Below are 144179 nucleotides of genomic sequence, written 5' to 3'. Positions count from 1 at the left end.
TGACAGAGGGGAAGCTGGTACTAGACAAAGCAGGTTTGTAGAGGAAAAAGTAGGGACCCCACTTCTGGGCTTCATTACAGACCCTTTTTGCAGCTTCTGAGGTATACAAATTAAAGCAGATGTACCTCCTTCCCCAGGAATTTCCCTAGCAGCCCTTCCTGGGTGGCACAGGGCTGAGTCATAAACCAGCCCCAAGGTAGAGGGAAGGTTGCATACTGGAGGGGTGTTGGGACAGAATGGGACATAGCCAAAGTGTTCTGCACTCTGTTCTGGACTGTTGGTGGGCCCCTGTGGGACCACTGCAGCTTGGATGTATGTTAGAGCGCCCTTGGAGCTGCTCTCACCTGCACTGGGGGGGCCCAAACCAGCCACCAGCTTGTTCCAATATAGTTCCCATCAGTCCTAGGCTGCACCTCTTGCTATAGGTATAGTAAAACAAGTTATATGATTGCACATGACTATTATTACCCATTGATAGTAATTATAATATAATACATTGCTGGGGCTTTTATTTCAAGGAACAAGGTTCATACAGCTGTGTGAACCAAGGCCAGCTATTTTTAATGGGCACAATTCAGCTCTCACTCTCACCCACGCAAAGGCTGATGACAGTGGAGTCTGCACAGATGTAACAGGGCAGGTTCGGCCCACCCTATGCATAAAAGACTCAAATCCTGCAGAGCTTTCTCTCCCTGCAATGATGTATTTTCCCAGTCTAACGCCTGTGATTCTGGGGATGCTACCAGGATGGGTTAGGGCATAGGTGCTGGAACTAGGGGTGCTACGGCATGAAGGAGTTACCATCATACACAGGGTTTACGGTTTGGTTCAATGCCTCTCAGCACCTCACAAGATAAATTCTTCCAGCACCCCAGGGTTAGGGCATTAGTAATTTCTGGTAATGCCCACGACATATCAGGCACTTTCCATACACAAAAGAAGTCCCAGTCGCTGCCCCACAGATGTCTAAGCCTTATGTCTACAGTGCAATGAAACCCCGATGGCTGGCCCAGGTCAGCTGATTCAGACTTGCAGGACTCGGGCTGTGGGGTTATACAGTTGCAGCAGAGACATTTGGGCTCGGGCTGGAGTCCCGGCTCTGAGACCCCAGGATCAGGAAGGTACCAAAGCCCAGGCTCCAGCCCAAGCTCAAACATCTACGCTGCAGTTTTATAGCCCCACAGCCAAAGATCCATAAGCCCAAGTAAGCTAGCCCGGGCCAGCCTCAGGTGTTTTATTGTAGTGTAGACATACCCTGAAGGGGAGGTCAGCTGCCAGAACCCAAGTGGTGAAGAACAGCAGCACACATGGAGGTCTGCTCTACATTGAGTTTTCAGTCCCAGGCTCTTTGTTTGATGATCAATGAGCCAGTGGAGGGAACCTTGTCAGATATGATGGTAGAGACATACAAACAAACTGGCATTTGGTTAGCCAAGAGATTCAGGGATGAAGGGGCTTTGGTTTGATACAGGCCCTGCCCCAAACCTCAGGGGTCTCTCAACAGAAGAAGGGCTCAAAATGGAGTGCAGTTTCACCGTCTTGTGGAAGGACCTGCGTGTCGATACAGCAGGCCCCACATGACCTTGAAAGGAAGGGACTCAGACGTTCATGTCTAAACAGGCTCAGAACCAACCTGTCAGTATACGTGGAAGAGGAACCCCTCTCCATTTCTAAATCTCTCTCTCTCTTTTTCTGTTTTTCTCTCTGATGATGTCTCCCCCATAAAGGACAATTGAGCTGGATGGGTTCAGTGTTTGCAGATATCCTGCTGTTGCCCCGGAATACAAGACTTTTCAGAAGATGGAGTTTTGGGGGGCTTTCAAAGCACAGATCTAACCCCTGAAACAGGTAACAAACATTCAGATAATGTTAGTGAATAGTTTCCTTGCAATTTTCCTAAAGCAACATTTCTTTATTCGCTTACCCACAAGCACATGAAAGAATCAAAACAGGCTTTTTCTGCAAGCAACTCAAACTATTATCAGTGAATGTTTCTTACTTTGGATAATAGCTGTTCACAAGTGAATGGTAGCTCATGTCAGCAGAATGGGTTTTATCTGCACCCATAAAGAGTTTGAAACTGAAAATGACCCTCTCCCTCCTTAAACAATATGGGAAAAATTTTCACCTGGCATCAACCCAGCTACTCAATTTTGCACCTGTAGAGCAGGTAGTTGATGAAGGGTGGGGGTTATCTACCCTGTCTGCATGTGCAAATGGGATAATTACACACCTGGATGGGTTCATGTGGAAAATTAGAGGCCATATTAAGAGGATGCAGACTGTGCTCCCTTCTTAAAGTCACAGTCCTGCCTTCTCCCTGCCTCTTTTGGGGTGGTCACTGCCACTGTCCACACACAGTCCTTGTGCTCAGGGCAATGAAAGGAGTGTGACTGCACTTTGCTTCAGCACAGGGAGCAAAGGGGAGGGTGGCTCCTTGCGGGCCTGCATAGCAGCACATCACAGCCAGCCCCTCAATGGCAAGAGTCACCATGACACACTCACAAAGCTAGAGATGAACCCATCAGAGGAAACGAGAAGAACCAAGCAAGGATAAGACAGAACAACCTGGCAACGTGTGGATTTTGTCAGGGAGTGTCAGGGCAAAACTCTCTGACTTCAACAGGAGCAAGATTTGGAGCACGATATATCATTAGAGGAGCTAGTTCTTTATACCTCATTGCCTCAGTCTGGCCCAGGGCAACTGGTGCCACTACAGAGTTTGTTTCCACAGACTGCACAGGCTCAGCTGAGCCACAGAGCCGGTAAAATACCTAGGCAGGCTGTGAGTTGCTGCTAGGATCTGCGTGGGATACAGGAAGGCCTGGGGGACTGGCTACTTGCTGTTTGTTATGGGGTGAAGAGGAAGCTCTAAGTGGTCTTCTGTCCTCTATTAACAGCAGGATGGAGTCAGGACGGAGCCAGCAGGCTGCAAAGTCAGCCTTGTTTTTAAACACACATGGCAGGGCCAAGCCTTTTAACCCTCCAGCACCCCATGGTTCCTGGAATAAGAAAACAGTAGCCTTTGGTCTAGAAGCTCAACAGCTGCGTGTAGCTCAGGGCATTTCTCTGCTAGCTCAGAAACAAACAAAAGATAAGATTATATTGTGATAAAAGGAGCCACCCTTTTATAAGGGGTTATTAAAACCAGGCAGTCTGGACTGTATATCATGCTTTGTACTCAAGGGCTATCCTCTTACTGGACCCATGGCACAAGTGAACCATCTCAGAAACGGGACCACCCAAGGCAGTCATCTAGTGGATGGTTTATTTTGTATATACCATTTCTCAGGCCTCCTGATCAATAACGCCCTGGAAGAGCCATAAGAGCCCGTTGTGCCACTGTTCCCTTTGTTGTCCCATTTGCAAGAATAAAGCGATAGCAGAGCATTAATAGCGTGTCTATCCAGCCAGGTACATTAATGGAGAAAGGAGCTTGGTTTTGAGTCTTGTAAACTGTTGGGTTCATGGGAGGTATCCTGGCCCTAGTCATTAGAGCACAGGACTGCAGGTCAGGAGACAGGGCTATGTCCCCAAATCTGACTCACTGTGAATTTAACTGCTTTGTCTCTCAGTTTCTCCAGTGATAAAATGGGGATAATACAATTTACCCACATATGAAAAGGGCTTTGAGGGTCCCTGGTTAAAAGTGCTGTAGTATTAGATAGACAAATGCATTCTGACTAATTTTGAATGCTTGATCATGCACAGCTCCTAGAACTTGCAGCTAATGAACCCATCTGAGGTGCTCAGGTACCACAGTGATGGGTGCAGGAGAAGAACATGGATAGATACTGACAGAAATCCAAACACTTACGCACGAGCCTGCACATGATTATTTAAAGGACGCATGCAATTGTTAGACTTTTTAGCTGGTATTTGCTACTGAGAAGTCCTGTGACCTATACTCTATCTGTACCAGGGCAGGAAGCAGCAACCCCAAATGGTAGCACATCATCCTGGAATGACAGCCAATCAGAATGCAACATTGCACTCTAGCATTACAGGGAGTCATTCATGTCATTAGAAGAGCAGATAATATATTGAGTAAAGATATCAAACCATGTAGGTGTGGGGAGTGGGCCGAGAAAATGGGGCAGGGTGCTTCTCTCATGGACAGGTGTGGAAGTGGGAGCAGAGAATGCTCAATATAAGGTTAGTGGCAAAATGCTGGATGGAAGAGGGGAGCCCTAAGGAGGCATTTGAAGGGGTAGGAGGTCATTTAGCAGCATAAGAGGATGGAGGCTGTTACAAATCTGGGGCAGCATGAGAAAGAAAAGCAGGAAAGACCCATCCCAAAAATGGTAGAAACTAAACAATGTCCAGGTTATAATAGGGGAGGAGATCTGTGTCTGTTTGTTGGATCCTTCCTAAGTCTCTTTAAGGCTAATCTTATGTTCCTTAAACATTCTGGCACAAACTTTCCTCTGATACAAGGCTGTGAAAATACTCTGAGAGAGTTACCTATGAGCACAGGAAATACATCCTCTTCTCCATCTCATCTTTTCACCTTAACTACAGCTGGCAGCCGTAGCCGTGCGTGTCTTCATTGCCTCCAGAATATGGCCTGCTGGCTCACGATTCAGGGTTCTCTCAATCCTCCGCATTCAGTTTCCAGCGTGGGGTTAAGTTTGCATTTCTCAGCATTGAAAAGTTCAGCCAGTACCTAACCCTTCCTGGCTCAGAACAGGATCCTGATGTGTCATCTTCCTTCGGCAGAGATCATTCTCTTGAGAAGGCCCTTTCTTATCAATGGGTCTGTAGGCAGCAACTCATGTGCACTGAGCATGGGGTTATCTTCAATGAAGAGACACCAGGGCTTTATTTGGTCTATTCTATTTTGTACAGTATTGTGCACAGTCTGCACCCAACAAATAGCTCTCTAATCTGCTGTCCACTGGCTTACCAGCTCATGAGGGGAAGGGAGAAAACCAGATCTACTCTAATATTGGGCCCCCTTAAAGCTTTCTCTAGAATGGAGATAAATGGGATGGACAAAGGTCAGTGGCACCGTGTGGCCTTCTGGCAGTTCAATGAGATGATAGGTTCACCTTGGAACCCCTCATTTCTGTTTCTGCCATCATTTATTAGTCTTAAACTGCTGGAGCAGCGAAGAGCCTTGGATAATAAACACCAGGAAGCAAACTGCCCCAGAAGGTGAAGAACTCATCAAGAGGCAAGTTAACAAAGCTGTTTGCTGCATACCTGGGAAGCAGTTGTACAAACAGCTGATCCTTTGGACCATATCTGGGGTCTGGCTGGCCTTAGTGATCCTAGAGTTCTCCTTTCACTCCATTCACTCGAGGGATTTTAGGTCTAAATTCTATGGGCACAGTGTACAGACTGCTATTCAGGCTGTGCTGTGTGCTGCAGCCAGGATATACTTACGTAGGTAGAGTCAGAGGAGAAAAATCTCCTGCATTGAATTGGGAAATCCATTTTAGCTGATAACCCCTTGTTATAATAAGCATGTTTGTTACTATGGAACAGCCTCACTTCTTCCAATTCGCTCGGCTGTCCCATAGCAGAGTGGTCTTGGGAAAGGCTATCTGTAAGGCTGCCTTTTTACCAGCCTCTAAAATTCAATTTTGCTGTATTTTAAAGTGAAGCTTTTTTTTTGTTTCTTGCCAGAGCTAAGAGCTAGTGTCTAAAATCAACACCAGAAATTAACCTTCTCCTGGGAAGATCCAACTCATTCCAATATCCAGAGCAATGCTCCTGAGTTGGTGAAAATGGCTTTTTAGTGATAATTGCCTCAAGCCATTCCAGGGAGCACAGGAAAGTCCTTGCAATTTTCAATGGAGATAGCTACTTGGCTTCATCTTCATGAGCCTTCTTCTCCTAATATTGCTCCCCATGGCTCTCACTGGTGACAGCAGTGCTGGGAGCCCTGGAATATTAACCATCATCTCAACCCATTGTTCTCAATCTTTTCCATACTGGGACAACCTCAGGATGCCCCTAACATCTAACAGTACGGAAAGGACAAGATGGTTTCAGGGTAACTGCACCTGTGTCCCCCCTCTGTGGTTCACTGCAGGAGTGCCCAGTCAGGTCTCAGGTCTCCAGATATCCCCTGTCTCTGGCCAGTGATCCTTGTCCCAATCTTTTTTGACTGGGGGTTTTAAGGCTGCACCGCTCCCTGCCTGACATTGTGATATCCCCAGCAAGACAGTCTGCCAAACGGCCAGTGCCTGTGTCTTGCTCTCTCTCCAAGGGCTCTGAACAACATATTGCCAGCAGTTTCAAGTTACCACACAGCTCTTTCTAAGCAAGCACATTTATTCTACAGGTCAACGCATTACAGAGAAAACAGTCAAAACAATAAGCGTTCTGACCTGCATGCGAAAAGCTTACCAGAGGTCACCATCCATCTTATGGGTTTCTAGTGGGCTGCACTCTTTCCAACCCTTCTGCATGGGTTGGGGCACCCCATGGATAGAAGGTCCTGTCCATTTGATGGCTCAAGAAAGAAGGCCCGGAGTCAGTTTAAATGCAGCCTTTTATTATCAAAAGCTCTTTCTTTGTGTGTTGGTTTCTGGAAAACCCAGTTTGAACCAATATATGCAAACCACCCCAGGGATGGTACCTCTCTGGACACGCTAAGTGATTCAACTTAATCACCCCCCCAGTGTTTTGGGTTCCTGGAGGAACTGTGGTAACGCCCCCTCCTCCCGGAGTTACATACAGTCCATGGCCCACAGGGACACATAAGTCATTCATACACTTAATACAATATGGTACCCAAAGACGTTGCAGGGGGTTGTAATATCTGTCACAGTCATTACCCCTAATACCAGGATCTAGCCAGGACTCTCCTACCATTGAGCAACATGGGAAGGACAAGTTGATCACAATATATAGGAGGTCAGACCAGATAAATTGGTGGGCCCTTCTGGGCTTAAACTCTTTGACCTCCTTACACTTGTTTGTGACCCCCCAGGTTGAGGATTCCTACTCTAGATGTATCCTGAGCAGGGTTAGATGATATGATGGTTATAAAGCCAGCACTCAGACAACATTAATATTCCTACCATTGTAATTTGATGGAAAAAGCTCTGGTATAGATACATTATTTGTCCGCTTCCTATGTTTGCTTAATTATTAATAGCCCTGTATGTAAGCAGGAGGTTGGAGCTATTGTTTTTGTGCTTTGTTCTGTTATTCTGCACTATAACTTCACAAGTGTTCAACTTCATGACCTTGTGTTTCGATTTATGTAAGACACTAGGTTATGTAAAAGTCACCTGGATTTTCCATTTGTATCTACTGATTTCAAATAGCGACAACGCAATGGATTTTTCACACACTAAAAAGTACAACTGAAAACTAACCCCAGCCAGTAACATTGATTCACACAGGCAATATACATAGAAAAGGCAAGTCCAGAGGCTTAGGCCTTGTCTGCACAACAACTTTTGGCTGAGTTTGTGTGTAGACAAGGCCACAAGGAGAGGAATATGCTTGGAGGTCAGTGGAAATTTTCACTTCACCCCACACTATTAATTTACACTTCCTGTACCACTGCACTGAAACATAAAACCTTCCCCATCTCTCCATAGCTCACCCCTCACACCCCAGGAGAGCCTGGAAATCAAACACTGTTACACTTTCCCTGCCACATGTTGTCCCCTGCATTATTTGTTTGGCTTTGAAATCATCTCCCATTTGTTGCCAGCAATGAGATTCTCGGTAGCACTCCAATCAAGTTTGATTGCTGGAGTGGCCGTTGCTCTGCCCTGGGATTCACTTTCTAACATATGTTTTTAAGTAATGCTGTTTGTGGTCGCTTTATTTTCTTATCACGCCTGTGACCTTTGCTTGTTATAGATTAGTGGCTGGAGCCAGTTGGATTTGTTTGATTTTTATTCATGGTTATTAGGAAGAGGAAGTGCCAGAAGGGATTTTGACCTTGAGTTTAAATCTATTCCCATTACAGCAACTGGGTCTTTAATTATAGATCTCTAGTTTATCGTTCTCCAAATCTTCAGCAGGCACAGGACTGTTTTGTCTATGCATCGTGTTATTGTAAACTCAGGGGATGCTCAGTTAATATAGCCCTTGCTTGCTAAATACAGGATAGGTTACAAGGATGTGAGCTGTGTGGATTGAAAGCAAACATTTACAAACAAATTCAACCATATATGTATGGGCTAGATCTCCGGCTCCATTCAAGCTATGATCAGCCCAAGACTGGGTTAAGGCAGCCAAAGGCTTTAAGCTGTTGCACTCCTTAATCCTGAGGCCAGTTATCTCTGGTCCCAAAGGGTTGCTAGTGCGGCTGCATTTCAGGGATGCCCCTATCATGCCCCTGCACCAGGGGCTGGGAGAGGTGATAGCGTAGGAATCTCTGCTCTGTGCCACCCAGAGAAACATCAAAGGGTATCCTGAAGTCCTGGCTTTATGGCTGCTTTGCAGTTGGACTTGGGATCTGCCCCCATATTGTGTGTGTGTGTGTGTGTGTGTGTGTGTGTGTGTGTCTTGCTGTGGATGTCCTGTCTTGCTCTACAATCCCTCAGCACAAACACTTCTGTTAGTATTTGTGACAAAACAACATTCTGGTTAGATTTCTCCCCTCTCCCCCCACACCCCCACTCTACTGTGTAGTCACAGATGTACTGGATAATTTGTGTGTTTACCAAGGGCAGTATATAGGTTAGAATCTTGTTTCACCTTTTTTATTCCTTTCCCAGGGAGTGAAATGAACAGTTTCTAGAGTAAGGGTACCAAGTCCCACATGTGCAGCACACCATTAGCTGATTTTATCCAACCACCACCTGCTCCTCAGCTGAGTCACTTGGCAGAACATTCATGTAGTTAGAAAGGAAAAAAACCTATGGATCAGATTCTGCATCTTTGATCAAATAAAACTCCCACTGATTAAAGCTTTGCTTTATGTGGATTCCATCCTGCACCCTTTGAAGTCAATGAGAATCTGGCCATTGACTTCAGTGGGGACAGGATCAGACCATAAAGGATCACAGACTTTGGCACTGTATCTGTTCTCAGAATGAGGACTCTCATATGCAGCGGGAGGGCACCACATGAATTTGGGCTCTGATATTTTCAGCTGCCTGCCAGGGTCTGGAAAAAACTTGGAGAAGGAAGGGCACAGGCCAGTCTTGAGAAAAGGAGCATCTCCTATCACAATCCAACATATTAATGGCTGATGCATGGCACTGCATTGTTTACTCCTGGGGGAATTCTGCCCCACTGCGCAATGCAGAATTCTGCAGAATTTAACATGCGCACAGAATTTCCTTCCTTCCCCGCAACAGAAATGGGCTGCAGTGCTGCTAGCTGCCACTAGGGGCTTTTAGACTTGGCAGAGCCCAGCTCACACATAGAAGACACTGCTGGGGGGATGGGGAGGGAGTTAGAGGGTCCTGGAAGCTGCAGTTCCCAGCTAGCCCTGAGGGAAGGAGAGGGCGGCGCGCAAGAAACTGGAACCCAGCATCAGGCTCTTTCTCCCTCTGGATCCCTAGGCTCTGGGGCATGTATCTGGGCTGGGGGGGTCCCACAGCTGGGCTCGAGGGGGGGTGCAGGTATCTAGGCAAGAGAGGAGCCCTGCGGCTGGGCTCTGGGTGGAAAAAAAGGGGTTCGGATGTATTGGCTGGGGGGGAGCCACGGCTGGGTTTGTAGGAAGGGGGCAGAGAAACAGGAAGTGGGTTGTCACAGGGGTTTCTTCTACTCCTGGGGGAATTTTTGTGAGTGTCTGTATTGTTACAGACATACTTGCTGACAGGTATTTTGAAATAAATTACCAAAATAATTTAAACTGGCAGGGTTATGTAGTGTTAGTTTGAGAAATAAAATTTGCAGAATTTTTAAATATTGTGTGCAGAATTTTTTGGCGCAGAATGCCCCCAGGAGTATAGTAGTTAGACACAGGTAAGAACATCAAGCCCTCCTTGGCCCAGAGCCACCCTGAGCTGGAGTCTTTAAGGGGGGCATAATGTCCTGAGACGTTCCTTCCACATTCCTCCGCGGCCTTTGAAACCACCAAAGAGGAGATGAGCCCAAGACAATCCATCCCAAGTTTTACACCAGGGTAGATAAAAATCAGTGATTTTAAAAAAAAAATCTGATTTTTTTTATTTAAATCGGATTTTTTTGATAAAATGCTTTTTGAGGAAAAAACCTATCTAAAGATAGTTTTAATTAAGATACATTATAGTTCAAAGATATCTCATCATGTAATAGGGATTATACATTCTAATTCTATAGTATGAGACAATATATTCATGTAATGTTTAAGAAAAGTTTTGTAAATGAGTTCCAGTAGTTCATGGATTAAGGGACCCAATTTTATGGGGTTCCAGAGGCTTCTGAGTAGATTATTTAGATTAATCTTTCTATCTACCCAATGGGACTCAGTGCTCAGTCTAGAAGACACCATCAGAGATGCTTAGTTTTGCAGTTCTCAAACTGTGGATTTGTGTGTCCAGAGATAACATGCTTGTTAACAGCAAAAATGTTTTTAAATAAATAAATAATATATTGACATGAGAAATAACAGACCTCAAGCCTATTGTCCCTCTGCAAATTTGTGTACACAGAGTCAATCCCTTACCTCTCTCTAAAAGTGCAAAGTTTCAAAAAGTTCAATGAATAGAAGATTGTTGGGGGCAGAACAGATCTGGACAAGGAGAAGTCTGGAGACTAATGTGAGAAGGGAGGGACAGGCAGTAGAAACAAAAATGAAACTGTTTGGGCAGCATATTCCAGAAGTTTTGAGGTCTTTCTGAGAGTAGCCTTCATTGATTTGAGATCTACCACACCATTCTCTCACTAGAAAGGAAAACCTATAATGGCAGCAGGCTGTAAAAGAGACCCAGTTTGGGAATAAGAACATTCAAGAAATATATGTTTGCTGATGATGTTTTAAAGAAAGTCACACCAGTGAACTGGTGGAAGTCACTTAAGAACTTGGATTCAAATAATCTCACTTTTAACAGCAGTAGCTTCTTCTGCCGGTGTAGAAAGAATATTTTCTTCCTTTGGACTAATTCATTCCAAATTGAGAAATCGTTTGGGACCTGAAAAAGCAGGAAAGCTTGTTTTTCTTTTCCAGATTATGAACAAACAGGAAAATGAAGGTGAAGACGACTGAGTTAGCTGCAGAAGCCAATATTTTAAGTTTCTCATGTTGACCTGGCTGACATAGTCGATTTAATTTTTGTTTTTTTAAAACAAATATTTCATTTAACTATTTTAGTTAAACAATTTTAACAAAAACAAACCTGATTTTAAAAAACTTGAATGTTTAACTAAATTCAAAAATTCATATGTTTGTTTTGTTAAAATATTATATGTTTTCTGTTGAAGAAAAAAAAACAGAATCCATAATGTTGTTGTTTTAGTTAAATAAAACAATTGAAATTGTCTGGTGATGTTCTCCTCCTAATACAGCATGGCAAGAAAATCCTCCAAATATTAATGATTAACCTGTTGAATTGGAGATAGTTCATCTCCCAGTGACTTCATAAATAGCTGTTTCAATTACCTTTGGTAAATGAAATAACCAAACAATCATTCATTTTTGATATAGCTGTAAAACTAATCTGAAACGTTCTCAAAATAAATCACTTTAAAAATGTATAGTGTGTACCTTCTAAAAATGAAACCTACATCTATCTCTGAGTTGTGAAGAATATGTATTAAGGTTATAACAACCAACAAGAATGCACTTTTATGTAGAAATCCATGATTAAATTGAGTCTTCCTGACTAGTGATTTAAATGAATTCGATTTAAATCAAATCCACCCTGTTTTATACCAAGGCTAATGAAACATGGGACAGGACTTTGCGAGTTTAGCTGGTGCTATGTGAATACTCATGCAGGGCAGATATGATCAGTCAAGCTCACGGCTTTTCTACAATGTGCATGTCCCAGTGCTTTAAGGAGCTCCCTAGTAATCCAGGATGTTACAAGTGCGGGGACGAATATCAGACTATACTACCAGGCGTAGAAATGCTGTCTCACTTCATGAGACTACTAACTACACCAGAATCCAACACAGCTGAGAGCCAAGGCTAAGTAGCTTGGTGTTACAGTCAGTCCTGCTCTAGTGAATGCAAGTATTTAATGTTCATCACAAGTGTGGTCCAAGGCAGAGTCACCTTGGTTTCTTTTTACACCTACCTAAATAAACCATCCAAGCTAATTAGTCCCGGGCAACTATAAGCATGTTCTTGAGGATACCACACCTGTATAATTAAATAAAACATCCTGTTCCCAGCACTTCCTGGCAGACATTTGCTCTAGAAGGAACACTGAAGCCGCACCACTGTGACACATCTGAAATTTCAAACTTCACACTGGTGTAGGTGGGTAAACGCATGTGACTGATGAATATGTGCGAATAAACATGGTCCCAGATAAGGCACTGATACCGTGTGCTTGTGCTTTTGCCAGTTCTATTTAAACACTGATAGACTCTGACAAACAAAAGCCCTTTTGTGCATTGTGCATCTGTGGTTACCATCCCCTGGTTTTCCATACGGTCTAGGCTTGTGCTCAGATTATTCGTCATGGTTCATTATTGCATCTTGTGCTTGCACCAGCACAGCTCACCACAGTGGTAAGGCTGAATGAAGGAGCTTTCACCCTAGCAGCAACTGTCCTACTTACTTTGGGGCAAAATCTGCCCCTTCTGGTTCTGCTGCACAGGGGACAGCTTTGTGTAGCCCACCCCGAGGTCCGTGCTCCTTCTGCAACATAGGAGACAACACTATGAGGCTTCCCTGCATGCCAGGGATGGGGTAGGTTTGTGGATGGAGTGATAGAGCCACAACTAGGCAGATCCTCTGGACATTCTCCTTTCAGGGAGGGAGGGACCCAGTGAGAGAGGCTAATGCAAGACTGAACTCCAAACAGAGCTACATCATCAAATCCTCCTACAGAATAGTGCATTTTACTATAAATTAATCCAGTTCTAAGCCTCAATTAAGTTAGATGAATATTTTGATCACTTGGCTTAACTTTGTCCCGCTTCTTCCAGTGTATGCATGGAATGACAGATGCCTTATGGGAAAGCCCCTGTATATTTATTTCCCAAATCCATTTTTTCCTTTCCATTATACTTTCCCAAATACTATAAACTTTATCTGGAGACTGGGGCCATTTGTGATTGTTTCCAGCTGGCTGTAACTTTACATTAGACAGCAAAGAACAGAAGCAGATATAAAGGTATATTTTCTTTTCTCTCTCTTTTTTTTTTAATTGTAGGACCCATCAAGACAACCATAGTTCTATCCTACATCATCTTAGAACTGCTTACTGATGACGTGCCCTATCCTGCAAGTTGCTGAGTACCCTCAACTCCCATCCACTACACTGAGCATTGTGGGAGCTCAATACACCTCAGGAGGCACTCAGAAACTCACATGACTGGAACTTACTGTCTTTTATAGTGGTAAATATGGTATTAGATATAGAGAAAGAAGCCTATTTAATTACATTAAATTACAGTTTGTCTCTATTGAGCACAGTTTGTCTCCTATAAGATTCCCTTGCTCTTTTATACATTTATGAGATCACAAGGGCAAGGTAGCACTGATCCATTATTTTAAATGTATTTTCTTTTATCACAGAGCTTATAGATGACGAGACTGTTCTGCTCCATATTTGCACACATAGAGCATCTATAAAAGTATCCTATTCTTGACCTGGACTAGTTATTTAACTGCTCTTGCCTGAAATATACACAAATATTATAATTCATACAACTGTGTTTCTTGTTCTGTAAAAATGTTAGAAAAAGTAACAGTGGGTAGTATTAGTTGCCACATGAAAAAAAGATGCAAATCTGAACAAAAAGAAAAAAACACCATTTTCCTGCTACCCAAGTTTGCTGGGGACATTAATTGTGCTTCGTAAGTGATATTTAATACCTATTAAGTCATTTAAAGTTACTTTTTTAAAGTTAAAACACTAATGCAGTTTTTAAAAAGATTAGGTGTTCAAATTCACTTGTAGCTGCCCATCTAATGTTCACATGGGGAGATTGCGCTCTCAAATGGCTGAAGCATTTGCATGCAGTTTTCCAGTTTATGCATGTAAACCTGCCAACTGCATGTTCAAATTAAACAAGCAGGATTTTTTAAACGAATGAATGAAAAATATTGATCAGACAGTAATCTTTCAGTCTTCACTTCCTCCTTTCTATGAAGAGTGCTAACTAACACAACAGCAACTAACTAACACAACAGCATTTTCACACAGCTAAACACAAAAGCTAAGAAATGTTTGATTTGCACATGAAAAATGATAGTTTAGACCTACTGCGTGACAGACAATAAATGGGAATTATCTGGTAAAAACTGTACAAAAACAACGAGCTCTGCTCCAGGCTAAAAACCTAGGTACCGCCTAGGGTCCAAAGAAATAGCAACCCCGAGAAGTTCCTCTTAAACCCATTAGTCTAAAGATAGCATGCTTGACTTGGTCATTTCAAAGCAACAGCACTGCTTTAACATGAGGATTAGGTAAGAAAGTTGTAAGAAACAATTATAGACTGCACCTACTTTTGTGTTAGATAATAGACAAGAGTTGACGTTTGTTGCTGGTTTCAATAAATTGAGCCCCAGATCATTGATTTGCTGATATTTATGAACAGCTGCAATAGTTACGATAATCTCCTTAACCAAACCTGTCAACAAAGGAGATGAAAAATATGAAAAACGTTCAAAAATGTCCTTCCAGTAGTGGGAAAGGGGAGAGCGTGGGCAACTTTAAGTTAATGCATAAACCAGTATTCCCATGAGCTCATTCTTTGTTTCAGCAAATGTGAAAGAGTTTATGCATCTTCTAATAAAGGGAACTAACCATCCAAAGGATTATTTGCAGGAGGAAATCATGTGTTGTTGCTCACATTATTGAACACCAAACATAATGCAATTTCTAATACACTAAGGCCTGTGATGTTAGTTGTTATTCTTAACAAAGGATACTGGGCACATAGACCCAAGGGAACACTTTTGCATTGGTTAATTAACTTCTAAGAAGCAAACATTGCAGGGAGGTGCAGTCCTGGGTTCATTTCTTGAGCAGCGGCTGTACTCAAAACATAAACGGACTAGCTTGAATGAACTTAGTAACCTTTTCCTGTTCCTAACATTGGTAAATGTTTTTATATGATGAGTAATAAGTGTCTTTAATAAACCCAGCCTTGTAAATGCTCCATATTCCAGGAGTTTTTAAAAGCCTCTTTAATCCAACTGCTACTAGATTTGGCTTATTGTACATATTTTCCGCAACACATTTGTTTATCTTTCCCTCTAATTAAAGTATACTCTGCTCTCAATATGAAGAAATAAAAGCGACAGTATGTGCTATGAAAACTTATTTCATTATGTATTGAGATGGCAGCAAGTCCCGCATACTCTCTAGATATGATCTGAAAATACAGAAAAGCTACACACCCATCAAGCTACTGTAGGTCAGTTTGCTTTTTCTCTAAATTATGGGCCCAATCCTACAAAGTACTAAGCACCTCCTATATGATACTGAGTGCCTTCAACTTCCACTGACTGCAAAGGCACTCAGCACTTCGCAGCACCCATCCCAAGAATAACTTAAAAGATCAGGCTACACCACACTATAAAATGGGCCAAGATAATTCAAGTAATGAGTCATTTACATGACGGAAGCCACCAAAAACAAGTTCAAGTCATTGGCTTTGTGATGGCCAAAGTGCCGCACAGTGAATGCACTTCAAACACATTTTTCTTGTAGCCTTTGGCATAAAGCAAAGTCTATGGAAGTTTTTAAGGTTTAAAAAAATATCTAATAGTATTCATCAACCACTTCTTGGAAACATAATCATGTTAAAAAAAAAAACAAAATCAGCTGGAATGAAAGGAGGAAAAATTCCTCAATCTTTTTAAGCAATGGGGAGGGCTCCCACTAACTTGTTTCATTGCTCAGCCTTAATCCTCACTATTTTCACATGAAGGCCGTGGACAATTAGCACCAAACCTTTTCCTCTGAAGCTGAACTCCCATTAGGATAGAATAAAAGAACAAAAGGGGACAGGTTTCATAATTTCCCCCCTGCACCCCACCTGACAGTCCTCCATTCTTTGTAGACAGATTTAATTTCCTCCGACACATGGTGTTCTCCTCTCATCATCTCATCCTGTCTCTATCCACTTGCTTTTTCTTCCTTCAGGGGAGCTGGAAATAAAACATCAAGGAATGTACTCTAAAATAGCTGGGACAAGCTCCAAAAGGGACTTTTAAATGGTTGCAAAGAAAAATGGTGAATCATACAAATGTTTCTAATATTGATATCAAATGAAAGAGTGGCTCCTCTCTAGCACAGCCTGCTCTTCCTGCATATAGGCTAATGATGATGTAAATGGTTAACCTTATTATTTTATTAGACTTACAATGAAATAATCTTTTGGTCACAGCAGAGGACTGGGAGCCAGGAAATCCTAAATTCGAATCCCATCTCTGCCAAAGACTCACTGTGTAAACTTGAGCATGTCAATCTCTTGGTTTCTTGGGCTGTAATCTGGCATGGCTAACGCTTGGCTACCTTAGTAAAGCACTTTAAGACCTGCAATGAAAGATGTTAGGGTAAATGCAAAGTACCATCAACCATCAGGGAAGGTTAAATAAAAATCCAACAGTTTTACCTCCGAGCAGAAAAGTTTGGTTCCTACATGGAACAGACAGAACACAGGGCCAAGGAAACAACTCAGCCTTCTTGAAAGACTAAACAGTAAAGACTGGCCCAAACACCAACAGCCTCAGGCTCTAGGGAAGTCTTGTGGCTCAAGCCCATCTGTACTAAATAACACATACTGGGTTTTATTTTGTTAAAAATTTCCCAATTAACATTTCCTGGAAAAACAAACAAAAGCATTTTAATCATCAGACACGAAGCCAAAGCAGTTCTTAGTGAGACAAAGAGATAATGTACCTTTTTTTCTTTGCAAGCAGTTTTCAGTAGTCCCAGTTAAAAAACAGTCTTCAGTTTAACTACTTGTGGATTAAGGGAGATGTCAGCTCCAGGAAACTGATGCCACATACATGAATCTACAGTTTCTGCATGGAAACCCAGACATTTGCTTTGCACACTTTGATAGGGTTTTTAAAACGTTGGATGCTGTTTACAACCTTAACGGCAGGCCTGCTTAAAAGGATTTCTAGAAACAGATCCAACTCTTGGAATCACTGAATTAAAAAACCAAACCTGAGTTAATAGTACCATCCCCTGCCAGTATTACCACAATTCCAAATGTCATTTCTAAGGTGTTGTAAAGCCTCTCTACAAGCTAGTGGGTAAAATAGGATTAAAGACGTTACCGATGGAAAAGACAAACTAGATCATCTGGTCAGTCTTTTGGAAAAATCAGAATCCTGTCATCTCAATGGAAGATGCATCAGATATTAAAATAATACACAACACTGCTACTCATGATGTAGTCTTTTAAATTGCACATGTGCCTTCAAAGCTGACATTTTAAGAATGATAGCAGCTCTACAAATGAAAAGAACTGAACTTCAACAGAAGGATCAAATACAACTCATTGTCAGAGCCTGACTGCTATGGCCCCTTACAACAAACCCAGGGCTGGATTAACATTTTGTAGGCCCAGCACCAAACATATTTGTGGGACCCCCTGGGGGCAATGGGTCCCCGACAGGAGGGACAGGGTCCCCAGAGCAAGGGGCCAGCTGGGGGCAATGGCATGGCGGGAGCGGCCCTACTCCACCCAGCCCAGTGCAAGGGCACTGTTAACAAACCGGCAGCCACCAGACACACACTGGCCCGGTACCCAGCCCTGTGCTGCCAGTATGCCCCTTCCCCTCAGGGGCAGGCCCACACCATGACATCCTGCACCTCTGCTGAGAGCCCCCTGACTCCCTATGCCCAGCACCCCACCCAGCCCAGACCCGCCCCCCCCCCCCCGGTCCCTATGCTGAGCATCCCCCCCGCTAAGGTCTCCACAGACCTGCTATGCCCTGCACCCCCACCCAGAGATCCACCCCACAGACCCCTGCACTTAATGCCCCCCCCAGACCTGCTATGCCCAGCGCCTCACCATCCAGAGACCCCCACCACAATGGCACAGTGCCCTGTACACACACCCCTGCCCCACAGACACCCCCCCACTGCCCAGTGCCCTGCACACACACCCCATCCAGCACTTCTCCACCCACAGACCCCTCACTGCCCAGCACCCCAACACATAGACCTCCCTCACCTCCCATTGCCCAGCACAACCCCACAGACTGTCCAGTGCCCAACACCCCAAAACACACAAACCTTCCCCACTGCCCAGCACCCCCCCCACTCAGAGACCCACTCCCCACACCCTAACCCCCAGACACATTCACCGCCCTGCTAGGAGGTGACAGGTGTCTGCCAGGCTGAGCCGGCAGTGTGGCCTGGGCCAGTCCTGGAGCAGGAGTGGGACCTGCCCAGGCCAGGCTCCCTCAGGACCCACTTGCCTGCTGGGGCCCAGCCGAGCCCCCCACGCTACCCCTTTCCCCACTAGCTGAGACCAGCCCAGCCTCTGCACTGGTTCCAGGAGGCTCAGCCCCAGGGAGGTAGGTGGGACCCCACAGGTGCTGGAGCTGTGCTGGGGAGCGGGGCAGACCCCGGGACGCAATTCCCGAGAGCCCAACCACCCTGGCCGCACCCACCTGCCCCATGGCCAGCACCCCTGCTAAGCCTGCATGGTGGAGCCTGGCTAGTTCCCTACAGGTGAACAGGACCTACTGGCTGGAGCCACTCACACAGGAAGGCCTGGGCACAGGACTGCACCAAGTGAGGGGCCAGACCCAGCCGTGTGGATGGGTTAGAGGGGTCCATAATGGACCCCTTCCCAGTGTGGGCCCAGCCCCATGGCACCACTGTAAACCTGAACAAACCCCAGGAACTGAGTCAGAGGGTACATTACACCTCTCTGGAAAAACCTGTGCGAGGGAACAATTGTCACCACTGCTCCACACAACATCCTCATTTTTATAGATTCATAGATAAGGCCAGGAGGGACCACTGTGATCCTCTACTGTGACCTCCTGTATAGCACTGGCCATAAAACCTCCCCAAAATAATTCCTAGACCACTTCTTTTAAAAAAACATCCAATCTTGGTTTACAAACTATTAGCAATGGAGAATCCATCATAATCCCTGGTAAATTGTTCCCATGGTTAATTACTCTCAACATAAAAAATTTACACCTTATTTCCAGTCTGAATTTATCTAGCTTCAACTTCCAGCCATTAGATTGTGTTATTCCTTGGCTAGGTTGAAGAGCCCATTATTAAGTATTTGTCCCCATGTAGGTACGTATAGACTGTAATCAAGTTCCCCCTTAACTGTCTCTCTGTTAAGCTAAGTAGATTGAGCTCCTTGAGTGTATCACTATAAGGCATGTTTTCTCATCCTTGAATCATTCTTGTGGCTCTCCTCTGAAACCCCTCCAATTTATCAACATCCTTCTTGAATTGTGGGCACCAGGACTGGACACATTATTCCAGCAGCGGTCGCACCAGTGCCAAATACAGAGGTAAAGTAACCCTCTCTACTTCCTCTCAATAGTCCTTTGTTTATGCATCCCAGGATTGCATTAGCTCTTTTGGCCACAGCATCATCTGGGAGCTCATGTTCAGCTGATTATCCACCGTGACTCCCAAATCTTTTTCAGAGTCACTACTTCCCAGGATAGAGTCCCCCATTGTGTAATTATAGCCTACATGTTCCTAGACGTACACATTTATATTTAGACATATTGAAGCATATATTGTTTGCTTATGCCCAGTTCACTAAGCAATCTAGCTTGCTCTGTATCAGTGATCTGTCCTCTTCATTATTTAGCACTTCACCAATTTTTGTGTCATCTGCAAACTTTAACAGCGATGATTTTGTGTTTCCTTCCTGGTCACTGATAAAAATGTTAGATAACATAGGGCCAAGAAACAACCCCACTGGTACCCCACTGGAAACCGAACCCTTTTGATGACTATTCGTTTACAGTTACATTTTGAGATCTATTAGTTTTTAATCCATTGAATGTGTTGCAAGATAATTTTATATCGCTCTAATTTTTTAATCAAAATGTTGTATAATACTAAGTCAAAACACCTTACAGAAGTCTGTTATGTCAACACTATTACCTTATCAACCAAATTGTAATCCCATTAAAAAATATATATATCACATTAGTTTGACAGGATCTATTTCCCTTAAACCTACGTTGATTTGCATTAATTACATTACCCTCCTTTAGTTTTTTATCAAGTCCCATATTAACCATTATCTTGCCTGAGATTGATGTCAGGCTGACAGGCCTATAATTACCTGGGTTGTCCTGTCTACCCTTTTAAAAAATTGACACATTAGCTTTCTTCCAGTCTTCTGGAACTTCCCTAGTGCTCCAAGACTTATTAAAAATCAACATTAACAGTCCAGCGAGCTCATAAGCCAGCTCTTTTTAAAAATCTTGGATACATGTTTATCTAGACCTGCTGATTTAAAAATGGCTAACATTAGTAGCTTCTGTTTAACATCCTTCAGAGATACTAGTGGAATGGAAAGAGTGTTATCACCATATGATGAGATATCATCTGTTATTTCCTCAAATACAGAACAGAAATATTTTGTGAACACTTCTGCCTTTTCTGCCTTATTACTGATGATTCTAACATCTCCATCTAGTAATTGACCAATACCATTGTGAGGATTCTTTTTGCTCCTAATGTTTAAAACACTTATTGTCCTTAACCATGCTGGTCATGGATTTCTCCTTGTATCTCTTGGCTTTCCTTATCAATTTTCTACAATTCCTAACTTTTGATTTATATTCACTACCAGATTCCTTTTTGTGTTTGCGTGCGTATGTACTTTTTTTTTTTAACATCTGCTTTCATTTCCCTTCTAGTAAGGTGTTCTTAAAATTATTTCCAATTATCAATTTCAATACCTCTTTGTAATAAGAGGCAAAATAAACTCTTCGTTTCTGAGCAGGGCCTGGTCAACACAATTTTTGTTCTGGTATAACTATTTTCATGGAATCAGATATATAGGGCTTGAAGAGACCTCAAGAGGTCATCTAGTCTACCCATCTCCCCCACTCCCCTCTCCCCCATGTTGAGGCAGGATCAAGTATATCCAGAGCAGGGGTCAGCAACCTTTCAGAAGTCGTATGCTGAGTCTTCATTTATTCACTCTAATTTAAGGTTTTGTGTGCCAGTAATACATTTTAATGTTTTTAGAAGGTCTCTTTCTATAAGTCTTTAATACATAACTAAACTATTGTTGTATGTAAATAAGGTTTTTAAAACGTTTAAGAAGTTTCATTTAATATTAAATTAAAATGCAGAACTCCCTGGACCAGTGGCCAGGACCCGGGCAGCGTCAGTGCCACTGAAAATCAACTTGCATGCCGCCTTTGGCACATGTGCCATAGGTTGCCTTCCCCTGATCTAGTCTAGAGACAATCCTGATGGGATTCCACAATCTCCCTTGGAAGCCTATTCCAGTGTTTAATTATCCCTACAGTTAGAAAGATTTCCTAATATTAACCTTAAAGTCCCCTGGTGCAGATTAAGCCAATTACTTCTTGTCCTACCTTCAGAGGACATAAAGAACAATTGATCACTGTCCTCTTTATACAGTCCTTAAGATCTTTGAAGATCTATCAGAGGGGTGGGCAAACTACAGCCCTCAGTCCAGATCCAGCCTGCCAGGGCTTTGGATCCGACCCGTGGGATTGCCACCCCGGTGGTGCCGCAGGTCCTGCGCCATTCCCGGAAGTGGCCGGCACCACGTCCCCTGGGGAGTGGGATGGGGGGAAAAGAAGGGGGCAGATGGCTCCGCGCACTGCCCTCGCCTGCAGGCACCAGTCCCCGCAGCTCCCATTGGCCAGGAACGGGGAACCACAACCAATGGGTGCTTCAGGGGAGGTACCCGCAAGCGAGGGCAGCGCGCAGGGACGTGGTGCCGGCCGCAGGGACGTGGTGCCGGCCGCTTCTGGGAGCAGCGCGGGGCCAGGGCAGGCAGGCAGGGAGCCTGCCCTGGCCCCAGTGAGTGCTGCTGCCACCCCGGAGCCACTGCAGGTAAGCAGTGCTGGGCCAGAGCCCACACCCCAACCCCCTGCCCTGAACCCCCTGCCGCACCCCAACCCCCTGCCCTGAGCCCCCTCGTACACCCTGCACCCCTTCTCTGCCCCATCCCCTTACCCTGAGCCCCTTCCTGCACACCGCACCCCCTCCCACACCCCAATCCCCTGCCCCAGCCCTACATTCATGGCCCTTCATGCAATTTCCCCACCCAGATGTGGCCCTCGGGCCAAAAAGTTTGCCCACCCCTGATCTCTCAGGTCTTCCATCAATCTTCTTTTCTCAAGATTAAACACAACCAGTTTTTTTTTTTAACCTTTCCTAAGAGGTTTAGGAAACCTGACCTATGATTTTTTTATTTATTTTTTGTTCTCCTCTGGATTGTCTCCAATTTGTCCACATCTTTCTTAAAGTATGGTGCCCGGAACTGGGCAATACTCCAGCTGAGGCCTCACCAGTGCAAGGTAGAGCAGAATAACTACCTCCCGTGTCTTACCTACCACACTCCTGTTAATACAGCCCAGATTGTTATTAGCCTTTTTTTGCAAGTGTATCACATAGTGGATCACAAATTGAGTCTGAATCCACAATAACCGCCAGATACTTTTCTGCAGTACTACCGCCGATTTTGTACTTGTGCACTTCATTTTTCATTTCTAAGTGTAGTATTTTGCACTTGTCTTTACTAACTTTCATCTGGTTGATTTCAGACCCATTCTCCAATTTGATAAGGTCATTTTGAATGCTAATCCTGTCCTCCAAAGTGCTTACAGCCCCTCCCAGCTTGGTGTCAGCTACATTTTTTATAAGCATATTCTCCATTTCATTAGCTAAGTCATAAATGAAAATATTGAATGATATTGGACTCAGGACGGAACCCTGCAGGGCCCCATTTGATACGTCCTCCCAGTTTATCAATGGTTCATTGTCAAATACTCGGAGTATAGTTTTTCAACCAGTTGTGCACCCACTTTATAGTAATTTCATCTAGACCACATTTTCCTAGTTTGCTTATGAGTATGTCATGTAAGACTGTTTCAGAAGCCGTTAATCAAGATAGATCAGGTCTACTACATGCCCGTATCCACAAGGCCAGTAATCCATTATTTGTTCTTGACAAATCCAAGTTGGCAATGTATCACCCTATTATCCTCTAGGTGCTTATAACTGATCTTTTAATAATTTTGGTTAGAGATGTGATTTATTTAACTGAAATAGCTATGCTGTAACAACCTCTAGTGTGGACAGTTACATGGATATAAAGGTGGCTCATAGAAGAAAAAGCATAGCTTATTCCTCTTCCCATACAGGAATAGTTATCGTGATACCAGGGTGCTTTATACCGGTATAACTGCATCCACATTAGGGGGTTGTACCTCTTTATACCAGGATAGTTAAAGTGCTACAATTTGGTGTATGCAGACAAGCCCAGAGTCTCCTAGATCTCTTATTCCATACACAGCTAGCTAAAGGGTCCAAAGCAGCTTGACATTTCTTATATGGAAATTGAGAGATTTTTAAACCCAAAGTAATTCACTACAGGGTCAATCTCTTTCCTCATCTGTGCTTAAACCCTCTAGATTCCCAGAAGTAAATTCTCCTTTGGTGTCTGTTACCCCATCTTTTATACGATCAAAGTGAACCCTTACTGGGTCATTCTAAGGAAGAAGTATAGACCTCTGCAGCATTTTCTCTACTTCACATGCCACCCCCTCCCCCCACCACACACTTAGAACCTGTTCCTCTTGCATTTCTGTGCCTGTTACTCCCATTTAATGGGACTTGTGTGTACAGGGTTAGCAAGATTAACATGACTGAACCTGAGACTTGATCAGAATACAATTTTATCTAAATAAAAAGACACAGGAAAAAACAGTGGTGTGGCATAAATCTCTTATAGGCATGAATTTGGGATGGTTGCATTACAGAGTGAGTTATACACGACGATATCCCAAATATGTGCCAATAAAGCCTCACCACCATGTATTCTGCATAGGCCATGGCATGAAATAGCAGACATTACAACTGTCACTGGGGCAGAAGTGAATACCCAACTTATGCTTTTTTCTTTTCTTTTCTTTGCCGGGGGGGGTGGGGGAGGGGGGAAGTCTACATTCAAGGGAAAATATATTTTTATGCCAGGTTGATGTAAAAAAATCATGTCTGCTATTTAAACTTGCTCAAGAATTTAGAATATTGGGAGTCCTAGGGTGTTGAACTAATGGGCAAGGGAAGAGGCCAAAGGTGTGTGATAAATTTACTTTATCACACAACTGTCACCACCACCTGTGTGGTATAAAATGGTTTAACTGCCATAAGATTTGCTTCTTAACCCCCAAAATAATTATTTGAGCTTGGAATTTAGAGAAGCCACTGCTGAACTCCATTTAACAACAACAACAGATGCTTCAAGCCCAACCATTCACCCATTTTTACAGAATATTCCCCCCACATCCCTATAAATACACCAAAACTAATGATTCCTTAAACTAGAATTGATGTCTTAAACGTAATTGAACACTAGGGGTGTCTGACAAGTCTCTGGCCACCAAATGAACGGAAACAGGAATGCAAAATATTCCAGTTCTCTGAATATACAAGACCAAATAAGGCCCAAATGCCAAGAGAATAAACACAAGGCTAATCTACCAAGTTTGGGCAAATGTGAATTAGAGTTCTCTAATGCTGCAGATATTACTTTGCAGGGTAAACTAATTCTCCCTGCTGCAAATGTGTACACTTATTCCTATTTAAAAAGGAAGCCTCTGTGTAAGCTGCATAGATCTTTGTAAATTCAACTGCCCATTTATCACAACTGTATAATCATGAAGACTATGAATAAATCATTTGACAAACAGATAAAGTTATACATTCTGGACTAACAAAAACAATTTAAAATTGTTCATATAACCACTCGTTTTGAAAATGCCAGAAGGATAGCTAGTATTTGGACGTTGCCTGAAGGACTTGACAAACTGTTTATATAAAGGAAGAAAGACCTTGAATTTCAGGAAATAGATGTGTAGAAAACTTTCTTCTAACAGAAAATAAAGTTCCATTTGTACCACACTGGTTTGCAAGACATTAAACAGACTGTATTGGCAGCTGATATCCAGATTCCAATAAACTTCATTTTCTAAATTAAACACTTATCTACAGCAAAAATTGCTACATAAGTGACATTTATTAACGTTCTGCTATATTTACAGTTTTAACATAGTAAAACTCCAAAGTGAATTACCACTTGGCAGAAAGCACGAAAGTGCACATTAAATCTACACTTATAATGCATCATAGTTTCTGCTAACACAAATTATAAAAGCAAGAATTACAGGTATGTTAGGGATCATCTCAAAAGTCCCAAAGCCAAAAAAAAAAAAAAATTAAAAAAAGAGACCTCTCTTTTGCAAGGTCAGATTTTTTTATACAAAGTTGCATTGTGATCTTTGAGCTTTACACTACCAGCATATATTGCGAAAATCCCTATATAGTCCAAAAAGTATGCAGTATGAAAGTAAAATATCCTGCAAGGTTTAGAAGAGACTATAAAAAAAACAATACTGGTGCCACCTTCAAAATACTTTTTCCCCCAATTATGCCATAATGAATCTATTGTGCACACAGATTTTACTTTCAGGTATAGAGACAGGACAGTTTTAGATTTAACAGCAGATAAGTATATGCAGAAATGTAGTCATAACAAAACAGTCTTCTAAACTTTTGAGAAAACCCCTTTAAAATAGCCAGCATTATACATTATTTTACACTAAAATATTGGATTCCAGAATAATTTTTTAAGATGGAGAATGACATAAAGCAAGACTGCCCCCTAGTGCCTAGAGGGGCATAGCTCATGCTATACTACAAATACTATATAAGGCATTATTAGTACATCACAGACTTGACTGCAATAGCTTTTACAAACATTAGCCCACTAATGAGTCAATGATTACAGAATTCTGCATTAACTATTAAAATTTTACACCTAGAAACAGTACTTTTATTTATTTATTTTAAAGCAGGTGATTATTTTTTCTTGTGTTCAGAGTCTTGATTCACTTCCTGCAGGTGTCCTGTTACTTCTTGAGGGAGAATTCACTAACGCAGGAAGACATTTGCCAGAAAACATCTGTCAGAGAAGGATATTGAATATTGAAACTATAGTTAGATTGTTATTTTGGTTAAGAAAAGGAAGTAGGTCACAAAGAGTGCAGGATGTCGGAAGACATACGACATGCATCTGAGGCATAGTTACAAGATTACAGCGATGGCACAATTACACAGTAGTTTTCTGCCTATTCGACAATTTCAAAGAGTTCAAACCCTTTTAGAACGTAAAGCAACAGAAAAAGAAAGAACGTGCCAGATTCTGATCTTGGTTCTCCTGGTGTAAATCCATAACAACGCCAGTCAAGGCACTGGAGTTAACCTGCATTTGAATAATGGCAGAGCAGATTTTGACCCCATGTTTGGTTTGGTTTGTCTGCGCCCTTAATATGGCTACATTCTAGTAAACATATGGGATACTGGAGAAGCCAAACCTCCTAAACTCTCTCTCCCAATTACTCTGGCTGGGATGTTTTTGCACCAAGTCTGAAACTAGTACACCTACTGTGTAGTTTGTATCCTCTGCTTGGCTACTGATTTGCTCTGCCAACTACATGCAGTCATATACCAGGAAGATTTCCAGCAGTGATAGATAACGTGACCCATTAGAACACAGTATTTAAACAGCATATGCCAAGCTTTCAGCCAGGTTCATTTTACTTTTAACTACTTTTGACTTGCACAAAGCACCCTCTCCCCAGTCCCTCAGAAAACTAAAACCAACAATCACCGTCCTAACAGTGACAGGTTCCAGAGTGTTCTGTGCACTTCTATCACTCACTCATAGTGGATAGGATTTTATTGAAGAACAACTCTGTTCGTTGTTTTGTTTTTTAAAGTGATACACACTGGCTTGTAGTTCAAGTTAACTAAAAGGAGTATTCTCAGAAAATCCCCACCCACTCCAAGTTCACAAGCCACTCGCAAGCAATGAGCCTTGGGCCTCTTCTGGAAGCCTGAGCCATGCTTCGGAATCTTTTATCCTCTCCTCATTCCATGTCCTCGCAAGGTCTATCAGTACAGGCATATTTGGAGAAGGTTATGATATGCTGGATTCCATCACCAAATTTAAATTACCTAATTCTAAAAGGAACAGTTCTTTAAGGAAAAGGAAGCAGAGAATACAACACTAACTTCTTCACAAGGTTCCCAATACATAGGTAGTGATTCTTTCCACCACCTACCTTCAATATTACTACAAATAGTGTAATTATAATATCCCCTCTATTATGCTCAGCATGTCTGGCTCTCATCAATGGTGTTCTGATGTGGGTGGAGTGCACAAGCAAGCGAACCATAATTAGAAGTAATATTTTCCTTTCTTCAGTGGTCAGCATTTTTCACAGCTATTTATTCTCTGAGACTTTAAGGGCATTTTAAAAGCAAAACAATTGAACAGCCTTATTTTGATGATGTCTACTTCAACTCTCTCAGAAGGAGAAGAAAGCGACACACGGGCAAGTGGAAGAGCTGGTCTTTTGTTCCTACAAAGCACCTACACAGACCATAGAGGCACAGCAGAGGTAGAAACCCCAGTGAGATATGTGCAGCTACAGCAGCTGCATGGGAACTGATCAAATATGTGCTGTAATGTTTTTAGAAGGATGCAATGCAGTTCAAATAGTTGACTTACACAAGTCAGTCTTTGGTATTATTGCTATGGACAAATCAGCCCCTATTTCATCATTAAGACAGAATTTTTAGAGAAGGATGGGGGTATACTCCTGGAGCTATGGGGAGAGTGAAGAGGGTAGTAAGAACTTTTTTGTTGTTTTGATTTACTGGCTGGCGGTTTGTGTATATCCAGATAGGATTTCTGTTGTTGTTGCTGGATGATCATTATTATGCTGTTATAAGACTTTCAGGGCACCTACAGCTCTTTGTATAGTTTGTTTTAAGTCTAAATAAATAAAACAGATGTGCTTTAACACAGGCCTGAAACTCCAACATTTAGGGCCACAAAATCCAGTAATAAAACTTTTTGTCTTCTCTGTAGTCAAATGTACACTTCACATATAATTACATTCAATTTGAACAAGACAAATTGTAATTTAATGCTAACCTCTAACATCCTCCAACTTTCATAATAAATCATTTTTAGATATATAATCAAGTTTTTTAACTTGTGAGAAAGTAGGTAGTGAAATAGCAGCTTCCCTTCACTGGCACCAGAAAATATAAAAGAGAAATCTGATTTGAGCAAGGATGCTATAGTGATACCAGAAGTGTTTTGTGGTGCTTCTCTTCAATATTTCACATTATAGGTTTATCTGAAGAGTCCAACAGAGTGCAGTTTAGGGCATGTTGAAACATCAAGGCCTAAATTTTCATAGTGCCTAATGTTTCTGGATGCCCCAATTGAGACATCTTAAAGAGGCCTGATTCAGAAAGTGCAGAGGACCCACACTTTGAAAGACAAGCCCCTTTAATGTATCTCAGGTTGGGCACCCAAAAATGTAGGCACAAAATCACTACTTGCATTTCAAAACGTAGGCTTCAAGGTCTATGTGACCAGGAACCAAGCAACTCCTATAAGAAATGAAGAGCTGCTTTCAGGAAAGAAGCAAATCAAGTCACTTGAAGAAGAGCAGAACATGAGTTGCTGGGACCAGAAATAGCTTTAGTATTCAAGTATTAAATAAGTGGCTGTACAGCTAGTAACAATGTGAATTTAAGAGGGGTTCAGAGGTTACCACAAACCCTAAGAAGGGGAAAACCCGAGCAAACCAACCCACCACACAGCAATTTCTTCTAATAGCATTTTCAGGTTCAGTTTAATAAAGCAGAACCACTTGCAATGTGTGTGGCTCCTGGCCTAGTGACAATGGAACAGGAAAACAAAGCCTTGGTTTTGAAGGCCAAACAATTTAATGACACCTGATTCAAAGTTTTGTTTTTCTACTATTACCCTGGTTACAACTGCTTCAGCTCTGTCCTGGGGAAATCTAGCTTCATAGAGCATCATGTTGCACTCATCATCTGGGAAGCAACCTCTTACTTACAGGGATTTTTTTCTGCCTCAAGAGAAAGAAAGTTAATCCTAGCCATAATCTATTGTAAGAAGGAAATTCACTAAACAAGTTGAACTACTTAAGCCTCCATCAAGGTCCCACCAAGATTTCAGCGAAAGACAAGAACAAGACAACATGTTCATGGGCAGCCCAAAAGTGGGTGAATTTTAGACGTTAAAAAAAAAAATCCTTAAAATTATTCAGGTACTACAATTAGTTAAAGGCATGTGGGAGTGGCTTTCAGAGTTTCTCCCAGAACTTGGCAGAGAATGAGTAATACAGAAAACCCAGATGAAGTGCTGGTTCTGGGACATAAGCCAAAGACATTGCTATATGCCTCTGCTCAGGCGTGGTCTGTGACCTTAACTCAAGTTGAAGGTATGTCACATGTTTCAAGCGCATTACTAGTTCTTAAAATCACATCCTCCAGGGTGCACAAGTGTAGCAAGCAATAGGGATCTGTTCTGGTATTTCAAATCTTGGAATCTAAAGCATCTAAAATTCCCTTCATCTAACTCTGGAACAGATACTTGATACTTCAAATTAAATTCCTGCTGTGCTGTCATAGGGAAGCTGGACTAAGAAGTATGTACAGTAGCTGGCAGCCCAGGAAATAAAATATCAGCCACTGGCTTTTGGCCTGCGAAATCATAGCAGAGCAGACCCAGCCTAAAGAAATTGCCCAGTAAAGTAAAACAAAAACAAAAAACAGCAAAAAAAAAAAAAAAAAAAAAAAAAAAAAAAGCTCAAAAGTGTGTAAGATTTACCTTTAGTAAATAAAGAGAACTCTGGTCCTGGGGAGAGTGGAAAATGTATCCGGCATCTTCCGAACCTTTGCATAATTGATAAATCCTCTGAGAAACAGCAGAAAGCCTAAGGGGAAAAAAAACACATTTGTTCAGTTAACAGAGTAACAGCCGTGTTAGTCTGTATTCGCAAAAAGAAAAGGAGTACTTGTGGCACCTTAGAGACTAACCAATTTATTTGAGCATAAGCTTTCGTGAGCTACAGCTCACTTCATCGGATGCATACTGTGGAAACTGCACAGTATGCATCCGATGAAGTGAGCTGTAGCTCACGAAAGCTTATGCTCAAATAAATTGGTTAGTCTCTAAGGTGCCACAAGTACTCCTTTTCTTTTTGTTCAGTTAAGAAACTGAATCTATATAATTTCCAATGTTTTCTTCTCTACTTAGGAAAGGACAGTCCATCTCACAATGTCTTACAGAGAAGGCCTCTGATTCTTAGCACTTGTGGCATTTAACTGAATATAGACTTGTTTCTGGACTATGATATTAAAGTTTTGGATTTCCATATTAATGAACAACAAGAAAGTTTGTCTTAAGGGTAAACTAATTACCAAGAAGTTAGTTCTACAAATCTGCAAGTCACCTAAAGAAATCTAAATTGCTAATTAGGATGAATGCTTTAGTGATCAAACCAATCTAGAAAAGGTAATAACTCAAATAAATGAGGAATAGTTTTATGAAATGTAGTCATGTTTCTTGGAAATTTATGATTATGTCACTAAAGATCCAGTACCATTTTCTCTGACATATTCAGTACAATTCTGCTGCATCTTTCTGCAGTTGATTTTTGTTCGTTCCTGGAGTGTTTCCTATCACGCATTTTACCTAATTTAAGAATCTTGGCATGTTTCGAGTTGCGTATACTAGGTTAGCAATTCTCAAACTGTGATTTGGGACCCCAAAGTGGGTCACGACCTCCTTTGAATGGGGTCACCAGGGCTGGCTTAGACTTGCTGGGGCCCAGAGCTGAAGCTCGAGCCCAACTGTCCAGGGCCGATGCCAAAGCCCGCAGGCTTCAGCCATGGACAGCAGGGCTCAGGTTGCAGGCCCCCTGACTAGGAGCTGAAGCCCTTGAGCAGTGGAGCTCAGGCTATGTCTAGTGTGTGTCCCTCATCCCCGGGCAGTGGGGCTTGGGCAGGCTCAGTCTTCAGTTCCCTCTCCTGGGGTCGTGAAGTAATTTTTGTTGTCAGAAGGTGGTCACGGTGCAATGAAGTTTGAGAACCCCTGTACTAAGTAAAGAAATTCTGCCACCTAGCGGTGACTTAATTTGTTGCACACAAAGGAGGTAAAAGAGTATTATTTAGTACTTAGGTAGCATTTTCCATCTGATGCTCTCAAAAACTGTGGAAGTATTGATGAACTAAGCCTCCTGCAGTGAAAGGAGAAAAAATAATTGTAGTAACATTAGAAGTGTACATTGTGGAACCAGAAACCTTATTGTCTGTCATGTTGCTGCTTATTTTATGTGTTTATATGTATTTTATATCTATCTATCTTATACATATGATTTGAGATCTCTGGATTAAGAGTGTTATAGAAAAGAGATTATTATTACTAATATATATTTGGTTGTGATACTTTTTTTATATTTAAACCTTACAGAAAATTTTATTAAATTTTATTAAAATATTACGAATTAGAAGCCCCAGTCCCCAAATACACCACTTTTGATGGGTTCTCTCGCTTGAGTAGGAGTTTGCAGGATCAAGCTCGAGAACAAAGTCTTTGAAACGAAAGCTGAAAACCGTGATACAAGAGATTTATCTTATTTACCATATGCACCATTGAAAGAACAGACCCAGCAAGTTTATGAATTGAATTACTTTTGAGGTAGATTTCAGTAGAAGATTGAAGGGAAAAATATATATAAAAAAATATTACTCATTTTCCCAATATGACAAACAATAATAAGGTTTCTGGTTCCACACTACACATTTCTGAGGTTATTACAATTATTTTTTCTCCTTTCACTGCAGGAGGCTTAGTTCATCAATGCTTCCAGTTTTTGAGAGCATCAGATGGAAAATGCTACTTAAGTACTAAATAATATTCTTTTACCTCCTTTGTGTGCATCAAATTAAGTCACTGCTAGATGGCAGAAATCCTTTACCTAGTACAGTACAAGAAACTCAGAGTATGCAAGATTCTTAAATTAGGTAAAAATGTGTCGTAGGCAAGACTCTGGGAACCAACAAAAGTCAGCTGCAAAAAGATGCAGCAGAATTGTACTAAATATGTCTGGGAAGACTTTGGGGTGGTCTTTTCAGGCAACAGGTTGCCTTAGAAAGGTGGTCTTTTGTACCAGTTTCACTGTACTATCACTTTTATTCTTCCACATAGATAGATTTACAGCTAAATATTAGCCACAGAGTCAAAGAACAGAATTGCTGAGTATCAGCTGGCTACAACTCCAGGAGGCATATTTGGAACAGTGACATGCATTACAGATTGATACTACAAAGTTAAGTATCACTTGGTACCCATATAACTGGTGTTTTGGTGCAGCAAAGTTGATCTACATATTTTTTGATACTTAATTTCTCAAAGGGCCCACCAGTCCTCATGATGGTCCCAAGAGCGACTGAGACTCAGTATAGGATTTAGAACAAATCACAGTCTACTTGCATTTTAATCACTTGAGTGCCATAGTCTAGTGACTCAACTCCTAGCAGCTACTGTCAGTGTGAGGAAGTGCTGCTCTCTGATTTTCTTACTCTTTTTTGGTGAGAGGATGTGTATGCTTTTACTCCTTAATTTTTTGATGACAGTAGAGGAATTTAAATACACACACAAATCTCAAAGACATTCATTACCAGAATAAAATCATTTTAAAAAGATAACATTTTGGCCTTATACCTTTAAGCATCTGGTAACGAAAACAACAACACTTGTCTCTAAAAGTCACTTTTGGCATAACTTCAAATATTGTAAGGACTTACCTAATACAAGGAAAACCCACCAGAGCCAGTACTGACCATCAAAGTAACCAGGGAAATAGGTTGAGAACTAAAAAAGAAAACAGAAATTATAACACTTGGTACTTTCTGGGCCCAATCCTGCTCCCACTGATGTCAATGGTAGCCAGACTGTGCCCTTTATGGCCTTGTCTACACTGGAGGCAGCATGTAAAATGTGTGTATCCACAAGCCACAGTGAAAAGCAGGCTGCATCCACACTGTAGTGTGAAGCCACACGGGACAGTGAAAGGCTCTGGCAGTGGGATACTACACTGCTTAAAATAGCAGTATAGGCAAGGGAGGCATCTCTTGGGAGCGTAGAAGGCCATACAAGGTATATACCTTAAGGTTCTGGTGTGTCTTTACTCTTCTTGCCTAAGCAGTGCCTCACCGTCTACACTGCTAAATTTATACCTGTGCTAAGGAAGCATGTGGTATGTGTACTCGACATATGGCCATAAGCACAGACATAGCCTTACTGTGAGATAAGCACAAGTTACAAATCCTAATTACTAAAAAGTAAGAGGTATACACTGATCTGATGGAATGGGGTAAGTGAAGTCTCTTAATGTATAGCTGTTCCTCACAAACCCCAAACTGCTCCGTGACCAAGGAGACATATACAAGAGACTGTTCAACACTCACCAATACTTCTCCTGAGATCAGCTAGTAGGGAGACACTGCTGAATGACAGCTCTTCCCATTCCCCCTCACCCCCCTGCTGCCTAACAGCCTCTGCCAATTTTGGAAGCGAAAGGCCAGGCTTGCAGTAGTAACCCCTGCTAACTACACTTCAAGGTTGGATGATGTAACAAAACAGCAGTGAAGCTGAAGTTAAGCTCTTGTGGGTATGAGGAATTCTCGGACTTGAAAATCTGTTACTGGGAAAACTGCTTCCTGTTAAATGAAAAGTGACCTTGGTGCTGATATAATTACAGAATCAAATTTCATTATGTTGTCAGTGGTAGATTATTAACTTGATTTTTCAGGTTTTTTTGAAGTTTAAATCAGAAGACGGATAAGTTAGAAAAACTAGATACTAAGGTTGAAATCAAATTCACAGTTAAGGCTGCCAGTCTCTCTCACTTCATTTCTTATCTCAGGAAATGGCACTTAGCTCTTCTGTATGAGACCCCTGTAGTACCTAAGCACTGTACAATGGAGACAGTTATCTCACTAGATGTCATATTTGCAGGATCTGAGTCCTGGCACAAAAGGATTAAGGATAAAGTGATGACCTTAACTCTGAATCCCTTTGCTTTTGGTCTTCAGAGCCATTTTTTTTATTGGTTTCCCTTGCACATCTGCCTGCAATTCTTCTAGTCACAGGCTGCACACACAACATGTTTGCTTGGACAGAAATTGGTTTGACATTTTCACAAAGATATAGCTTTATAATTTTTCATTCCTTTCCCCATTAAAAGCCTTTGCTTTCTTGACCGGCTTTATTTTCACAAAGAGGATTTTTTTTTACTTCAAGAATAAAACATCTGGGGTAGGTGGTACCTCTTTTAAACAAATATTGCTTAACTGACACCTACATATTACACAAGCTGCTTTACCTAATAAGAAAGAGATACTTATAAAAAATGTAGCACTCCTCTGGCACATTATTCTTATTTATTACAACAAGGACCATTACACCATACCAGAGCAGTGTCACGTTACCAGCTCTGTTCAACCTCTAGACAATCTGTCACAGCCCCCATTCCCAAAGCACACTCCTAGATGTGCCTCAGCAAGCGAGTTTACTGTGTCAGATGAGAATAAAGCAAGCAGAAAGGGTCATTTAAAAATTACACCTGAATCAAAACAGTCCCCAAGGAACTTTTGTGATGGTCAGGGAAACAAACAGGCCAATCTTCAAAAAAGAACTGCTGAAGGATTTAGGGCAAATTTCACTCTTGGCAAGAAGAGTCAGCACAAAGCCCTCTATGCCTTCCATTTAGCCCTACTGTGGGTTGCCTGAGGGGAGCAGCCATGCAGAGAGGCCTTATATCCCCTGTATGCTGAGGAGGTCAGCTCCACACTGCACTGAACAAGTCAGAGAGCAGAGGTCTTTGTGGAAGCTGAAATGTCAGACTGAGTGGTGCCAACAGTGCGTGTGGAGTGGCAGCAGCTACGCATGTGGGTTGGGGCACTAGCCACAGATGCACTGTACCCCTACACGTGGGGTGGGAAAGGACAGGATTCTTCCCCTTCCAAAAACCCCTGCTTAGTGCACAGTACAAAGCCCAATAACTCAGGTTTTTGCAGGTGCAAGTTTTGCCAGGCAAAAAAGCTATTTAATTATGAACTGAGATGAGCCACTTATTAAGTAATGTAGCAAATACACAGAGGCCTTATGTTTGTCTGGGCTCCCCCCCGTTTTGTTTTTTTTTTGCACTAACTTACCCTGACAATCAGGATCCACTTAATGAGAGACAGACCAAACCCCGAAATGGCCCCATATCGTCCTGCAGCTGAAGTGGTCAGACAGAAGGACAAGAAAAATCCAATCCAGTTGAAGAGAAAAGCCACTGAGAAAGCAAAGGGAAAGCAATAGGTCAAAATGGCTGGAACCTGAAGCTAGACAAATTCAGACTGGAGATAAGGTGTAAAAATTTAACAGTGCGATTAAACAAACTATTGGAACAATTTACAATTGGATTCTCAATCACTGACAATTTTTAAATCAATACTGGATGTTTTTCTAAAAGATCTGTTCTAGGAATTATTTTGGGGAAGTTGTATGGCATTTGCTATAGAGGAGCTCAGACTAGCTGCTCACAGTGGTCCTCTCTGGCCTTGGTATCTATGCATCTATTAAACACCTCTTCATATTTTTAGGCTGTCTTCTTCTCGTGTCCTTCCACCACAGATCACAGGTTTTTCCAGTGTTGGGCACATGTGTAGCCCTGCCAAGATCTTCCACAGTACATGGTTCCTCCAGGAGCCAGCAGAATGACAGATGTTCCATTGTTTGTGTTTCATCGCAGTCACATGTATGTGGGTCATTGGAATAGCCCCACTTCCACATACTGACTTTTGCCTGCCCACTCTTGTTTGGAGGTAATTTAAACTTCACACAAGTTGTTGCAAGTGAAATGAGTGTTTATCTTTTCCTGTTGGCTTCAGTCAGGGTTTCCCCCCAAATCTTTATGAACAGCAGACAAACTTAGATTTAATATCTGATCCTCTGTGCGTTCTGAGCCACGAAAGCCTGCATCCCCTTTTAACTCAGACTAAGAGAATGACTCATGACAATTTAGTTATATTATGTATGTGAAGAGCATGAAAGCACTGGAAATAAACGCCGAGACACTAGCCCTTTCCTAAAATACTGAGAGCTACTTCACTTTTAATGTTCATCCATTACCAACTAACTCAATTTTTAAGAGTTCAGAGTATGGGTTTGCCGCCCCCAACCAAGAGAACAGTCCCAGAAGTTTGACTGAACCAAATAAATAACTAGTTTTCATAAAGAGCAGAGATGTTTTAGGATCTCTCAATGGCATGGTCAGCAGCATACTACGTGAATGAACAGCCTTGGAACTCCTGATCATCAGTTCCCTTTATGCACCCTCCTTTTTGGGGCAGGGGGGAAAGAGGAGGGAGGACGAGAGAACATTCACCATACTTTAGCACCCTCTAGTGGTACATCATGGAGTGGCACTGATGTTTTGCAGGAGTTTCTACTGCTATTACCCTACAGCTAGAAATTTTGGTTTGCATGATGGGATATATATAAGGCAAGAGTTGGTTTAGTGAATGAAGAGGTGCATCTCCACAGTCTAGTCACTGCCTTGTGGAGGTGAACAGCTCTTCACAACATGTTATTAATGAGGTTTATAGGGAGAAACAGAAACAGATATTGAGGGATACACTTTAGTGGAAAAAAAAAAAGAAAAGAAAAGAAAAAGAAGGGGATGGGGTTTGTAATGAAACCCATGACTAACCTGGAGAGTTTGACACCTGCCTGACTAGTCGATCATTTCTAGAGGAGGAAGAGAAATTCTTCCTTTCCCAGAATTTCACACTGGCATATCTAGTTTTTCCAGCTATACACCACGTACATTAAGAGGTTAACTTATTCTTGTCTGTACTGAGGAAAAGCTCAAGGTTCTATTGGGTACTTACTGAAGAATGTTAGCATGAAGATGCCATCGTTTCCTATCCTCAGCTGGTCAGTATCATCAAAATCATCCCGTGCCACAAAGTCATCCTCCTAAAAGTGGAGAGAGAAGGGAATGGAGGGAGGTCAGGTTTAATGCAATCAAAGTCATACAGCAAGCCTGAGGTTATGAGCTTACACAAGATCTTACAGGAAAGGGCTATCAACTTGCAGAGATCACAAAGCTCACATTGCAAGGGTACAGAATATCTTTTCATTCCCTCCTTAAGGGCAACAACAACATTTCTGCATCTCCCTTTGTACCTGAACAATTGCTAAAGATGATATAAGACATGAAATACTGACTTGTCAGGTGAGATTCCCTCTTTTAGGTAGCCCCCCCCTTAGAAAAAAGAAAATAAGGATACTCCCAACACCGACCATACAATTTACCTCCCTATCTTTCTCTAACATTTTCCCTCATTGGGACAACATCATATGCAGTCTCAGTGGGACTCAGGCTCTTATGGGAGAAGAGCTACTAGCATTAGACAGCAGATGCTGGTAGCACTACTACCAAATGTTTGCTGTGATCAAGGAGCACGAGGGAGGAGGGCAGACCGCAATGGAGGAAGAGAAGGAAAATCTCTCCTGTCAGAGACAATGGATTTTATTATTCACAGACCAGAAGAGACAGTTCAAAAAGTGGTAGGCGTGATGAGGAAAGCCAAGTTACCTAACAAGGTAGGAAAGAAATCAAAATATGACCACCTACTTTTCAAGTTTTGTTCTTATTTGATCACTGGGTAGGATATGGTCTACCTGACAAAGGTATGAAATGAGCCCTGACCTCTGAAGCTTTACCAACTCTCATTTCATAACAATGAAGACACCTGAGCCTGAACGACAGAAACTCACTCGAAAATTGGGTGCTGAGAGATCTTCTGATGGGAGGTACTTCGGAAGTACAAATTAGTAAGTTGTAAGATAAAACAGTAAGGCTACACATGTAGCCTATATCAGCCTGCCAAATTAATCAGTACTGCATGCACTAGTGCTATTGACATGCCTTACATGCCGCCAGTGGACTAGACAAAACGTTTTTCAAAAAAATATTGTAGTACACAGAGAAAACCCCCCAATGAGAAAAAATAAATCAAGATTTTGATTAACAAAGTATTTAGGTTAATTCAGCTGTATAAATTCTACGAATGGACCTTTAGGGACATTCAGCACACAAAGTGAACTTACTCTTCCAGGAACCAAGGGAATGGTAGCTTCAGCCTTACTTCGCTCCGCTTCATCATAACTAGGGAGTGTTGTGGCCACATTATAAGAAGGGGGCTTGGGAAACCCTGACTCATCTTTGTAGTCAAAATATTCTGCAAAGAAAGAGTTTACATGAATTATAGGATATAATATTCCTCTGACACCTGGTATAAGCAGCTCTACAACCAGCAAAGAAAACAAAGTATGAAGAAGATCATGATTTTAAAATTACCATGTATTCTTTGGTGAAAGACTGTAATTTAAACTCACATGTATTGAACTATTATGCCATAATAGAGAAAACATTAAAGCAAATTTGAGACCTACAGTAGGATACTAACAGACTTCAGAAGGGGAAGGGAATTCACCCTAAATAAATTAGTATGACAGTCATCTTGACCTAGACAAGGAAAGTTGAAACCTTGTTAGAAACATACGCACGCTATGATACGATATACAGAGGTTCTTGAGCTTTTTAAGGACTGAAACATAGGAGCTCCACAGCAGATACAGAGTATGAACAAGACCACTTTATAGAGGGTGCACAAAGGCACCCTCCCAATCTAAAGCAACAGAGTCATGATGGGCTATTACCAGCAGGAGAGTCAGTTTGTGTGTGTGTGGGGGGGGGGGGTGAGAAAACCTGGATTTGTGCTGGAAATGGCCCAACTTGATTATCATACACATTGTAAGGAGAGTGATCACTTTAGATAAGCTATTACCAGCAGGAGAGTGGGGTGGGAGGAGGTATTGTTTCATGGTCTCTGTGTATATAATGTCTTCTGCAGTTTCCACAGTATGCATCCGATGAAGTGAGCTGTAGCTCACGAAAGCTTATGCTCAAATAAATTGGTTAGTCTCTAAGGTGCCACAAGTACTCCTTTTCTTTTTGCGAATACAGACTAACATGGCTGTTACTCTGAAAAGAGACAGGAACCATGCTGTGCCTCCCCTGATTTCAGTAAGAGACAGAAAGATATATTTTCAAGTTTCAAATGATTCTGATGAGTCAAAGAAGAATCCCCATAAGGCAGGGGTGGCCAACCTGAGCCTGAGAAGGAGCCAGAATTTACCAATCTATATTGCCAAAGAGCCACAGTAATATGTCAGCAGACCCCCATCCACTCCCCACTACCTCCCGCCTGCTGGCAGCCCCCACCAATCAGTGCCTACTTCCCCCCTCCCCCATCCCTGCAATCAACTGTTTCATGTGCGCAGGTGGCTATGGGAGAGAGGGCGGAGGAGAGAGGGCATGGCATGCTCAGGGGAAGGGGCGGAGTGGGAGCAGGGCTTGGGGCAGAGCAGGGGGTTGAGCAGTGAGCACCCCCCAGCACATTGGAAAGTTAGCATCTATAGCTCCAGCCCCAGAATCAGTGCCTAGGTAAGGAGCTGGATATTAACCTCTGAAGAGCCACATGCGGCTCAGGAGCCACAGGTTGGCCACCCCTGCCATAAGGTCTTTGCCCAAAGGTGGCCAGTTTGTCTGAAAAATATCCCAGTTTCCTTTCAGGGGAAAGAGAAAGGGAGTGGGACAAAGTCAAACGTACTAGTTCTGAACACCAGGCTCTCAGACCTGTTGACGAATTAGAATTTGCAGGGGAAGAGCCTGCTATCATTTACACGTAGAGCCCTGATAGCAGCATGTTTTACAGATTCCCTGTGGAGATATAAAAAAAAATTGTATGTTTCTAGGGTTGTGTGTGTATATACTTTACACACCTATTTTCTCCATTATGCAGAGAACCATATGATAAAACTATGCTGTGCCTTTTGCACATGGTAACATGGGCACCCCAGACCATATTGTGTGATCCGACAAGGCCAAGGCTCATCCAGACCCCATTCAGTAGCAAGACAGAATAGAATTCAAAACCCTCTACCCAGGGAGGCAAAGATCTTCAGAGGTATTTAGGCTCCTAGTGGACAGTGATTTTAATGGAAATTAGGAGCCTAAATACCTTTTGAGGATCTGGGCCAGAAGACTGGCTGGTAGCCAGTTTGCAAGGTCAGTGACCCTGGATGTTTCTCTCTTCAAAGTAAAGAGTTTCTGCCCAAGAAGACAGACTGAAAGGCACCCATTATCCCAGATTGTCCTACAGGCTGTATGAAAGGCAGACCTCTAATGAAGATAGCTGAATTTTTGTATTAAAAAATCATGGCAGGTCTAAAACTGAGATTTTATCCAAAAAGTGCCACATTTGGAATGGATTGTGATAAGGCTGTACACTAAATTCCATTTGGGTTTATGTCTAAGTTTTCAGGGTTTTTTTATTTGCAAATGACAACTTTACTGGTTAATTACCCTTAGCTATTTTTTGAATGTCTATTTACTCCTCTGAGCAGTATAAATTGGGACAGGGAGGGGAGGTTACCACAATGATGGGGCTATCATTTCTTTCCAGTACTATCTTTAATCTTCTCCTTTTCTCCCTCCCCGCTTGGTTTCCATATGCTGCCTTTACTGCATCTGATGTGTCTGATTCTCAAATGTGATTCTGACGTTTTATTAAGAAAATGTGGGTGGGGGAAATCAGGATCTAGATTATGACTAGCATGAATGTGACAGTTCCTCTGAAAAGTATTATTGGCTTTTAACACAGGTATGATCATGCAGAAAAGATAGCTTCCTCAGGGCCACTCTCCTTGGAAGGGTTAACCAGTCTCCATTCCACTTTTTACCAAGAAATTATCATGTCCATGATCATAATTATCTCTAAAATGAAAATGATATAATGAATGCCACTCCAAACCTTCACACAGTGCAGAATATGTAGTTTTGGTGCATACACATCACATCTGTATTGCATACACATCTATTTCCAGGTGCCAATTGAAGGTGCTGATTACAATCTAGAAAGTTGTAAATCATAGAATCACAGGACTGAAAGAGACCTCGAGAGGTCATCTAATCCAGTCCCCTGCACTCATGGCAGGACTAAGTATTATCTAGACCATCCCTGACTGGTGTTTGTTTAACCTGCTCTTTAAAATCTCCAATGATGGAGATTTCACAACCTCCCTAGGCAATTTATTCCAGTGCTTAACCCCCCTGACAGTTCGGAAGTTTTTCCTAATGTCCAACCTAAACCACCCTTGCTGCAATTTAAGCCCATTGCTTCTTGTCCTATCCTCAGCAGTTAAGGAGAACAATTTTTCTCCCTCCTCCTTGTAACAACCTTTTATGTACTTGAAAACTTATGTCCACTCTCGGTCTTCCTGGTTTGGGACTTGGCTACCTTAGAGACTGCCTTTACACCTATACCCAGGAGTGACAGCAGACCAAGTCCCAAGATGTGAACTCAAGGACTGGAGGAAGGGCATTCTCAGAGGCAAATCGTAGCTGTGGAAACTACTCCCTGAAGCAGGCACCAAAAGCTTGAATTTGTTAGAACAAAAGTGCAAGGTTCATGTTTTGGGGGCAACATTTTATCAAACGGGTCTGAACAAAGGCATTTTTTCTAACTTTTCTGATGCCACAGAACACATACAGGATAAGTTACTGAAAAAAAATATAAGCGTAGCCTCTTAACAGGTCTATTTCTACTGGATTTCTGCTCTAATTAGCAGAGAGTAAGAAGACTGCCATGTTATATCTGAGCTGAGCTCTCTTCCAAGCTTTCAGCTCCAGCTACTTTCTTTTCTATAGTTGCAGATGACGGGTAGTTAAAACACTAATGCATTCAAGCATTATTAATCTACAGTATCATAAAAGCATTTGTATATACTTTACAAGACAAAAATTCAGCATCATGACCAAGAAAGAAGCCCTGAAAAAGGACAGTAAAGTAACAGACACCAGTAAAGATACTATTAAAGATCACTGGAAGAAGCAAGATATTACTCAAATACCAGATCATTAGACACCACAAATCCTCACTGCACTACCATTTTCACCTTCTTCTGTATGCTAAGAGCTCTGTAGAAAGTAATCTAAGCACCATTTTATGGAGATGACATCAGCTGATTGCCACCAAGGCATGTTTTCTTTCAAACCACAAATAACCACAGTCTCTTTGGATCAGGTCCCATCCTTCCCAGTCTTAATAGCTGCTGCAGTATCAGACAGCAGTGAGCATATTATAGAAAAAGAAACAACTAAAGGTATGGGAAAGAAAACCAAGAGAAAAAACGTTTATTTCCTTGCTGCCAGTTTACCTGCATTCTCCCCAGAAATGCTGCTGTAAGGTGGAGGGGCATCGTTCACAGTGTGTTCAGTCTCTCCAGGCTCCTCCTCATTCTGCAACTGAACAGAATCATTTACGTTTTAATAGGGCTGAAGAAAACAGACAAATAAATCGGACTCCCCCATAACACAGAGAATTACACAATCATGGTGTCCTGGTCAAAATCCAAATGGGTTAGTTACATTCTGGCTACCTAAATTACCCCTGCACTTTCAGGTGCATTTGGCAGTCTCTTCTTATCTTAAACAGTTGTACAGAAATGCAGTGCACTGTTAAACACTTGCCACATTTCACCCCAGAGGTAGCCAAAGTAATCCCATTGGTAGATTTTAATCAAATGTGCCAGTTGTGATAAGTCTGTGTGCTAAGTTATATTTCTACATTTCAGGTTCCAGATTGCTACAGAGCATCCATGTGTATTTATTGTTGTACCTTTCTACTTCCTCAGCACTAATTTAAAAAGCTATCGGGTCACACTAATTGTGAGAAGACCAAATTGCATTTGTTTTCATAAGAAGAGGAAATGGTAGGAGACATTCAGTCAAAATCTCCATTACCATCTGTGGCTTTGCTAAGAAAACTGGTGCTCAGCTGAGTTATGCAAAATAAACTGTTTATCAGTCAGTCATGCTGTGGATAAGAGGGATCCAGGGGTGAGATTTGTAACTGTACACTCTGTTTTGGATTAATATATACACACACATAAACAGGCATACAGCTTTTCGTATATACAGTTATGTGGCTTGTATTATGTAGGGTTTGAAAACATTCTTTGATCATAAAAGCTGGCAATACTGGATTAGGCATGTCCAAAGAAGAGTGTATCAGCTATCATCTAGCTACTTCATTCTTTCTATTGCACATCACTGAATCAACAACACACACACACACACACACACACACACTTGCATAACAAACAGACTCTCGGATTTAGAAAGATTTCTTGGGACTGAACCACTTTCCTACATCTGAACAGATTTTTTTTTTAAAATCATAATTAAATGACAGTAACACTGCAAATGGCAATTCCTTTATTAATATCTTCCTTTCATGCATAATAATGCTAATATCCTTGAAGTTGAGACATTTTTCTTCCTGTTCTCTACTGAGACACTCATGACCTCTTTTCACTATAGTATCTGACTGCCTCCCAAGTATTTAAAAACAAAATTCTCTCTCTCTTCCTCTTCAGTCTGCAGAAGTAACAGCTCTATTATTTTTATGGTCAGGTTTCTGTTTTATTTGCACATATATGAAGTCCTTGAAGGTCTTGTTTTACATGAGCTTGGTCTGTGTCTTGTGTTCAGTATTTATTTTTTGCTGTACATACAGTCAACAGCTAAGGGTCAAAGTGCATCCATACTGCTTCTGAAAGTCAACCTCAAAAACTTTAAGGACCACATATTCAAGTAATGTATGTGTGCATTGCAAACATTTGTGTCTAAGTTACTTGAAAATCAGGCCCTAGAAGTTTGCTAGAAAATATTTGGGGATCAGATTTAAAAAAAAAGTTAAATGGACAATCGCATGCCTAATTCAGTTGTAAAATTATCATGATTGCATACACAACAGGTAATTGTGCATGCAAATAGTTAATTAGGTACAATATAAAGCCTCCCTAAATTCCTCAAATCTTCATTCTGGAGATGAATTACTAACTCCACAAGCCTCCAAAAATTGCCATTATTCTGACACAGTGGCTTTCAACCTTTCTATAACAAGTCTCCCTTTTCCATACGAGGATCCCCCCCACATCCACTGAGGTCACCCTCCCCTTCTAGCTAGGATACCACTCATTTACCAATATGGGCACACTGGTAGCAACTTTGGCCATGTCTACATTTACTAGATCAGCACCTGCTGCAATCAGTGCAGTGGTGTCGATCTAGCAGGTCTAGTGAAGACGCATTAAGTCGATGGGAGAACACTCTCCCATCAACTCCGGTACTCCAGCTCCCTGAGAAGAGTAAGGTAAGTCGGCAGGAGACCGTCCCCCGTCAACACAGAGTGGTGTAGACACTGTGGTAAATCGATCTAAGCTAATTGAAGTAGTGTAACTTAGGTCGATTTATCGCGGCAGTGTAGACCAGCCCTTTCAGGTGGAGAACTCCTGGTCTGACATGAGGTTGAATCACTTCCCTAAAGTGGGGAATTAGTCAAGGTCCAAAATCTGACCTTTATTAAAAGTAAAGAACATCTCTCCCACCCCCAACTGTTCCTGGCCACAAGAGGGAAGAATTAGAAAATATAAAATTTAAAACACTCCTCCCAGAAGAATTTGAACCCACAAAACGTGTCAACTTCTCGCTATTCTTCCACTGCAGGCAGGCAGTAAGTACACTGCTGGTAAGTAACCCTATTCCTCCACAGGATATACTAAGGCAATAAAGGCAGGTGGGTAAGAGCACAGGTACCTTTCCTGATTGCTGCAATTCTGTTAGCCTCCCACAGCATAAGCAGATTAACATGATAGCAGCAAGTGCTACTGTAACAATACAACCTTATTTCCAATCCATTTTATAATCAGTGATATGTCACCTAACTTGGCATGTGCACTCACAAATATCCGGTCTGCAAGTACACACTGGGTATTTGCAAGGTAGGGGGGTGGGTGTGTGTGTAACTGTGACAGCCTGACACTAATTAATAAAGCCTCTCTACCTTCTTGTAACATAGGTACAAGGTACAAACCCAGTTTAGTAAGGCCAGATCTATGCTTAAAACTTTTGCCTGTATAGAAATGTCAGAAGTGTGAATGTTAATAACATTTTTTATACCAGCAAAAGTCTTAGTGTAGACACAGGTATACCAGCAAAAGAGCGCTTTATACAGTAGGAGGGGTTTGCCAGTATAGCTATAACTAAACTAGCACATCTTTTCTAGCGTAGAATATGTGTTAGATTGCAAGATCTTCAGGGCAGGGACCATCTTTTTGTTATGAATTTGTCTAGTACGTAGCACAAGGGGGCCGTGATCCCCAACTACAGCCCCTAAGCACTTCCATAATACTACTGCTACTACTAATAATAATAATAGGTTTTACATTTAACAGATGGGAAAACAAAACAAGCAGAGAAAAGGGACTTGCCCAAAGTCACCAAGTAAGGCACTGTCAGAGTAAAAATAAATAAATAATAAAACAGAACCCAGAACAGTCTCCTGCTCTAACTACTACACCATACTCCCCTCCTCCCCCAATCTAAGCTTAAACATATAACCTAAAAAAAGCTTTTAGATAAAAGGTACTAACTTCATCGCCATGCCCAGCTCATTAAATACTATTTTATCAGTCCAAATGCCAAGTAGGTAGGATAAGGTGAAGTAATCTGGGGACAAGGAATGATGCAGGTAGTTTGGTCATTAGGGAAAAATATTCTCAATTTGAAGAACAATTGTATTCTGAAAGAAGGCATCTGAGTTATCGCTGCGATATTGAAGAACAGGTTGGAGAAAACACAGCAAGTAATCTAGGGAACAATCCTGTAAAATGCAAAGGTTCAGACCCAATGACTCTTCTGTCTTCCCCGTCTATGAAGCATTGGCCCAATTTTAATCCCTGAAAGTTACACGTGAAAATGAAAACCTAAAATGTTACCCAAGAAAAATACAGCTATGTAGTCTGCTGAGAAATAAGCTTGCATAAAAATTCATGACATTAACAGCGAATGAGGTAAGGGTCTGGCACACTAGATGTTCTGTTATTACTCTCTGAGTAGCATCACCCGCTATCTTAACAGTGGAAGGAAGTGTCCAGCTAAGCCTCTCTAATGTTTATAAGTAAAAAGAAGGTGGGTGGGGGGAAATTAGAGACTTGAGAGATGTAATCCCAAGGGGAGGGAAAGTGAAAGTGCTGGCTAAATGACATTGTCAAGGTTCCTTCCCCACTCTGAACTCTAGGGTATAGGAGTGGGGACCTGCATGAAAGACCCCCTAAGCTTATTCTTACAAGCTTAGGTTAAAAACTTCCCCAAGGTACAAACTTTGCCTTGTCCTTGAACAGTATGCTGCCACCACCAAGCATGTTAAACAAAGAACAGGGAAAGAGACCACTTAGAGACGTCTTCCCCCAAAATATCCCCCCAAGTCCTACACCCCCTTTCTTGGGGAAGGCTTGATAATAATCCTCACCAATTGGTACAGGTGAACACAAACCCAAACCCTTGGATCTTAAGAACAATGAAAAATCAATCAGGTTCTTAAAAGAAGAATTTTAATGAAAGAAAAGATAAAAGAATCACCTCTGTAAAATCAGGATGGTAAATACCTTACAGGGTAATCAGATTCAAAACATAGAGCATCCCTCTAGGCAAAACCTTAAGTTACAAAAAGACACAAGAACAGGAATATACATTCCCTCCAACACAGCTTATTTTACCAGCCATTTAACAAAAGAAAATCTAACGCATTTTCTAGCTAGATTACTTAATAACTTAACAGGAGTTGGAAAGCTTGCATTTCTGATCTGTTCCCGGCAAAAGCATCACACAGACAGACAGAACCCTTTGTTCCCCCCACCCCTCTCCAGATTTGAAAGCATCTTGTCCCCTCATTGGTCATTTTGGGTCAGGTGCCAGCGAAGTTACCTCAGCTTCTTAACCCTTTACAGGTGAAAGGGTTTTGCCTCTGGCCAGGAGGGATTTTATAGCACTGTATACAGAAAGGTGGTTACCCTTCCCTTTATATTTATGACAGACATAATATTACAAGATATGATAAAGAAGAAAATGCACAAGTGACGTAAGGGGGCAGAAAAATATTCTGACAATTAAGAAGAGTTTAGAAGATTCCAAGGCCTGCAACATTCTAAATAATTATATGAAACAGATTTTCCTTCTAATGAACATGATACACAGACATGCCTTGCAGCCTTTTTAATGTTTCCAGGCATCTAAAATTCAACTAAGTGCTCATTAACAAAACAATAAGGGTTCATGTGGCAGGAAGAATGAATCATCAGGCCTCAAGTGGCCCAACATTGCCATGACAGCACTAGTCTTGCATTTTCCATGTAAGATGATGCAGGGACCTAGTACACACAATTAAAAATGCTTTATTACCCGCTCTTTCAAGAGATATTTTCCCCCTTCAGGCTACTAAAAAACTGCTCACAACAGGAGAATTCTGATGTAAGCACAATTTGAGTTAAGTCAGAAGGGGGCTTTTTCATGCACTGATCTAGGCCAAGAGTTACTTTCCCTTTGATTCACTGAAGTCTTTTACTTTAAGAACATTCTTTTTTGTTGGGTTTTAAAGAAAAAAAACGTTGAATTAAAATGTTAGTAGACAGAGCATTAGTTTAAAAAAAAATCAGCTAAGTATTTTCTCCTCAATTACTTAGATATTGGAGCAGTAACATGTGCTGTGGCTACAGTATGTGATGAGGTCCTGGAATATTCCATTCCCAATGAAGCCATGAGCTCACTGTAGGCCATGGGCAAGGCACTCACCCTCTGTGCCTCAGTTTCTCCTTGTGTAAGAGGTGTATAACAATATTTACATATTTCTCAGTGCTGGTCTGAACTTTAACCTTTGCAAAATGCTTTGAGAACTTTGGCTGAATATTTTTCTACTGAAGTGCAGAGTTTTCATTTAATAACTAAAATATGTTTATTTTAGCAATCTTTCAAAACATACTGTTACATGGACTTCAGATACAGTATCATTTCTGAAATGTCTTTTGATTAAACTCCATGTCTAAGTTATCCACAGATCTCACACACCAATTCCAAACAAGTGTTTAAAAATCCATACCCTGGGTACTGAATAGCATATTGAGATAATGTGTTGTATAGAGACTCAGGAGTAAAATCTGCAGTTGACATACTACTCAACAGCACTGCAAGACAGCTTTTCTAATTTTTTCAAAAGTAATCAGATTTCCTACCAAGTTCTAACTCTTAAAAAGCCATAGTCAGAAAACAAGATGCTTTAGAAGAACATCAGCATGTGATAACTCGGGCTTTCAAAACTGAATCTAAGAAAAACTAAATTAAATTAGAAGATTATTGCAAATGGAATGGAAAAAGACAAAATGAAATCCATTCTCCATGCTTTTCTGAACTATTCCAAGTGCAATCCTACAGAATGGAACAGGTGCGGAAATGTTTGAGTAGAATGTCCACAGTCACAAAGCAAATGGTAATCAAACAGAATAGCCTCCAAGAAAACTTTTGATTTTTTTCTTGTATAAATCATTCTACAAAACCGTGATTTATTACCAGCAGAAATAAATTAATGCAGATCAGCCTCTGATATTACTGCCCTGACAATACGGCAGTGTGCAGCAAAACAAGCTCTAAATAAAACTCCATGCCCAAGTGTTCCTGGGGAAAAAAAAAAAAAAATCAAACTAATGGTCTCAAGATTGGTCAGGCCAAATCAAGTACTCAAGATCATCCCTACAACAAGATTTGGGGGAGGGAGGCAAAAAATAAGGAAACAGTTTCTAGCTTCCAAGAGGTATTTCGAAACAAAAGAGAAGTTATAAAATATGCCTTGATTGTGTCCATTTTAACAAGTTCACGATCAAATTAGTTCATCCACCATTTTTAGTGAGTGAATTTTAAATTACATTTGATTTTAATTTGACATCTTGTAGATATTAAGCCAATACCTGTTTCAGTACTGCTAAACATTAATTAGACCTCTGTGCCTGGAAAGAACAGATGAGCTCTGCAGTCTTGGGCCACAATCCTACAAACACTTATGCACATGCTTAACTTTACTACTGTGACAGGGACTGACTACTCATGGTAGTGAAGTTAGGTGTGAGCATAAGTGTTTGGAGGATTGAGGCTTTAGCAAAAAGATGACAAAGAAGTTTAATTATTTTTTCGAACTCAAACATTCTTGTTTTTAAAGTTCCTTAATATAAAGTTTCCAACCTTTAAAAAATCCAATATCATTTAAATATCATTTAAAACATGCAACAAAGATGACTACTTTAGCATTTATCCAATACTTTAGTTGTTATCAGTGGTCTTCTATGATTCTTTTCAGAGTAGCAGCTGTGTTAGTCTGTATTCGCAAAAAGAAAAGGAGTACTTGTGGCACCTTAGCAACTAACCAATTTATTTGAGCATAAGCTTTCGTTTTATGCAACCGATGAAGTGAGCTGTAGCTCACGAAAGCTTATGCTCAAATAAATTGGTTAGTCTCTAAGGTGCCACAAGTACTCCTTTTCTTTCTATGATTCTGTTTGTTCCATTAAAATTTAATCAATCAGTTTTTGGAGGGTTAAATCACTAAGAAACCTTTTAATAAAAAGGATTCACAGACTAGAAAAATTACCATTGCCACTAGTTCACAACTGTATACACACATTCAAAGGAAACTCTGATAAGTACTTAGCAACACCTGTGTTACTGGGCGGAATCTACACTGAATATGTATTTCAGTTACTGAAATACATGCTGATAACTTCTGGTGTGCTCAAGCAGAATTGCTGAACAGTCCCATAGTGACAACATACAAGAAGCTCTAACTGCAGATAACTTTCATCTAATCTCACATCTCATGCTGTTTCTATGGTAGTGTAAAGAGTTCTTTGAGATTTCTAAAAGGAAAACACTGAAGTCACAGACTGCATAAGAATCAATACCAAAAGTTACAGCCTTTCACCACAGTGAAAAATCACAGAAGCTGTGAAAGCCAAGTATAAACAAAACACAAGCAAACACTTTCAACGTATGTATTGCTGACAAATTAGAGACTAGTACAGAGAGCCAACAGCCTCCCTATATAAAGGTTACAAGTAATTTCCATTATAAAGCCCTATTTTTGTCCCCCTATAAATCTTTGACTTGAAATGGGATATGACCTAAAACTGCCATATTTACTTTAAAGGCAAAGGAAATTATTTTTGCAATCTATGAAGGAGAAAAAAGAAACATTTCTGAATTTGAGTTAGTTATTTAACATTTGAAATGTTGACTTGTGTGTGACTTGCTTTGGGTCCTCCCAGCTCAAAATCTCCAAACTTTCTAAATCTCCCTGAAAATTCATGCAAAGAGAAAAAGTTGTAATTAAGCAAAGTGATTAACTGTTTTTTATTGTAGATAATTTTGTGCCCAATTTTGTGTCCACTGATTTTAATGAGAGTTGTGGCCCAAAGCTACTCACATTAATGTAACAGGAAGTTTTTTGCCATTCACTTAAATGAGAACAGGATCAAGCACCACAGCCCTGATCCTGCAATTTGATACATGCAAGTGAACCCCCGTAAGGCTCCACCCACACGGATAACACAGAATCATCTGTGGCCTTGTCTCAAAGGACAAAATGGGTGTTTTCTTCAACACTGTTAGCTCAACTGAGTTAATTTAATGCAACTGAAAAGCCATCTTAACACTCATTAAGCCACAGGCTAGGTGTCTGTCTACACATGGAGCTGTTCTTAACTCCATAAGTGGACACACTTATTCCAGAATAAGAGTGCCTTGGTCCTGTTTTGTTTTGTTCCAGAATGAGTGCCTTGTTCATAGGTTAAGCAAAACAAGAACAAGGTACTCTTATTCTGGAATAAAGCGTGTCCACACATGGAGCTGTTCAGGAATAGCTACTGCACTTGAAATTCACACCCTACCTTAATCCGAAACAACTTTCAAATGTAGACAAGCCCTCCAACCTTAGGGTACGTATATACAGAAAAAGTTGTGCACGAGTCAACCACCTGAGCAAGCTTGAATCCAGCAAGCACAGGTAACAATAACTATGAAGACAGTGCAGCGCAGGCGAGCCAAGTACATACCTACAGACCGTGCTGGACTTCTACTCCCCGTGCTAAAGCCAATATTGTTACTCATGCTAGCTGGATCATTCAAGGCGCCACCCTGCATGGTAAGGCACATGACAGGCCTCTTCACTCCCCTCTATCTAACTCAACTGAGCTAACAAGAGTGAGGAAGAAATAAAAAGCACCCAAGCCCCTTGGAAATTTCATGCCATCAAAACTTCACCTAAATGACAACAGTACATTTACCGATCACATCCACTAACTGCAAGAGCTAAATAACAAGGAAATGAATAGTTGTGGACATAATAAATCTAACCGTGCCCACACAATAAAGCATAAAATAAACATGTCCCTTGCATTTGTTTTCATGCCTTAGCAATTAAAACCTCACTTCAACTGGAAAACTGAATATAACCTTAACTACGGAGTTGCTACTGATAACCTTTATATTTAGTTACAATTTCTAAAGACTGCTGGATCTTCCCAGACTCTTAGGTACAGCTACACTGCAATAAAAGACCTGGGGCGTGACCCTGGTTGGCCCGGGTCAGCTGACTATGGCTCACGGGGCTCCGGCTGCAGAGCTAAAAATTGCAGCACAGTCATTCAGGCTTGGGCTGGAGCGCAGGCTCTGAAACCATACGGGAGGTGGGCCTCAGAGCCCAGACTCCAGCTTGAGCATCTACACTGCAATTTTTAGCCCTGCAGCCGAAACCTGAGTCAACTGACCAGGGCTCTGAGATTCGGTGCCACAGGGTTTTTGCAGCGTAGACATAACCTCACCCTGAGCCACTCCAAAGGCTGGAGAGGCCCTCAGCATAACTTAGACAGCCCTAGAAGCCTGTCTAAATTATGGCAGCTTCATGGGGCTCCCCCATGGGACACAGTGCTACCGAAAATTTCCACAGCACTGTGTGCTATGGCCTCATTCCCAACACATCCCTCCCACTTCAGCCCTCCTCTGGCATGTCCCCTATGCCACATCTTATAAGGGGGGTCCCTGAAAGACCGCCTGAAGCTGTCTTCCGCAGTTACCCTGGCCAGCTCCTGTAAGCTGCTCCAACCCCTTTTCTCTAACATAAAGGGGATGGAGTGGGGTTGAGGATCTCACCATATATGACTTAAATCTATTGAAGAAATACAGCAGACTCTGAGCCTAGTGAAAAAACAATAACCATATAAAGCAGAATATACATGATTAGATGAATTGTTGCATCACTTTGACAGCACAAGCATATACTATTTTTGATCAGTATCATATCATATTTGAGCCAATCACAATGGTTAAAAATGCCTAAAGATTAGCTTTTTTTTTTTTTAAATCAAAATCAAACACCATTTTTAGGTTTCTCTTATTGGTGAAGTGACTTAGCCTCCAATCGTGCACCGAGACAGGGCTCCTGGCGGATACAGGGGCCTGCGCACAGTTCTCAGTAGAGGATTAGTACGGGGAAAGAGGACAGATTTTTTTTTTTTCCCTTACACTGACTTTTACCATTCGTTCCTGTTGTCTTTAGGATATCTAGACAAACCCATTTTTTCTGAAACAATAACTGAAAATAACTTCCAGTTTTTGGAAGAAACACTCTCATAAAAACATTTTACACATGTGAGTCGTCCCATGACTCAATGGGGCTGTTTATGTGCATAAAATTCAGCACATGCCTAAGTGTTTGCAGGAGTGGGGCTTAAATTACCATACTGTCCAGGATAATACATCTAAAACCCTTATATTTAGCTAGCCATGGACCAGCCAGTAATTCACCATTGCTATTATACAATCTGAAACCCACTGAAAAATTAAAATTAAGAAAAATGTTAAAAGCAGGATTTCCACCCTCCTCTACCCTTTCATAATCCTGTAATGTAAAAAATTAAGTGTGTGATTTTGAGGTATGAGCCTGTTCTATGGGTTGCTTTCTGGGAGCACAGTTTGTCAGTTGACCAGTTCCTGAAATTAAATATATCCACTGTGGTTATTAACTCAGGGCTATATTTCATGTCATAGTCACAAGTGACTGATCCTGATTCACTGTTGTCATTACAATACATAGCAATATGGGATAAAATTGATTTAAGTTTGACATCTTTAGTGTTAGAAAATGATTCTCCTCATCCTTTCTACAGCTAAATGTCAGCTATGCATCTTTATTTTCATAGCATACGCTTTTGGAGCAAGACAGACTACAGCATACCAATCAATCCAATAACAACATATTTTTTAAGAGAAGAAAAGAAGAAAGGAGGAACTAAGATTTTTTCCCCCCTCTTTCTTGCATGTCCCTTAGGGTCCTGAACTCCAATTACATTTACTCTCAAAGATTCTGTATTGTGACAGCCTTTTCATGGTACCTTCCATTTTCTGATGCTCTTTTTGGAGCAGTGACTATCTTTCTAATCTGTAAAATACCAGGAATACTACAGCACCATAGTAACAACAACCCTGTTATGTGCATGGTTAAGAGGTTAGCAGGACCTGGCAAAATGACAGCTTTGATTTCTTTACAGAGAACAGTGTAATGTCATTCTTATCAGTCAGAGCGGTAACTAAAGAGTAATACAATATTCTCCTTCTAGGGAGCAGCATGCTTCCTCCCCATATACCCGTATGGGCTCAGGACCCAAGACCAGAATTTGAATCCTTCTGTAAGATAGACTATGGCTTCACTAGAAACACTGCACCAGCACAGAGGCAGCACTACATACTGAGCCACTACAGCACTTCCGCGTAGACACCCACTACACCAGGGGTGCGCAAACTTTTTGGCCCGAGGGCCACAATGGGGTTGCAAAACTGTATGGAGGGCCGAGTAGGGAAGGCTGTGCCTCCCCAAACAGCCTGGTCCCCGCCCCTATCTGCCCCCTCCCACTTCCCGCCCCCCTCAGAACCCCCGACCCATCCAACCCACCCTGCTCCTTATTCCCTGACTGCCCCCTCCCGGGACCCTACCCCCTATCCAACCTCCCCCGCTCCCTGTCCCCTAACTGCCCTAACCCCTATCCACCCCCCCCCAACCCCCAAGAGGCCCCCCAGGACTCCCATGCCTATCTAACCCCCCCGTTCCCCATCCCCTGACCGCCTCCCCCCCAGAACCCCTGACCCATCCAACCCACCCCCCACCCCGCTCCCCGTCCCCTGACTGCCCCAACCCCTATACACACCCCCGACAGGCCCCCTGGGACTCCCACGCCTATCCAACCCGCCCCGCTCCCCATCCCCAGAACCTCTGCCCCATCCAACTGCTCCCTGTCCCCTGATTGCCCCCTGGGACCTCCTGCCCCTTGTCTAATGCCCCCACTCCCTGCCCCCTTACCATGCCACTCAGAGTGGCAGAGTGGCAGAGTGGCCACTTATTGGAAAGCCTGGGAGGTGGGCGGGTGCAAGCCGTGCTGCATGCACGGCAGCGTGGCTGCGGGGGAGCAGGACAGCAGGGGAGGAGCTGGGGGCTAGCGTCCCCGGCCAGGAGCTCAAGGGCTGGGCTGGACGGTCCTGCGGCCTGGATGTGGCCTACAGGCCGTAGTTTGCCCACCTCTGAATTACAGTGATGTCAGGTTCTCCAATTGCTGGAGTGAAGCCACTTCCCTGGGAGACGGTAGCTAAGTTGATGGAAGAATTCTTCTGCGGACCTAGCTATCTAAATCGGGGCTAGGCTGGCTTAACTATGTCTCTGAGGGGTGTGGATTTTTCACACCTCTGAGCGAAGTAGCTAGGTCGACCTAACTTCTTCGTGTAGAACGGGCCACACTCTGGCTATGTCTACACTACACTGCTGTGCTGCAGCATCTCCATAGTGTAGACACTTCCTACAGTGACAGAAGGGGGTTTTTCAATTGCTGTGTGTAATCCACCTCCCTGATTCTTTCATCAGCCTAGAACTGTCTGCACTATGGTGCTTCTTCACATCCCTGAGCCTCGCACCTACGCTGATCTGAATTTTAAGTGTAGACCCGGCTTCTGACTCTCAGAGGCAACATACAGATTAATGTTTAAATACTTTGGGATCCTGAGATAGAAAGTGCTACAGAAGTGCGAATATTTGCGTAAGAAGTTTGGGGTGGAGGGAGTTAAGCCTTTTTAAATATCTGAGACCAAAAAAATGACTGAAAACTTTCTTAATGGTGAAAACACTTAAAATCTAAAAATAAATATATATATTAAAAGACTAAATAGAGCTTTATCTAGCTTTTAGACATAAATAAAAAACCCTAACTACGGAGTTGGGAATAATCATGAAAAATGTAATCCTAATGGGAAATCATTTTGAAAGTTTAAAGCACTCTGAAAAGAGAAAGTGATGTTATGGTTTAGTATCTATAGCTTATTACATTGTCATGGTAGTGACACTATAATAAGTAGTAGATAGTAAATATTTCATATAAATTCATTCTTTCCTCAAAAAATCTAATACGCTTTTCACTGCCCATACTGTTGGTTTACTTTCTGCACTTCACTTAGCTAGAACAATTAAGACCAGTCAGTTTACCTTCCTAGTTCTGATGCACTAGCACAATGATGCAATATTTGAATTACAAATGCAGGAGAATGTTTAAATTCAAAATAAAGCATTATTTTAATTAGAAATATTTTAGTGACAGTAAAACCATTAATTTAATTTCGGGTTTGGTAATTTTCAATCCCCGCACACATGAGAAACCTTTATTTTGGAGACCATTTCAGATAGGCCCTTAAAACAACAAAACAAAATTTAAAAAATTATCAAAAAGAAACCTTCTAGCAAGCTCAGGCAGACCCTGGGTCTGCACTGCATAGACAGGAAAAGAAGATAAATACTGTGTGAAACCAAAACTGAAACTAACAGAAACTATGTACAGCAGTGGTATGTATGTGCGCCCGCAGACTGACAAGGGAGCCCGGCCGCCAGACAACCAGCCGCCGAAATGCCACACTCTTCTGGAAACATGAATATGCTATAGCAACAGAAAGGTTGGGGACCACTGATATACAGAATCAAAAGATTTTTTGTAATGCTTTTATACTGATCATAATTATTCTCCTTTGTTTAAAGTAATTAAGGCCCCAACTCTACATGTTAGAATGTGTGGGTGTGAGGGTCCACTCATACTGTCAGTTGCAGGACTGAGGCCTTTGTCTGTCTAGTTTAGAGTTATGTGTCTTCAAATATTTTGCTAGACACATGGTCCAAGCAATATACATTTCCTTGCCACAGAAAGCCTGAATCATGTGGAGTGAGGGGATGGAATTCAGCTTCCCAATATGTGGGCAGACTGTGGGGCTCCACTTCAGCTTCTTTATTGTTAATAATAATTGTTTGTATATCACAAACAATATGCTCAGATAAGGAAAGTTTCTGCCCAGATGTAAAAGGAAATCTAGAAGAGGGAAAAACAGAAATTTAAAAAAGATTAACTCTGCTTACGGACATTGAAGAAGAAAGTAGTTTTTAGGAAATATCAGAATAAGATAGCAGCCCTGACGATTGGGAGATCATTAAATGCAGTAGCTTGCAACGTGGAATTACACACAGACAACTAAGGCCTTGAGAACTGGGATTGGGAGATAATTAAATGCAGTAGCTGCAACATGGAACTACACCCAGACAACTAAGAAAGAAAGAAAATTAGCTGAACATCAAGACTAGCAAGATCACTTTACGTGCAGATCCATCCGTTGTTGCACCCGCGTCTCCCCCCCCCCCCCCCCCCCCCGTCTGCAGCCAATGGCCAATTTCATACCAGTCTACAGAGAACTTCCATTCGATCCATCACAGAACAGGCACCAAGCACTGTGTGGCTGCTCGACTCATGCCCATCTTCCCAGGCAGAGCTCAAATGGCATGCAAAACCCTATTCTGACCCTCTGCGCTTGGATAAGTTTATATGTCACATACATTATATTATCTCAACAACATAATCTGAATTCCCAAAATTAGGGGTTTTAGTTTAGAACTCTTCTATCCAAAAGACCTATTATGGAGAAGGTGCTTTAACCTGTCAGCTACAGTGAAAAGTCCAAAACGCCCAAATAAATGTTACATCTTTGGTTTAGTTTACTCCTGATTGAACACTATTATCAGCACCAGGCAAATTCCTCCCATTAAATCATACTGATGCTAACACAGGATTCTGCTATACTAAGACACATCAGACACCCCCCCTCGCCCCCCAAATTCCACTTGTACACTCCCCCAGGCAGTACTGTGTGTGCATGCAATGCCACCAGGCGCAGTGAAGCCCCCTAGTGTATGTTGTGATCACACTGCTGAGCGTGGCCTAGCTGATTTTGTGCAGATTTTCATGCCCGCTTGGCCAGGACTTCTGTTCCCGGAGGCTGATGTCCAGTTGTTCCCCCAACCTGTAATTGTAGGGGTGCCATGGGCTCTTAGCCAAGGGACAGGCATTGGCTTTTTGAAGGGGGGTTTACAATCCACACCGTAGTTTTCCTTGGATGGTCTCCCGAGCCCAGGCTCTAGGGCGGGTCTCCCGGGCCCCTCTACCCACCAGCGGCCCAGGCTGCAAGTGGCAGGGAGCTGCCCGGGACAGGAGGAGCGGCCCGGGGAGCCGTGTGTCGCCCTGGGTGCTCGCGGCCCCACGCCCACGGCAGGGGCAGCAGATTCGCGCTGGCCCAGGGCTCGGGGTGCCCGGCAGAGCCCTGGGGAGGCGGGGCGGGGCGGGCCTGGCTGCTGTGGGGTCACTCCCCCCCCCCCCACGCCGCGGAAGAGGGGCTCTGCTCCCCGCCCCACACCGGGTCCCACGTCCCCACCGCGGCCGCTCCCTATCTCGACCGGGGCGGGGGAATCGGCCCTCCCCGGAGCCCCATCAGCCCAGCCGTGCGGCCTAGAAAGCCGCGGCGCTCGCGTACCCGCCCTGCCGGGCCTCACCTGCTGGTATCGGCCACTGCTGGGCTCGGCGGCCGCCGCCGCCATGGCGCTGGAGAGGGAGTGTCAGGCGGAGAGAAGAGACCGGGCGGAGGCCCCGCGGGGCTGGCTGGGGTCGGAGGGCCCAAAGACGAGTCGGGGTGGCTCTGGAGGCGGGGCGGCTCCGCTCAGACCCCCCCCGCCGGCCTCCCACACTGAGTGGGCGCTGCCTGCCCCTGCTGCTGCTGCTGGAAGAGGAGGATCGCAAGCGCAGCGCTGCCGGGTCACTGGCTGCTGCCTGCTCAGCTCCCACCACTTCCCTTCCCCCCGCTGCTGTCACACTCCCTCCCTCCTCCCTCGCTGGCCCGGCCCTGCCGCCTCTCCTGGCTCACTCCTGAGGCCGGGGGCCATCCTTCGCACCTGCCCTCAGCCACGAGTCAGCTCGATACTGATTGGGGTTAATCGGTACAAAGGGGAACGAAGGGGCATTCCCAGTTTCCCACCTTCTGCAGGAGCCAAGCACTTTCCTAAGGGCCGGCAGTGTGGAGCCTTCTGAAATTGGTGCCTTGTGGTGTCTGACACCCTGGTGTCATGTCATACTAGATCCATCCTAGGGCTGGATCCTACAAACCCATTCCAAGCCTTAGCATTTCCCATTTTTTTAACAACTGACTGACCACCAGTTAACGAATTGGGAGTAGCTAAATTAATCCCTATTAAATCATCTTTAGGCTGATGCTGTCCTGATTAACCAGAACTCAATACTACGGCGACCAGATGTCCCGATTTTATAGGGACAGTCCGAATATTTGGGGCTTTGTTTTATATAGGCACCTATTACCCCCCACTCCTGTCCCGATTTTTCACACTTGCTATTTGGTCACCCTACTCATTACCATACACTACAGCTGCCTGGAGAAAAGGACCATATCTTTTCATACCGTTGTACAGAAATTACCACAATAAAAACTTAATTCCAATAAGGACAGCTACATGGAACAAAAATAATAATATCAATAGTTTAATCATTAGTATTGGCAAAATATTTGTTTAGGAGCTGTCCTTGTCACAGTCTGGTCCAGCCCTACCCTCCAAACAGACATCATTTGTTGTTAAGTAATACAACTGCTGAATCCGACATGCTGCTAAGCTCCCTGGTCTGGGTAGTGACTGATCACCGTTCCTAGCTCTTGGTTTCCTTGACACACTCCCCTGATGCAGACCCCATGTCTGCCACCCTTTTTGGTCAATGGGACCTTACAGTCCAGCCCCCTAGACCTGGAACCACTGCCTCAGCCCTCCCAATACCACAACTTGCTTCAACAGGTTCTCTGCAGTCTGCAGAATCCACCTGGCACGTGAGTTCTGGTTTTCCTAGTTTCACCTTTCAGGAACAGTGTGGCAGTAAAGCAAGGAACACAGGCTTAGCAAAGGAACACACATCTACACTACAGAGACTATACTGACATAGATCTGTGGTGTAGATACAATCTACGCTGACAGAAGGGGTTTTTCTGTCAGTGAAGGATTACCACCACCCCCCCAACAAAGTTAGCTATGTTGATAACTGAAGACAGCTTCTGACATAACTATGTCTACTCTGGGTATTATGTTGGCATAGCTACATAGGTCAGGGTTGTGGCTTTTTTCCACACATGACGCAGCTATGCCAATATAACTTTTCAGTGTAGACCAGGCCACGCACTTTGTTCTTAAAAAGTACAGGGGAGTTACCAATCCATGGAAACCAACAAATTCCACAACATACCCCGCTCCCCAGTCTGAGCTCATCACTTTTGTGAGGGGTATGGAGCAAGTCATTTACGGGTGGCAAAGTCCCTCCTGCCTCCACTCAATCCATCTGAGGCTTCAGTTTCTGGGGGCTAGTCTACACTTAAGTGCTGCATTGGGGCAGCTGTACTGATGCAGCTGCGCCACTGTAATGTGTCTGGTGAAGACGCTTTATGCCTATGGGAGAGAGTTCTCCCATCAGCATCGTAATAAATCCACCTTCGCGAGAGGTGAAAGCTATGTTGGCGGGAGAAGAGGAGGACGAGAGAGAGAGGAGTGAGCAGCGGGTGGGGGGATCTTGTGGGAGATGGTGGAGAGGAGCGGGTGGGGGGGACCTCGGGGAGGGGGCAGAGAGGTGTGGGTGGCAGGCCATAGGGGAGTTGGTGGGAAGAGGTTGAGTGAGTGCATGGCCTTGAGGGGAAGAGGCTCAGTGGGGGTGGGGCCATGGTCCAGGAGCCAGTGCTCCCATCCCCACATTGCTCTCCTCTGTACAGCAGGCTTTGCGGAGGCTTTGCCAGAGTTCAGTTGTTTGATGGCTTTCATAACTTCCTCAACTGATGGATGTAGGTCAAGATCCTCTTTGATGGGTTTCTCAGGTAGATGATCAAGGACATGCCAATCAACTGGTCTATTGAGTAGACTATTGAAGTGTTCAGCCCATCTCTGTACGATTCCCTCCTTGTCTTTAATGAGGGTTGTTCCATCTGCCGACTTCAAAGGGTCTGTGCCAGATTCAGGTGGTCCGTAGGCTGCTTTGAGAGAGTCAAAGAAGATCTTTGTGTTGTCTATATCTGCATAATGTTGAAATTCTGCAGCTGTTCTCTCCCACCACTCATCCTGCATCTCCGCGGTTCAGGCTGGACCTTGCTCTGTAGATACTTACACCTATTTTTCTTTGAGATGGAAGTGAGTTCATTCTGCTATTCAACAAATGCTTTCTTCTTGTCACTTAGGAGTTTGGAAATGTCCTCATTGTTCTCATAGAACTAATCCTGGTATACCCTTTTCTTTGGCCCCAGCATTGATTTAGCTGTGTCAATAATCATGTTTGAACTGGTTCCATTTTTCTGTTGGGTTACCAGTGATTGGCGGGCAGGAAAAATCTTGTCATTAAGTGACTGCTGAAACTGCACCTAATAGTTGGTATGCTTGAGTTTTGCTATGTTGAAGGCTATTCTATTAAGTTTGGGGTGCTTGAGCTGTGAAGGGACTACATGCAGGTTGAGCACTGCTCTTAGCAATCTGTGGTCTTTCCAGCATTCTGCACCACGCATGGCTCTGGTAATTCTGACATTGTGGATGTCTCATTAGCGGGTGATAACATAGTAGATCAGGTGCCATTGTTTGGACCATGGGTGCATGCATGTCATTTTATATTTATCATTTTGCCAAAAGATGGTATTAGTGATGAGCAGACTGTGTTCTGCACATTTACCCAAGAGGAGGAGTCCGTTGCAGTTCATCTTTCCCATTCCATGTTGTCCTATCACACCTCTCCAGTCTCTGTTGTCTTTACCAACTCTAACGTTGAAGTCTCCCAGCAGAATGAGCTTGTCATATGCAGGGGTTAATCTGATGATGGAGCCCAGGTCAAAGTAGACCTGCTCCTTTCCTCTGTGCTGGTCAGTGTAGGTGCATAGGCACTGATGATAGTGACATGCTGTAAAGGATTCAGGGGAATCGAATTTTCATGAGCTGTTCATTCAGGCCAACAGGAAGGCCAGGGAGTTGTTTCAGGAGAGACATTCTTATGGTAAATCCAGCTCTATAGATCCTGTCTTGATCCTCTGCTTCTCCTATCCAAAAGAAAGTGTAGTTGCCTCCTAGCTTACTGATGGAACCTTCTCCGGCCAGTCTAGTCACTCAGTGCTGCAATATCAATGTTATAGTGGGCAAGTTCTCTGGAAACAAGTGCTGTTCTTCCCTCAGGTCTTTGTGCATCACCTCCGTCCATAAGGGTGCAGATATTCCATGCTCCTAGAATGAGTCTTTTCTTCTGTTTTTGTACTGCTGTAGGATGATCTCCCAGCTACGGTAATCTGGCCAGATGTTATGGGGCAGGCAATGTTTAGGACACCTTTTCTAACCCCTTCCCTTAAAAAGGGTGAGCTGTGCTATCCTAAAAAGGGCTGCTCAGTCGTCTAGGATGCTGCCGATTGCTGAATTGCCTTCATGGCCGTTGAATCACAAACTCATTTCCTCCACCCAGTCTGCCAGAACAGCCTTTGCATGCTAGAGAAAGGCAGTTTTCCTATCTTGCTGAGGGTAAAAGACCCATCTGCTATCCTCACTCACCTCACCTGGTTTAGCCTGCTTGTTGAAGTGGTTTATCAGGGTGTGGTCAGTGTCGCATGCAAACAGCTACTTGGAGCCACAGGTGAGAGCTGGGTTTAGGTGGGCCAAAGCAGAAGAACTACTCCCTAAGGAGCACAATGTGTTCCTCCAACAGAGGTCCTACCCCTCTCTAGTATCCCCCATGATTAAGCTTCTGTTAAGAACCTAAGAGCAGCCATACAGGGTCCAGACCAATGGTCCATCTAGCCCAGTATCCTGTCTTCCGATAGTGGTCAATGCCATGTGCTTCAGAGGGAATGAACAGAACAAGCAATCGTCAAGAGATCCATCATCCCCTGTCATCCACTTTCAACTTCTGGCAAACAGTGGCTAGGGACACTCAGAGAATGTTGCATCCCTGCCAATCCTGGCTAATAGCCATTGATGGACCTATCCTCCAAGAACTTATCTAATTCTTTTTTGGCCTTCACAACGTCTCCTGGCATAGAGATCAACAGGTTGACTCTGTGTTGTGTGAAGAAGTACTTCCTTCTGTGTGTTTTAAACCTGCTGCCTATTAATTTCATTGGGTGACTCCTCGTTCTTGTGTTATGTGAAGGAGTAAATAACATTTCCTTATTCACTTTCTTCACACCAGTCAAGATTTTCTAGATCTCTATCATATCCCCCCTCAGTCATCTCTTTTCCAAGCTGAAAAGTCCCAGTCTTTTTAATCTTTCCTCATACGGAAGTTATTCTGTACTCCTAGTAATTTTTGTTGCCCTTCTCTGTACCTTTTCCAATTCCAATATTTTTGGGGGATGGGGCGACCAGATCTGCACACAGTATTCAAGATGTGGGTGTACCATGGATTTACATAGGGGCATTATGATATTTTCTGTCCCATTATCTATCCCTTTCCTAATGCTTCCTAACAATCTATTAACTTTTTTGACTGCTGCTGCACACTGAGCAGATGTTTTCAGACAACTATCCACAATGACTCCAAGATCCCTTTCTTGAGTGGTAACAGCTAATTTAGACCCCATCATTTTGTATGTATGGTTGGGATTAGGTTTTCCAATGTGCATTACTTTGCATTTGTCAACACTGAATTTCATCTACCATTTTGTTGCCCAGTCTCCCAGTTTTGTGAGATCCCTTTGTAACTCTTCTTAGTCTGCTTTGGTCTTAACTATCTTGAGTAATTTTGTATCATCTGCAAATTTTGCCACCTCATTCTTTACCCCTTTTTCCAGATCATTTATCAGTATGTTGGACAGGACTGGTTCCAGTATAGACCCGGGGAGACACCATTAATTATCTCTCTGCATTCTGAAACCTTTCCATTTATTCCTACCCTTTGTTTCCTATCTTTTAACCCATTATTGATCTATGAGAGGACCTTCCCTCTTATCCCATGACTGCTTAGAGCCTTTGGTGAGGGACCTTGTCAAAGGCTTTCTGAAAGTCTAAGTACACTATATCCACTGGATGACCCTTGTCCACATGTTTGTTGACCCCCTAAAAGAATTCTAATAGGTTGGTGAGGCGTGATTTCCCGAGGCATGATTTCCCTTTACAAAAATCATGTTGACTCTTCCCAACAAATCATGTTCATCTATGTGTCTGATAGTTCTGTTCTTTACTATAGTTTCAACCAATTTGCTTGGTACTGAAGTTAGGCTTACCAGCCTCTAATTGCTGGGATCGCCTCTGGAGCCTTTTTAAAAAATTTGTGTCACATTAGCTATAACTCCAGTCATCTGGTATAGAAGCTAATGTAAATGATAGGTTACATACCACAGTTAATAGTTCTGCAATTTCATGTTTAAGTTCCTTCAGAACTCTTGGGTGAATACCATCTGGTCCTGGTGACTTATTAAACTTTAATTTATCAAGTTGTTCCAAAACCTCCTCTAACTCTAATGACACCTCAATCTGGGACAGTTCCTCAGATTTGTCACCTAAAAAGAATGACTCAGGTGTGGGAATCTCCCTCACATCCTCTGCAGTGAAGACTGATACAAAGAATTCATTTTGTTTCTCTGCAATGGCCTTATCTTCCTTGAGTGCTCCTTCAGCACTTCAATGATCCAGCGGCCCCACTGATAGTTTAGCAGGCTTCCTGCTTCTGATGTACTTCATTTTTTTTTTTTTTTGCTATTAGTTTTTGAGTTGCTCTTCAAATTCTTTTTTGGCCTGTCTAATTATACTTTTACACCTGACTTGCCAGAGTTCATGCTCCTGTCTATTTTCCTCAATAGGATTTAACTTCCAATTTTTAAAAGATGCCTTTTTGCCTCTAACCACTTCTTTTACTTTGGTGTTTAGCCGTGGTGGCACTTTTTTGGTCCTTTTACTATGTTTTTTTTCAGTTTGGGATATACATTTAATTAGAACCTCTACTATGGTCTTTTTAAAAGCTTTCTGTGCAGCTTGCAGGCATTTCACTTTTGGGAATGTATCTTTTAATTTGTTTAACTAGCTTCCTAATTTTTGTGTAGTTCCCCTTTCTGAAATTAAATGCTACTGTGGTGGGCTTCTTTGGTGTTATCCGCCTCCCCCCCCACTCCCCAGGGATGTTAAATTTAATTATAATATGGTCGCTATTACTACGCAGTTCAGCTATATTCACCTCTTGTACCAGATCCTGTGCTCCACTTAGGACTAAATCAAGAATTGCCTCTCCTCTTGTGGGTTCCAGGACAAGCTGCTCCAAGAAACAGTCATTTATGCTGTCAAGAAACATTATCTCTGCAGCCTGTACTGAGGTGACATTTACCCTTTTAATATGGGGATAGTTTAAATCTCCCAGTATTACTGAGCTTTTTATTTTTATAGCCTCTCTGATCTCTCTGAACATTTCACAGTCATCAACACCATCCTGGTAAGGTGGTTGGAAGTATATCCCTACTGCTATATTCTTATTATTCAAGCATGGAATTTCTATCCATAGGGATTCCATGGTACAGTGTGGTTCATTTAAGATTTTTACTACATTTGACTCTGTGCTTTCCTTCACATATAGTGCCACTCCCCCATTCTATTCTGTCATTCCTATATATCTTGTACCCTAGTATTACCATTTCCCATTGATTATCATCATTCCACCAAGTTTCTATAATGCCCGTTATATCAATATCCTCATTTAATACCAGGCACTCAAGTTCACCCATCTTAGTATTTAGAGTTCTAGCATTTGTATTAAGAATGTATAAATTTTGTCACTTTTTAGCTGTCTGCCTTCATGTGATGTAACTGAAGGGGACTCCTTTTAATTTGACTGTTTCTCATCAGATCCTACCTGTACCTTATCATCTTCCATCCTCTCCTCCTTACTAGGATACAAAGAATCCCCATTAATAGATCCTCCACTGAGGGATGTCTCTGTCCAAACCACATGCTCTTCCACACCTATTGGCTTTCCCCGAGTCCTTAGTTTAAAAACTCCTCTTTGACCTTTTTAATTTTACCTGACAGCAATCTGATTCCATTTTGGTTCAAGTGGAACCCATCCTTCCTGTATAGGCTCTTCCTTTCCCAAAGGTTCCACAGTTCCTAATAAATCTAAACCCCTCATCCCTACACAATCGTCTCATCCACCCATTGAGACACTGCAGTTCTGCCTGTCTAACTGGTCTTGCGTGTGGAATTGGAAGCATTTCAGAGAATGCTACCGTGGAGGTCCTGGACTTCAACCTCTTACCTACCAGCCTAAATTTAGCCTCCAGGATCTGTCTCCTATATTTCCTTATGTCACTGATACCTACATGTACCACAACCACTGGCTCCTCCCCAGCACTACATATAAGCATGTCTAGATGTCTTGAGAGATCTGCAATCATTGCACCCGGTGGGCAATTCACCATGCATTTCCCCCAGCTATCTATATTTCTAATGATCAAATCCCCCACTACTATTACCTGTCTCTTCCGAATAACTGGAGTTCCCTCCCCCGGAGAGGTATCCTCAGTGCTAGTGGATACCATGACATCATCTGGAGGGAGGATGCCAACTATGGGATCGTTTCCTTCTACTCCACTTTGATATTCTCCTTCCCTGAGACTATCGTCCTCCTCAGCAGCACAGAGGCTGTTCTGTTCTGCATGTAGTTGCAATTTTCATTGGTTGTAAGTTGCAATGATAAAAAGTGCTTTGTAATTTCTGGAGTGCCCAGTTTGCTGTAAAGAGGCATCCTCCCACAGCTGAGGTCTTAGCAAGCACACATCTCATACCCTCCTCCCACCCAGACTGGATTACTCACAGCTGTGCGTTGTTAACCCAGGCACGTAGTTAAGGCTCTACAAGTCATGGAATATTGTGGGGGAGGGGAGATAAGTATACCAGTGGTGCCAAGATGGCATGGAAGGAGGTATTATGAGCACACTCCTACTCCCATTGAAGTCAGTTGTAGAACTAACTCAATGATTTCAAAAGGAGCAGAACTGGGCCCTGTGCTTTTACAAGGCCTAATGGCTGTAATGATTCCCCAGGGTGCTGGGGGAGTATGCTAAGCAGCAGCTTTTGGTATCTCTTAGTAAAGGGGTAGGTTATGCTCCCTCCAGTGCAGTTTATTGGCATTTGTTGAGCACAATCATTACCACCCCCTGCTCCACCAAGACAATCCCCGTTCACGGGGTGGCCTGCACTGATGGTAACATCAGCCAACTTCCTCCTTTTGCTGTCAGCTGCCTCTTGAATGGATGAGTAAGAGCATCCATGCAGATTCAGCTACTATTTGGCTCGATGAGCACAAGGCACTCAGTTTGTTACCGCTATAACTTTTTCAGTTAAAGTTGTGATTTTTTTACTGATATAGGCCAGGTCTACACTATCAAGTTTGGTCAGGCATGAAAATACCACATACCCTAACTGACAAAGCTTTCCTGGCAAAACCCCCAGTAGACACAGCTATGCTGACAGAGTGCTTCTGTTGGCATAGCTAACATTGTCCAGGGAGGTGGTGATAGCATGCCAACAGAAAAACTCCTTCTGTTGGCATTTGCTGTGTCTGCACTAGGAGGTTCTGCCGTATAGCTATACTGGCAAAGCATTTGTAGTGTAGACAAGGCCACAGTTACAGCACTACAATCCTAGTCTGGATGCAGTTATGCTAGTATAAAGGTGCCTTATACCAGAATAGCTTATTCCCCTTCCCATATGGGACTAACTATACTGGTATAAAGCAACTTTATCAGTACAGTTAAAGTATCACAACTTTAGTGTGTAGATAAGCCCTCAGAAAGTTCAGCAAAGAGTTTGGTATAAATGCTTAGCTGCATTGGATCAGACTAGATAAAGTGAGTTTAAATCACAAGGAAGGTTAATTCTGTGATAAGGCTCTGTACTGAGACAATGGAGATATGGGTTGTATGCCTGGGTTTGCCACAGACTCCCTGGGTGACCTCAGGCAAGTCACCTAATCTCTCTGTGCCCCAACTCCCCATTGTTGAGGATAAATTCATTGTGAGCCATTGAGATACTATGGTGATGGGGGCTGTATAAGCATACAGTGATAGTACTGGCAAGCTCTGGGGCTCCTAATGCAGCTGGGGTTTGATGATGACTTGTGTCACTAAGCCCCTACTTCTGACAGACTCAACATCCAAGGCTTGTATCCAGGTTTGGTTGGCAGGAGCCAGACAGTTTCATGTTTTTCCTTCTTATTCATCTGTTTTGTTCTTTTTTTTCCCTTTTTCTTCACACCAGGGGTAAGAGGAGAAGTGGAACATGCCCAAGCAATGAGGGATGTCAGATGGTAAAGCTGAAAGAAGCCATGTCAACTGAGGGATCTAATCCTGTCCACACAAACTTTCCATCTCCTGAATCTCAGCTGATGATTTTCAAAGAGGAAAATAATTATAAGTGACAACAGAGGACACAAATTATCTCTCCCTTCATATCCAGTCACACACAGCACTGACAATACTAGAAAGGAAGCACCATTGAACTGGGGAGGGATCCTGGCTGAAAGATCCAGTCAATAAGGCTGCTAGAACATGTGGTGAGAAAGATCCTTTTGCTTTAAGTTCACTTAGCTTGTTAAAATAGGTATTAGTTTGCATTTCACCTTTTATTTCTTTGTAACCAATTCTGACTTTTATGCCTTATTCCTTAAAATCTATTTTTCTGTAGTTAATAAACTTGTTTTATTGTTTTATCTAAATCAGTGGTGTTTGGATTGAAGTGTTTGGGAACTTCATTTGGGATAACAAGATTTGTGCATATCATTTTCTATTAATGCATTTTATATGAACTTGAATTGTCCAGGAAGGTGCTTGGCAATAGAAGATGCACTGGGGGGAAAATCTGGGACTGGGAGTTGTTGCCTTGATGGTGTAATTCATAGGTGGCTAGCTAAGCACTAGTATAGCTGGCACAGTATAGCTGGGAGTGACTTATGTGCTGGAGGCTGTGGGTGGGCAGACCAGGCATGGTTGCTCTCACAGCAAAGCAGTGAAAAAGGCACCCCAGGGTGGAAAATTGAGGGGACACAGCAATTCATCAGTCCAGATTGTACCCTGGGAAATGTCACACTTTCTTATTATCTATCATTGTCCTAACGGTTCCTAACCTTGTTAGCTTTTTTGATTGCTGCTGCACATTGAGCAGATGTTTTCAGAGAACTATCCACAATGACCCCAAGATTTCTTTCTTGAGTGGTAACAGCTAATTTAGACCCCACTATTTTGTATGTATCATTGAGATTGTTTTCCAAAATGCATTACTTTGCATTTCTCAACTTTGAATTTCATTTGCCATTTTGTTATCCAGTATAGGAGCAGTGGAAGCACTCTAAAAGTGGGGGGAACACAGGTGCTGGAACCGTTCCCCCGCCCCTTCTCCCCAAATCCCAGCAGTGCCCATTCCTCCAAGGCCCTGCCCTCACACTGCCCCTTCTCTCTGAAGCCCCCACCCTTGCACCACCCCTTGCCCAAGACTCCACTCCTGCACTGTCTCTTCCCCCTCAAGACCCATCCTCGCACCACTCTTCCCCTGAGATCCCACTGCTACGCTGCCTCAATCCCCAAGACCCCACCCCCACTTGTTCCTCTCCGCCCCCTCCCTTGCTCACCCTTAAAGCCAGTAAAAAGTGGGAGGGCATACCTCTCCCACTTTTAAAAGTGGGAGGGGCCATGGTCCCCTGATCCCCCATTCCGGAGCCTTTGGCCCAGTCACCCAGTTTTGTGAATCCCTTTGTAATTTCACAGTCTGCTTTGTACTTAATTTTTTAAAGTATTTTTATATCATCTGCAAACGTTGCCACCTCACTGTTTATCCCTTTTCCCAGCTTATTTATGAGTAGGTTGAACAGCATTGGTCCCACTACAGCTCGCTGGGGGACACTCCTAGTTACCTCTCTCCTTTCTGAAACCTATTCTTTCCTACCCGGGGTTCCCTATTTTTTAATCAATTACTGATTCATGAGAGGACCTTCCGCTCTTGTCTAATCCCATAACAGCTTGCTTTGCATAAGAGCCTTTGGTGAGGGACCTTGTCAAAAGATTTCTGGACGCTCAAGTACACTATAGTCCCTGGATCACCCTGGTCCACCTGTTGGTTCAAAGAATTCCAATAAATTCTGTCCAGAGATTGTTGTTTTGGCCACTTTAAAATGAAGCGTTAAAAAGGCAGCTGCTGGTTAATAAATACGGCATTTCAAGAGCTGCAATGAAGCAAGCCAGGATTGTGTGGCCCAAACACAAAGCTCACAAGCGCGCCCAGATTGGTGTAGGAGCCTCCAGGGGAAACCGGCTTTGGAAGCGAAGCGTGAGCAGCGCTCAGGCTATTGCAGGAACCCTCTAACGCCCGCACGCATCTGGCCGGCCGGAGCAGGGGAAGTGCTCGGCTGGGGGAGGATGCCTGGAGTCCGCGCTGCTGAGTCAGCTCCTCCAACATGACCCGCCCCCAGTCATATGACGAGGGGCCGCGGCTTGGGGAGAAGCTGAGTGGGGGGTGGGCGCAGCAGGGTGTGGCGCGCGCCTGGACAGGTAAGTGAGCCGCGGCGGCCGCGCTCCGGCTGTGCGCTTCCCGCTGAGGGGCTGCGGCGGAGCTACAGGAGGCGCTAGAGCGCGCGGCGTAGCTGCGGCTGCTGCGCCGGGGCCCCGCGGGGAGGGCAAGAGTTCGAGTTCGAGTCCCAGCCCCAGCCCCAGCCCCAGCCGCTCCCTCGGGATTAAAATGGCGCCTGCGGGAACGCGGATAGCTTCTGTTTGTTGGAAGGGCTTTAAATCTACAGTGGCCACACAGCAAGTGTGAAAAAGCAGAACAGGGGGTGGGAAGTAATAGGCTTCTATATAAGAAAAGGCCTCAAATATCAGGACTGTCCCTATAAAATCAGGGCATCTGGTCAACCTATTTAAATCCCTGCTCCCACCTGCCCTGCTGCAGTGGGAGCCCTACTCCCCCCCCCCCCCCCGGTGAAGGCTAATGCCTCTGTCCAGGAGCGGGGCCACTTCCTGTTGTTCCCTGCGTAGGAGGTGACACTGTAAGGTCCCCACACGCTAGGCTGGGTGCGTGAGCTGGGCCTATGCTCCCAGAGGGAAGGTAGGGGACCAAGCTGACCTCTTCCCAGAATACTCTCTGGGGTGACCTCTCTTTCATGGGCTTTGTTCTTTACCTGGGGTTAACTAGTGCCCGTGATCCTTAGCTAAACCCAGGGGGGAACACCCACGCACCCACCCTGTGTTTAGTTTTACTGTCGGGTAAGTTAGGCCGGGTCACCTGCAGGCAGCGGGTTGCCTTCTGCTTAGCCCTCACTTTCCTGGGAAGAGGGATTACCTTACAAACAGCTTCCCAAGTCTTCAGACTGGGGGTGGGTTCAAAGGGAAACCACGTTCCCTGTGTCTTACTACACCAGAGTGCCAAGATGCCAGCTTCCTTTTAACTTGGGATCGTATCCTCTCCTGCCGGCATGTGGAGCGGGAATTGGGATCTAGTGGAACCAGGCCTGAAAAGAAGCCAGGGAGTGCTGCTTCCATAGCATTGTTTGCCTTCCTCTCCATCCCCACTGGCTGATCTATGTTTATAGGACTTGGGGTGGAGAAGAGACAGGGTCCAGTGGAGGAAGCTGTGTACCCCTCAAAACCCAAACTACTAGGGTAAGCTAATTGCTGATCTGGTCAATGTTAACTTGCCCCTTTCTTTCCCTTTCTAAGTGGTAATCCTATTTGGGCAAGTTCTGGGGCACTGGCTTGCAGAGAACCCCTTGTAGTATGGCTTCTGTCAAGCTATACCACCAAGAATCAGAGACAGCTGGGAAGAAGAGTCAGCGTGAAGGCATAATTTGAGGAGGGGTATCCTTAGGAACCTACATCCAGTTTCTTCCAGATTCAAAATGCCACACCATTTCAAGAATCGTCTGGATGCTCAGTAAACCCAAGCTCTTTTCCTACCCCTATATGGGAATAATTTGCCTAGGGAGCAATCTAACCCTTAGTAGTGGCTAATTCTTCTCGATAGTATCTCCTATTGGCTAACGGTGTTCCTTTCACAGGGCCAGAGTAACTTGGTTATTGTTTAATGACTGCACTCCGATATTGTATGCACCTCTTGCAGTGAGAGGTGGAGGGAGACTATAACTGTACAGAAAAATTAGTAGTGATATAAGTTCCCAATATTTATTTCAATGTAGAAGTGAACTCCTTTGTTTAAGTTTATTTTAAATGTGCAGGAGACCATGAAACTCATCATTCTTGAGAACTATGCGCAAGCCAGTGAGTGGGCTGCAAAATACATTAGGAATCGAATTATCCAGTTTAACCCTGGCCTGGACAAATACTTCACTCTTGGACTTCCCACAGGTAGGTTTTGAAAGAGGATTAATTAAAATGCTGATGGTACCTTCTGTTTAAGCAACTGCAAAGCATCCTGTTTCACCAGTTGGAGCATTTAAGTGACAGAATGTTCCCCTATGTGAAGGGACTGTCTCCTTATGCAACATATAGTTGGATGGTTCTGTTGTTATTTGGGGAGCAACAGTCTATATAATTTACTTAGCTTATGAAACCTTTCTCTGTTTTTAAAGTAAATAAATTATATAGAGTGATGCCTCCCAAATAACAATAATATAGACGCTGATGCATTGCATGATGAAATACCTCTTCACATAAGTGGAATAGTCAGTGGTGCTTTGGAGAACTATGTGCTTCCCCAGTGTGTAAAATAGAGACAGTATTCATCTACTTCCAAGATTAGACCCTTACTACTTGAATTAAAAGAGAATCTCCAATATTAGCTATACTGGGCTCACACACAGTTGAGCAGTTCTGATTCTGTCCAGTTGAGGGTAGGATTGCACACACTCAGCCGGATTATTACAACTGGGCAGAATTGGAACTGCTCAACTGTGTGTCATAGCCCCTGTATGGCTAATCATGGAGATTCTCCTTTAGTTCAAGTAGTAAGGGTCTGTAATCTTGGAGCAACAGAAGCTGGACTCTATACTCTTGAAACTGAAAGTTGACATAGATTTGTTTTTCGTATAATTTTTTTTACGTTAGGGTTGTGATCCAACCACATTCTTGTTTTTGGGGAGGCAGCATCAGAAGTGCAACCCACTGGGCTGCCCCTCCCACCACACCATGTAGGAACTAGTTTGGTCTCACCCAGGCTACTTATGTGATGTCTTGGTAAAACCATTGTTTGGTACATCTGGCTGCTTTTATTTTTTTTTATAACATTTAGTGCTAAACATCTTCAAAGCAACTTTGTTTAGACACTGCCTGTCTCAGAAACCCCTGCTTTGTAAGGTAGAATGAATGCTGTCTCTATTTTACATGTAGGGAAGCTGAGGCCCAAAGAGACAATGTGATAGTGGTTGTGTTATTTTCTATACTTAATAATTTTCAATGTCTCCCAGTCATTAATGAGGTTCTGCTCTGAGTAGGATTTTGAGCAGAGGGCACCAGTACTGAATTTGCTGAGATGGCTTTCTATGTGTGTGAGCCAATATTCTGTAATTAAATAGTTCAGTCTTTCAGTAACACAAACACTTTGAATAATTGAATTAATGATCCATAGCACTTTCACAGTGTTGTGCATACACTTAATTCCGCGAACTATTTTGATCTTTTTCCCCTGCATCTCTCTCTTAGGAAGCACTCCTTTAGGATGTTACAAAAAGCTGATTGAGTATTACAAGAATGGAGACTTGTCCTTCAAATATGTGAAAACCTTTAATATGGATGAATATGTAGGTGAGTCATCTTATTTCATGAAATGTGGTAAGGACCCAACCAAGCTTGCGCTTTTTTTTTTTCTTTTTTGGCCCCAAACTTTATTTATTCTGGTGAATAAAATCAAATGAAATCAGACATTTATGTTAATTCAAAATAAATCACTTTGGGTAGAACCCAATGTAAAATGATCCCAAAACCAGATGGGGAGGAGAAAGAGGAGTTTAGAATGCTGTATAATACAAATTAACAAACTCCAATTAGAGAGATCACGTTAGCTATCACTCTTAAAAGCTGAGTGATATATTACCCGAGTATATCGTTAAAGAAGTCCCATGGAAGATGCTGTTAGTAGATTGTATGTAACAACTTTGAATTTCCCATTTTAGCCCAGCTTTCTTCTGATCAGGGAAACTGCTGCTACTTGGCTGGTTTGGACGGATTGCTGCAGCCCTATCTGTAATTAATAATGAAGACAGGCAGTGCTCCAGCAAGACCGCACTTTAGATTTACTGATATGTGGTCCTATTATGTTAGATTAGGATAGGATTGCCTTGTTTGTGAAGTTGTGATGTAATCTCTTCTCAGAGCTGGTTCAGAGATAAAAGTGAACAAATCCTCTGGTTATCAAGGTACCAAACATATGTGCTAAATATGTGTGTGTGTTTACTCTTTGGCCCTAATGCTATTGCATCCTCTTCCTGATTTGAGTGGACAGATCTTTTTTTTTTTTTTTTTTTCTGTGAATAGTCAGAGAGCTTAGGTTAGGGTTAGACAGTCTATAAAGGATGACTGTAACAATCAGGGAGTTCTTGGAAGAATTCCCTGATTGGTAATCAGACTAAAATTGCTTCTCTGGTTTTGAGATCATGTTAACAAGCTTGGACGAACAATAATTCTGCAGAATGTTGTGAAGACAAGAAAAATTAGACCTGCTGTGTATCTGCTCTTTTGGAGAACCTACTGCATAGTATTAATGCACCTTATCCATATAACTAGGATGATCTGCCTCTCCCTAATGTGACTATTTTTTAAACTCATGGAAGTTAAGGAAGCCCAGCTTGAAGGGAAGATGGGGATAATGGGATTGATTTGTAATCAAAACCCCTGATGTCTATGCAAATGTATGTACAAGTTTTTATATAGGTTATTGTAGCCCTCTCTCTTGCCCCCACTTGTCATTTTAGGCCCCCGTCCTGAAAGCTATAGCAAACAGGGTGTGAAAGTCAATGGGGCCTTGAATTGTAAGCTATTTGAAGCAGGGATTGTTTTTGTACAATGTCCAGCACAATGGGTCTGGGACCTGAAGGGTCTGCAGGTGTAACTGTAATATAAACATGAAATAATAAATGTTCCTGGTTAACAGGTCTCCCAAGGGATCACCTGGAAAGTTATCACTCCTTCATGTGGAATAACTTTTTCAAGCACATTGACATCTCTCCAGAAAACACCCACATTCTGGATGGAAATGCAGCAGATCTACAGGCAGAGTGTGATGCTTTTGAGGGGAAAATCAAAGCAGCTGGTGGAATCGAACTCTTTGTTGGAGGTGAAAATCAGAAGGAGTAACAGACTTGGAGAGAACACAGCCTTGTTTTTGCCATAATTCTATCTAACTTGGGGGAATTCCTTTTTTTTTTTTCTTTGTTTTTGGTTTAAGCCCCACCTATTGGATTGGCAGTCAGTCAGTAAAGCCACATGTGCATCCCGTCTCCAATTAGTGTATGCACACCTAAGCGTCACCTCTATCCATTCCCTTCTATGGCACTGATGGGGACAAATGCTATGCATAGGTGACTCGTGGTGTTTGGGCTTTCTTCTGTCTCAATGAGATGTTCAGGTTGTTGCAGTAGCAGTTCTATCCCTGGTCAAGCCTTACGACCACACTAGGTCAGTGGGATGTGCCTCCTGCTTAAGTAGATGGGTCTCAAAATGTGAAGTATAGACTGGCTCCAAAGTCTCAGGCTACAGGGGTGGGGGATGATGGCAGAGTGGTTCTGATCCACTTGGCTGGGGATGACATCCTTAACGAGTGCTCTCTACAAACTTAATTTTTAAAGTTCAGCCATTTTTGAGGTATATTTGGCCAGAAGAGGAAAGGAGTGTAACTTTTTTTCCACGGAAGTCAAATAGCTAAAGATGTTGTTCAAATTATTGATTTGTTTTAAATTGCCATTTCATCTAAGATCTAGATTTGAAAATTTCAGTCCAATAGGTGAATTCTTCAGAAAAGTATCTAGTAACAATTAGGGGGAAAGGTGTTCTAACCACAACTGTGTTTCAACCTTTACAATAGCAAGTTCTATCAGGTAACTGCTGTAATCAGCTATAAAGCTTCTGCAACAGTGGTAACTTCTAATCTGATGCTTTTGGGTGCTAACATCCAAGTTACTTTAGTTATTACCTCCCAAAATGCAATGGAACAGTGTCTCGGCTCTTCTTGACTTCAGGTGGAAATTTGCCATACACTTCAAGGGAAGCAGGAGCCTGAGCACAGCTGCAAGTTCTTGTATGAAAGTAACGTGCTTCACCTGTTCTGTAGCTATTCTTAGGAGCCTATAGCATCCTTACAGTAAGAGTGATGTTGGCTTTGTTTCCTATGATGTGTTAAGGTAGTGACATAGTTCTTAAACTGTCTTCAATACAGGTATTGGCCCAGATGGTCATATTGCCTTCAATGAGCCCGGATCAAGTCTGGTGTCCAGAACTAGAGTGAAGACGTTGGCTATGGACACCATATTGGCTAATGCTAGATTCTTTGATGGCGACCTCTCCAAAGTCCCTACAATGGCTCTGACAGTTGGAGTAGGCACAGTCATGGATGCTAGAGAGGTTAGAATTAAAATTCAGTGACTTAATATAGTGCTCCGTGGAGCATCAAAAGGTTGTCTAGTCTTCAAGAAGTGGTACTTTCTGCAGCCCAGCCCCAGGCATTACAGGGCTTCCAGAAACATAGTTTGCTCAACTAAACAAACAACCCAACTACATTCTTAGCTTTTTTCGTGGGGCTTCTTTGATTGCAAAGATCAAACTAGCCATGATCAAATTAGACGCCCAAATTGAAATGTGGCTTATAAATGTGGAATGATGACTGAGATTTGGTCCTACTAAAAGTAAAACTAGACATTCAGGGAGAGGAAAAGAAGGGTTGGCTTACTAAACAGTCATACGCATTACAGCAAAATGAGCTTAATCAGGTGGCTTCCATTATGCTACTTTAACATTTTTCACGTAACTATGCGATACAGTTGTATTTAGCGTGGGAGGCTGGGTAAGGGAGGTGTCTAGGGGACAATCTCACAAGGTAAATGTGAGAACCACTGACTTACTCAGAGGTATACCAGTAAATTGTGAGAGTCACAAGATGGTGTGTGGTTGAACTTATTTTTACACCTGTAGTTCATAACTGTTAATCACCTCCTCTAGCTGTCTAAAGTGCTCTAGTCTACTCTTGCATAAACACTAAAGGGAGAGCTCAAAGTAACAGGTGGGTAAGCTTTAAAATGGCCAGGCAAGCTCTAATTGTACTACCTAAAATGATACAGCCAAAGTGAACAGTACCCAGTCAATGAAGTGAAACATTACTGGGAAGGACTAAAATAGTTTTCCTCTTTAGATGACTTAATCTACTGCTTCAAATCACACTTGGGTGTGTTCCCTTTAAATGTACATCACAAAACCTAAGTGGTGTTCCTGTCTTTTTTTTTTTAAATTAAATTCAGGTTATGATTCTAATCACAGGAGCCCATAAAGCATTTGCTTTGTACAAAGCCATTGAGGAAGGGGTGAACCACATGTGGACAGTGTCTGCCTTTCAGCAGCATCCCAGCACTGTCTTTGTGTGTGATGAGGATGCTACCCTAGAACTCAAAGTTAAAACAGTGAAATACTTTAAAGGTAAGTATTTGGCCACATCAGGCCACTTTTTCAATATCTTAAGTGACACCATTTAATTTAGTAAATCTTTCCTGTCGGAAAAATTGTGTTTGGAGGAAGTGCTGCCAATTAACTCTCAACCCTAAAGTTTTTTTTAAAAAAACAAAGAATACATCATCTCCACTGACTAGAAATCTATTCAGGGTAAATGTAAATGTTGTTTGTTTAAATGTTCCACTATAGTGTTATGAACCCTGTGTTGAGTTAGTAACTCAAAACTAGGAACTACTGCTGCTTAGAGGCCATAAATGAAATGCATGAGGCTAGCTTAATTCTCCAAGCTGAGTGAAGTAAGTCCCTCTTTCTGGACATAATGGAATGTAAACTAGATTTAAGAAATTGTTAGTCTGTAGTGGTGGTAAATGACTAAGGATTGTTTAAAATTATGCTGACAGTCCCTCTAATATCAAGCTTAAAGCAATGGGGTGAAAAATACTGACTTTAAGGTTGTCTGGGAAGGGGGACATGTACAGATATTAGTTTATTATTAGTGGCCATAACTTAATTAAAAGCAGAAGTCCTCCATTCATTGCACTTACTAACCATACTTGGTCTTTCCTTTTCCCCCTTACACCAGGTTTAATGCTTGTTCATAACAAGCTTGTGGAACCCTTATACAGTATGAAGGAAACAGAAGCAGAAAGAAGACAGGCGAAGAAGCCGTACAGTGACTAGTTTCTTGGGGGCTGGTATGGTGCTAAGCAGGCTCTTCTCTTGGAAACCAGTACTGGAGAAGAAGAATCCCTACACATTCTTCTTGTATTTGTTCATAAATCAGCAGAGATGTGCTCATTATCTCCATCTTTTAAAAGAGATGAATGAGTACATTGGGCTTAATAAATTAAATGAGGATGGGACCTTATGTATTGTGTTCTAGCAACCTCAAACACTACTCACTCTAGCAGTGAAGCCAATTGAAATGAGGTGTGTAATCTATAAAGTAAGTAAATGAGAACAAGAAATGAATATCCCTGAACTCAAAGGTGAGGATATGAAAGGAAGTAAAATTGAATGGGTAATTGTAGAATGTATTACATTTGAAGGACACACATTTAGGTCCCCCCTGCCCCAGTGCACTTAATCTCAACTGCACTAGCATCATGACATTGAAGTACTAGCACTAACTAGAGTTAGCCATAAATAAACTTCCTCAAAGCTCCCCTGCATTAATTTGTACTATTTTAGTTTGGGGCTTTCTTGAGGAGATGCTATTAACTTCACTGTTCATTGATGTATATACCCTTCTACTAAAGCCCTGATCCTGTGATGTGCTACACACCCTCCACTTCAGCAAAATCACAAACCCTGGCTCTTCAGTGTTCTCAGCTTAATAAAATTGCCACCACCAAATGGTTAAACAGCAATTGTGCCTTCTCCATCTGTGTAACTCTGGCTACTATTTCACTTCATGGTCAGATTTCTATAAAGCCAAACATGGTGAATGCCACTGTACATCATCAAGACTAAGGTGCTGGCATTGGACTATAGCAACCAAGTCTAAATATTTGTGTGGATTTTCCATCCCCCTCCCCCCCCATGCCATTAAGTGTTCTGTTGGTTGTAGCAGTGTAGGGCTGATTGACTTCACTCAGATCTTCTAAACAGTTCACCTCTTGCCTTTCCTCATAGGTCACAGTAGTACATGCAGAGACCTCTCATAATTCAGCTGTTCATGAATGTAGCCCATATATTTAACCACCTAAGTCCACTTTATGATGAATGAAACCCTCTACTGCTATAGACCATGCTACTTTCAAAACTACGTTGGTTTTACCCTTATTAATACCAAAAGGGCTTACATAAAACTACTGAAGTGTAAGTCACTGGTGCTGTTATTTAGGTGGGGGATATGTATTTGTTTACATGGAAATCCTACAAACTCTTCATAATGTAACTTTCTACATTAAATGCAGTATTTTTTATCCAAATAAACTGAGTCATGGTGCCTGTCTTTACCCATTAACTCTCAAAGTTCTACTAGGAATTAAAACATTGTGCAAGGCCAGACAGGAATAATTGTAGTGGAAAGAGATGCTGGCATGCCAGAAATATCGTTAGCTGGGTAAGACTTGATGGTAAGGATTGTCACCACCTGCTGAAAAGGGCTTCTGTAGAAAGAGGGAGATGGAAGCAGACCTAGAAGTAAAAACTTCAAGAGTAGCTAAGTGACTTAGGACTTACTGGATGTCCATAGGACTTCAGTGCTCTTGAAAAGTTTTACTCTAAATACTTAACTTTTTTTAAATGAACTGAGACAAAACAACCAGAATACATTGCTCACCATGTGGCAGAACCTAAAAAGTGATGCAAATCTTGGCTATTACCACCTCTGGATTTAAAAAGCAACTTGTAAAAATAGGTAGAAAAGCATGTTTACTCAATTCCAGAGCCACCACCAAGCTGGTTTCCAGTGTTGCAAGAATTTTGCCTTCATCCTAAATTGGTGTGAAATTGCACCAGAAAAACTGGAGGCCCATTTTTAAAGGAGGCCATACACAGTAAATATATATGCTCCTGCTATAAGAGTTTATAGAGCTGCTGCAGAAAAATTAAGTATTTTGCTTGAACCATAACTTGGGCCCTCTAACAGCTATGGGTAAGATACTGTTAAAGAGCTAGAACTACTCCAGCTTCCATAACTTGTCAATCTTTACAGGCATACCCAAGGCCAAAACTTGGCTCTTAGCAGTCTGATTGTCAAAGACTGTACCATACACTAAGGTACGGAGATCACAAATCGTCCACAGAAGGAAATGGAAAGTTAACGTCAAGGATGTGAAATCAGCAGCAGAAGCACTGAGCCTAGATGAAAGTTCTACAGTTAAGAAGAGCAAATCTAAATTTTTAAACAACATTTATTTATCTCCATCTTACATTCATTCGTGGTAATATAGATTTACATCCTTTTTACGAAGCTGAAGGAACAGGGCTCTTTTGAACCATTAAACACTATTTTAAAGGATAAAAACTTACCCAGCCTTTTTACTGCATAACATCTCATGGCTATTTCCGCAAATAATGCTTTGCAAAGCTAACACAGTTAGATTGAGAGAGATTAGGAGGCAGACACTTTATCCAGTTGGTATGCATAATCCTTCCCTGCAAATACTTGGTATGCATTAGGATGAGTTTTTAAAAACTGTTTTGAATTATAAACAAGGACATTCCAGAAATAGTGCTTAAATAGGAAACTTCTACCTGAATTAACTTTACAGTTTGAATTCTTGATCATTGTATTTAAACAGTTATCAGAACAAAAGAATACAGAGCTAGCAAACAGTCTACCCAAACAAAATATTTTAGAAGGAAAACCCTGCAGTGTGGGTTTAGTTTTTTGTGAACAGGTGAAAATCTAGGAAATCCTATCCTAACACTTTGCATGATATGCACCAGGGCTAGGCACTACCATTTTAATGTACATGATTACTACAAACAGCTAAACTAGTTTACCAGCTGAAGCGATCACCACAGTTGTTGCCTAGAAGCAGATTATTATTATATCCCAGAGTGACTTTCTATGTCCTGATATGCATCCCATAATGGACACAACTGTGAAGACAATTGAGTTTACTTTTTAAAAGTGAAGTTAGTGCATGTGAAAGGTGCTGGAATGCAAATTAAACAATCCACACACAGGAGTGGGCAAGCTTCCCCTACCCACCTCAATCAAGATTAAGGTGGACCAGTTCTAGGCAAGGGGAATCTGTCTCCATGTGTATCCTATCTTTGATCTCTCAAGCTACCAAGCATGATAGTGAGTTGTAATGAATTTTTGTCCCTTCCAGAAATGGACTAAAACCATTTACTCAATTCAGCTAAACAGACATCTGAGTAAAGATTTATTTACTAACAACCAAAGCTGCATATGAAGAATTGACCTTGACTCTCTGTATCATTACCTAGCTCCTGAGCCATTCAGGCCCTGCTGTCTTATTTTGAACAAAGTATATTTCTCATTAAAAGAAAATCAAAGCAACTGTTTTCTAGCCCATTTTACAGATGAAAAGAATTTCTAAAAATGTAATCCAAGCACTGTTCTCATATTTGAGACTGCTTGTAAAACTACAGGGTAGGGAGATTTGTTTTTCCAATAACTTATTATTTAGAAGTATAATGACAGCATGAATGAGTGAGCTAGTTCAGTTGGAGGGCCATACATTAGTCCCAGCCATTTATCTAGACTAGAGGTCTTTGGCCAAAGGACATCATTTCACAAAAATTTTTAACAACTAGAAATTGGGAAGGAAAAACATGCAGTTAAGGGATTTAAGTCAGTTCAGTGTCTGAGGTTGCTTTTCTTTTATTTAAGCACCTCATTAATATTTGAGTCAAGAAACACTGCACAGAATTTCACAGATTGGGCACACAGACTATTTTAATATCCATCATTATGAAAATAATCACCAGACCATATAAATTCCTTCCCTGTTAAGATATGATAGCAACATGGAAATTAAATTACTGAAACTGAATAAAAAAATATGATAGGAAATGTTTTCTACACGGGACCCAGGCATTAGATCCACTGGGGGGAGAAGAGGGAGGAAGAGAAGGAATGGGGTGCAAAAATTCTGTAGTTTATAAACCTCTACCACCCCAGTGAAGTGTGTCAGTGCTAGAGCAGTGAGCCACCACAGAAAAATCAGTTTGGATCCAGGTCAGGAAATGCTATGAAAGCAACTGGCTCAGTCTCTGAGGGAGGGGAGAAATTATGCTACATTTAATGAGCCTTCCTGCAATGGACACAAGCAGCTTCACCAAAGGGCTCTGGGGAGAGCACATCTAGCCCACCTCAGCAATAAGAAAGATTACTGCAAAGTATGCAGGATAGAATCCAGAGATCCTTGCAAGGCCAAATTTCCTGGAGAAATTCCCAAACAGAGATTTCTAGGATATGTTTCAGAAAAAGGGGCACATTATGGTATTTAGAGTTTTCTCGACTATTTTTTAAGCCTTTGGATGACAGTTTGTTCACTCTATTTAGCACTGGACATGTACGTAAGGGACTTAAACAACCAGAAGAGGAGGAAAATAGGCTCTTCTGTTTGTGGCGACAGCATCCAAATGGTTGTGTAAGCAGCCTGCAGTGTGAAGTGTTACCACTCTTATATGAAAGCAACAAACTTGACATAAGCGGAAAAGATTCATTTCTGGTTTCTTCAGCTTTAGGTGATGCAGAACATAACTAGTCTTCATCTTCAGCAGCCCAGAAGTCACCATCAACATTCACAGCTTGAAACAACCTGTCATACAGGCAAGAATCTGTATTAGGAATCAGTGAACATCAACTTGAATTTGAAACTATGCTTTGAACTTTGCAGCTTCTTTATTTTTGTCATTTCATTGAAATGCATGTATTGCAACAGCCAAAGTTGAGTCAACTAAAATATTTTGCATTTCTATACTAACAACAGTGCCTAGTACAATGGTGTCCTGGTCCATGACAAGAGCTCCTAGGCACTATGGTAATACAAATAAATGATAATGATAATTAAGCCTCTAAAGATTCCTGAGAGTATTATTATTAATCATTTTTATTATGGTAGTGCCTAAGACCAAACTGGAATAGAGAGAGCCCCAGCGTGCTAGGCACTGTCCACACACAGTAGTAGAGCATACCTTGTCCTGAAGAGTTTACAATCTCAGTAGACAAGGATAGGCAAATGGGGTGTAACACACAAGCAGAGTGAAAAATGTGATGCAGCAAACACATCAAATTAGTTAAATGATTAATTTATTTTTGGGGGTGTGGGTTTAAGTTAGGAGGGAATAAGCTAAATGGAAAGAAAAGAGAACGTAGACGGAACGTTTAAGGGAAGGCGGGTAAGAGTGGTGGGGCACGGAAGGGGAGAAGGGCAGTTGTGGAATGAAACTGAGGAAAGGAGAAAAGACTGCGGGGGGGGGGGGGGGGAGAGAAGAGGGAGGGATGGAGCAAACAGCCCCTCAGCGTAGGCCAGAAAGTCCAGTCATGAACCATCCTCTGAACATAGATCCTTTCCCCATTTTACAAGCAGGCAAACTGAGGCACAGAAAGTAGCTGAATTTTGCTACTGACTCATTTATTTGAGGACAAGGAATAGAACTCAGAAGTCCTGACTCCTATTCCCTCCCACCGAAGCATCAATACAATGTCTAATATAAAAGACTCAACGTCCCAGTGCTAATCTTTAAAGCCCTCAATGATTGGACGCCTGGCTACGATAAGACACTGGTTTCCTTTGCTAAAACCTTCTGTGCTCAAAGGTTTTGTTAAGGCTGATGAAGCCCAGAGATAAATATTCAGGAGCCAAAGGTCATCGTGCCTTCTACAGCCAACGCCCTGTTGCTGGGAAGTTCCTACCACCAGAGGTAAGGAAGAGTCCAAATCTTGTTGCCTTTACAGCATAATGCATGACACTCCTCTTTGCACAGCATTTACTTCAAAAATGGCTGCACACGACCAGCAACATTTCATCTTGAGATAAATATAACTGAACATATCCTCTTAAAGCAGAAGAATGGAGGGGTGAAAAATGTGGTCTTAGTATTAATTTGATATGACACCTACATACCACAGTGAGGGGCACATTATACATGCACAGAAATATTTGGGAATGGAATATATTTGGAAAGAATTCTTCGATCCTGCTTGATTAGCAAAACATTCCAAGACACAGAATACAAGTCAGTGAACCAAGCTTTCACACTATTACACCTCTCTCATCCACTTCCCCTACCATCTACCCAAGTAGCAATGATCTCCTCTATTCTTCTACACAATCCCAATGCTGATGGCGTTAACCTCCAGTCCTGCAGTTCCTAAAATTTAGAGCTGCCTTCCTAAGTATTTTTACCAGACTCATCACTGTGATATCTCACCACCTATACATGAAAATGAACAGTTCCAACAGGGGGAAAAAAAATCCCTCAGAGGCATATGATATTTCAAATCATATCTGAAAACATTTTATTCCTTTGCCTATATCTCAAAATTTCTCTCATTTTTATTTTAACTTTGTAACTACCTATATAATTAAGTGAAAAAATAATTCTGGGAGGGCTTGCAAGAAAAATGCTGTACGTATGGAGCTTGTATTGTGCTTGAGGGCATATATCGTGACTACGTACCGGTTAAAGCATGGGGAGGATGTATCATTGAAGTGCTTATATGGGTTCACCCTAGACAGAGAACCCATACAAAGCCAGCAGAAGTGCTGGCTGCAGCCAGTGCATGTCATCTTGTTACAACCATCTAGTTTCTGGTGGGGGAAGAAACAGGGAATAGCAGTAAGAATCAACCATACCTCATGTCACTTCTAAGCCTTCAAACCTGCCTTTGTGCAATAACAGCAATCGCTATGCGACAAACGATAGAAATGTGTATTTTCAAAAATGGAACATCTGTACAGTATTTTACTATGTCACACCATCTTTGACAGACTGCTAAAATTTTAACTATAAAAGTTTTTTTCTAGATTGTTTGTTCATACAGTGGGTAAACAAACAATTTTATTCAAAAGAAATAACTTTTCATCACCAGTTATCTCATTCAACAATAAGGTCACCCCAAAATAAGTCACCAGCAGGGTCTAAGCTCTGGATCTTCCGATCCCCAGCACAGACCTCTACCTACTTGAACTATAGGAGTAATTATCCTCCACGTGGACTAGCCACTAAAGGGGGGAACCTAAATTACCTAAGACAATTTTGCCAGACGGTTACCCAGCTATTTGTTAGACAGCAGTAGAATATTAGATCAGGATTCCTGGGTTCTATCTCTGGAAAGGGACTAGCATGTACTGGTTAGATAGGATAATCAAAATACACAGTTTTGGCATATTCAGCCTGAAAGGCAGTGTTGCAAAGTGGCTAAAATTTGATTCTGCTATATTACAGACCTCTGTTTTCTTCCCAATTCTCCTTGAAGTGACTTTGGATAATCTGTTAATTTATTTGCACAATGGGAGATTGATACTTGACTGCCTTCTAGGGTTGGGATATGAGGCCATGGTCAGTAATAAAGTCTGAAATGGACTGAAATACTAACAGCAATCAGTAGAGGTGAGGTTTGAAATTATGGTCTTTTGGCTCCCAGCTCAGTACACTTTTGCCTAGTTTACAGAATATTTGGTGGCAGGAGAATCTCCCTGTGAAACACTGCCTGGTACAGGCAGCCGGATTTAACCAAAATGCAGAATGGACCATAAAATCTAGTATCCTTGTGAGGTCTGAGGTGTGTCCTCACTTCAACCTGGTTTCAGGAGATGTGTATCCAGAGGAGAAGTTTCCTCTTACTGTAATGCCAACTGCTTTTGCTAGCTGCAGAAGTGAGGACAAGCTTTATTGCAAGTGTAAGTCTACAATATTGGTGAATGTCATTCCCTGTTTATGAACTAGTAGCCTGTGTTACAGAAGCTTTATCTGGCTGCATTAGTAAACACACTGGAAACCTCACTTTTTCCTGAACCGTTTGCTGGCAACCTATTTCCCCAGCACCTGGGGAACTACTGATGAATACCTTTAAAAACTGAAAATACCTATTTTTTTATTAAATGTAATACTCAAAAGTAAGACTAGAGTAGCCAGTAGCAGGGAAGAGGCACAAATGGAATCATATGGACCCTACAAATGAAAGTCCTAATTCCCTGGCATTGGTCCCCATAGTGAATCACATTAGCAACATCGGACAGTAACAATTAAGAACAAATGTGATTCTCCAAGTTTAGCCCAATAAACTCACCTCTATAGGAGTGCCACAACAAGGGCAGGCCTTTGAGTTCTTTTCTAGCCACTCTCTACTTTCCATCTCCTCAAGGGCTTTCTGAATCACTCTTTTGCCATAGCGCTGCTCCAAAAATATTTTAGTGGCCTCATCTGCTTCTTGGTACTCATTACGCAAATCCATTAGCTTTTCTAAGGAGTGAAATAAAGACAGAAGAACACATTAGCCTTACATACCGCACTGCATATGGAAGTCACACTCTTAGCTAAAACGATGAGCCAAACTCATTGTAAACATGATCCAGGAGATTCCAAAGATTGCAAGGGACAAGAGGATTCCAAAAACCCTGCTAGGAGAATGAGGCAGCAACAGCCACCCAGAAGTTCCACCCAGCTGCTGATACTAGTATAATCTACTACCTCTCAGCTGTGGAAACTCCAGGACCAACAAAACAAAACACATCAGGGACAAATACTTTATACTTTTTTTAAGCACGTTATGTTTGAGATCCTCAAACAAGATGTTCCTTGTACTATTTCATAAATATCTGCTCAATATGCAGCTGAAGTTAAAAAAGCAAACAAAATGGTAGGATGCATGAGGAACAGAATAAAAGTTTATATTGAAAATATTGCAATTCCATCATATGAATCACCTTTGCTGGGAATGCTGTGTTCTAGCCACCCTACCTCAAAAAACTTAAAGTGGAAATAAAAGCTTTGTGACCAAAACAATTACAGGCATGGAAAAAAAATTCATATGACATGAGACTGAAAAGATTAGGATTGTTTAGTTCAGAGGGGAGACGAATAAGAGCGTACATGATAAAGGTATACAGAACAACCAGCAGAAAGAAGGTAGATTAGACACTTGTATTTACCCTCTCTTGTAATTAGGACTGTCAATAAAATTGAAATAGGTAGCATATTAAAAATTGATACAAGGAAATATTTTTTGCTAACACCATACATTTAGTGGAACTCTATCGCAAGACATCAAGGCCAAATGCTCAACAAAAATCAAAAAAAGGAATGGACATTTATATTGTGGCAAGATGGCTGATGTTAGTATGGGGGGTCCTGCGCTTTTCTTGGCAGGGGGGCTAAGACGCCACCCCTTGCCCCTGGTCTTGGGCAGCCTAGTACACTTTTGTGTAGAGGTCCCCGCTAGTGGCCCAGGAAGGTGGTAGAGGAGGGAAGCGGGGAAGAGGTCTGGGTTTGCTCCTCACTCTGAGCCCCAGCCCCTCTCAACTCCTGCGGGTTCTTACCCTCTTCCCCCTTGGGTGGGGAACCTTCGGTCCTTAAACGTTGGGGGAGGAAGTCTCCCTCCTCTTCTGGGCAGGGTCTCCCTTACTTCGGTTCTCTGGTCTTTCAAATCTTACAACACACCTCCAAGCTCCAGTCTTCTCTCCTTCCTCCTCTTCCCCTAACTGCCTGAAGCAGGGGGGTTTATTAGGTTCCTGACAGGTCTTAACTGACTAGAGGTGCTCCAATTAACCTGTAGCAACCCTCCCTAGTCTACAGGGAACCACTCCTTAATTAGCCTAGGGCTTATATATTTCCCCTCTACCACTGCTCCCTGGCCCTCCTGTATCACAATATGGATAATATCTTGAGTTACACTAGTATTAAAATGTCTGGAATATAAACCCTCATGCTTCATGGCATATGGGTAAACTCCTCAAAAGCTAGAAGAAATTTCCTGGGGACATGTTATTTCATAAATGTCCATTTTAGGGTTTCTTGCCCTACCCTCAAGCGTTTGCCACCAGCCACTGTGGGAAACAGGAATGTACCCTGTGTATCATATTTCCCTCTAAGTAATCAATACTAATTTTCTTTTTAAAAAATCCTCAAGATATACAAATGGGTATAGTAAGCAACTACAATGCCATAACCACTGTCCTTCTAAACTGTGTGTCATTTGTTCATCTAACTTGTTGCAGCATGTCTAGCCATTCAACTGTAAACTCTTCAGGGCAGAGGCCAGCTCTTCAACTACATTTAACCTCTCATCCCCACTACACAGAGAGTCCTACTACACAAACGGATGTGCCAACTCACTTACCCCTTACTATAACAGATACAGAAGTAGAAATGTTTCCGAGTGTCTACTTAATGTCACTGTATTCTACAATGAAAGCTGCAATTCACTTTGTGTTCCATTGCCAAAACAGTGCAACTCACCTGCAGTGATTTTACATAGAGAGACTCCATGATAAGTCATTTTACAGAGGGTACAGAAGGCATAGTTGCAACGGGAACATATGCCCATGGTGCAACCTGGCTCTTGCATCACTGGAGTCTGACAGCATGGACGAGGACAATATACCACGTCTGTCATCAAGTCCAAGCTGGACTGCAGAAGTAGGCGGTCATAACGTGCAAACGCCGCCTCTCCAACCAGTTCCTTAACCTAAACAAAGATCAAACAACATTATATTTGCTGGATTCAGATGTTCACTCTATTAGCTCTGGTAGAAAAAACTTTAGGACATGAGCACCAACAACTAGCTTAAATTTGCTTTAGCACATTTTAAACATTACTCTCATTCTGATCAGGAGATTACTGCAATAATCAGAGAGAAAGTATACAAGTTATTGATGATACTCTAAATCTGCAGCCACTGAACATAACAGTGGCGGATTAATGATTTTGCCGCCCCAGGCCCTGAAATAATTGCCGCATTCCAACCCCCCCCGCCCCCCGAGGCTCCCGGCCCCCCCACTGCAGCTCACCTCCGCTCCGACTCCTCCCTGAGCGCGCCGCCAGGTCCTGCTTCTCCCTGCCAGTGCTTGTGTGCGAAACAGCTTCGCAAAGGAGGGGGGAGGAGGGGGGAAACGCGGCGCGCTCAGGAGAGGCGGTGGGGATTTGGGGAAGGGGACCAATAGGGGCAGGGAGGGGGTGGGGAAGGGGTGAAGTTGGGGCAGGGGGAGCGAACCAACACTGTGGGAGGCAGCCTCTGGGTGCTATTATAAATTTGCCGCCCCTGCAAATTTGCTGGCCTAGGCCTTGGCCTTGTCAGCCTAGGCGTTAATATGCCGCTGGCACATAATCATCTTAAATATTCTGAAGAACAGATTCACTAGCAATTCAAATCCCGGGCACTGACAGTTTAGAGTCACATAGTGAAAACAATGAGCACAATCAGTGGGATCATGTCAATTCAAACTGGTGTCCAAGACATCTGAAATTAATAGTGGGCAAAACTGGTGCCAGGTGATCTAATTTTAACTCAGGAGCATGTAAGTAGTCTCTGGGTAGCATGAAAAAACTCTGTGCTTTAATTACTATGGTTTGAGCAAAAATCCGTTATATACAATTCAGCTTTATTAGTAAGCTAGAGGTGTGCATGTACTGATTACATACTTCTGCTATTACCTGGCCAGGAGTAGCAACAGAAGAACACTTTGGTTCTGGACAGCTGAGGCAGTGGACCTGGCCATCCCTGATCTGAATTTCAAAGTAGTCCTTTAAACAGGATTTGCAGTATATATGCCTGCACTCCATGAAGTACATACATTCACTACCCAGCTTCTCAGAAAAGCAGATGCTGCAAAAGAACATCTTACTGTTAAAGCATTTTTTCTGCTGAGCCTGATCAAAGTCCAAGATTTCCCTTATCAGACTTGACAGAGACTCCACATCCTGTACAGCTCTTTCATCAAGGATTTCTTCTTGTGCTGTTGCAGCACCTGCTGCGCCACAACAATCCAGCTCAGAGTTCACAGGAAACAGAGATGTCCTGCTCTGCCCATTTTCTTGATGGCACATTTTTAGTTCATATGGGGAGGTAATGTTCAGGTAAGCTAGTGTTTCTTCCTTAAGAAATTGCATCCAGGCAAACAAGACCACACAGCCTCGGTTCTCTTCCCACAAGTTGTCTAAGTGCTTGCAAAGTGCAGTAAGCTAGAAAAGAAAAGTTTGAGCTTAGAACCCAGAAAGAATAGCTCCATCTTCCAACAACTCCTGACTCATCTTAGAACAATTTCCCTCTCACGTGGTACCTTTTAAGGCAGCTTCAGATTTCAAGTTTAGGCCATGAACTAATTTAGTTTAACCAGGTCTTTGTTGTTTGTACTCATTGGGAAATAATCAGAGAGCATAATTTTACATCCTCACCTGATCACTTGCTAACCTCCAAAGCAAAAATCTTCAGTCTACACCTTACCCTATACAGAAAATGAACTAAGTCAGCTGCATTACAAAATATTAGGAAGTATTGCAAGTAATTGTAAAGAAATGTAGATTTAGAAATAAAAATCAGATGATGTGATAAGTAACTTAGATAACAGCTTTACTGCATAGATTAAACAACATTTGCTTCAAGGTGACCTAGCTAAAATACTTTTAATATGTATATGGGGCCCTGCCTTTTTATGTTTAAAGAAAGCCTGAATAGCTTGTTTTCAGGTCTCTCTCCGGCTGGATTTTCCCCTCAGAATTTTGAATATCATCTTGCCTTCTTCATAAAACCATAAGGCAGCAAAAATGGACACCTAATTTCCCACCAGCTTTGCAGTCACTTTTAAACTTATAAATTAAAAGCCACCTGTAGCATAATCAGAACTCATTTCCTTTCAAGTGAATAGGTAAGAACACTAATTACTGCCAGACCGATATACTGATCTAGATATTTTGGGTTACAGGAGGAAGTTATTTTTAGTGAATAACAAAAACAAAGTAACTATGATGCATATTTAACAATCTCAGCTGTGAAGTTCTGAGTTTAATGAAAGAAATCAGCCTCATTATTCTGACTGGACTAAATGTAGCACATTTGGAAGTCAATTCAAGATTCAGCGAACTACTCGCCTCTGATTTTAAGTATAATGCTTTAAGTGTTTTATCATCTGATGTACTTCAATCGTGTTATTTTAAACATTAAAATCTGTATATACACAATAGATATTACATGCCTGCACTAATTCATACAGCATTTGCCTTTTGGGCTTTCATTATCAAACAATTAATACATTCTAATGTTGTGTACTGGAACCGACATCTGCTTTGTACCAGAGACTTCCCGCTCTTCTACTTCTGCCTGACTTGCAGTGAAATTTTAGTATTCCAGTTTTATATAATTATCTTAGTAATTTAAATGCAGTTAGGATATGAGTATTCTGCTTATCTTGCAACTAGCTTTATTTGTTATGAGTGTTAGTTCACTAGCAGCAATGCAGTTTTGAAAACAGTCTAAATTCTTAGCTGATTAGCAAGTTCCCATTCATAACCTTCAGCTTGTCTTTTCCAAATTATACTAACCAATCACTGTTCATACATTGCAACAGCTCATGCTACAATTACTGCATGTTAATTCAGACAATGTTTACTGCTGTTTCAGCAAAAGTCAAGTTAACTCAAATGTGATCACCTCATCTGAGTTCACATTTCCCAAAGAATAAAAGCTGGACATGTTAATTGGATGTTGTTTGCTCTGAAAAAGCCTAATCTATGGGAAGAAATTGCTTCTCTATCTTCCTCCCTGATATTTTATACAGCAGACTGTAGAAGGAAAATAAATGTTATCTTTAATAACAAAGTATAATTTACAAACAAGGGACACCCCTCCACATACCAAGGTTTGCTCTTACTAAACCGGCCACTTCTCAGCAATGAACTCTACGTGCACAGACTATTAGTTGTATTATCAGGCACCATGTTTTGATCACACTATTCAGTGGAATTATTTGTACACTGCCTACCACAATGGAGCTGGCCTGCAGATGCTACTGTAATACAATAATAGCATACAACAAATAAAGGCCTATGCAACTGAAATTTTAGTTAATTTGTGTGAAAAAATCTAGATGACATGCTTGTTTCATATAAACTCACTACTGCACAGTAAAGAATTTAACAGATATAGCTGCATGTTAGACAATCAAGGGATATCGGCTATTTTGCAAATACCCGGTAACATTAATGCAATAATAAAGAGTTCAACTGGAAGTATCCAGATAGGTTATACCCACTGTACCCAAACATAATGGATGCATTCTTCCACCTATGAAAAGATATGGGTTGTTGTCCTGTATAATTTCACTACCTAATGCAGGTTTTTGGTTTGTGTAATTTTAAAAAAATGTATACATCTCATACACTGTTAGTTCTGATAATGTGGTTTTGAATAAGCAAATTCAAAATGCTTTAAAGTTTCATTATGTTTATAATCCAGTTGCTCTCTTTCTTGCAAGTTTGAAATTGAAGTGTCCTCAGTGAAGACTGCTCTCTATCCACACCTGCATCCTGGATTGTTATTTTTGGATTGCTCACAAATGCTGGGTTAATAGCATCACATGTTTACAAACATCAGAAAAGGCAGGTTAAATTCTGGGGCTATCAATCCTAACAGCATCTCTTTAATCTAGCATTGCCTTTATCAGCCTTTGGATCTCAAGATCTTTAGCTGCTATTGACAGAGCTATGACTCCTTGCAGAGATTTTAAAAATACATACGCTTGTGTGTTCTTTCACTAAATATTTTTGTTCTTCAAGAAAATATTTTACAGTAAATAGTAAATAGTTAAATAGTTAAAAAAAAAAAACCCTCTTAAACCGGAAAAAAAAAAGTATTTCAAGAAGAATGCTTATACATGAATACCTGCCCTTCTTAAATGGTGGAAGGCACCTGAGTCTCATGACACACAATACAAAAAAATTTCAGATATAGGCTGTATTTGCATAGTACAGTGTATATATATTCACATGTACCTACTCTATAACGCACAGGATATAAGCAGAGATGAAACAGGACATCGAATTGCTATGATTGGGATTTTCAAAAGCAGCTAAAGGCTAGACTTCCAAATAGGTGCCTATAGACACAGATAAGCATCAATAAGAATTATAAAAGCACCTAAAGCAAGTTAAGTGCCTAATTCCCATTCATTTCAATGGGTGGGAATCACCTAGGCACTTCTAAAAATACCACTATGCATCCCTCTGAATCTTTAGTACCTTTAAAATTCTGGCCATAAGTGACTTAGGAACACAGTCACATTTTCAAAATTGACTTCAGCACTTAAGAGCCTAAGTTTCATTGACAGTCAATGGGACTTGGGCTCTTAAGTCACTTAAATGCTTTACAATTTTTATCCTAAATGATTTAGCAGCCTAAATTCTACTGATTTTCTATGGGACTTGTGCACCTAAGTAATTAAGATGCTTTTGAAAATCCCATCCTTTATCCTTAAGAATCTTGCAGCATGAAGTGAAAAAGACTGTTGCCAAAGGGCACCAATAAAAACTACTCCTTATACAATTCATTAGATGTATGTATTATACTCCATGATGCTCATGGTTTCCTCCAACTGAACCTGGATGTTAAAAGCAAAGTTCTATCCAACTATTCCTTCACCTGCTGCATTTACAACTATTAGAGTATTAATTATAAAGAATTTTTTTATGTTCCTGAAAGGTACAAGAAGTGTCAAAAAGATTTTAAACCAAACCTGAGCCCGGGAGAGCCACTTGCTGCTGAGTGTGAACACAGGTGGAGAGACTGATGGGTAATCTGGTGGGAGTTCAAAATTTAACACAAGTGGAGGCAGAAAGCAAATTGTGTATTCAAATCCACTGTTCTGGAGACACTCTGTGGGACTTCCTGAATGAAAGACAGTTGATTGACGCAAATTGAGAGAGATCAACAGAACTATAATTCTAGGTGTTGCAGTCTCATAAAGTTTAACTGTATGATAAAGTTCCCAAGAAACCTCTTTTCATTTGATAAATGTTTAGTTTAACTGCTTTACTGAGACTTAAGTAAACAATGTGCCTTTTTAGTGCTACAACATTTCATAAACAGTTGTGTGCTGGAGGCTGAATTAGTGAATATTGACTTTGCTAATACCATGATCTGTCAGATAAATTACAAACCAGATAGTCTGGAAAGGCAAATCCTCAAGAATAAGAGTAAATATACTTTGTTGTTCTAACAACAAGAAAAGGAACAAGCCTCTCTAATTTTATCATTTATCACTGACAGTTTTCCTTAGAGAAAAAGCGAATTCATATTTCAGAGGTCTTTCCAGAGAAAGGAGTGTCTAGTGGACAGAGCACAGCATTGTGGATCTGTCACTGTTTCACTGTACAGTCTTGGACAAATAACAGTTAATAGGTAAACTGAAGCAGAGGCACCTCTGATGGAGTTAATACGCACTTGACAGATTGGGAAACTTAAAAGGACACAATTAATTTGAAAAATAGTCAAATTAAAAACAGAGTTAAAAGTAATTTCAAGTCCCTCTGCCAAATGTTTAAAAGTGTGGGTTTATTATTTGTTACTTGTGTTGCTGAGTTTGGCCCATACGAACAAGGGAAAAGGAATGATTGCATATGGGAACCAAGGAAGCCAGCTACACATGCACAATGGTGTCAAATACACAAATTAAAACACCCGAACAAATACAAAAAATTATTTTCTTGAAACTAACAGTTATAGTAATGCTCGGTGTTACCTGTAACAGTAGGCAATTTTTTTTTTCAAAGAGAAGTATCATTTTAAAATTGACAGTGTCGTTTAACTAATATTTCAAAACTCAGTCTCAAATGAAAGGCAGTACAGAAATGCAATGCAATGCAATCCAAAAGCACACCAGATAGATAAATTAATACTTAAAGATCTAGATTAGTTTACTCCACGGGTCCCGCTTGGTCTAATAATGCTCAGTTCACACAAAAATATTCCAACTTTAAATTAAAATATTTTAGAAAAAAAATTATTTTGAAATACTACAGATGAATTCTCCTTAGCAAGTAATTTGAACAAACCATTAAAAATTCCATTCTAGGAAGCTACTATATTTGAAATTTAAAAGTCCACCTTCTTTAGTTTTGATCTTTAAGAGTGATGTGCAAATACTTAAAGCAAGAATTACATTGTGAAGTTACAGCTATGAGTGATACCCATCCCAGCTGTAATGTGTGATAAATTGTTCATGACCTCAAAGTTCTAAGAAGAGAAAATGAAAAATGTTTGGGTAACCACCTTTGGAACATATTTTAATAAAAACTAATTTAAAGATAATGCAAAACATCCGGACTCACCACTCACAAATATTTTGAAGTTTTGAGGCAACTCCAGACAAATTCTTGTTTCTCCTCCTTGGGCAGAGTCTACCCTCTTAAATTCATCTTCATCATAAATACTAGCTAGAGCCAGAAGCTCATCCTCCTGAGCTTCCTTATCTTCTGAAGACATTTAACTTTTCTGCAAAATTAAGAATACCACCCAAAAAAATGAGTTAGGACTAAACAGACAAGTCAAACAGTCTGTTAATGTATATATTTAATGTTATTGGAATCAAATTTAGAAGAAACAATAAAACATGAAAATACTACCAAACATAATTACTCTTTCTTCAGGTTAAAGATCCTGCACATGTTCTACCATTTGTTGGCAGTTTTAAAGTTATAAAAAAATGGCTCTCTTCAAAACTTTGATAATGAGAGACCAACCCTTAGAACTGGAATGGGCAAACTACGGCTGGTGGGCCACTTCTGGCCCATCAGACGTTTTTATCCAGCCCTCAAGCTCCCCCCGGGGTCGGGGGCTTGTGCTGCTCTGCCCACCTGGTGCTCCTGCCGGGGAGTGGAGTCAGGGGCTTGCCCCGCTCTGCCCACCCAGCGCTCCCCAGCCCCAACTCATAATTCTCTTGATGAGCACCATCTTCCAGCACACAGAGCCACACCGTGCAGGCGCAACCTCACCGCACTGTTTCCAGGATCGGAACCCCGCCCCTACGCAGCAGCCCCGTTCCCCCGTCTCTCCCACGCGGCAGCATGCCCAATCTCCCATGGTCTCCTATGGTCCCATCCTCGAGAGCCTTGAAACCACCCAGGGGCTGCACCCATCCCAGCTAGGGTGCCTCCACCTGTGGTGGTGCCTGGTACGGCTGCCTTGGTGTCACTGCCAGCAGGGCTCCTAGTAGTCCCCAGTACCACCCCTGTAGAGCTATCCCCCCCCACGCTACACCCCATGAGTCCTCCCTTCCCCCCCTCGGTAACATCCCTTATAGAGCCCTCCCATGCTACACCCCATAACGTCCCCCTCCTTCACCGGGCATTCATGGCCCGCCATACAAATTTCCATACCCAGATGCGGCCCTCAGGCCAAAAGGTTTGCCCACCCCGCCTGAGAAAGTCAGAGGCTGAAGAATACTATAGAATGAAATATGCAATGGAGTGTTAATAGTATCGAGATGGCACTTTGTTAATGCTTGAGATAGAAACCACAGACCAAAGAAGGGACAAAGACAGGAGGGGGGGGAAGAAAGTAGTAACAGTGTAGCGCTCTTCCAGTAGGCTGGCTATCACCTACCAGGTACATCTAAAAATATATTTTTGATTAAAATTATTTCAAATGACAAGCAAGAACACAGGGACCCCCAAACAGACATCAAGTTGGTGCATTTCTATACCGTTTCAGTAAACAATTTAAAGGAGCTCTTTTAAAAAAATCTTTGCAATTTCATTACCTTTTCCGTTACAATTGCAAAACAGTAGCAACTAGAGTTGCAGGTACTGTTAGTGACCCAGCACAGCCACGTAAGTAAGGCCAGGGCATAGACACTGCTCATTCTTCTGAGGGAACTGGAAGTCACAAGCTTTTCCTCTGGGGAAGCAAGACGACTGTAGGTTCTGCTGCCAGGACAGGCATGGTGATGAAGCTCAGTATTTGTCTGCTGCCTATAACAAAAAATTAGAGGGATTAAAATCCTCTCAGCATTTCCATTATGAGCTGCTGTTATCAACAGTTTCACTCAAGTGAGCCTTGGCATGCACACTCAATGACCCAGAGGTTTTTTTTTTTTTAAAAAAAGCTTTCGATAGTACACATCCCAATTATGCATGTAAGCCCTAATCCTGCTGTCTATATCTATTAGTGCCGACCCTAGGGCTGAGTACAGTTCCACTGAAATCAATGGGTTCCATGCTAGTAGATCCAATTGCAGGATTGCAGGCTTACCTGATTACAGCTCAGAAAAACTGCTCACTGGCAAATAGTGATGGGTTGGAAGAGATCTGTTTCAAAACATTTGAACTTATCCATGAGATTCAAATGATTAAATAATACTTCTGAAAGAAGTCCATACTTGTATACTTCTATTTTTGTAAATATAACCAAGAAAGGTGCATTTAAAAAAAACAAACAAACAAACAAACGAGAGATACAAGTCCAATTCAAACCCTTACACACTAGGAAACTCAGAGTTTAATTATGTAAATCTGAAATCACTCCTTTCCTTTAACATACCACTGTCCCTAGCATATAAAGAACTCTGCTAACTCTCACTTGGTTAATGCAACAGAACAATTCTCAGAAGGACCTGCATGGTCTCACCATGTTTCCAAACAAAACAAATAATACATAGTTTAAAACTACAACTCTCAAAAGCAATGATTAAAGTACACTTTGTGATACAATGCTCTTGATTTCACGACCTGTTTACTTATTAATTTGCAATGCGCATTCCAACCATCAGTGCAAGTCAGATGTAAAAGACTGAGTATGTCTTTCTGGTCTCATGCTATGCCTACATTGCAACCAGAGGCATGATTTACAGTTTGTGTAGACGTACCCAAGCTAGCTTTAATCTAATTAGTTTACTTAAGAAGGCAGCAAGGATGTAGTGGTCTGGGCTGTCCAAGCCCATTGTGGTCCCTGGCTATGTACTTGCACAACTAGCCCACACTGACATGTCTCTGCAGCTATTTTAAACAACCTAGCTAGATGAAAGATGGCGCAGGTACATCTACACAAGATGAAAATTACACCTTGGTTGCAGTGTAGATATAATCTCAGGCCTGGTTTACACATAAAAATTAGAACAACCTAGCTACAGTGCTGTGCTGCGAGAAGTTACATGTTCTGAAGACTGTGGCTATGTTAACAGAAGAATTCTTCTATTGACCCATCTATAACCTCTGAGTGATGAATTAATTACACCACCAAAAAAATCCCTTTCGTTGTAGGAAGTGTCTACACTAGAGTGGTGCAGCGGCAGCACCTAGTTGTAGAGCAAATATGGCCTCAAGCTCCTGCAACACTTTGAGTTATAACAACTACAGCAAAAACAAGCTCTAAGGTTGCCCCCAACACAACACCTGTCCATGCACAAAGACCTTAACTCAAGTGCAGTGACACTTAACTCAAGTTGGCTGGCCAGTCAGGGGATACAGCTCAACTTGAAAAACCTCTCAGCTGCTCACAAAATTGCACTGTCCAGCTCAAGTAGTATTTCCAAGTACCAGCGTGGCCACTCTTGCTGGAGCAGTTAACTCTAGCGTAGGCAAGTTGAGTTAACACCACAGAGCCCCACAAACTCCAGAGCAGTGTCAGACACAGAACACGCATCACCTAGGATAAAGACGCCTCTCATATGCACAGGTTAAAGGATTGTGAGATAACAAGAGGGAACAGAGAGTTTGAAAGGAGATTTTCGGCCTGGGAAGTACACCCCTAACAGGTAACTCCAATGGGACTTCAGGACAGAAGAGTCAGGCCCTTGATTCTTAGACAGTTTCCCAACCCTTTCCCCAGCCAGCCCCTCTCCCCACACCGCTCCCCACCGGCCAGCCCCTCTCCCCGCACCGCTCCCCACCGGCCAGCCCCTCTCCCCGAACCGCTCCCCACCGCTCCCCCACGGCCAGCCCCTCTCCCCGCACCGCTCCCCACCGTCCCCCGGCCAGTCCCTCCTCCCTTCCCTTAGCCAGCCCCGCACCACTTCCCACCCTTGGCCCAACCCACCCCCTTCCCTCAGTGCTGCTCCCCCCTCCCCCACCCTTGTTCCAGGCCGCCCCACGTCGTCCCCCCGCTGCCGTCACAGCGCCCCCATATCCCAGCCTCCAGCTGGCTCCCGCTCGCTCCGCTCCCAGTCGAGGCGCGCAAAGCGGTCGGGCCTACTCCGCGGGACTCCCTGGCCCCAGCTCTCCCCTGGGCCCGCGGCCTCCACCCCTCACCTCGCAGCCGGGCCCTGGCGCGGCCGCCGGGGGTGAGCTCTACGCAGCGCCGCTCCGAGCCAGCGCAGCCTACAGGCGGGAGGCGGGCCCGGCAGGGCGGGACGGGGCCGCCTACAGGACCCGAGGGGTGGGGGGAAGCCAGCGGCCGGCGCGGACGCGTTGAGAGGGAAGGCCCGAGTGGCCCTTGTCTGTGGGCGACCCGCGTGGGCTTGAGGCGGCGGAGAGGTGCGGCACCCGAGCTTGGCTTTTCCGAAACTGCGAGCCTAGAGAGCCGGGGCGGGAACGAGCTCTCGTGCACTCCGGCGCTGGAGGCTGCTGCGTGATCGATGAGGAAGCGTGCAGCGTGGGCCCTGCCTGCGGGTCGCCCCAGCCTGGCGGCGCCTGGGCCCTGGCCCGCCTATTTACGAACAGAAACCACTCCGCGCGCCACAGCCCGTCTGCAGCAGGAGATGCGACTTCGGTTTAAACGCTGTTACATAGAGAGCTCAGGCTGTGATTCTCTGATCGAGCCCCGCCGCGGTGGGACGTCGTTTAAACAGGCTCCACGCGGAGCGGCTCAGCCTCCTCGCCCTCAGGCCGCTGTTTGGGACCCACCTCTCCAGTCGTGCCCATGGGCGAGGGATACAGCGCATCCCCTTCTTAGAGCAGCAGCTCACAGTCCAGCTGCCCTCAGAACAGCCATTCTGGGTCGTTGTATACCTAAGTTGAAATGTAGGGCTATTGCAACATTAAATTAAAACATAATGAACTGAATTATAAATGCCACTAATGGTAGGATCTCTTCATTTTGCAAAATGACCAAAGGTAAAAAAAGCAATCCCACCAGATATTGCAAATTAGAGCTCTGCAGGGCTTTGTGTAAGCTCAAAATTTCGTCTCGCTCACTCACAGGAGTTAATATCTTTTATTGGACCTCACCCACCTTGTCTCTCTAATATCCTGAAACAAAAAACTCTGGTTAAATTCTCTCACACTGTAAGCAATTGTGTTTTAATGTTAGGTTACTTAAAGTTAAAAAAAAAAATCAATAACTTTAACCCGTTAACACACAGGCCCTCAGAGACCTTATTTATGCCCTTTAGTGCAGAATTTTCAAACAAGGTGACATTGATTTAGACAAGTTAGTCCCGTTGACTTCAAAACAACACTGATGGAATACAGGTTAGCTGAAGCATTTCAGTTTTGTGTACATTTGATGTAGCAGAAAGGGATGGTGATTGCAAGTAAAGGCTATTTATTTACTAACTTTGAATATACTATTACAGAAACTTCTGTACATCTAGGTTTACTCGTAACTTGAGCAATGCTGTTTTCCTTGTAATCTTGGTTCTCCCAATGCAGTTCCTTATGTAATCTTGCCTATTAGAAGTAAACTCTTCAGGGCAAGGACCTGATTTATTCATGGTTTACATGTAATCTAATATAATAAAGGCTCTAATTGTAGCCTCTGCCTACACTGTGAAAATACTTTTTGCATTGGTTAAAATACTAATCTTATGGTGACATTGCCTGTTGCCTTTGCTAGATCCACTGATGGGGAGTGGGAGGGGAAGGAAGAGAGAGAATCAAATGAACAGGATTCTGTAGGTTGGTTTTTCTTTTCAGAGAATACAAATGCTTTTCAGAAGTCCAAGATTTAGCCTACATCTTCAGAAGCTAAAGGAAATCAGAACTATCTGGAGGAGGCAAGCCAACTATAGCCTTAAAAAGATTACAGAAATAGCCAGCCTTTGCACAAGATATGCCATGGTTGATCGTGTCTTGGTTCTGATCCAATTTAACTAGAGTAGTATAGGCCAGTTCCATGCTAAAGGACTGCACAATTTCATTGTTATAATACAGCTAAAACCTTATGACTTTACTTCTGAAGTGGTTTGCCATTCTGGCTAGCATGAACTGGTTCATCATGTATACATAGCTTGAGTCACCTCCCTCACAATTTTAGGTACAGCACAAAACTCATTTTATCCTATTTCTTTAATATTGTTTTAAAACAGCTTTGTATATAGAAGATTGCCAATATGATTCATATTTCATGTAAACAAGCTCAATCTTTGGTCTGTTTGCAGGATCAAATGGTGCAATAAGATTCCCAATAATGAAATTTAGTTGTTGGATGTCTGGCATTCAAAACATGCTCAGTTGCATTGGTCTGGGCATCTCATTTGTACAGGTGACTCAAGAATAACCAAGGCCATATTTTATGGTCAGATAAATCAAGGCACCTGGTTGTCAGTGCCAATAATATAAAAAGATACCCTAAAGTCAAACCTTAATTCATATGAGGTTGACTCCCAGCACCTGGGAAGCAACATTCCATGACAGTGCGAGATAGCAGCATATGTCATGTTGCTGTTAACCACTTTGAAGCAAGAGGCAATATGTAATATTAAAAATATGAATGCAGAGCAAGGATATAACAGCCTGTGATCTTGTGTCTTACAGATAACTGTGTTTGCAGTTCTCTCATTAGTCTGATCTTGCATACATATGGTCACTTAGCATTTGCTTAATCCTGTCATCAATATGAGACTATCCTCAAACAAGCTTTTTAAAACTAGGAATAAAAAAATTAAAATTGGTGGAACTGGAAGATGGAAGGAGAGATGTGTAATACTGCTGGTTTTTAGTACTGTCACTGAAGGATGAGTGGAAATATTACAGGAGTGAAGTGGGAGTATTAATGGAATTAGTGTAGCTAGAGCACTCAAGTGATTCAAGCAGAACTGATGAGAGCTGATGCAGTTCTAAAGTTTACTCAAAGACAGTGCATTTGGAGCAGTACTTGTAATGTTTCTCAAACATTTTAAGTTTGAGTGTACAGTGCTTTTTTTTTTTTTTTTTAAAGTGTTTCCAGCACTTGAAATGGGTGTTGTAAATACTGTCAACTGTAGGATTAGCCTCAAGGTAACTCTTAACAGGCACTTTACAGGAAATATTGCACAAGTGGTGGTATTTAACAGCAAGTTTATTAGCCAGAACCCTTTACCTTAAGATGTATACTATTTCTGAAGCCCCATAAAATGGATTTAAGTGAGCTAAGGTAGAAGCAGAATGTTCTAATGGAATTTTTTTTAATTAAAGGAACACCATTCAATTCTTGCATTTATCTGGAAAGAGAAAATGGAGCAGTTTGTACACACTGCAACTTCTTGTTCCTTCAAAAAATCACTGTGGCAAATATATGTGACAGCAGCCTCAATTTTCAATTTATCCCCAGCCCAAGTTGCAGCTGTTGCCATGACCATAACTGACAATTTAAAAAAGTAATCCAGTACAATCCAGTGCATTTATTTCTTGTAATGTGTGGCTGTTTCAACTTTTGATTTAAAACACATACAAATTAATGTTTTCAGGTTTATATGACAATTATCAATACTAGAAGCGAAGTCATGGGTAGAGGAGCTCATGAAAAAAAGCCGAATTTCTCTCTTGCTGTAAGTTAATTAAACCAAACATTTCAAATGCAGGTCTCATGGAAGCAAGTATATCTCTTTCAGTGGTTAGCAACTAATCAGAATCATCCATCAGTGCAAGCAGCCAGGAGTATAAATCCTCAATCTCTACAAGCAGCTAATTTAACTAGGGACAAAAGTTTTATACAATATTTAGATGGCTAGGGAGAGTTTATCAACATACACACTTGCATATCTAATAGCAGGTTCAGATAGTCTGAATAGAGATGTATATAATTGCTACTCTGCATATCAGATATATGAATTTGATTTTATATTCAGTATTAAAACTCTACCCATAATGGAGCATGGACACCAGCTGAGGAAGAACCTTAGAGCTCAGTTCTTAAGAGCATAATACCACCGGTATACTGGTCACCTCATCCATGGCTCCATACCTATTTCAGAGCTAATCAAATGCAAAAAAGTGCAAACATGAAGTTAGTGGAATTCACACAGACTGGAACATGTCTGTATTTTGTCTGTTACTGAGAAATAAGAACTAGATTCAAATGGTATTTCATTTAGCTTATGTTCCTCTGTGCTCTGGAAAAGAGCTAAAAACCTCACTGCCATCTCCATGTAGTCTTTGAAATATTAATGGACACTTATAGTTGCTGAAAACCACAAAAGAAACTTAGTGGTAAGTTAGAAGTTTCAAGTTCTGCCATCTTACTTCTTTAAAACAAGACTCTGCATGAACATAATTAAAAAAAACAGGGTTAGTTGATGGCTGTTTCAGTAAATCTATTAAGGATTACTAGGGACTTCTAAATACACTCATTATGGCAAGAGATACAATATACTTGACTGGAGTAGTTAACTACCTACATATTTTGACTCAATACATTAACCAATCCTCTCCAAACATTGCTGTGATAAAGTTGTAGTATTCACTTGCTCCAATTTATATTCAGAACATACGAAGTTGACAATTTAAAGCTTTATTGTAGTTTGTAATATAAACAAGTGCTGACATTCAGTCAATGTCCATTTCTGGGAGTTTCTTTTCTGTAGCTGTTGGAGTAGTTGTGTTAATGCTCTGTTCAGCAGGCTGGGACCTTGTGTTGGCATCTCCCTGGCCTTCTACTGGTCCATTCTGTTCAGCTGGATTTTGCTCCTCTTTAGGGAGTTCTGCCTTGGGTTTTGGTTTTGTGACTATAGGATTGCAGATACCTGTCAATTCCTAAAGTAAGAGTTGAGAGAATTTAAGTTAGAGCACACATTAAGGCTTATACCTACAGTCATTGCCTAAAGGAGCTTGGAACAACACTAGCTGAACGTTCCCAGCTGAAGGCAGAAGTGCCCCTACATAGCTTTGGGAGGTTTTGTTGAAAATAGTACTACTCTATTTCCCACCATACCTCCTCCTCAGAGCTGCTCTGAGCATAAAGAAACACTGGTGTAAGTAGGATGCCACTTATACAACATGAAACCAGTTTCATATTTTTTCTGCAAAGTCAAACAAGATCTTACTTTAGTTTTAGCTTGGATATCCTTAGTCTTTATAACTGGGTCCAAAGTAAGACTTCTCTTGTTCTGAAGATTAAGCTTATTGTTCATCCATTCCATAGCTTCACTTACACTCTTCTCCACTTTTACCATATCTGCTGCATCTAAATGGTCATACTGTTCATCCTGAAGTATGAAAATAATTACACAGCACATTTATACATTAGTGTCACTTACTGTGCAAATGAAATGTACTTTTTTAAACATCTGGGCAGCATATTTGTTTTGCTTCTCCATCAAATCTTATCCTCCAATTTCAGAATGGACTGTCAGTTTGAATTTGCCCAAAGGGAAACTTTATTTTACGCTTAGCAGGGCAAACAGTTGCCGAGCAGCCCATTGTACCGTTCTGAGTGTGGTCAAATGGAAGAGAGCTGGCAGCAGCAGAACTTCGTAATGCTCTGTGATTTCCCCCAGTGGAGGGAACTCGTCTGGGAGAAAGCTGGTTTACAAACATCACCGGCAGTCATCATTCCAATTATATGAACATACAAGAGTCCTACTTTTATTCGTAAGAAAGAAAGTCAACATTAAGTATTGCAAAGTTAATTCCTGCCACTGATCCCCAAACCAGGAGACTGCATTATTTGTTGGCCATTCCCACCACATCTGATGCTGAAAAAAGGTGGAAAGAAGAAATCCAAGATAGCTTTTCAACACTTCCTTATAATCAGCAAAACATTTGAAAAACTGAAGATACCTTTGCTTTGAATGCATGAATAACTTTCATATACTGTTGTATTTGCTTCCCCAGATCCTCAAAAGCTTTTGGTCTTTCCTCTGATTCTTGAAACCGTGCCTGAATAGGCAGACCCAGAGACTGAAATAAAGGACAGAACAGGTTACTGAAATTTTAAACACAGCACTGTAATGGACCTACAGTGATTTTTTTCAATACATGGCAGTGTCTCTCAACTTTTGAAAGGTGAGCCCCTTCCTCCCATTTTAGGAAAATTAAATTAGTCTCACACCCTCCTCCAATCCTACCATGTGTTGAAGGCGTATCCATATTGTAGCTCTTGATAATATGATGCTTCCTCCCCTTTCTTACATGCTTTGATGGGAAGTGAAAGTTAACTATTGACATTTAGATCATCACTGGCATTCTAGTTAGCGCAAACTGAAGTGTAGAGGCAATTCATGTCTCTGAACTATTGTTTCGTGCTCTCTCAACTCAGGGCTTGTGTACATGAAGCAGCAATGCGCACTAAAGGGGTGTGATTTCTAAAAGATACTAACGTGTTGCACATTTGGTCTGTGTTCCCTCGTTCACTTTAATGCCCACCTCAGGGGGCATGTCCCACATTTTGTCAAATACTGGTATTTGTGTATTTCATCACTACTGTCAAATGAATGTATAGGGCTCTACTTATTCACCTATTAAAATATTTTATAAATCAAACAAAAGCCACACTGGGGAAGCTTTGCCAAGACTAATTACAAGTTTATCTTATTCAAAAAAACATTAAAATAGTTCATTATACCTTTTCATAATAAATTACAGAATGCTTTCAAATTCACTAGTATTCCAGCTAAAGACATTATATCATCTTCTCCCCTGCTGCCAATACAGAATATACCCATCCTTTTACTTCCAATTTACTTTAGATAAACTGTACAGGAGAGTAAGCTTGACTAACATCAACATTAAATCATATGGCAACGTAGCTTTCTTCTAGCCTTCAAAATTAGTCTTCCATAACTTTAAAGCTCATTTGTATAAAAAACATTTTCCTGTTATAGGTCATCTGTGTTACCTTTTAAGAGCAAGTAGCAATTCTCACATATACCTTTCCTTCCCTCTCCAAAGAGATTCAGGAGAAAGATAAAAGCCTACACAATGCAGCACTCCATCACTAGCATTTACTTTCACTTTAGGCTCAATTAAAAGCTTCTTCTGCCTATGCTCAAATTATTTTCTTTATGTTTGCAAGCAACATCACCTCCCAACTCATTTAAATAATTTATTGTTCATTAGGGCCTGATTTATAGCTTAAGTGGAATAAATTCAATTGATATCTGAAGACGACAATTACAGTGCTGAAGTGCCACTTACCTTGAGTTCAGTTAATTTATCAATGTAAACTTGTTTCGGTTGGTCTTCACCATCTTCATATAGCCAATTTTCAGTGTCTTCCAGTTTCAAAGTGAAACTACTTCTATCCTGAAACCAGAAACAACCAATATGAATTGAATACTGAATTTAGAGATTATCTCCCATAAAACAAAAGTGATAAACATCTGGTGTCATTTGGATACTCTTTCCTGAAAGATGGACACTTTGAGTCTGTTAGAACTTCAATATTTTCTTTAAAAAAAAAAAAGCTTGAAGTGTTGGTGTAGAATTTTTAAATTTCTTTCTCTCTCTCTTTTTTTTTTTTAAACCACACACTGAGGCCTTGTCTACCCTAGAAAGGCTTTGCCAGCCCAGCTTTACTGGCACAAGCCCATTTTCCAGTATAACTGCATCTACACTAGAGCTTTTGCTGGTATAGAAATGTAAAATCACACCCCTAATGTTATTTTACCAGCAAAAGTTTCTAGTGTACACCTAGCCGCCTTATAAGATAGAGCTCATATAGAGCAAGGGGTGCCAATCTATGACAACAGCTAAATTCTATTCCCATTTGTGGGCTGGAATATAAATTTAAGAATTGATAGCTCTTTTGACCACAGCCAATTGAAGGTAACAATCCTGGAGAGCATAAACAGGAATTTTGAGTAGGAGGAGAGAGGTTATTTAACGTCTGTATTCAGCACTAGTCCAACTGCTGGTGGAATATTGTTTCCAGTTCTGATGCCCACAATTCAAGGACATTAATAATTGGAGAGAGTTCAGAGAAAAGCCACAAGAATTATAAAACAATAAAAAAAATCAGATTCAAAGAGCTCAATCTATTCTGTTTAACAAAGAAAAGGTGAAGGGGTGACCAAGTTAGGGCCCTTCATTTTCAGTTTTTATTTTATTTAATGTTCCCCAGGAATTTATAGGTGTTTATTACTCCAACAACAAAAACAGATGAAAATCATGCAAAAAAATTTTATGGGTAAATTTTGGGGTTTATTTTGGTGGATGGAAGGACAGGGGAAAAGTATTCAGTAGATTAATGCTCTGATTAACAGAATTCAATGCGGAACTAAAACAAAACTTGAACACAATGCCACCTCTGAGTTTAAGAAAACAATATCTCTCTAATCCCCAAATAAGACTTTTCATTTGAATAAATAAGGTACTGTTGCAGACTTAGAACTATTAGCCAATAATATTGACATTAAATAATTGGACCACACCATTTGCAGCGCATACTCTCAGCTTCATCCTTTTCTCATTTGTTTTTTAAACTTATGAATACTTTGTGTTCGAAAATCTGTATCAGAATGTGTTTTAATTTTCTTCCCCTTTTAGGGTGTCAAATCTTTGAACGGTTATCTGCTAACAGCCTGAAATGTTTACATGGTAGGCGTGAGATTTATTAGTACAGTCAGATGTGCATGCACTTCAGAGCTTGCATGCGTGCCTGTTTCTTGTATATATCTTCAAGACCACTAGAATCTTACTTTTAACAGGCAGCTATGCATATACACACACTAATGTATCATACATATATCTCATGCAATGTATTGTATTTTTCTAATAAAACAAGTTATTTTTATACAGTTGAATGATACAAAAGTAGAGTGAACTAGAAAAAAACACTTTGTAAAACCTGGGGTTTTTTCAGTAAAAATTAATTTAACTGAAAACGAAGGGGCTTAATTACAGTCTATAAATATCTGCATGGAGAACAAATATTTAATAATGGGCTTTTCAGTTTATCAGAAAAAGATAATATAATCCTGGAAGTTGAAGCCAGACAAATTCAGACTGGAAATAAGGTGTAAATTTTTAGTGTTGAGAGTAATTAACCATTAGAACAGTTTACCAAGGGCTGTGGTGGATTCTCCATCACTGAATTTTTTCTAAGAGATATACTCTAAGAATTTTTTGGGGGAAGTTTAAATTATCACGATTGTCCTTTCTGGACTTGGAATCTTTGAATTCACAACAGAATTCACTGGGAGATTTGCATTGAGATCAAGGGTAAAAAAAACAGTGGTCCTAAAAATGAGAATATTTTATCCACCAAGTGAGGCTGACCATGACAATAAAGTACTCTCAATTCTCACTCTTTTGAGCTTTGCTTCAACTCCCTTCTCCATTTCACCTGGGAATGATCAGTAATTAAAAAGTTAATATTTGCATTAACATGTTATCATTTGGGTTCTAGAATTAACATTTCTGTGAGATTAATGTAGGGCAGGGGAGTTGACACTTGAGTACTTTTCTCAGGTAGTTTGCAAACTAAGAAAGGCATTATCAGTTTACACTTGTCTCATGTTTGGAATGTTTATCCTCATAACCACAAGGACTAGAAAGTTACTTTTCTTAAAAAATGAAGCTTCATTTTTGAATGTACCATGCAGGCCACAAACACATCCAGGGTGTTTGACACCCTTGGTTTAAAGACTTAATGGAAGAGACCTGAAATTTTAGGCCACAAAGAACAAAAAAAAAGGTAAGTGTCAAATTGGCGATACTTACATCTTCGCTAACAAATTTCTCATACAAGCCACAGAGCTTGTCTCTCATATCATACACGTATTCCTCCACTGCATTCTTGGCATCATTCCGCTCTTTCTCCAGTTTATCCTGCATGATCATTTTACCCTGCAGAAAAGAAATTAGTTCATTATCTTACTCAATAATTAGAGCTCAATTAACATTTTTATAAGGAAATAGCATTAGAGAACATACTGAGGAGCAGGTGTAAGCAAATGCATGGATGCATCTGAGATGAATGAAGCCATCAGGATAGAGCCAATTTCAATTGAGCTTAAAAATGCATTTCCCCACAAAAATATCTGCCCACACTACAACAGCCACTGAGAAGCAGATAGATGGCACAGATACCCTAAAGGCTGACATCAAAGTTTACATTTTATCTGATGAATGATTTTATTCTCCTGCTTGTTGGTTCCTTGAGAAGAAACTTGCTTTCCATAAGGATTGCTGTATTTTTAGTTAGAGATGCCTTTGTAAAGGTAACCCAGGCTTTAGGAACCAAATCCAATTCTGAAGCTGCTAATTAGACTTCTTTGCCTTACTTGGGCACTTCCATTCTGTGTTAATATCTCCAAGGGAGAGATGCAGATAACAATTCTCCTATGGTTTGGAAAGGAAGTACTTTTTGATGATCAGAGTGCTATTATCCTGCTGTTTCCTCTGCTGAGGGAGGATGAGTCCCAAGTGTAAATAGGGCTTATATCCTCAAAGGGAGAAAGGAAATGTTTCAGGTGGCTGGGACTAACCCCTCCCAGCAGCCAGAAGACTCCAGAAATTCTCCCCCATTCTCCAACCCTTTGCAAGGTCAACACTTCCTGAACCAGTGAAAAAAAACTAGCACAGCAGCACATGTGCGTCTGCCAACCCTGTGTCCAATGCCTTAGATTTCCGCAGCAAGCTGGAGTTCTTAAATCAGGAGAGAAAACTCTGGCACACAGAACAACATCCTTCTGCCAACACACTGCTTGTCGCTCATACGACTCACCTCAAGCACTCAAAGCTATCAAGCAAGATCACAGGCAAATCAGGAAGAGAATAAAGAGCCAGCTATATCAGAACCATTGCCATATGGACTTGTATTTCAAGGAGAAGTTTTATAACTCTGCTAAAACTGTGAAAGATGGAAGGTAGTGGTGAACAAACTCCGTATTGGAGATCTCGCTTGAGAAAGACAATGACACCAACAGGCTAGGCTATATTATTTGTATTAGAGTGGAACACGGAGTCCCCAGTCATTGAGAACTCATTGTGTTGGTTGCTGTAGTGACAATCCCTGGCTTAAAAAAAATTTACAGTCTCAGAGAGCTAGTCTCTTACTGGCTAACCAATTACTTTTAAACACAGAATTCAATTTAAGTAGCATACTGATCCAACTCAAAACTTGGTATCCTAGTTTTCCAGTTTTAAGACTGACCCAAACATAGCACAGAATTCCAAGGCCAATATAATCTGAATTGCCCAGGTAGCTGGAGGACAAGTGCTCTAGCTGTAGCCATCTGAAGAGATACCAATGATTTAGTAGCAGACATTCAGGGCACCAGATGGACTGACTGATTGGAGCAGATGACAAGAGCTTCAGAATAACCAATACGTCTATAAAGCAATCCAGTACTACTGATATAAAGAACATAGTACAAATCAGAAGAATTTAGCTGCTGTAAACAGCGTGCACAGGATTTTTTTTTAGCACACTGAATTCTTCACATTATTGTACTGGTTACCTCATGCAGTGGTGTTTTTACCATTTAAGGTGGTCTCAGATGTCCTTCAAAGTCTTGTGCTTTGACGTAGGCAGCCTTCATTAACTGGCTTATTAACCACTCCCCAAATGCCACATGACCCAAGAATTGAGATATTAGCCTTTGATTAACTTACTTTACCGTTTCTGGTGGCAAAAAATGCACGGCAAGCTTTTCTTTAGGAGTTTGTATTATATAATTAAATTGTCCCCCTCCTGCCAACCTTACATTCATTTTTTATAACTTTAACCATTTTCATTGAAAGCACTAACTTGCAAGACATTAGATAGGTACTCAAACTAACATGATGAGTGCAATAATAAATACCTAGGTTATGGGTTCTGAAACTTTCCAGTGTCGGTTCATAAAGCAAGTTTTCTAAAATGTAGCCATATTCCCTATTTGCAATTGTAGAACATCCCTGTAGCAAGTTACAGCAGATGCTCATTGGGGAAAGGTGCATTTATTTTTAGCTGTCTTTAGTGCAGTTAGTTTTGCCCTTGGAGAAAGTTAGCCATACTGTCTCCTTTTGCTGTTCATAACACCTCACCCTCTCCTTTGACTTTCTCCAGCTAGAAATGAGGAGAGTCAGCACCTTGTGACCAGCAGAGTCTGTTCAGACAACAGTTTGTAAGACTATGGTCTAGATAAAAGGTAAAAAGTACCATTCAGTTAATTTACCTCATTCTCAATGAATAAATTCAGCATATCCTTCCCTATCTGCCACAGCAACCGATTCTCAATGGGAAGGTCCACTGTACTAGTCTTTACTTTAGCCTTCTTGGCTTGAGGAGGTTGATCCATTTTCTTGTCTTTTGATCCAGCCTGAGATGTCTGCATTAAAAAACAAACCACACACACCATGCAGAGTGCAATAGTCACTAAAGGGACACCCAATTCAAGTCACATTTGTCTTATTTTTTTTTATTACAATGTTGATTAACATTTTAAGTTACTAGAGCAAACTATCAGTCAGTGCTGCTTCATTTCTTCTAAATGGAATTCTCAGCTGCTTTGAAATTCTGTGACAGTCTATAGATTTTGCAGCTCTAGTTTGGTAGCAACGAAATTCTGCAACAACTTCACTTATATTAAAAATAAAGACTTGTTTAAATACTGTACTGAACTGAATGCAATCAATACAATAGCCTTGTGCTATTTATTTTAAAATTAAATTTTGTTTTATGCGGCTGCAAATTTTCTGTTTTAAACACATCACATATTTCTGTATCAAAAGCAAAACTACATGGTACAAATTGTTCGGAGGAATTTGTGGTTTTGGCAGCTGAGTAGCAGTGGGAGCATTTGGTACTAGGAGTGTAGCTGGAGACTAGGCTAAGCACATTTTTGCTTAAATGGTGACCAGTTAGAGTTAACATCGACATTTGTCAGTTTAGTGTTTGGAGTGAACAATCCTTTCAAATGAATGGGGCAGTTCACACATCTCAGAGCTACTGTTTCAAGTTATCTGCAGTCTCAGGGAGACCCCATTACATCAATTTATACTCTTCATATTTTTAAGGCACTAGTCGCAACCAGGAGAACTAGAAATACTTAAGTGAAAGCTTAGTTTCCAGAGCCTAGTTCTGTGGTAAGGGGTGGAGAATGGGTCCTGATTATACATTACAGAGCAAACATTCAAGAAGGCAAAATGCTCCAACCAGATGAGCTAAACAGACAGTAAGACATCAAATACACTTAGTACCTCCATTTCTTCAGACTCTGCTTTACTGTCAGCTTGTACTGGCTGCTGCTCTTCATTCTTCTGTTGCTCTTCCTGGTCAACTTGCATCTTCTGAAATTAGACGAAAACACTTAAAAAGTAGAGCTAAATCTCAAATACTTAGTTTACTATGACAGTGTATAACCAATTTAAATTTCTGGACTGGTCACTGTACTTGTATAGTTAGTACTCTTCAGGTCCTACAGTGAAGATTTAACTCCATAAAAATCTAAATTTAGTTCAAGTGAAACTAGAAACTGTAACAGGGTTAATTAAGCCTTTGCACCTAACCTTTATTGATAAGTATTTGTCATAGTGAGATTTCTAATACATTATTTTTTTTAAAAACAAGTACAAAAAAATTGTGCTAGTTACTTACCCTACAGTAACGGTGATTCTTCAAGATGTGCTGTCCACACAAATGCCACTCTCCGTACACATGCAGATAAGATTGGATTATTTTGGCCAAGAGTGACCATTGAGGCCCGGTCTCCCCTCGAACCCCCCCACTCAAGGGTTTAAAGGGCAGGAAGCCCAACTGTCTCATAGTTCCTTCACCAATACTGACTCCCCTAGGAATAGGATTCTGTCGTCAAGGGGAAGGAGGGAAGATTGTGGAATCTCCGATAACACATCTCTTAAGAACTACAATTACTGTTGGTAAATAACTGTTCTTTCTTCAAGCCACTGTCCACACAGATTCCACTCTTAGTGACTATTGCAGTTGTCTAATTGCTAGGAGGTGGCTTAAGCTGCATATAGCTTATCAAGGTTCCTTCCCCAATCCAAACTCTTGGGTACAGGTGTGGGGACCTGCATGAAAGACCCGCTAAGCTTATTTTTATCATCTTAGGTTAAAAACTTCCAAGGTACAAACTTTACCTTGTCCTTGAACCCTATGCTGCCACCACCAAGCGTGTTAAACAAAGAACAGGGAAAGAGCCCACTTGGAGACGTCTTCCCCCAAAATATCCCCCCCCATCCCTCAAGCCCTACACCCCCTTTCCTGGGGAAGGTTTGATAATAATCACAGCTTATTTTACCAGCCATTTAACAAAAGAAAATCTAACGCATTTTCTAGCTAGCTTACTTACTAACAGTTGTAAGGCTGCATTCCTGATCTGTTCCCGGCAAAAGCATCACACAGACAGATGAACCCTTTGTTTCTCCCCCCTCCCGATTTGAAAGTATCTTGTCTCCTCATTGGTCATTTTGGTCAGGTGCCAGCAAGGTTTTCTTAGCTTCTTAACCCTTTACCAGTGAAAGGGTTTTGCCTCTGGCCAGGAGGGATTTTATAGCACTGTATACAGAAAGGTGGTTACCCTTCCCTTTATTTTTATGACATGCCCCCCAAATCACAGATAGGGTGAAAACACTGACTGATTTCTTCCTGGAGCTCTAGGAGAAAACAGAGTTAATAAGACACATACACCTCTAAATATACTACCAACTGTATGAAGACTAACAATATTTTCCAGATCTCAAGGACGATTTTAACCAGTTGATTCTGGGAAACTTTCACAGGAGAGTGCATCAGCCATGCTGTTAGAAGCTCCTGAAATGTGTTGTATGTCAATATCAAAATCTTAGAGCTAAACTCCACCGAATAAGTTTGTTATTTCCCTTGGTGGTATGAAGCCACTGTAGCGCAGCATAGTCGGTTTGCAGGTGGAAACGCCGTCCCCAAACGTATGGGCGTAGCTTTTCCAGAGCGTAGACGATGGCATAACATTCCTTTTCACTGATTGACCAGTGGCTTTCCCTCTCAGACAGCTTCTTGCTGAGAAACACAACAGGATGGAACTCTTGATTTGGTCCTTCCTGCATTAAGACTGCTCCCACACCACGCTCAGATGCATCTGTGGTTACTAGGAACGGTTTGTCAAAGTCTGGGGCCTTTAGCACAGGGTCAGTCATGAGCGTCGCTTTAAGCTGGTTAAAGGCCTTCCGACACTCTTCAGTCCACTGAACTGCATTTGGCTGTTTCTTTTTGGTTAGGTCTGTCAGTAGGGCTGCGATTTGGCCGTATTGTGGTACAAATCGCCTGTAATATCCAGCCAAGCCTAAGAAGGATTGGACCTGTCTGACTTTGGGACAGGCCACTTTTGGATAGCATCCACTTGGCCTTTAGCGGGTTGATAGTTCCTTGACCCACCTTGTGTCCAAGGTAAGTCATTCTGTTTAGGCCTATTTAACACTTCTTAGCCTTAACAGTTAGTCCTGCCTCCCTTATGCGTTCAAAGACTTTCTATAGATGTTCCAGGTGTTCTGCCCAGGAATCCTAAAATATGGCCACATCGTCAAGGTAGGCGACTGCATATTCTCCCAATCCCGCTAGGAGACCATCTACAAGTCTTTGGAAGGTGGCGGGTGCATTCCGCAGCCCAAAAGGGAGCACGTTAAATTCATACAGCCCGACATGTGTGATGAAGGCTGACCTTTCCTTGGCAGATTCATCTAGCGGTACCTGCCTTTACCCCTTGGTTAAGTCCAAGGTAGAGATGAACTGGGCCCGTCCCAGGTTCTCCGATAGTTCATGTGTGTGTGGCAGTGGATAGTTGTCTGGGCGAGTTATAGCATTTAGCTTACGGTAGTCCATGGAAAAACGTATCTCCCCATCTGGTTTGGGAACTAGAACCACTGGAGATGCCCATGCACTGCCAGAGGGGTGGATTACACCCATCTGTAGCATATCCTGGATCTCCCGTTCTATAGCAGTTGTAGCTTGAGGAGACCCCTGGTAAGGTTGGACTTCAATTGGGTGAGCATTACCTGCGTCAATGGAGTGGTATGCCCGTTCAGTCAGTCCTGGGGTGGCTGAGAATGTCGGCGTGTAGCTAGTGCGCAGCTCCTTGATCTGCTGTCGCTGCATACGCTCAAGGGTCATGGAGAGCGTCACCTGTTCCACGCCACCACCACTTTTCCCTTCGTAGTAGACACCTTCAGGCCACTCAGCGTCATCTCCTCCCTGGGCTGTAAACTGACAAACCTTTAATTCTCTGGATCAATTAGAAGAGGTGAGAAGTGGTGGGTTGCTCCGTGCTGCCGTCCAAGCTTTCTGGAGGCTTTCATCTGCTTCCTGTTTGGTCTGGAACTGTTCCCTTGATACTGGAGATCTCAGTTCCTCATTGGATTGTGGACCTAGGCTTGGCCCCTCTGGAAGTGATGCAGGTGATGGGGCTTTTTCCGTTGATGGTGAACTGCTCTCCACTGGTGCACTATGTTGGGGTTCAGGCTCCAGCTAACCCTCCATAAGAGGCTCATCTGCTGCTGCTGCCAGTGCAGGTTCCGTGTGGCCCTCTGATGTTGGGGTTGCAAGTACTGGATTCAGTGCTGGCAATGGTTCTGGTTGTTCTGCTGGTTCCGGTTCTGAGACTGGCTCTGTCTGGGTCTCTGTGACTGGATCCACTACTGCCGTTCCAGATGTTGGCATGGGGTCCGGTCCCATCACCTCTGACTGGGTCCTGGTAGAAGTTTTCGGAACAGAGCTAGGTGTGACAGCTTGCTTAGCCTGGCTGCGGGTGACCATTCCCACCCTCTTGGCTAGCTTCACATGATTGGCCAAGTCTTCCCCCAATAGCATGGGGATGGGATAATCATCATAGACTGCAAGAGTCCACATGCTGGACCAGCCCTTGTACTGGACAGGCAACTTGGCTGTAGGCAAGTCAAAAGAGTTTGACTTGAAAGGTTGAATCGTCACTTGGACCTCTGGGTCAATTAAATTGGGGTCCACTAAGGAAGCATGGATAGCCAAAACTTGTGCTCCGGTGTCCCTCCACGCGGTGACCTTCTTCCCACCCACACTCAGTTTCCCTCCGCTCTGAGGGTATCTGGGAGGTATCTGGCCCAGAGGACCTCTGATGTGATTCCGGTGCAATGAACTGTAATCTGCTGGGGTTCTTGGGGCAGTTGGCCTTTACATGCCCCGGCTCGTTACATTTAAAACATCGTCCAGCCGACGGGTCACTGGGGTAAGGCGGGTTGCTGGAGAACGGTGTGGCGGGACGATAAGGTGTCTGGAGTGTTCCTTGGGGTGTAGCTGGGGCCTTGGGCTGCCCCCAGTAGTAGGGTGTGGTCTGAGGTTGTCCCTTCTGGTATCCGCTCCAACTGTGACCAGGGTTGTTTCTCTCTCCACCCTCCACCCATTTTGTTCTGGTTTGCCCTGCCTCTCTGGCGGTCTGGGACTGCTCGTATTGATCAGCATAAGCAGCAAGACTTTCTGCTGAGTCCATTTTCTTATCCCATAAAGACTGTTCTATATCCTCGGACATATTCAGGAATTCTTCCTGAGTCATCAAATCACACATTCCTTCAAAGCTAGTTACACCCGTTCCTTTGACCCATTTATCTAACAGATCCTTCATCTGGTTTATATAAGCCACATTACTTAGTCCAGGTCCTCTCTTAAGGGCTCTAAATTTTACTTTAAGTTTGAGGTGTAACTTGAAATTGCTTTAAAACCAAATCCTTGAATTTATTATAGTCAGAAGCCTCATCAATAGGCATCTTATTGAATATGTCCAGAGCTCTTCCAGTCAATTTTGCAACCAATGTGGTCATCTTGTGAGCTTCAGGAATTTTATGGAGTGTGCACAGTCTCTCAAAGGTGAGAAAATATTCAGCAATATCACTGGATTCATCATACTGTGGACATAGTCGCTCCCATTTGGGGATTGTTGGGGAAGGATTGTTAGGGTTATCCGGTATATTCTGCTGAGCCTTTGCCTTCTCCATCTCCTGTGCATGCTTCCTCTTTTTCCTTCTCCTCCAGTTTTTTCCCTTTCCTCCATAGCTCACCTGTGGGCAGCCTCCTGGGCTTTTTCTGCTTCTTATGCTGCATCCAGTCTGGTTAACTCCAGTTTGTGTTGTGCCTTGGTTTCTGTCATCTTAGCATCTCTGTTTTTAAACTAACTTTACACACAAGAGTTAGAGAGAAAACCACAAAACAAAACCAAAAACCCTGGCTTGTAAAATTGTACTGTAACATGATACCTACGTTCTCTGATAGCTATTCTCAGCCTACAGAAAAATCCTTTATTTTAAAAACAAACAAACACACACTAATACCCCCGTCTCCAGGCAAATAGACAGAAAACTCTCTAGCTGCTCTCAGCTTAAAAGAAAAAACCTCTTCAGGTCGGTGAAAAACTTGTGAATTTCCCTGCAGGAGGTTAACTACCCTGCCTTTAGGTAGAGAAAACTACAGCTCAAAAAAGAAAAATCCCTTTGTAAAAAAACTAACACCTATGTCTCCAGGCAAAGACACAGAATCTACAGCTGCAATTCTCTTTTACAAAGCCTTTTAAAATCCTGCTGTGCTTCTGGTTCAAAATGATCTCAAAAAAAAAAAAAAAAAATCTCAAAAATGATCCCACCGCTCTGACACCATGTCAAGGTTCCTGTACCCTAGAGTTCGAAGTGGCGAAGATGTGGGGACCTGCATGAAAGACCCGCTAAGCTTATTTTTACCATCTTAGGTTAAAAACTTCCCCAAGGTACAAACTTTACCTTGTCCTTGAACCCTATGCTGCCACCACCAAGTGTGTTAAACAAAGAACAGGGAAAGAGACCACTTGGAGACGTCTTCCCCCAAAATATCCGCCCTCCCCCAGCCCTACACCCCCTTTCCTGGGGAAGGCTGGATAAAAATCCTCACCAATTTGTACAGGTGAACACAGACCCAAACCCTTGGATCTTAAGAACAATGAAAATCAATCAGGTTCTTAAAAGAAGAATTTTAATGAAAGAAAAGATAAAAAAGAATCACCTCTGTAAAAATCAGGATGGTAAATACCTTACAGGGTAATCAGATTCAAAACAGAGAATCCCTCTAGGCAAAACCTTAATATACATTCCATTCAGCACATCTTATTTTACCAGCCATTAAACAAGAGGAAATCTAACACATTTCTAGCTAGATTACTTACTAAGTAACAGTTGTAAGGCTGCATTCCTGATCTGTTCCCAGCAAAAGCATCACAGAGACGAACCCTTTGTTCCTCCCCCTCCCGATTTGAAAGTATCTTGTCTCCTCATTGGTCATTTTGGTCAGGTGCCAATTAGGTTATCTTAGCTTCTTAACCCTTTACCGGTGAAAGGGTTTTGCCTCTGGCCAGGAGGGATTTTATAGCACTGTATACAAGAAGGTGGTTACCCTTCCCTTTATTTTTATGATATAGCTGCTCTACAAATTTGCTACAGGAATGTTCCTCAGCCATATGCTGCCTGAGTTCTAGTGGAATGAGCTCTAATATGGCTAAGTAGATCTTGGCTAACTGATCTCTCCTTATACTTGGAGACCCACTAGGACAACAGTTCTCAAACTATGGGCTGGGGCCCCCAAAGTGGGTCACAACCCCATTTTAATGGGGTCACCAGAGCTGGCTTAGACTTGCTGGGACCTGGGACCAAAGCCCTAGGGCTTCAGCCCTGGGCATCAGGACTCAGGTTACAGGCCTCCTGCTGGGGCTCAGGCTTCAGTCTCCTCTCCTGGGTTTGCATAGTAATTTGTATTGTCCAAAGGGGGCCGTGGTGCAATGAAGTTTGAGAATCCCTGCATTATCCCTATCCCCTGCATTAGGATAACCTCCATGAGGACAGAGAATATAGCAAAAACTACAAATAGTCAGCATGTTCCTGGATGATTTTTCAGTGCTCTTACTACATTAAGCATGTGACGCCTACGTTCTTCTGGGGGTTAAGTGAGGTTTAGGAACAAAAAACTAGAAATGGTTTATATGGAACTCTAAGACAATCTTTAGTAAAAACTACGGTTGAGGTCTAAGAGTAATCCTGTCCTTATGAAATACTGTCTATTGAGGATTCAAGTCTCCCCTGCTCTCCTAGCTCATACAATGGCTACAAAAAGACAGCCTCCATTGAGAGGTGGTACAGGGAACAGGTTGCTAAAGGTTCAAAGGAGGCACTATAAACTAAAACTATATTAAAGTCCAAAGAAGGAATGAGTCCCAAACTAGGGGGAAAACAAGCAGGAGGTCCTTCAGGACTCTTGCTGCTGTAGGATGGGGAAAATCCAGTGTGGCCCTGGATCAGGGGGCATTGTGCAGATATTGTTGCTAAAAGGACCCTTATGGAAGGGATAGAAAATCCAGATTGTTTGCTAGCCCTGAAACAGTCCGGTATCACTGAGATTTGGACTTCAGCACCAACTTTCTCCCTTATTACCAAAATAGAAAACCTCTTTCATTTAGCTTTGTAAGTCAGCCTGGTTATGGATTTCTTGCTTTGGAGCACAACATTGTGAACAGCCTCTTTCAGTGGATGTACCAAGGCTATCAGGGACAATGATGCTGGTTCAAGTGCAGGACCTGGCAGTTGTTCTGGGAAACTATCAGTAAAAGCAGCTAAGGTTTTTGGGGAGCTGCACTGAAAGATTCATCAGATCTTAATACCAGAACTGCCTGACCTATACTGGGTCTTTCAGTCCTGTGCCCTGCATCCTCTGTTTTCTCATGGGGATTGGTTGAAAGGTATACATCAAACCCAGTGTTCAAGGGATGAGGAAGGCATCTGTTAGGAATCCTGAGTTTGCACACCCACCGGAATAGAATATCTGACACTTGTTCTGATCTGTTGTAAATGGGTCTACTCTTGGAAATCCCCATTTGCAAAAAGATGCTCTATATACCTGAGTCGAATAGATAACAATCATAGAAAAGCCTATTAAGCTGGTTTGCCAAGGTGTTCTGAAGGCCAGGAAGGTGCAGAGCCACTGCTGTAATTTGGTTCAGAATGCACCGATTCCACAGATGTATGGTTTCCTGACAGAGTATGGACGATCTTGCTCCCTCATGCCTGTTGATGTGCATTGCTGTGATTCTGTCTATCCCCAGTTGTACCATGAAAAAAAGGCAGGAACCCTTTTCATGACGAACTGATGGCCCTGAGCTCTAGGACATTTATGTGGAGAAGAGCTTCCTGAGGGCCTTGAATTTGAAGGTCATCTAAATAAGTGGATGCATCCATCAGAGCCTTGGGTAGGAAAGGTAGGAAAGTGTAGAGGATTTTCTGTTGTAGACTTGAAAAGTGTCTTTCCACCGTTTAATTTGGAGAGGACTTCTGGTGGTACCACGACCCTGTTCATCTGGTGTCTCTTGGTAGGATGTACAGATTTCAATCATCCTTTCATGGAGCATAGGTGAAGTCTGGCATGCTGTGTGACATAATTGCATGAGGCCTTAAAACTTTTACAAGTTTTATGCAGGAGGTGAGAACAAAACATTTCTTTTGGTCCTATTAGGCTCTTGACATTTGCATCAAACCTACTACCTCATGGAAGCCCCAGATTGTAGGGTGGCAGGAGGAAGTGGCAGAGGATAGTAACTAGGGGAATTTGTTTCTTCCTCACCAGCTATAAGGATCTCTGTAGCTGACAAGAACTGGACAGAAGAGCACCATCTAAAAAGATGATAAATCATGTCTGCTTCCTCTTTGAGGTCAGCAAATAAGAGTCCTAAAGAGCCCAGTCATCCCTGAATCATTTAGGGAACTGAAGGCTTCCTCTGTCCTGCCACTAGCCTGGTGTATCAGTGCCTCCAACACCTGGTCGTTTGGCAGGCACCTCAGTTTCTTGAGGAGAAGTGACTATGATCCCGGGTCCACCAATAAGTAACTTGACATTATATGAAGTTTCAGTGCAGAGATGGGAGGTAGTCAGCACTGAGGTGGAAAGTACTAGGGCTACTGTGAGTGACCCTCAGTGCCCAGGCTTTGAGTACCAAGGCACCAGGTGCTAGGGTCAGTGCCAAGAGATCAGTACCAACGGCAGTGTGGTGTGCTGATTTGGAGGGTAGTGTGTGTGTTGCCTTGGAAGTCAGAACCATCCTACGGTACTCCCAATATACTGAACTTGTCTAGAGGTGCTTACAGTCTACATGGACAGACAGCAAAACACTCACTCTTATGTACAAGTGCCCAGCACACTGTTATATGCAGTGTTGTCATGGTCATGTCAGTCCAAGGATATTAAGAGAGAACAGGTGGGTGAGGTAATATCTTTTATTGGACCAACCTCCCCTATATGCCAACCTCTTCATGGGCCACCTTGAAGAAGAATTTCTGGACAAATGCATCAAGAATCCAGTGATACACATGATACATCAATTATATTTTCATAACAGAAGAATTTCCAACAAAAGATTACCTCACCCACCACCTTGTCTCTCTAAGCACACTGCTGGCATTTACCAAATACATGTTTACTTTTTGCCCTTCTTTCATTTTCAATTATTCTCAGACACAAGTGTTTGAGAGACAAACTGCAGGAAAACATTTAAATCAAAACAAAAAAAAAGCTTGGGGGGGGAAAAAACAAAAACAAACAAACACCTTTGAAGTTTCACAGAGAATAATATATATATAATGAAAACATTTACAAAACAAGTTTTGCCTGCAAGCTACCAAATACTGTTCCTTAAACTAAAGATATTAGTTTTGTCTGTTTGTTCACTAACTAACCTGTAATAGTATTGTTGTGCAAGACTGGTATTCCCAAAATACAGAACTATTAAGTAGGATATAAAGATACAGCCCTGTATTCTCTTCCCTATCTATTAGCAATGTTCTTAAATCTACAGCTGCGTCACCAACCCAGTCCTCAGTCATGGGCTTTCCCTAGGCAGAGACTGACAAATGTGTGGTGATTTTTGTGATGTACAGCAATTGGGAAAGAACAAACTATCCACTTATGACTTGCCTATAATTTGGCCGTAGTTTCAGGAAAAGTCAAGGCTAATGCATTACATTTGCATACTTGCATCATAATCTAGAAGAAGCAACAATCCATACACTGTTCAAATCCATCTGATGCCTAAGCAGCAATGTGGGTGGAAAGGTACAACTGTTAATTGATCTGGTTTAGAGGGTTAATGCACTAGTCCTGGCGTTTTTCTGAAACTGAGACCAAATTATGAGCAATCAGTTTGTTCTCAGTTCCAAGTTCTTTCCTAGGTGACCTCCATAGCAATAAAATGCATTACCTCTTCCTCTTTTGCATGCTGGTCTGTTTCCATGGGCTCTTCATTCTCATCAGATTTGTGAACCTCTACTAAAGATGCACTGGAAACACTGAAAATACCATGGATGTTTACTCTAACTTTGACTTTCACTTTTGAACTGGATCCATCTGTTTGCGGCGTGACTTTTTGAACCAAAAATTGAGCTAAACATTCCAGGAGAGAGAAAAAAGGATATTTACTCAAGATAAATAATCAAGTGTGAACATTTAGCAGATCCTGACTATTGCTGATAACAGACTGCAATTAAATCCAGTTGTGGAAGTCATTTGCCAAAAATAACTGAACCAAATGATTTATTTTATTCAATTAGTCATAGTAACATTTACTGTGCTTTGCAGTTTGTCCCTCATTTTCTGGATACACTTAAAGTTTAGAAACGTGGCATTTGGAAAAATGGCTATGGGTAGTTTTAGGAAACCTTTAGCTCTGCCCAAATACTAAACTATCTTTTTCCGTTTGGCATATGTTTCTCCTCCACCAATTAATGTGGTTTGGGAGTTTAGAATTTTGTTCTCCACTCACATGGCTTTAAAACCCAATCTGAGTCATACAAAAACATGTAACCAAAAGATACTAATGTGCTAACACACCCTGAGTATCATAATTGTTAGAGTGGGATGGGAAAGTCCAACCTACAAGATCAAAAAGTTGATAACACTCTACACACACACCCCAACTTTCTTTTCTTACTATATGGAGTTAGTTCTTATTTCTTCTTTCCCTTTGTTAAATACCTATAGCAGGATCTGGGTAAGGCAACTCCTTGGGAGTAGTATAGTAGGCCTCAAGAGTGAAAGGCTCCCTTCTGAAGAATGAGAGGACCTTGGAGAATGGAGCTGCATGATTCTTGGGGAAAACTTCACAGTTGCTGTGGAAGGAAGAGATATATGAAAGTAGGCAGCTGTTATAATATCTAGAGGGAAATATGCAACAAGACCTAGCAGAAGCACTAAAATGCCTGAAAGAGGTGGATACAGAGGCGACAACTTAAGTTTACTGGACAACATATGGCTTTACCTTGACCACCATTTTACCACAGACTCATTAGCAATGATACAAATTAAAGAATGTGTATATTTAAAAAGCTAAAGTATTTAACTAGACAAAAGCTAAAATGATTGCTTTTTACTGTTACCACCACAAGAGCAGTAATTGAAGTTTTGGCATTTAGGCTTTCAAAATTTTTACAATAAGTGAGTCAATCTGGTCTACGTTTCAGCAGCTTCTGTTTTGAACCTTTTACAGGCATGCTAAAGATTTGGTAGTGTTAAATTCTTACCTTAACCCTTCCTCTGCTGGTGAATTCCATCTTAAAGAAATAGGGTATGGTACCAAATCTGTGATAGAAAATTCTCTCACTTTGAAAGCCGGGGACAAAATAGCACACTATAAGAAATAGCAGAAGAGTAAGTCCAATTGTGCAGAATGAAAATACAGGTAGCAGTAATGCCAGACCTTTAGATTGTTTAATGACTACTACAAATATGTTAACTCCAAGTTAGACATCTAAATTTTTAAAATATCCTATTTCCGTTTTAATGGAGTCATGCGCTTTTGCTATAAACAACTTCAGGGACAGTCATGTTTTGTTTGTATTCATTCTAAGTGAATCAAATTTCTCCTCCAGTTGGACACTCAAGACCATCTGGTGGCAAGTTTTTTGGTTCTGAATATTTTAATGGCTCCAATAAAATGTTTTTAGTGCTAACAGATGTAGGAGTCAAAAAACCCTAAATTAACAGGGGCATATCACCATGGTATTCAAGTGCCATACAACAAGTAAAGGCCCTTTCTTGAGAACAGCTAGAACTAGAAACAGATGTTTTACCCTTTACTAATGGCTGAAAAGAGTTGTCAAAAATGACATTAGTGAGCACTTGAAACAATACATAGTATTTGCTTCTAGCTCAGGTAATACCCAAGTTAGACCTTTAAACTTGTCTCTCTAGCAATGACTCTAGCACTGCTCCAGGGTTGGATATAGCAAGCGTCACACCAATGTAGTTTTCATTTGCAAGAATTTAAGTCAAGCCATGTCATCTTATTCTTTACTTGAACTAGGTTTCACTTCTATAAAAAGATATGCAATACATTTAACTAAGCAACAATGCAATGTAATCTTGCTTTGCCTAATTTCATGATTACTTTTAATGTCAACCTGTTCTTAGTGTTAGTTCTACAGAAGAATTTAGCTATCTGCCAAGATACCAGTAAAAGTCTTGCAGTGGAAAAAATTTAATATTTTATGTATTTATATAGCATCTATTGTTTCCAGTCATAACTGGAACATATACCCAACTCTAGAGGACCATGCCAAGTTGTTGATTGTGCTGTCTGCCCCAGCCAGACATCTCAGTTGATCAGCCAACATAAACAGTCTATGCATGAGCCAATCTCACCCATCCACTGCCCACTTCTTAACGTTCAATCAAATCACTTCTACAACACATACGCACTTCAAAAAGGTGAAATAAGTTTCACAATGCCTGATACTGTATCACGACATGCCCTCGCTGACTTCAACAACAAAGAATAAGGAGACCCCTAGCATACAGGCAATTGTTTACCTGCAATGCACAGCCTCGTGTAACGGCCTCATCTGCATTCAAAGTTGTACTGACTTCTTTACCGAAAAATTTACTGATCCTCTCCTTTACAGCAGGGATTCTTGTAGTACCACCAACTATTTCTACTGCATAAATATCCTCCTTCTTTAACTCTAAAAAAAGTAGACATACATTAGCAACTTTGTGTTATGAAAATTCCTACACTAAATTAGCAGCATTTAGTGCCTCTTAAACAAGGAATAAGGTATTGCACTTGATTACAATAAAATCTCTAGCCACCATTAAAAGTTTTGTACTCTCACAGATATCAAAATATCCTATTTTACACAGGGATTCTTTAAGGAAATTTTTATGCTACTTGCAACTGAACTGCTACATAAAAATCAAGTGTGCAAAAAAAAAAATTTAATTTAGATTTGGCAAACATCTAAAGAAAGCTAAAACCAGGGATATATTTTCCTCCTGTATGTATACCATTAAGCATTGTAGTCAAGAGAATGCATGTACACTTACTGGCTTGTTCCAGAACACTGCGAAGAGGTGGTTCTACTCTAGCTAAGAGACCATCACACATCTCTAAAAATTTGCCCCTGTTGAAAAAGCCATATGTCAAGTTAGACTCCCATAAACAAAAATTTAAATCGCAAAATGCAACTGTATGCAGCTGAAATGGAAAAAAGCAATTTTAAGTTTGCGAAGTGTAAATTTTCTATTTCTCCATCCAGAATCCTAGAGTATTTTATAAAGTTCTGTGTTTCACTAAAGCGATTTTTTGTATAATAAAACAGAGCTGAATATTCCACAATACAAGTTTGTGTGATTTACAACATCCCTACACCCACGCCAAAAAGAAAACCCACCAAAATAGCTTACTCTTGATATATACTTTTGGAGGGAGTCATGTACAAATGATACTTATTCTGCCATGATCCCTCCAACTCCAGCCACCTTTTATATTAGGCTAGTGCCCAGAGGCTGCTAACCAGGATTGCAATCCCACTCTGCTAGGTACAGTACTTTACAAACACAGTCCCTGTCCTGAAGAATTTACATTATATCAATTTTTATAGTGATTACATGCATTAATTACAACAAACACCACAAAAATAATCAAATGCTAAAGTGAATATATCCCTCTTCCCTTGCACTTGAAGGTCCCTAGATTTGGGTTCTGACAGGCCACCAAGGAGCATGAAGTCTAAAGATAAGTGCCCATTACTGCTGATGAACATGGTTCAAACTTAGGTTCTATCCTAACTGCTTCCAAGCTGTTCTTAACTTCTGTTACAGAATGTAGAGCAAGAGATGGTGAAATTTACTAATTCAAAAGCAGTGACAATCTCTATGAAAGTGTATACTAATCATTTCCCCTCTTCTGCTCATTGTCTAAACTATTGTTATTTATAAGCTATGCACCAGGTTGTTGGTCCTTAAATGAGAGCCTCAGTTTCCTATTATCTGTTAAATGCCAACATGAAACCTTTTTCTTTTAACTAATTTCAGTGATCTAGAAAATGCCATATTAACAGTTGAGTAATTCAAATCCTCTAGTGATCACATGTACAGCATACAAAGGGTCAACATATATTTCTCCCACATTGCCCCAGCAATGTTTGTGAATTATGCTCTGGAGGTATCACCTGTACTAGTTCTAACACTAGAAAACAGGAGAACACAACACACATAAGGGCAAGAAGATGGTTCAATTCTCATTCCCATTGTGACCTATGGCCAGACTGACAACTGGTTTTTTAATTAGGACACTAGTAACTCAGACTGCCTGCTTAATTCATGTAGGCTACTAAAGAGTCATTGTTCACTACTTTGTTGCTAATAACTTGAGTTAGAACCAGTGACCTAAATGTACCAAAGATGATCAAAACATTTGTATTTCCCTATTTTTGCAGTTTTTAAATCAACTCAGACTTTATGCTAAGCAATCTGAAGATACCTGTTCATAGTTCCAGAAACATCAATATCGTTCATGAAGCATTCTATGTTCATTGGGAGATCAGAGGCATTAGCACTCATCAGCTTCTTCAGTTTCTCACACTCCTGAAATAGTCTCAGCAATGGACGAATCTTTGATTTGATGTCTAATTTATATTTTTTCCCAAATTCTTCACAAAAATAGTTAACTAACATTTCATCAAACTTCCTGCCACCAAGTGTGGTGTCAAATGCTGTAGCAAGAACCTAAAAACAAGACAAGGAGTAAAATATTTCAGTAAGAAAATGGTTCTATTTACTGATTACTCACTAAAACCTGTTAGTAACCAATACAAGTTAAGTAATTTCTTTGTCTGAATACTCAGAATAGCTTGTTCCAGTAATTTGTATTTGACATCATAATCCTTCTTAGGAGAATAACGCCTGGCTGCTCCAACACAGACCTTCTGCTATGGCAGTGGCAGGAGCAAAACCAGAAAGAATCAGATATATTGCTCAGCTTTTTCCCCCCCCTACTGCCATCATTTACAAAGATAAATGCTTTGTGTTGGAGCAACCTGGTAACCACTTTCTGCTACTAGTAGAAAAAAGGAACCAATTATTAACCTTTTATTTCCCTCCTCAGTGCCTTCACTTGGTTTATCCCCTGCCAGCAATGAAGCATAGTCCCATGCCACTCTGGCACATTTCACTTTACCAGCACTGCTGGCAGAAGTAAAGTTATTTCACTCTGATGCTCCTACTTGTGCCACTATAAAAGTGCCATGTGTAAGAGCAGCAAGGGTGCAATCCTGACAGAGATGGTCTTTTCCCTGGGCTAGCACTGTAGAGACAGTTTTAAGATTAGATGATGTTTCTAGTTACCAAGTTCATATCTTGTCGAGGACAGTATGTCATACACCATATCTGTCTATACCAGTTAGAGGTGACATGGGTTACACAATACACCAAAACGGAATAGAGTAAGAAAACTGTGTAATGTTTTGACCGTCCCAGACTGCACAAGGTGCAGTACTGTCTTTCTTAAAGTAGTGTCCCTATGGGTGTGCCACTCTAGGAGACTACAGCAGTACCCCAATGGAGTGGGGGGGCAGAGTCCAATACTGAAGACAGTACAGCCAAGCCAAATACAGCAGCAAATGCTCAGTCACAGATGACTGCAAAGTGTCCAGCAAATGTACAAGCAGATGCCCAAGTCACTGCTCTTCATATTTCTGTGATCGGAATGTTATTGAGGAAGGCTGTGGAAGTGGAGGCAGATCTTGTAGAGCGAGTTTGCGCTCCAGAAGGAGAATAAAGGTCATGTGTGCGATAGCAGTAGATAACACAGTCTGATATCCCACTAAAAAAATCTTTGCTTAGAGATTGGGGATCTCAGATCTGTTGCTGATTAATATGATTTCAATCCAAATAAATCCAGTCGTCTTTTCCAGTCCTTGTCACTGGGTGTCATTTTAGCATGGTGCTAAAATTTGTTAGCAGCATTGACAAGCAGGGAATTTGGGGAGGGGTGAGAAAATAAAATGTCCATGTCTTTAGAGGACACACTTTTTTGTCTGCCCATTTGCACGGAGGGGGTATTGTGGCTAGTGCCTGCCACAGATTTCACTGGATTAAGCAGGGCCTCGTTGATGGGGGACGCAATTCTACCTGAGAAAGACGTCAGTTCTATCAGAGCCCGAGACACAGAGTGCATGCACAGGCTGAACAGGCACTGCGACCTAAATCTCCAATCCGAGGCGCAGCGATGTGAATACACTTAGAGTAGAGCACCCATAGGGACACTACTCGAAGAACAGTAAGATAGTTCACTTCAAATTGCTAATGCCTGCAGGAGTTTCAATCCTGTATACAGATAGAGTCCTGAGCTCTAGCATGCACCCAAAAAAATCAATATCCCCAAATATTAAAAGGCAACTACATGTCATATATGCGTTAATATGGTGATATTGGAGATTACAGTAGCAATTATGTGGTTCCCCTGCCTTAAATTGTCGTAACCTTTGTTCTGCATAACCCCTGGCACCAATCTATTTCTAGACACCTGGGTCTAGTGCTAGCACTAGGGTAGCCAGGACTCCCACTGCTACAGGAAGACTTTTCAGCTGAGCATACCAAACACAAGGAACACAGGTGCAGAGTAGCATGATCTTGTACTCTTCAACCTTCATTACACTACTGCCAGAGTTTGAGTCATATCCCAGTTTAATCTATGATGCCTAAAAGGGTACTGCCTGTATGTCCACACCAGGCTAAAAATAAACTCATTTGTTTTCTTCATGTTTAACTCCTGCAGATGAGTGCTCACTTATTCACCTGTTAATTCACATCTTTAAGACAACACCCTTCTCTACTGCCTCTCTAATTTGCCTGAATTCCAGACAGTTTTGAAATGCGTGTACCACTTGCACATGCACACATCACCCAATCTCAAAAGGCCTCCTTGTCTATCGTTACTAGAATATGGCTTCTGAGACTGGATATGGGAGTGAAGGAACTAAACTCATTCTGCTCATAGAATGACATTCTAAGATTGATCTTTTCCTGTTGCATCATTTTACCTCCATCTCACCGATTTCTCAATCCCTTTTTCAAATATGCTGAATTCACAATTCCACACCACCTAGAAGTGACGTTATCCAGTTCTGCACACCAGTACTTATTAACACTTCATCTCTCTCCTTCAATATGTACCATTCCTATTGTTTCAGTGTGTTAACTTTATTAAAGTTTCCATACAATTAATTTGTTCTTGGACCCATCAGAGCACTTTGTAGCCTTCTGGTTCAGAACAACAATCTCAGCTATATTCCATTTAAACTAGGATGCTCTAAGACTTTAGCTTACTTTTCAGTTCTCTTGAGGCACTACTCTCCTAACTATCTGAGCGCCTATCACAACACATTTACTTGTTCCTTCCATTGGAGCAGCAATATAGGATTATTGGATTTCATAATACGTTTTTGGCTATGCTGCTAACATTACTGAAGATTTTTTCCTCAAAGAAAAAAATTTTAATACCTAATAGAAACAAGAAACAAGTGTTAAGGCAACTGTGCTTCAAAGAAAGATCCAATCTAATCACCTGCTCAAGTTAAGGAAGTTTTAAGAGATTTAATTACCTGTTGACACTTTCACACCTGTCATATTTCCTATAGCGCTCATATCACGGGTTTCAAGGTCAACAGGAAGCATTATGGTCATTTAGTCAGACTTTCATAACAATAAATTAATCCAGTAATTCCTGCTTTAAGACATGAATTTGTGGTTGAACTAGAGCACCATTTTTAAAAAGACATCCCGTCTTGTAAGTTGTACTATTACTATAGAGAAGTTAATAAAAAATAAACTGAACTCTAACTCTACACCAAAAAGTGACTGAAGAAAACATGTTTGTTTCAACAAGCGTAGCAACGAAAACTTAAGCAGATCTTCTTCCCAGTTCTCTAACATAGGACAAAAGTTGAACCTTTGGAAAGTATAAGTTGCACTGCCTGGATAAACTGCCATATTAAGGCAGTCAACCAAGCCTATTGTAGTCCATAAACGTAACGTGAACGTTTTTACTCATAATTACAATGGATGCATAAGATTGTTTACTTTCAGTTTTCCTTTGTTGAATGCGCATACTGAAACTTGATATGCAGAATGTCCCATATCAACAAAAACGACATTTCTTGGCTTCTCTTCTAGGGCAGGCAGGTCTTGTTTATAGATTCCATATGCAAGAGCAACTACAAAAAAAAGAGAAGTCAATATAGTAAACAAAAATGGCAGTCATTCAACTCCTTTTTTTTGCTGCTTTCCTAAACAGTACTTGTTAAAGAATAACTATACTGTCAAGATTTAATGCTATTTTTCAAAGTTATAAAGTTTGCATCTGGTTAAATAATGGACCAGATACAAGCGCTATGGTATGGAAGACTAACTACAAAAACAGTTATTAGTTCCTCTTATGTCTTGCATTTATTTCTTGGATGTTTATTTCTAAGTATCTTTAAAGAAGAAAGTCTGGAGCTGTATTACCATAGAAATAACTCGGATTCTAGGAACCTTGGAGAGCAACCAAAGTCAGATTAGTGTATAGAACTGGTAATTCTCGATGGAAGGGGTTTGTGACAGACATGGGGAAAGAAGATTTGTAATTCCAATCCTGTATACGTTTTAAAGAGAATAAGATTACCTGAAGTAGTTTCATTTATTAGTCGCAAGCAGTTGAGGCCAGCAATCTGTGTAGCGTCCATCACAGATCTCCTCTCCGCATCTGTATAGAAACACGGAACCTGCAACAAATGCATAGCAGTGAGATACATATTTTGAAGGGCAATCCTCTACCAAATCACCAGAAAAATATTTTTCAGAGGGCTGGTACACAAGCCAAACCCTCCCCCCTTTATTTATTTTTAAGTATTTCCTGCAAGTTCAAGATTTTTATTTTGAGTGTTGCAAGCAAGGAAAAGTGAGTAGCTACATGGGGAAGAGAATGGTTTGATTTAATTGCTTATAGAATTTTCTCATGCCTTTCCACTTGATCTCACCTTTACAACCATTCATTTAGTGAAAACTGAGCAAACCCAGCTACAAATAGTATTATTTTATTGATTAAATCTCAAATATATTTACAATGTTAGCATGATAAGCTAAACATCAGTTTTCAGGGAGAGTGCTGAATAAAAAAAAAAGTCACAAGGTTTACTGAAAATAAGCAGGGGCACTAGTTTATGTGAACCTTGTTTATCTATTTGGTTTATAAATTGCAATACAACTCCATTACCACCATGATTCTTCAATTTATGCAGATACACTATGTAGCCAACTTAACGTAATCAAGTTTACCGTCACCTACTTACAGAAACAACACAGTCAACTACAGGCTTCTTAAGGGCATTCTCAGCAGTTTCTTTTAGTTTCGTGAGGAGCATTCCTGTCACCTGCTCAATGGTGAAGTTTCGTTCTTCTTCCAGATACATAACCTTTAGTGAAAAGCTTGTATAAGTACAGTAAATGACAAGAAACAACATGCTCAACTGATATTAAGTAGCTGACCTAAGCCTGCCAAAAAAAAAAGTAAGTGGTCCTTAACACCAAGCCTAGGGCCTGCAGCATACTTGTATAATTGCCCCCACTTCACTGCCTAAGCCATGTAGGGAGGCACCACAGGATAAGATGACAGTTTCTCATTTTATTCATATTTACATCTGAGAATTCAAGAGATTTTAAGAGAGGCAAGTTGAAAAGGACATGTATACAAGCTCAAGTTTCGTGGGTTCCAAATGTAAGAATGTACGCAGCTGATTCTTTACCGGGCCTTTAACAGCCTGTTCCATTAGATACCACTAGGCTATTTTTAAGTTAAGGAAATTCCTCCCATTGTTGAACAGGTTTTGCAACTAAAATATAAATATATTTATTGAAATTTGGTCTGAAATGTTCTGCTTTTCTCCTCTAGCCTTGCAGTATATCTGAAGCATTGGTGCCGAATATTATTCTGGTACTTTCTTCATCTGCCAAACTCACTATGGAGCGCAAAAGACTGTTCACACAGCAAAGAGGTTTTTTAATTTAAAGCAGACCTTGATAAACAAAGGCATTCTAATAACTGAATTCAAATCCTGGATTACCTAAATCACAAGTGAAAAGGAATCTGAGTCTTAATTCTTACTTGTGCATCAATGACCACTGTGTGTTACAATTGGGAATATCTAATCAAGATGCTCAGGACTCAAAAGGGTACTACTATTCAGGCTTGAGTCATATGAAAAAAGTTTACACAGATCCTTCCCACACTACATACAATTCTATTCAATTAAGTTCTCTATCATTCTGAAATCAGTTTATTTAAAGAAATAGCCAAGATAGTCTATTTCACAAGGCAGTTCTAAGCCTCCTTCATAAAATAAGTAGATTTTACTAGCTTGAATTTTAGCCTACACTACAGATCTCCCTACATTTATTAATCCAGCAATAAAGGTTTTTCCAATGGAAAGTGCATTTGCAAAGGTAGAGGCCCCAGTGCAAAAGGGTTCAAAGCTAAATAGACATATGAATTGTCATTGAGTTTCCCCTGTGGTTCTCTTCCAAATATGTCTGACTCACCTTGATGCCAGCTGAGCCTGTCGGCAGCTGGACAAGTTCATATGCCAGGTTATCTTTTTCAGCTTGAACAAAGGGATCTGAGAAAGCACGGCCATGAAATCTTTTAAAACCTTGTACAGTGTTCTTTGCATTTGAAATAACCTAAAGGGAGAAAAATACATTAGTCTGAGATGGCAGGGGAGCTTCTGAATTTCAGAGAAAATAAGCCAATAGCAAGTTTGTTTATGCTTTTCTTGCCAAATCAAAATTTGTAATTAATTTGTATTTTCAAACAATACAAGGTGTCTACTAAAATACCCGAACCCAAAAACCTACCTCTTCCCCTTTCATCTCGCAAATGATTCTTGCTGGAATTCGTTTAGATTTTTAAAAATTCTATTTTAAAACCTTGAGCAAATGCTGATGAAAATCCATGTAAACACAGGTCACTTTTAAAAGGTGTTCTGCAAATAGCTGTAAAATTCCAACTTTAGCAATATACCTCTCTTCACTGTATTCCTCTTTTCCCCTACCTTTCTCCCCACTTTGACCACCTTCCCCAACTTGCCACCAACTAAGCTAGGAAAGACACTGAGCACATTTAATGTCACTTTCAGGCCCATCATCTTGTCCTGCTTTGGCCAGCCAACTCCATGTGACATTCCTGCATGATACTACTACCTACTTTGGAACATTCCAACCTAAAAAATTTCTAGTGTTGTCATGAACCCATTTAAAATCCAAGCGGGGACTTAAAAGGACAGTCAATTTGAAGTAGTGAAAATTGTCTAGATACTCTTGTTATAAGTGACACCTATGATTAATGTAACCAAGGATGAGAAGAAAAGTATCTGCTTTTAATTTCCTTGTAACGTGTATGACAGCACTTTACACATAGCCATTTTTCTGAATACTAGGTTTTCCATTATATTGACATGATTCTTTCACTAGCAAGAAGGGAGAGGAAAACACATAAGGGAAAGCTAAGGCCTCGTCTACACTTAAAATGCTACAAGCAGCACAGCTGCACTGCAGCAGCTGCACCACTGTAGCACGAGTGTAGAGTCACTCACTACCTATGCTGACAGGAGGGATTCTCCCATCAGCATAGATAATCCACCTCCCCAAGAGGCAGTAGCTAGGTCAACAGAAGAATTCTTCTGTTGACCTCGCACTGCCTACACAGGGACTTCGGTTGACTTAACTATGCTGCTCAGGGGTGTGGACTTTTCACACCCCTGACCAGCGTAGTTAAACTGATATAATTTTCTGCTGTAGACCAGGCCTTAGTCAAAAACTGGTATGGGCGCTCAAGGGCATGTTTAGTATCAGACATTAAACTTTACTTTTTTTTTTTTTAATATATGTAACTAGATTTTAAATTGACTGTCCCTTTAAAAAAGGGACTTGCTCTTAGAATTTCCAGAAATCCAGTTATTACAGTTCAAACTGCATATCAACTATATCCCTGCACCAATGTGCATCTCCAGGCCGCAAACATCTTAGTGCAACATCAGACCAAACACACATAGGGAGTAATTCTACATTTGACAAGATGTTTCCATTTAATTCTAGCAAAAGAAGAAAACACACTGAACATGTGGGGGATCACAATTACAGTACGCTTGCTGTGTAGTTCCTAAAGCATCTCAGGGATTCTGGAAATCATTTCCTAATATCTAGAGATATTTGTTCTCTAGAAATGTTGACAGTGTTTGAAAAGTTACTTTCTGCAGGTGACAAACAATATATCCAGCAGGAAACATCTTTTACAAAAATAAAAATTGGCAACAATCTGACTGGTAGATAGGAAGGGTCATAAATCAGCTAAATCTTGCCTTACTCCCAGATTAATATTTACAAAACTACTCTACTTGGCTATACAAAAAACTATTAGCAGACAGTTATTTAGGTTGTAAAGTCAAGCACTCAGAAGTCTGGAATGACATTTATGGTTGCATGGGCAACCATAAATCTATCTGCCCCTTTGGCCTCCAGCCTGTGCAATGAATGAGGCAAGGATCCCATGGAAAGAACGGTATGCAATGTTGTAATTAAAGACTATCCTAATGCATATGCACAAGGGGGATGAACTAACATTTCATGAGAAAATGGTATTTACTTTGAGTGCTTGATTATGCAATCCAAACATTAACAAGATTTTTGGTATGTAATTTCTCAGATTTCTTTTAAAAAGGGAAAATTCTATTATGTACAACTAGTAGTACATTCTTACGTAACCCTTAAGTCCCAATCCAGAACAATGAGAGATTACAACGTTACAAACTGAACAGCTTATTAAAGCTCAAATGCTTCTTAAGACTTTTATTAACGATTTAATTTAGAAGCAAATATCCACTTTGACATGGATATTTGTAGTCTCTCCATAAACGAGAAAATACTGGAAAACACACTTTTTACACTACTGTGTTAGGAGTTTTGCTTTGGCTTATAAGCAGTTCTTGAACATACAAAATCCTTACTTGGCTTTTAGCTGCAGCTCCAATTGAACGATTCTTGGGTCCAAAGGCTATACATGACCTACAATGAGAAGAAACATTCCTGATCTAATTCAAATTTAGAAATAAAATCTTTATTTCTAACAAGCAGAGTGATTTTTTTAAAATGTATTTAAAGATTAAGACTATCACTAGATAAAACTGTCAGTTGTATAGAACAAGACTACTGTAACAACATTTAATTTTAAAATTGCTATTTTCCCCCAAGCTCTTCTCACTGTTAACCACTAAGAGTCAATATATTAACAATGTAGGACCTACTCTGCCATTATGGCTCTAGAATAATATTTGAAGAGCATAACACTCATTATGGAGTGGTTCTCTAACAAATAGCAAACTTATGAGCAGTGAAACCTGTTAATAGTCAAACGCATTCCCTACTAAGTTTCATAATAAAAAAGTAACATTTGTCCAGCCTTAATTTTAAATTTAAACATATTTACATTCTTCATTTTAGAAGAGAATTCATAATTTAAGGCAACTTCTGTTTCTGGCCACTTTTGAAGGTTTGTTTGCAAAGCAATTTATACAGTGGGGTAGAAATCTGACAGGATGATGGTTGTTCACTGCAAGGTGAATAAATATTAGTCAAGAGGGCTAATTTTGTCATCCATTAATGCAGGTGATCATGGATACCCAATTTCACCATCATATTTGTGAAAAATAAAAATACCAAGGAAAAACTCATTTCTATAGTTATAAATATCTGCATAGTTAACTTTAAATTTGAAAAAATGGGAACTAAAAATTAGTCAACTCTTCAGCTCCAACAACAAGGAAGACTGAATAGAATAAGCACAAGGCAAAAAGCCCACAAACACCAAATCAATCATCAGGGTTTGGATCATGGAAAGTCAAATAGACACACTTTATTCAAAAGAATGTGTGTGTGTTGCTTTTTGATGCCTACCAGTTCTTTAAGAGATAAAAGAAGTCCTCATCTTTTTAGAGAGTGAGAGTTACTACTGGTCGAGCCTCCTTACTTGCGGTATTTTAAAACTGTTATGTTAAACAGTCAGCACCCTTTACAAAATCTGAATACACTCAAAAATAAAATCAAACGGATTTCCCACATGGTTCCTCTAGGCCAAGTTATCTATCTGCAAGCAACATTGTAAAGGGATTATTTCAACCAGTTTTTACTACTAACAGGTATAATTATTACATTGATCCCAATGCAGCACACAAGGGAGTTGCTCTACAGAACTGGTTGCCCCATGGGAAACGAAAGAAACTGCTTCTAGAATATCCTGCTATGTTGAACTACCTTAACACAGTGAATAAACAGACACCACCAGCATGGAAATTTGTCATGGCATGATTGTGTTATTGTTTTATAGCCATTGTTGGTGCACTGTCTAGTTAACAAATGAAAGCCAGTCATACACTTATAGAAGTACACTGTAATGAACTTAAGAAGGGCATACTTAGAAACATGTCTTGTGCTTAATAACATGATTCAGAGGCTTGGCCAATAAAAAGTTACCAAGTTCTGTTTTATGGAAACATTAGGGGAATAATAAAACTAATACTGTGAACTTGTGTACACTACAAAGTTAGGTCAGCTTAATGGCATAACACAACTGAAAAATTTAATGCGCGGCATGATTTAAGTAAGCCAACTTAAGCCCCAGTGTAGACACTGCTAGGTCAATAGAAGAATTCTTCCGCCCTCCCACTTCCAGGATCCCAACAGGCTGAGAGATGGATTTATTACAGCACTGGAAGAATCCCTTTAAGTCACTGTAGGGAGTGTCTACAGTGGTGCAGCTTCAGTGCTGCAGCTACGCCACTAACGTTTTTAGCGTAGACATAACTATATCTTGAGGCTTCAGGCTAAACACTTCACAAGAAACCAGATTAATTCAATTTGGCCCTTAGGAAGAAATTAATATAGAAGCATTAACTGAAGGTTCTACTTCTCTCCTGTGCGCATAGAACATATTTAGCTAGTTAACTGCAAAATTCATGAGTCATTCTGAATTCACAGGAACATCACTACATTTGGTTTAGTTATTAATGTAGTGCTTCTCCAGAGTTCCAGATTAATAGTTCTGAGACTAGAATCCTCTCTCTATCCACAGAAAAGGGTGCCACATGGGCAGCAGCAGAACAGGCTTTCCTACACTGCCTCACATTTGTTCTATTGAGATCCCAATAGGGCTCAATTTAAAAAAAAGTGCTATGTAAGATTATCTTAAAAAGCCCTTATTTATATTTGGCTTTAGTGAACATTTATTTTCTAAACAGCTGCCTCGTATATGTTTTGTAGATTTCAAAAAAATCCTCAGAAGTGCTAAGGAAGAAGTTTATCAGAGAAGTTTCTGTCTCTGGATGGTGGAAAAGGAATGTTGGGAAACTTTCTAATACTTTAGTTTTGTATTTGGAACCTATGTGGCCCATACTGGCTTTACTGGTCAGATCTTAGTATTTTCTGTGTATTAAGACACTAGGAGCTATTTCCCCTTCCTTCCAGCTGACTGAATGCAGACCTCAGTAACAGGTACATACGATATATCAAAGCTCAAGCTATATACCTTTCTGTTTTCTTAAGCAAGAGAGACACTGAAGTTATAATTTCAAAGAACATTATAGGATAAACACACAAATGGTGAAAATTTAGTTTAACAAACACCCATACATTTTAAATAGAAGCAGATGCAATCACAAGACAGACATGGGAAGCCTAGTGAAATCTTGTCAAGATAGGATTTCAGCGAAATTAAAACTCTCAACTGTCATATTAATGGGTTAGAACAAAGTAACATGTGGGTGCTGCTCAGATATCACTTTAGATTACACTTATCCTTTGTCTCCATGCACTACCTTGGAAGATGCATGCATCCCATCTGTCATACAAGACACGAGTCCAGTCAACACACAGAAATGGCACTGATTTTGCTAAATCAACTTCTTAATCTGTTTAGTTAAATCCGTGCATCTTCCTTGTGTGGTTTAAAAGTGCCTTAATCTTAATTCGGTACTTAACATAAATTGATAGCTGCTACTCAAACCATTTATGAGTGTCCATACAAGCTGCACCGATTTAATTAAATCAGTTTAGAAAGATTTAGGCCTGGTCTACAGTTAAAATGTAGGCCAACTTAGCTGTCACTCAGGGGGGTGAAAAATCAACACCTCTAAGCAACATAGCTATGCCAACCTAATCCACAACAGACAGTTAGGTCAACAGAGGAATGATTTCATCGACCTAGCTACCATCATTCAGGGAGGCGGTGTTCCTCCACCACTGAAAAAACCTCTTCTGTCAGCATAGATTGTGTCTATGATACAGGATTATGCCAGCATAGCGATGGCACCGAAGCGATGCTGGTATAGTTCCCAGAGTGTAGACATGGCCTTTGATAAATTGGTGCAATTTCTGCATGTAGATCAGCCCCAAGCTTCTGTTTGATGGCAACTTTAATTTTCACAATTGAGAATTCATTTTCTCCAGGTAATTTGTTGCGTTCACGGTCATTTTTGTGTCATAATATGAGCACTTCAAGAAATATCCCTTTTAGATTTCTCCATCTCAGTTACAACTGAAGTGAGCAATCTCAACCCAAAAACATTAGAGCCAGTGATTGTTCAGAGAGTTCATGCACAACAGGTCTAGTCAACACATAAGCAAATACCAGAGGGGCAGGGGAAGGCATATGCAGGACTCCATATATTCAAAGTTGAACAAACACGGAGCAAATATGTTTAGGGTCAAGTTCTGCCTTGGGATGAACATCAGCAGATCCCACCAAACTTAATAAGAACCTAGCAAGCATGGATCCAAGGGTAGAATTCAAACACAAAACTCATTTTCTTTAAACTACTGTACAAACTCAACTGTGATCAGTTGTGCAAAGTGATTTTGCTAAGGTTACAATACTTCAATATATATTGGTTACAGCAAGTCACACATCCTGACCCTGTCTTAGGTTTAAATCTCATTATGTAAACCAAAACCAACCACATTATTTTACTCTGCCTCCATATTGTTCCATTCCCCCCCCCCCCCAGAAAGTGTTGGATCTGTGAAACCAGGTAGTATCAAGTACATCGTAGAGGAAGTTCAAGCCTCACTTTGAGCTAATTTTAGATTACACATTGGGCCCAAAAGTTTCACAAGTGACTAGTGATTTTGGATGCCTCACTTTTCTGAGTACACAACTTGTGATACCTTTAAAGAGCCTAATTAACTGAACATGATAAGCATCCAATTCTCTGAGAGCCAGGCCCTCTTCTCTCTCTCTCTCAAGCAGGGCACTAAGTAATTGTATCTTTGTACATTTGCGTTTCAGACTTTGGTTAAAGTGTATTTAAATCTTGTTTCCAGGATTTATTTTAAATGTAGTTAGTGTTATTAAAATGACATGGGAATGTTGTATGTAGACATTCCATGATCATTAGCATTTTACTCAGAGATGCTGGAGAACCTTTTCAAGTTTTTAATCCTCTAGCACCCTTAGTACAAATCCAGTATGGGTTTATTTTTGAACATCTAGTAGCTGTTGTGGCAAAACTGCACTACATTGTATGTACTGAAATGGAAAGACTCACACTCACTTTAGTGTTTCAAAACTAAAAAAGCAGTAATTTCCCGAAACCTGGGAAAGACTTCTGAAATTAACCAACATCTTGTATCTGTTATTCTCTAATTTTATTAGACACTGGTTTTCAAGACTGTTTAAATACAAGTTTAAGAAACAAGCCTTGACAGTATTACTTTGTATAGAACCAGTAAAGGTATAATGAACAAACATGTTAATCATACAGCTTTTCTACGTTCCTTCCTTAAAGACAGCCAGAGCTATGGCATTACTTACAAGGAAGCAAGGTGAGGCCATATGGCTGGCCATGCATCACTGTTGCCAACACAAAATGAGAGAAAACTGACAAATGGTGTTACTAATGAATAATTTTACCTTGACGATGTAGTTTGTTGTCAAACACTATCAGTTCCTACCACACTGTGTTCAAGTGAATGGACATTTTACTCCGACACATCGGAACATAGTTTTATACAAGTCAGCCCTTTAAAAAAAAACCTTATTAAGAAGACCTGAGAGTCAGGGACGCCCCAAGTTCTAATTTCAGCAATACTGCTAACAATAGGTCATTTTACCCTCTCTTGCTATTTTATTTAGTGAGTTATTTATGACCAGAAAGGAAGCCATCTTCCTCTACCTTGGTACAGCACGAAGCTCGCTATTAGCATTGTTGAGGACAGTTACAGAGGTGGCTCACAACGAGCTTAAAATAGTTCAGTCTCAAAGTATAGAGAAGACTCTAGCTGTATTTCAACTGCCACTTTTGTTTCTAAAATAAAAGCCTGTGTAGCCCTTTACAGTCATGATGAAAAGGTCCCTGCCCAAATACTCCTGGGGAAATTCTGCATCAAAAAATTAAAATTCTGCACAAAATTTTAAAATTCTGCATATTGTATTTGTCAAAACAACACAATATAATCACCAGTTTCAATTTTTTTTTGGTAATTTAAAAATACCTGTTTGTCTGTATTGTTAGACATACTTGCTAAGAGAACTTCCCTCACAAGTAGAGTGTTAAACCCCTACAACAACCCAGTTCCTGTTATGCTTTTGTTGGATGCCTCAGTTTGGCTGTGTCACAGGTGCCAGCTAGGTATTTCTTGGGGGAAACTGTCCCTCCAGTCTTTTAGTCAATTCTCATTTTTTCACTCTTCCCTGTAAGGTTACCATAATTCAAGCTCCCAAACAGAGGACACTGCCAAGGGAGAGGGAGCTGGAGGGGTGTACAGTTGAGGGGGTTGTGTACTGGGATGGGGCTATGTGGGGGCCCAGTCACTCAAACCACTCCCCCCAGAGCCCAGCTGCAGGACACCTCCCGGCCCGGACACCTGCACCTCTCTGTCTCCAGAGCTGAGCCAGAGGCTCCGCTGAGCTTCATTACTGTGCCACGATTGGATGCGATATGACCCCACCCCTCCACACCCTTTGAGAGAGCCAGCGCAGCTACATCTCAGGGGCCCACTTCAGGTCCCGGGTAGATGAGGATCAGGCCCAGCAGCCAGACCACGCAGAGACGCAGGACCTCCATCCCCACTGGGCTGGGCACTCCGCTCACTACAGGGGCCACAGCCCACATGCCACCTCCTTTGTTCAGGGCATGCTGGGAACCACAGCCCATCTGCGCCTCTTGGGCAAGCACACTGAAGTGGGGAGCCAGACTGCTGGGTCCAGTGGCCTCTAGCAGTGGCCAGCCACTCTGCAGTGCCTATTCTGCAAGGAAAAGTGGAATTCTGCACAGAAAATTAATTCTGCATTGCACAGAATTCCCCCAGGGAAGTATCCCTAAGAGCTAACAGACAAAATTTTCATAACAGTCGAAGGTGGAGCACAGAGGACAGACTGAAACATACAAGCACAGTGAAAAAAGAAAAGGAGTACTCTAAGGTGCCACAAGTACTCCCTTTCGTTTTGCAAATACACAGCTGCTACTCTGAAAAGCGACAAAAGAGCACTTTTTGCACAATCTTAGTTCTTTTTTTATTTGTAGGTCATAAATGTGAACCAAATAAACTTACACACGCTTCCTGTTTGAAAAAGTTTGATTTTTTTTTAAAGTTACATTTCCCTCTTCCCCACCTTCTCACTTCAGTGGAGGTGGCCAGGCCTTGCTGCCCCTGCTCCCTCTCCCGGAAACACATGTCCCAAGCCCTGCTCGCCGAGCTGCGCCGTGGTTCGCCCGCACAGCTCCCAGGCACGCCACAAGACGGGACCAGCGGTTAGCCCGTGTGGGGAGCCCAGAGGGTAGCGCCCCGGCCTGCAGCGAGGTCTGTCAGCGGTACACAGATCCTGCCGGGGTGCGCAAGGAGAGGGCGCTGCTCAGCCCCCACCCGCGCGTTACTAATTTACTACATGCGCAGAACCAGGGTGTTATGAGGCTTTTCCACGCTCCGGAGACCCCCCCCCCCCAAGTCACCAGCGTTTCCCAACAAGGGAGGGGGAGAGAGAAGGAGCAGCGCCGCCCTTTCACCAGGCCCCAGGCACAGGCCTAACAGGGGCTGGCCGGCATCCGGCAGGTCCCCGGCGCGCCTCCCCCGCTTCTCTCCCGCCCCTTTACTCACGGGGTGCTGCGGTCGCTGTACTCGTTGGCGACGGTCTCGATGCCTCCGGCCCGGGCCACGGCTACATAGCAGCTCTGGAAGCCCAGATCGATGCCCACCACCGACATGCTGAGGGCGGGGGTGGGCTGAGGAGGGATCCGGGAGACGAGCGGAGGGTGCCGGGCGAAGACTGAACGGCTGAGGAGCTCGGGAAGGGCGGCTGAAGCGTCTGGTTCGGCCCCGACCGGCACCGGCACCGGCGCCTCACTAGTGCCGACGTAGCCGACTGAGTCCGTTTAAATGAGCAGCGGCTCCGGCAGCCTCCTCTCAGGGAAGGGGGAGAGATCTCGAAAGATCCCGTCCTGTCGGAAGAGGAGGGGAGCGTGGAAGTGGAGGGAAAACCTCTCGCGAGATTCCCTCGGGGCGCTCGCTCTCTTTCCCCGCCCCGACCGTCAGGATACGGGGGCGAGAGCGACCGTTGGGACGTCCCGAGCGGCTCTACGCCAAACAGCTGGTACGCATGCTCAGAGAATATCCTTCCCAGCCTCCTGCTGCATAGGGGAGGGGCAGCTGCGTCGCCTCCTTCGACACGGCTCCTCCCCCTTTTCTCATCCTCACCTCGGACAGCCTCCCCTTTCGCTCCTCCCGGCACACCCTGTGAGTCAGTCACTGTGCCCTGCCCTCAGCGGACTGGCAGCCTCGCCGCCTGCAACGTCACCTTCCTGCCTTGCCCTGCCCCCGGGGGCCTGGTTCTTTCACACAGCCCTGGCCTCCCTCTGGGGGTGAGAGGTGGGCAGTTGTCCCAGCCTGGGCGGGGTTCATCCGCGAATGCTCCAGCCAGGGCACAACATTGCCCCCCACACCGCTGCCTTGAAATACAGTACCTCAGGGAGACAGTGAGGCACACCACCTCAGAGACTGTTCTTACACTGGTGCAAAGCCACGGTCACTCCCCTCACCTATACAGGTTTGAACGTAGTTAATCTGGATTAGCCAGAATCCAGAGTATGAGTAGGATCATTGGCAAATTACAGACAGACAAGATGGGTGAGGTAATATCTTCTCTTGGCCCAACTTCCGATGGTGGAAGAGAAGCTTTTGAACTACACAGAGCTCTTCTTTGAGTTTGGGAAAGGTACTCAGAAATGCCACAGCTAAATACAAGTGGAACAGATAACTGCTTATGCTGAACTAACACATACTGTATTGGCTTGTTAACACCTCTGCAGTTATAGGAGGGTTAGTGGGTTATAGATTGCTGTAATAAACCATAAATCCAGTGTCTTTATTAAAACCATCTTTTTTTAGGCCAGGTCTACATTAAACACTCACTTCAGTATACAGTAATTACATTGTTCAGGGGTGTGAGCAACATAGTTATACAGACTTTAACCTGCCGGGTAGACAGCTTCTCGTGGCGAAGGAGTTATTAAACCAATGGGAGAGCTCTCTCCTATCAGCTTAGAGCGTCTTCACCTGCAGTGCTACAGCGGCGCAACTGCCTCGGTGCAGCTGTGCCGATGCAAGATTGTAGTGTAGTGTAGACCTGCCCTGTTTAGCAAAGTTATGAATTTAAGCTCCCAGGCTCATCTTTTGAAAGTGTTGTGTAGGTTTCCTTTGAGGACGAGGATTGAGGTGTCAGATATGAAGTGATTGTTTTATTAAAAGTATTTGCCCACGGGTAATATGGTGTTTTTGTCTTTTATCATTTTTCTATGTGAGTTTTTTTGAGAGCAAAGTGATTGTCTGACTTCACCCTCATAATTGTTATTAGGTCAATTAGTGCCCTGGAAGAGGTATGCCACAAGTCATAATAGACATGTATAGGACCCCTGGATCTTGAAAGATGTGTTGATTATCATAGCACTGGAGATGTGTCTGCAGGTTTTGCATGTGTTGTTATGGCAATATAGGGTGCCACTTTGAGTTGGTGGGTTCTGGTCTGCTTCTGATGACAAACTTGGTGAGGTTGGCAGGTTGTTTAAAAG

At 41.8% G+C, this 144179-nt stretch overlaps 4 protein-coding genes across 6 annotated transcripts; 1 reads left to right on the top strand and 3 right to left on the bottom strand.

Moving 5' to 3' along the window:
* Positions 1-25249: 25249 nt before the first annotated feature.
* Positions 25250-58414, bottom strand: NDFIP1 (Nedd4 family interacting protein 1). Its single transcript, XM_074960508.1, has 8 exons — positions 58110-58414; positions 42487-42574; positions 38314-38444; positions 37089-37176; positions 35364-35488; positions 32952-33018; positions 29971-30076; positions 25250-26214 (listed from the first exon to the last, which is right to left on the bottom strand). Exons 1-7 carry the CDS (start codon positions 58152-58154, stop codon positions 29973-29975), a joined length of 648 nt encoding a protein of 215 aa, XP_074816609.1. The 5' UTR covers positions 58155-58414; the 3' UTR covers positions 25250-26214; positions 29971-29972.
* Positions 58415-70044: 11630 nt separating this feature from the next.
* Positions 70045-79152, top strand: GNPDA1 (glucosamine-6-phosphate deaminase 1). 2 transcript variants are annotated; one of them, XM_074960506.1, is made up of 7 exons: positions 70045-70144; positions 71824-71953; positions 73247-73348; positions 74694-74876; positions 75975-76159; positions 77050-77224; positions 77841-79152. In XM_074960506.1, exons 2-7 carry the CDS (start codon positions 71830-71832, stop codon positions 77936-77938), a joined length of 867 nt encoding a protein of 288 aa, XP_074816607.1. In that variant the 5' UTR covers positions 70045-70144; positions 71824-71829; the 3' UTR covers positions 77939-79152. The 2 variants fall into 2 exon arrangements, with proteins under 2 accessions (XP_074816607.1, XP_074816608.1); XM_074960507.1 differs by lacking the exon at positions 70045-70144 and adding an exon at positions 71193-71251.
* Positions 79153-80132: 980 nt separating this feature from the next.
* RNF14 (ring finger protein 14) lies at positions 80133-99394 on the bottom strand. 2 transcript variants are annotated; one of them, XM_074960512.1, is made up of 9 exons: positions 98928-99394; positions 96443-96653; positions 95013-95175; positions 93419-93570; positions 89346-89873; positions 88151-88379; positions 85983-86155; positions 84371-84501; positions 80133-82506 (listed from the first exon to the last, which is right to left on the bottom strand). In XM_074960512.1, exons 3-9 carry the CDS (start codon positions 95164-95166, stop codon positions 82449-82451), a joined length of 1425 nt encoding a protein of 474 aa, XP_074816613.1. In that variant the 5' UTR covers positions 95167-95175; positions 96443-96653; positions 98928-99394; the 3' UTR covers positions 80133-82448. The 2 variants fall into 2 exon arrangements, with proteins under 2 accessions (XP_074816613.1, XP_074816614.1); XM_074960513.1 differs by lacking the exon at positions 98928-99394 and adding an exon at positions 96934-97055.
* Positions 99395-102127: 2733 nt separating this feature from the next.
* HSPA4 (heat shock protein family A (Hsp70) member 4) lies at positions 102128-142601 on the bottom strand. The gene is made up of 19 exons (XM_074960511.1): positions 142213-142601; positions 135075-135132; positions 132613-132753; positions 131367-131489; positions 130700-130799; positions 130117-130250; positions 126518-126762; positions 125080-125156; positions 124567-124718; positions 123279-123385; positions 122734-122867; positions 121961-122142; positions 111942-112031; positions 110918-111070; positions 108477-108602; positions 105951-106058; positions 104595-104714; positions 103859-104020; positions 102128-103568 (listed from the first exon to the last, which is right to left on the bottom strand). The coding sequence occupies exons 1-19, from the start codon at positions 142317-142319 to the stop codon at positions 103362-103364; spliced, it is 2526 nt and encodes an 841-aa protein (XP_074816612.1). The 5' UTR covers positions 142320-142601; the 3' UTR covers positions 102128-103361.
* Between the last annotated feature and the right edge of the window lie 1578 nt (positions 142602-144179).

This window comes from Natator depressus, chromosome 8 (assembly GCF_965152275.1).
Source record: "Natator depressus isolate rNatDep1 chromosome 8, rNatDep2.hap1, whole genome shotgun sequence".
Taxonomy (NCBI): domain Eukaryota; kingdom Metazoa; phylum Chordata; order Testudines; family Cheloniidae; genus Natator; species Natator depressus.
Note: the sequence above shows the minus strand (reverse complement) of the source record. Positions and strands in the feature narration are given on the sequence as shown.

Excerpts from the sequence above, each read along its gene's own strand:
- NDFIP1 (XM_074960508.1), bottom strand. The coding sequence starts at position 58,154 with ATGGCGGCGGCGGCCGCCGAGCCCAGCAGTGGCCGATACCAGCAG. Across the intron at positions 42,575-58,109 it reads GCAGTGGCCGATACCAGCAG|TTGCAGAATGAGGAGGAGCC; the intron begins GTGAGGCCCGGC and ends GATTCTGTTCAG. Across the intron at positions 30,077-32,951 it reads GTGGGTTTTCCTTGTATTAG|GCTTTCTGCTGTTTCTCAGA; the intron begins GTAAGTCCTTAC and ends TTTTCCCCTTAG.
- GNPDA1 (XM_074960506.1), top strand. The coding sequence starts at position 71,830 with ATGAAACTCATCATTCTTGAGAACTATGCGCAAGCCAGTGAGTGGGCT. Across the intron at positions 73,349-74,693 it reads TAATATGGATGAATATGTAG|GTCTCCCAAGGGATCACCTG; the intron begins GTGAGTCATCTT and ends CCTGGTTAACAG. Across the intron at positions 76,160-77,049 it reads CAGTCATGGATGCTAGAGAG|GTTATGATTCTAATCACAGG; the intron begins GTTAGAATTAAA and ends AATTAAATTCAG.
- RNF14 (XM_074960512.1), bottom strand. The coding sequence starts at position 95,166 with ATGTCTTCAGAAGATAAGGAAGCTCAGGAGGATGAGCTTCTGGCTCTA. Across the intron at positions 93,571-95,012 it reads CTTCAAAATATTTGTGAGTG|GAAGTCCCACAGAGTGTCTC; the intron begins GTGAGTCCGGAT and ends TCTTTCATTCAG. Across the intron at positions 88,380-89,345 it reads CTGTTGCTACTCCTGGCCAG|GTTAAGGAACTGGTTGGAGA; the intron begins GTAATAGCAGAA and ends ATCTTTGTTTAG.
- HSPA4 (XM_074960511.1), bottom strand. The coding sequence starts at position 142,319 with ATGTCGGTGGTGGGCATCGATCTGGGCTTCCAGAGCTGCTATGTAGCC. Across the intron at positions 131,490-132,612 it reads CAGGCTCAGCTGGCATCAAG|GTTATGTATCTGGAAGAAGA; the intron begins GTGAGTCAGACA and ends TTTTCACTAAAG. Across the intron at positions 104,021-104,594 it reads TTCATGCATTCAAAGCAAAG|GATGAACAGTATGACCATTT; the intron begins GTATCTTCAGTT and ends TTCATACTTCAG.